This window comes from Sceloporus occidentalis, unplaced genomic scaffold, assembly GCF_023333645.1.
Source record: "Sceloporus occidentalis isolate IW3139 unplaced genomic scaffold, rSceOcc1.0.p SCAF_22, whole genome shotgun sequence".
Lineage (NCBI taxonomy): Eukaryota > Metazoa > Chordata > Lepidosauria > Squamata > Phrynosomatidae > Sceloporus > Sceloporus occidentalis.
The window spans coordinates 5041148-5163043 of record NW_028317002.1 but is presented as its reverse complement, the minus strand read 5'-3'; the positions used below and the strand labels follow the sequence as shown (position 1 = coordinate 5163043).

The 121896-nt window shown below is 38.8% G+C and overlaps 3 protein-coding genes and 2 non-coding genes across 5 annotated transcripts; 1 reads left to right on the top strand and 4 right to left on the bottom strand.

Moving 5' to 3' along the window:
- The first annotated feature begins 2486 nt into the window (after positions 1–2486).
- LOC149300915 (small nucleolar RNA U3) lies at positions 2487–2701 on the top strand. The gene has a single exon (XR_016272260.1). It is a non-coding gene; the product is annotated as a small nucleolar RNA U3 (small nucleolar RNA).
- A 1394-nt stretch (positions 2702–4095) lies between these two features.
- Positions 4096–14761, bottom strand: LOC149300914 (neutrophil cytosolic factor 1-like). Its single transcript, XM_089484682.1, has 11 exons — positions 14690–14761; positions 12098–12178; positions 11601–11676; positions 9859–10024; positions 8751–8812; positions 7195–7317; positions 6439–6546; positions 5784–5901; positions 5538–5645; positions 5021–5157; positions 4096–4214 (listed from the first exon to the last, which is right to left on the bottom strand). The coding sequence occupies exons 1-11, from the start codon at positions 14759–14761 to the stop codon at positions 4096–4098; spliced, it is 1170 nt and encodes a 389-aa protein (XP_089340808.1).
- A 3049-nt stretch (positions 14762–17810) lies between these two features.
- Positions 17811–66658, bottom strand: LOC149300912 (general transcription factor II-I-like). Its single transcript, XM_089484478.1, has 33 exons — positions 66556–66658; positions 61749–61840; positions 60415–60553; positions 59749–59856; positions 56229–56412; positions 55865–55899; positions 54682–54724; positions 54259–54302; positions 53618–53695; positions 46618–46671; positions 38129–38227; positions 37583–37648; positions 36902–37085; positions 36260–36318; positions 34810–34881; positions 34370–34553; positions 32737–32795; positions 32518–32589; positions 31092–31275; positions 30106–30164; positions 29266–29349; positions 27513–27602; positions 27133–27198; positions 26726–26909; positions 26573–26625; positions 23421–23498; positions 22880–22963; positions 22150–22333; positions 21688–21716; positions 20815–20856; positions 20597–20632; positions 19773–19827; positions 17811–17871 (listed from the first exon to the last, which is right to left on the bottom strand). Exons 1-33 carry the CDS (start codon positions 66656–66658, stop codon positions 17811–17813), a joined length of 2964 nt encoding a protein of 987 aa, XP_089340604.1.
- Positions 66075–66265, bottom strand: LOC149300913 (U2 spliceosomal RNA). Its single transcript, XR_016272259.1, has one exon. It is a non-coding gene; the product is annotated as a U2 spliceosomal RNA (small nuclear RNA).
- A 3379-nt stretch (positions 66659–70037) lies between the features above and the next one.
- LOC149300911 (general transcription factor II-I repeat domain-containing protein 1-like) lies at positions 70038–94769 on the bottom strand. The gene is made up of 25 exons (XM_089484477.1): positions 94644–94769; positions 92568–92709; positions 90723–90869; positions 89928–90111; positions 87981–88276; positions 87267–87356; positions 87106–87189; positions 86652–86835; positions 86543–86568; positions 85675–85792; positions 84878–84943; positions 84442–84545; positions 83088–83146; positions 82005–82071; positions 81616–81799; positions 80948–80994; positions 80334–80399; positions 79615–79698; positions 76049–76232; positions 75394–75422; positions 74835–74912; positions 74267–74459; positions 73740–73777; positions 72829–72977; positions 70038–70106 (listed from the first exon to the last, which is right to left on the bottom strand). The coding sequence occupies exons 1-25, from the start codon at positions 94767–94769 to the stop codon at positions 70038–70040; spliced, it is 2814 nt and encodes a 937-aa protein (XP_089340603.1).
- Positions 94770–121896: the final 27127 nt, after the last annotated feature.

Here is a 121896-nt window from a genome sequence, read left to right as displayed (position 1 = left end):
TACAGTTCATATAATCCTGATACTATAGGGTTAAATGTAACAAGTATATTCTGGTGTTGTTTTCTTTTAACTCTTTAATTGAACCCGGGGTTTGTTGCTTGAAAGCACTAAAAGGGATAATTCAGTATAATGGATTTGATCTTCATATAACTTTCATTGTTAGCAATTTATGAAGGGAAAGATGTGGCCAATAAAATATACTTATTTTACAATATGCACAGTTTCTAAGTTTAAAATAAAAATACATGTATTACATGTAATAATAAAGTTTAAAACTCCTTTAAACCCCCTCCCACTAATACCCAGCTATGTGTCCAACACATCCATGCACACACGTATACATACACATTCATGCTGACACACACATACATACTCACACCAAACACTTTTACACCCTCACTCTAATGTACATACAGTCATACATGCATACTCCCTCCTTTACCCTCTCTCAACCATCAACCTCAGATTTCCCTCTACCTGTGAGCAGCCTTGTGTTTAACCGTGGGGTCATGTAACCTCGTGTTACATGACCTCACTATGCTTTGAGGCGGTGACGGTCCGCTCCAGGTGGCACTCATCAGCTTGGGCATACCCTCTCCCCCAGTTGGAGAAACATAGGAGTGGCCCTGTGACCTTTTTTGCAAAAGTGCAACGAGAGGTCACAATAATACAGGTAGAGTCGGGGAAAAAGAGAGCTGCAGAAACGCTTCTCTTTATCCACACATCTATCCTGAACGTGTCTTGGGGCAAAATGCCACCCGGGTTCCATTGACCCATTGGATCTATGTAAGGTTCGGCTTTGCTTGTGGACCCTATCACTGTTTGTGCTGTCCCTTGCCCCTTTTATTTTCTGTGCAGGAGATGTGTTGGTGAAGCATTTATTGCTAGTCAGCTCTACCAGCAGTTCTAATGAGACCCCCCCCATGTGCTTATACATGAAATCAGTGTACATACATGAAATCACTTTCCTGATACCGATTGGTTGTTTCAAGCTGCCAATCGGTGGCTAAAATTGTCAGACTGTAGAGGGCTGCTGCATCTCTATAACTCAGTATGTTTTTTGTCCATCAATTCTCGTCTTGTCATACCCCTTGAATGTATGTATTGTATTAAGCGCTGTGTAAACTGTTGACGCTATATAAATAAAAGATAATAATAATAGCCCTGCTGTTGCGGATCAGGCAGTCATGTACCAGGGCATTCCCACCTTGCCGCTGGACTCAGCAATGAACCCAGCAGCACCTCTCTGAAGAACCGAAGCCTGTTAGGCGGATTAAGGAACTTATTTTAGCAGTAAAGCAGTGTATATTGCATCAAACGGGTTTCAACCGGAGCTCAGTCTGCATTCTATAACCGCGCTTGGACTTCTTGTTAAAACGCCGGTGAATTATATGTGCGCATCATTCAGTGAAGTAATGTTTGGACCCTTTCACAATATTAATACTTCCTGTTCCACCGGATATTGTTGTAACTTGTATTGGCCAATTTAGTACACAGAAGTGAAGAAGTGTCTGTCCCAGAACCATATCTCAACATAACAATCATCGTATCAACAAGGAAGAGCAATAAACAACAGACGTGTCGCTAAACGACCAAATTCTAATGAAGTGTTGATTTGGCGGCTGTCCTCACAGCATTAAACCTGTTTGTTACCTGTTTATCTGAATAATGAATAAATCTGTATTTCTTGAAGATATTTACACACACACACACACACACATATACATATAAATAATTTGTGTGAAAACATGTTATATTTTTACATTATATTATGAATTACGGTATATTGTATGGATATTACTGTTATAATTATATATATATTGATATATTATTGTATATTGTTACTATATTGTATATATAATATATATATATATATATATTATATATACAATATAGTAACAATAATATATATATATATATATTGTTACTATATAAATTCAACAGAGTTGGAAGAAATAGTGATCAATCCCCATAAAATGAGGCTGGTACAAAACTTGTATTGTTATATGACAGTGTCCATTAGAAGACTGTGCTAAAATGTAACTCTTTTAAAACCCGCCATCGTTTCATATCATTTTGAAGTAGTAACTTTATTGAAACTCATCTTACACGCAAAATATTTCGTACACTTCGTCCTGAGGCTCACTTGCGTAAAATCCACCTCTCTGTATTCTATAGGAGAGAAAAAGACAGTAGCGGACAAATGCAAGAGTCTGATTGGCTGGATGGTGTGACCCAGGAAAGTTCAACTATGATTGGATAGAAGGCGTTCCCATGCAAATTAATGGACGACTACGCCGAGAGACAATAGTTCTTACTTTAAAATCTTAAAATGATCCGTGTAACATTGTACTAGGATTAGAATATACATGTTCTGCAAAGTTTCTTTTAATGTAGAGGTAGCCTGATAATGGTTTTTAAAAGGTCGCTATAATGTTGAAGAGAGGCATCTGTAGTCCAGCCGGTCGTTTTAACAGCAGAATGTTAAGACTATACTTTCAGGGATCATTTCTATAGTGTTTAACTGGAGAAATGTGCTCGAAAGTGGTCAAACTCAGTACCCACGAGGACGAGCTTTAGTGTTCTCTCCTGAGCGTGAAGTGGGCTTGTAGTGCTGTTTACGCAGTTGCTACTTGCCTTTGATGACCGTTCTGCTCTTCGTTAATGAGGAGTTGGAGGGAGAGAGCACAAGCTGAGTGGTTACTCTTATAAGGATGTTAAAAAGTCAGATTTTGGTGGTGAAGCTTGGACGTGAGAGCCAGAGGTTTATTCTCATGGGGAATTATTAGTTATGTGTAATTATTTTGTTATAATCGTGTGATTAAAGTGTGATTTGCTGGTGAACCTTTCTGGATATGAATGTTAGGTGCCTGTAAATAGATGTTACTTTTGCATTCCACAAAATCTTATTCTAAAGCTTTTCTGAGAAATTTCTACAGCGGCTGCTAACAGATCTTAAATACCCCCAAAAGCCATACGACATATTTCTATGTGAAACAATGACCTTAACCAAACAATGGGGAGAAATAGCTGAGGTAATGCTCGCTGCTCACTACTACAAGAGAATGCATTTCAACACTTATCCAGCTGGTACAGGGTCCCCCACACACTACATAAGGATATACCAGGGGGTATCAGACAGATGCTAGAGATGCAGAGATGAAAGGGGAGATTTTATGCACATCTGATGGGGATGCCGAAAAATCCTGTTCATTAAAATAGTTCCACAATCACTTACTATCCTGATACACAATACAAGTGTTCACTTGCTATCCACCTGTTGAATGCAGCTAAACTACTCATTCCACCACACTGGAAACAAAGGTGCCCAAATTTGGGGAGCAAATGGCCGCTGTGGTTCCATTCACTCGGCCAAGGACTCGATAATGTCCTCTCAAGGTAACGGTGCATCTAACCTTGTAAAGCGGATGCCCTGGGCATACTTTTAAAAAAGGGAAGAATGCCTTAAATACTTAGGAAGCAGGAAGCACGAGTAAAATGAGTTGTGATAAAAATTACTATATCACGGCTTTGTTCAATGTTACTGTAATACCGGAGATCTCCTGGTCTCTCTTTTCTTTTTTCCTTATTTATGTTAAATATATCCTACTCCTTAGTCATGTGTTGTAGCTCAGCAGATGTCCATATACCATTTCCCTTTGGAGCCTTGTATTTCAGTCACGTTTAATAATGAAATTTAAAAACCATACACATATGTATACATACATACAAAAGAGAAGAGAGTTTTTTGAATTCTGAAGAGTTATGGCATCAGGAAGAGTTATGACATCAGGAATGAGTAGTTAAAGCATTACAAAAAAAAAGGTCACTACATGTTTACTTAAATATCAACAACACCATATGTAGATCATCCAAATTAAGCTCAGGAAAAATTGTGTACACAGTAATGCACAACACTACAGTGTTACTTCTTCACATTCAAATAATAAATGTAAAGGAATACTGCTTTTATTTCAGAACACCCATAGCTAGCTGTAGATTTGAGAATGCACTTATTTATTAAAAAGAATTTGTTGCTTAATGGGTTACAACGCTGCTTTGGATCCTGAATGTTCCTTGGGATTCCAGGCTTGCTCAGTTCACAGTTTGGACCTTGCACTTTGTCCTATCTGAACAGCGATCCAGGATAAGGTCCCTACTTGGTCTTGGTGGGATGGCAGGCTGAGCTTTAGAAGGACTTTCCAAATCTTTGTCTTCATCTAGATATACAAACATAAATAAACCGGCAAACAAAAGGTAATTATTGTTTCACCTTTCAGAAAAATGATTATCTTTTGTCATCTTTTTGTCTCACAGAGGTTAGCTAACAATGTAAAGGATACAGTCAGATGAAGTGGTATCTGTCAGCCATCAGTGTGGGAAAACCTCTCAGAATTCTTAATAAACTACTGTGCTCTTTGTGGGATTAAGCTTTAGCAGAATCGCACCAAACTTCATATTAATTACCTTACCAATAATTTCCAGGACACACTTGATAATTTCTTTAGGGGAACAGAGTCAAACTGCACTCTTGTTATACAACGTTTTATGTATATATATATAATATGTGTATGTTTGTATGTATGTATGTATGTATGTATGTATGTAACCCAAAAACTCAAGCTGCCCAAGAGTGGTTATCTGGATTCTGCAGTCCAGTCCTTTGTGTAAAGGCTGGCTAGTACATTTCCTCCATGGAGTCCATGTGTAACGTGGATATAGAGGCAAAATGGACACAGCTATCCACAATCGCTTGCAGTGGTGGCAGAACTACAAGATTTCTGTGGGAACAGCAAGTCTAAGGGCTTTTCTGCTGGTTACAGATTAGTGACACACACACACACACTAAACAAGGAGTAATGCAGCACAGAAGGAGGCTCTCTGAACATCACTTCATTACCCATGCACCCTCTTGACCGTGCAAGGCAGAATGTTTGAGCCACATAGAGGGTTTTTATTCAATGTGCCCTTTGAATAATATAACGGGTGTCCTGCATTTGCTTCAACTGACTTTGCATACCAATTGTGGCGATGATCATAGATTCAGTTTTGGACTGTCGCTCGTTTAGGTACTTCTTGCTATTCCTCCTGTAGGTTTCTTGGCTAATCTGTTTACGATGTTGTTTGTGGATACTGTTTGCGTTTGAAATCGTGGACCTATGTTAGTAAAACACAGCACGTTAGACACATTTATTTTAACATGGCTATGAATTCAGTGGTGGATGGCAGCATTTCAAAGAATACCATCAATTTTATAGTGCAAACTGACACTTCTGAGACATCAATTGTCCTCTAGAACACTGCTTTATTGACCCCTGCCCTCTACTGAGCTGAACAAGGGAAATGCCACATGGTTTTCCAGCCCATGACACTGACACAATGAACAAGCTAACGCCAAGCAAGCACTAACCCACCAATGGGGGGCATTTTAGCTCGAGCCACTGTGCCATTCTGTATGGCCTGCATGTATATTAAATTTTTTGCATGAATAATCTAAAGAGATAATACAGTACAGTTATATCTGCCATTGTTCTCACCTTCGCGGGGGCAAACTTTTTTTTGTAGTCTGGTTGCCATCTGCAGGTGGTGCTTCCCCGGATTTCTGCAGATATATTGCAGGGAAATAACCAGTAATGCTACCCTTCCTGTAACAAAGAGGTAGAGTAATTACACTGCATCATGCTATAAATGACATGATAATTATACCACCGCTGTTTAATGGGAGCATAGAAAGCACGGTAACCCTTAGTGTTCCCATTTCATGGGTTGTATTTTTCCCATACCTGACAACCCACCATCCATCTAGGAGCTTATGGATAACTTCAACAGTCTCACCCTCTTCAACAGTCAGTTCATCTTCCATAATTGCTGAATATGCTTTTGTGGAGATGTGTAAATCACCTATGCAGGTATAAACAGAGGAACTAATTCATCCAGCAGATAAACAAATCATCAGCCATCTGGTGCAGTTCATATAAAAAGAAACAGACCTTAAATACTTCAAAGCAGGGCTCGACTGGCAATGACAAGGCAGACCTGTCAGCATGGACGTCTGCAGGATTTCTTCCGGGGGGGGGGGGGGTTGCAAATATCATCCTCTCCACATATCCCTTCTCCCAGCCCAATAATCCTTACCTCCTCCCCATTGCCTACATTTGTTGGCTCAAAAGATATAACCATGGCAGTAGTGGCTAACAGATCAGCATGTACCTGCACAACATTAGAACTTTGGTTTACAATAGCTGGGGTGGCAAAGATTAGCCACAACTACTCTAGTCTACAATTGCTATGGTGTTCAGCCATTAATGGCTGACTGTATATCATGGGAGCTGCAGTTAATGTATAATGTAGGCCAACACAACCCCAGGCTACAACTACAATTCCCATTAAGTTCATTTGATACTAGAAGTAGGACAGAAATGGAGATGTCTGCATTACCGGCATAGTTGGGTTCCTGCTCTTCTGATTCATCTGGGCTATCAAGAGGTTCAAGATAGGCAGCTGGAACCCAGCCCCGTTTGTTTTTCAGCTGACAGAACCACCAGCCTGCAAGATAATAAATGTGAAGTTGTTTCCTTTCCATCCTGAGGAAGCTAGCTTTACAAACTGGGCATAAATAAGTGAGATTTCAACTTGAGCCCTGGAAATTTATTATTTGTTCTTGAATAAGTAAGCGTGGAAATGCCATCTTCAAGAACCATGTTATGTCTGATAGTTGAAACAATAAAAATGATTTTTATTATGCAACTGTATTACTTGTAAATCCTATTATTGCTTTGAGAGGGGATACAGGCCTGCTGAGCATGTACAACCAAGGTGCTACAATATAAGGAGACTAAGCAGCTGCTTAAGACCACTGTTGGTCTAAGAGTCCCCTCAGGGGCTGTGGGAGGTGAGTTCACTAATAGACTTATGATCATAAAATGATGTTCATTCATGTACGTACAATTATCCATTTTCATCTATTGCACTCAAGATTGGCCCCCAAATATTTTGGCCTTAGGGCTCCTAAAAACCTAGAGTCACTCTTGCGTACAGCTCCCAGCTGACCAGGTTTAATGGCTGCAAGCATGTGTAATGTACCAAGGTAACTCACTAAAATGCATGAATACATGAGACTTATGGGACACTAAAGCAAATTTAAGAAGGCCCAAAAAAGGCAAAGAGAGGAAAATTAGATTTAAAAGAAATTACCATTTTCATTTTTTTCCACCACATCCACCACGTCACCAGCTTTCACCCCTAGCTCACTCTTGGAATTCTTTTCATAGTCCGCGATCAATCGATATGACTGCAGAACAATAGGACCTGTGATATCTGTGGTTGGAATACAATTTGATTACTGCCCATTCTATATTTGAAATCCACAACTACTAAGAGGTGTCTTCACCAAGGCAGGAACATTTCAACTCATCAACTATACATTTTGAAGGACCAACCTCAATGAGCCTTGGAGCACGAAGAGTTAAAGAGAACCTCCATCTTGGGTTTTTTTTGTATATGACATATTAATATTGTCAGTAGGGTATATATATCAATGTGTGGTAAGTAGTTTTTTGTTGTTTGAAGCAGTGCAGGAAAATAAACACAAAATGTAGTTCCTGTTTTCCCAGTGTGTCTTACATGCAGTGAATCCGTTGTTCCCTACAGTTGAGTTTCGCCTTTCCTAACAGGACATTAAAGCGCATTACTAGCCTGAGTTGATATCAGAAGCACTGCATGTGAAGCCAGAGTATTGTGACAAACACAATCTCATTCTGCTGTTTTGGGCACAATACATGGCTTGCGTAAGGATGTTTAATGAGAACTAGCTTCTCACACCTAGTCCTAGATAATGGGTAGGTGTGTACTCATGTAAGACATAAATAAATGATAACAGTTGTATTGATTAACAAATGTAAAGTTATACATTATGGGAAATAATAAAAATGCAACATATACTTTAAATGGCATCTCCCCTAAAAAAACTACTAAGGAGAATGATTTAAGAATAATTGTAGAAAACAGAAACAGTGGACAATGTCAGTCAGCAGCTGCAAAAGCCAATAAGATACTGACATGTATAAAACGGGGTATTGATTCACGGGAGGAGGATATCATCTTGCCTCTTTACAAGTCAATGGTAAGACCTCGCCTTTAATATGTAGTGCAATTCTGGGCACCGGCCATTAAAAAGGACAACACGGAAATAGAAAAGGTGCAAAGAAGGACTACAGAATGAATAAGGGGATTGGAAGATCTTAATTATGAAGAGAGACTAAAAACAGTTGCACCTATAAATACGCTAGAATAATGGCATCTTAGAGGGGATATTATAATAATGTATAAATATGTGCAGGTTCAATCAAATACAATGGATGGCTTAAAAAAAATGTCTGGATACTTAAAAAAAAAAAAAGGAGAACATACAGGGCTATAATAAAATACTATGATGGGAGTTCCCCTATATGTTGTATTATGTGTAGTTAAAAATGGCACTACTTAAAAATGGAAATGCTGTTACCAAGCTATCTATCTCAAACTCTACCAGGCCTGCTATATACATTTGATTAATTATATTGTTATCATCCAATCCAAAACATGGATTAGGTTTATACTGAATACTATAGTATTATATGAAGCCGAATATATTGTTATTCAAAAATACCTTATGTTACGCAAATAATAAATAATTTACATATAAATCATTTTACCGGAATTTAGAGGTATTTTAACAGCCTTTAAAGACCAAGGTTTTGGGGTGTCCTTACCTGACACATTTGTTTGTTTTGTAAGTTCAGTGTTTAATAAAAACGTCTCAGGTTTTCGACCACTACAATAGAATAGAGGTTACGGGACAATGGTAAAAAAACTGCAAAGTCACACAGTTTGACGACTATAGGTGTTCATTCAAGAATTTTCATGAAAAGATGCAACATCCAGAACTAAACCCATCCTGTAAAAGATGTTCACCATTACACCACAGAGGACAGAGCTTCAATGAACAGTCTAACATGCTTCCCAACCATCCTATTTTTGTGGGACAGTCTCATTTTTGGGGACAGTGAAGACCACGGGCTGGATGAGGAAATCATATGATCTCTCCTGACCAGCCCAGGTCAGGCCTCAGTCACCGCTAACATGTGGCCATTTTGCTGCACATTTCATTTGAGCCCCAACAAAGGTCTTCTGATTTGGACACCAGAATTTTTTTAATCCAAGCTGGAGTTCTATTTGAACGGACTTCAATGCATGTTACCACATTCATTCTTTAATTATTGGTGTTAGAAAACAAGACTTCTGTCTAATTTAACTCCTCCCCAGCATCACTGATGCATTTTGGCTGGGTGCTGCCCTAGTCCTAACTCAGGGCAGCGCTTCAACCCCCTCCCCGCATACCTCTGCAGGTGCCATCCTCTATATTAAGCATCAAGATAGATTGTCAAATCATAGCACACTACATACATACATATATACATACATATATGTAACATATGCCTAATAGCTCTTATTGAATAAACTCAATCAAGCCAAATTTTCCAGATACGCTGTGCAGAATAAGTCTCGGTGGAGGCTGTGCCTAGGGACAGTGCTCCATAGTGTATATGGGGCAGTTAGACTTACAGTGAAAATAGGGTTTGAGCTGGCCTTCCAGTTAGAAGAACCATAAACTGTCAGACACATTTGATTACTGTGTACTGAATTCATCCCCACGCTGGACCTGAGTGTATACAACGCTAAACCTCTAGAGGGCAAAAGCTACGGGCTAAAGGTATTTTTTATCTTCTAAGACATATATATATATATGTATTTTTTTTTATTATGATTATTATTTATTTATTTATAAAATATTATTTATAACAAGAGCAAAGTACTCACTTGTTATTGGATGCAGGGTTTACATCCTCTGGTCTGACTTTAAAGAAATTGAGAACGTGAGGGCATCGGGAGATCTTAGAAGGAAGATTAAGCAAAGACAAGCTGTAATCCGCCAACGTTACCTGTCTGTTTTCTGTGGATCTAAGGCCATCAAACCACTTTGGAGCTAAAAGAGCCAAAACAGTTACCACGTTATCACATTTGTGATTCAATAAAATAACTTTCAGTGTATATTTTTCGGAGTAATATTAGTGAAAGTTTATAAAACATATTATAATCCTGATAGAGTTAAACTTGTTATGGCATCTGGTATCCTAAAGGAGCCAATTCTTTACATATGGGATAAATATTCTATAGTGTTTCCAGTGTATGGGTACTATAAGGGAACCAGCACTCCATGGTAGCCCATAAATTTAGCTCTGACTATGGACCACCAGAGATTCAAATGGCCATGTAGGTTACCCCTTGCAGTATATTGGATGTACAAAAAAAAGCAACGTGGCAATACTACTTGGGAACATTTTGCTTTAATTTGCTTATAGAATACGTCATGAGACCATCAGATCGCCAACATCTATTGTATCATTAATCCCCATTTGACAAGACAGACTCAAAAATGATATCAAAAACATATATTATTGACTTTCTATGGAAGTTTGTAATATAGGTCAGCTTTTCACACAGACTGAAATCCCTGAAAAAACGCATGGCCCTGATAAATTGATTTATGCCATTCTTATCTAATGTAAATGATTAATATATGTACTGACACTATAGCGGGTGTTTGCACAAAAACAGGACGTTTCACTTCCGTTTTATATCATTTGCAAATAGAGTTTTTACAAGACGAGTGATACAAGATTAAAAAAACAAAACACTAGTGGTGCATGAGCGCACCCAGACTCTTAGCAGATTCTCATTCACTAGGACCCAATGATGGCAGGGAAGAAGGGTATAAAAGAGAGAATTACAGACTCTTTTCATTGAGTCACTTGGACTCATGCAAAGACATCAATAAGTCTATATATGTGTGAAAGAGATCCCTTCTTAGGAGTGACTTATTGTCACAAAAGTTATTTTTTGAAAAGAGGAACATGGCCCTAGGTCAGTAGACATCCACCTGGGGAACAGAAATACTGCGGAACCACAGAATCAGATCATGAGAAGAGTACATCTGGAGAAATACGTGTGGGACTTTGTGTTTGACTGTTAATTTAAACGGATGTCAGCACCTGTTTACAAGAGGTAAGACACTTCGTGCTTGCTTACCTACAACACACAAGGCCAGCTCTGCCATATAGGTGACATGGTCAACTGCTTAATGCAGAGCTGGTGAGACCACTGCCACCATATTCTTCTCTGTGCTAACCGGCAAGGGACATCAGAGACATGGTTTACCGGGTGCAAGAACTCTTAAAGATTATAGAATCTCATTCATTGCTTCACCATTTTGTAACAACAACTACATTTGATGATCCATCGCAATTTAAAGGTGCTGTTTCACCTACTATGCTGAATGTAATGCTTATGTTTCTTAAATGCCCTATGTCCTTACTGTACATTCAGACCCTTACCATTAACTGGGTAATATTTAAGCTCATTATTAATTTTTGCCAAGAATGCTTAATTGCCCCGTGACACAAAATTAGGCACCAATAGGTTGTTGCACTGAAACTGGAAAAAAATAAATCAATATCAACATGTGAATCATTACCCCCCAAAAAACACGCCCTCAATATTACCTGGTAGATGAGGAATAATTCTGTGTTCCTTATTTATTTCTCCAGATTCGATAGGAAACATTTCTTTCAATGCTTTCTACAATAAAGTAGTGGTTAATAACGTGGGCTGTACGGGAACACACATGTGATATAAATGGCTCTTATTCCAGTTTTTTTTCTATGCAGTTGGGGAATTACTCAATGCATTTACAATTGCATGCATTTTCAACAGTATTTACCAACATTTCCTTGTTCGCTATTACTTAAAAAATTGCTTAATGTTTGTAACTAGTTTAGTTTTCTTTACTAAAAATGTAAGGAACTTAGTTATGATGGAGACAGACTGCGTAGAAATAATATAAATGACTAATCACCGTGAAAACAGAATTTAATGAGCCAATTAGTCATTGTAGCTATTGAGTACTGTTTGGTAACATGGGGATGTTTTCATTTAACTAGTTCTAGACTTATTTTTTGGTTTATCATAGGTTATAAAAAAAAAAAAGAAAAAAACTCACATGGAACTCATAGATGTCTGTATATTTTCTGTACACAACCTTTTCTTTTAGATCATTCCATTTTATTAAAAACATATATACCTAAAAATAAAAAATAACTTTTTTTGGAAATCAACATATGCCACATAATGCACATTTAAATAATAGATATTTTTTTCTCAAGACATTTTTAAACCATTCTGGAAACATCTGTTTTTGCTAAGCATGCCTTCTTCAACAGAATACTTATGGCACAGTACTTTGTTTAAATATTTGAACCCGTTATCGTGCCAGAGGTTCAACTTTTAGGATGATTGCAGTAGGTGCAGATTCAGCTAATCAGTTTCACGATGCATTATGAAGGGTCGACTCTGGGGAGGTTATCTTCATAAAGCCATCTCACATTCAGTAATGAAAGAACATAGTTTCAGTAGAAAATCACAATTGTCCTATAACTATATATATATATATATATAACTATAACTATATATATATATATATATATATATATACGTATATAATAACCTAAACAATAAAGACATAAAAAAAAAAAAACATAGAAAAAAAGGCTGAATATGCTTTGATTCTTGAGTGTAAGAGATAACATCATCCTTTACAGGTTAAATCAACAATTCTCGCATTTTTTGTTGGGACGCTGTGGCAAAATATGTCCATGACGTAGACACTGCCAGTGGTGCATTATGGAGGAGGCATCACTTCACATGTTCTGGTTGTGCCCATTTGCCCTGGATCTTGAACTCAATTGAGAGAAAGTACCCGTCCTATCACTCGCCACTTTATGGACTTTATCCAGGAGCACACGGGGAGGACGCCATTGATGACACGCCATTGAGGAGGGAGCAGGTTTCAGCCCAAGACGGCTGCCCGCTTATACACAGCCTGCTGAGGGACTGCTATCTTATGGACAGTCAGGAAGAGGAGGAATAGTATCAATACACTCCTGGCCTAATTGCCTCTTCAGGCACCTATTTACCCCACCTTGTCCAAAACTCACACCTTATACCCACCCCTGTCACAACGCCACTCCATTTCCCTAGGTCTGGTTCTGTTATGTCTATCACTGTGTCTGGAAAGCTAATTGTATTCCTGAATGTAACGTGAAATTGGAGTTTGTACTCTACGAGAACTGCCCTGTGCTGTGTCGCAGTACTTACTAATGTATGCAACCAGAGCCGGCCTTAGGTGTTGTGGCGCCCTGTGCGGACTACTCCTCTGGCGCCCCCCCTCACTACCCCCCCTCTCTGCCCCTTCAAACTACCCGCCCTCTCTGCCCCTTCAAACTACCCCCCCATGCCCCTTCAAACTACCGCCCCTAAAACTACCCCTTCAAACTACCCCTCCCCTCTGCCCCTTCAAACTACACCCCCCTGCCCCTTTAAACTACACCCCCCCTCTGCCCCTTCAAACTACACTCCCCCCTCTGCCCCTTCAAACTACACCCCCCCCTCTGCCCCTTCAAACTACACCCCCCCACTTACCTTGTTGCCGGAGTCCTGCGGTGAGAGCGGGAGGCATCCGTCTTCTCGCTCTGCCGCGGTGCCGGCATTTCATGTTGAGAGCCGGAATAGTCCGGCACTCAACATGAGATGCCGGCACCGCGACGGAGTCACGGAGAGTAAGGGGCCCCGAGCGGTTGCCGCGAACTTCACGAGCAACCGCTCGGCGCCCCTGACCGGGACTTAGATTTAAGCATCGGTTTTTCTTTAAACTTTATTTAACATGAATGATGTTAAATAAAGTTTTAAAAAAAAACACAAAAAAACCCCGATGCTTTAATCTAAGTGCCGGTCAGGCGCCCCTGCAACCATGGCGCCCTGTGCGGTCGCACAGGTCGCACACCCCTAAGACCGGCCCTGTATGCAACTATATATCGGGATGATATGTTTTTTCCCCAAAAAAAACAGGTTTTGGATTTATAATAAAAAAATGTAAATATGTCCAAGACGCCTAAGTGCTATCTGTCAAATAAGACTGGTGGTTTTTAATAAAAATGTTACGTTCCAGATATATGAATTCTGAACGTAATATTATAGGATTTCCCCTTTGCCTGTACAGAATATCTTGCACATAGGGGTCATTTGGGGTCATCGTACAAAATCATTTGTTCAACCATATCTTTAATTATTCCTCTAGATTTGAGCAGGCCCTCTTTACCTATTGTTTCTGTAAGTCAAGTTGTTATATACTCCTTGTTATGTCCTGTCTACCCATTGTACAGCGCTACGGAATATGATGGCGCTATACAAAACAAAACAATAATAATAATTAAGTGATAGTATTTTTTAAGCCATGTTTATTTACTTTAGACTAACTTTTTTTTAATCAGTTAATTATTTTTAAGTAGAATTCCCATATCATAAAAAATAAACAAACCAAGCAGCGGTTCTGAATAAGGCATCAATATCATTGGGGGTATCCGGGACAAGTAACTTTAAAGTAAAACATATCTGCTTAACATGAAAAAAACAATGCTAGCCCATCTTTTTATTCTTCATTTACAGCATTGGAGTGTGGAATCTGGAATGGATGCGGGCGCCCACGCGTGGGTGCGAGTCCTAAGCCGTATTAGGGTATATGCAGAACAGTACTCACATAGTGCTGGCTTGGAAAGTATCTTTTCTCAAAACCCAGTAGTTGGATGTGTCTGATAAACTGCTCAGACATGGTGCTAGAATCAGCTGCGGTCCAATAGATCCAAAAAATCCGCTGGCTGGAGTGGGCACTGGAAGTGACACCGGCACCTTCTACTTATATAGACAGAATAGGTGCGGCTCTAAAGCGAGGATGTGATTGGTCAGTTAGACGCCAGCAGCGGCCCCGCTTGTACACGCCCCCCCCGGGCGCTGAACTCCTTGCTGTGGGAGACGATGATCGTTCTAAGTGAGATCGTTTCAGATCTTAGGAGCCGGTCACGTACAACAAGTTCCTTTTTCACGCGAACCACAACCGCAATTTTGTGAAAGCGGACACCCCCTTATCCCTGCTGAAAGCGGACTGCTGTTTGACCTCATGTCCCCATTCAAAGATACTCCTTTTAAAATTCCTCTTCTCTGGTAAACGATCTATTCCATCGCTGACCCAGCCAAGGGAAATGTAACCTTTTGATTTGATTCTGCAAACCGGCATTCGAGTGTTTACAGAAACAAAAATAGATAGAAATAAAAATAGCAAAATGTGTTACATCGTCTGTTTCTGACAACTCCCCTCCAGAGCAAGACATCTCAGTTCATCATTCTGCCTCTGATTAATAAATAATAATAATAAAATAATAATTATTAATAACATAAACTGGGTAATTCCCTTGCACTGTTTGGGTTTTTTCCACTTTCTTCTTTCGTTTTTTGAAATTGAGGAAGTAAAACTGTTTTATAACTTCAGCTGTGGCAAGGGAATTCCCTATCCATGCTGCCAGATGCTATCTTTCATTTCAGTCTAAGAAAAATAACATGACTACTTAATCATCATCATGTTTCACTGAAGTGATTAAACACATAGCAGGTACTCATCTTTCTATTATTATTATTGTTGTTTTATATAGCACCATCATATTGTGTAGACAGAACGTAACAACTAGTATATAACATAACAATTTGATTTAAAGGCTCAAAAGATCTTACAGGGATTCAGATTGGTAATCCGGGTATATAACCAGGGACCAAGCTAAAAAGTGAGCCCCCTTGTACCAGTGACCATTTGCTGATAATGACAAAAATGCCTGGAAGAGTCTGTGATTTCCAAATTATAGAGACCCCTAGGGGCGCACACCAGCAGTGTGGGGGGATTAATCTAATTTGAAAACTTTGACACTACTTGAAGCTTGTTTTCACTGTTTTACACACAATATTATAATTCATCTGGCTGTCAATTATTTAAAATGCCCAATATCAAAGACACAAAGATTAAAATACTTGTCTACTTGTTAAAAAAAATAACTAACAATAATAAGAATTTTTATAACCGCAGATTCTCAATTGGATCAAGATCTGAGCTTTGATTAGGCCATGCTAAGACATTGAAATGTTTCCCCTTAAACCACTCGAGCGTTGCTTTAGCCGCATGCATATGGTGATTGTCTTGCTGGAAGGTTAACCTCCGTCCCAGGTTCAAATCTCCAGAAGACCAAAACCTTTCCCTCAAGAATCTCCCTGTATTTAGCGTCATCCATCATTCCTTCAATCCTGACCAGTTTCCCAGTCCTTGCCGATGAAAAACATCCCCATAGCATGATCTGACCAGAGTACCTTCTTCAATATGTTTTGGGAGTCCCCGACATGCCTTTGAAGAACAGCAAACGTGTTTGCTCATTTGTTTCCTTAAGCAATGGCTTTTTTTTTGGCTACTCTTCCGTAAAGCCCAGCTCTGTGGAGTGCAGGGCCGGCCCTACAATGGAGCCGAGTGGGGCAATTGCCCCCAGGCGGCACTTTGCCCCCCAAGCGCTTTTTTTTTTTTTTAAAGCGGAGGAGAATGGCGTCTAGTGGTTTTCGCTTACCCGCTCGGTGACCCTCTCTCTCCTCTGCGAGCCCTCTAGCTCGGTCTCGGTGCCGGCTTGCAATGCTGAGCGCCAGAAGTGACGTCAATTTCCGGTGCTCAGCATTACAAGCCGGCGCCGTGGCAGAGCAGGGAGACTCGCCGCAGGACTGTTTAAAGTAAAGGTAAGTAAAAAGGGGGGGGGATAGGGTAGATAATGGCGTCGGCGACGTTTAAAATGCCGCCCCCCCGGCGTCGGCAGGGGGGGCGGCATTTTAAACTTTGCCCCAGGCGACATTATGTCTTGGGCCGGCCCTGGTGGAGTGTACGGCTTAAAGTGGTCCTATGGACAGATAATCCAATCTCCGCTGTGGAGCTTTTTAGCTCCTTCGGAGTTATCTTTGGTCCCTCTGTTGCCTCTCTGATTAATGCCCTCCTTGCCTGGTCCATGAGTTTTGGTGGGCAGCCCTTTCTTGGCAGGTTTGTTGTGGTGCCATTTTCTGTTCATTTCTTAATAATGGATTTGCTGGTGCTCTGTTGGATGTTCAAAGTTTCATATTATATATATATTTTTATAACCCACCCGATCTATACTTCTCCACAACTTTGTCCCTGCCGTAAAAGACAAACACTGCATAATACATGTAAAGAATTCAACATCATTGTAGCATCAGATATACGAGACAACGTTGTAACCCTTAAGGCCTATGTTAAGACAAATAATTATATATATATATATATATATATATATATAATACAATCAGACCAGTAGATAATGCAGGTAACTCCTGTAAAGTAGGTAGCATGAAGCATGTATAGTGCTATTGACAAAATATTAACAAAAAGGATATTTTAAAATGCTTTATTTTAATTTCAGTTGAACTTAAGAACACATTCAGCTTGCTAAACAGCTCAAATGAACATATAAAGAAATGAAAAGCATTAATCATGAAACACTTCCTCTTTCTGTATATAAAAAGAAGAAGTGTATTCATGTTTTTAGGCACATACCCTAACTTCCATGAGTTTCATCACTTGCTCTCTTGGTACATACATATGTAGTAACATTGCGCTGCAATGAAGCTTAAGAATGTAACAATATTCAGCTTTTTAATCGGTGTATTAAAGGAGCAATGCCAGATATATTTTTCATGTTAAATGCTTAATGGGGTACATTTTACTGCCTGAAAATTGGACCGTGCATTCTTTAGTTGTGAGAGTCAGAAACATGTACAAAGTGTACATTCTAATCCGCATGTATTTTAACAAAATGCATCAGTGTCCCTGCTTCTCCTTTGCTCTGCTTCCTACATGAATAACATAGAATGTGTCAACAGATAAGAACCATTTGCCCATCCAGTCCGCCCAATTTCTGAATCCTTTCCATAGTCTCTAGTCATATTACATCTAGGATAACCTTATGTCTATCCCATGCATGCTTATCCTCTAGCACTTCTGGTGTAAGTCTTTTCCATTTATGTTCTCCGTTTCTTCTGTCTTTTTTTTTCCTCCGGTGGTCCGCTTCTCCCCGGCTCTCCGCAGTGTTATGCTGGCCTGGTGTAGTGACATGGTGAAGAGTCCCCCCTGTGGCATGCACCGAGGATCTGCACTGTTGCAGAAGTACCATGCCAGGCCAGTACAATGCAGATGGATTTGCAGAGAAAGAGAAGTGTTTCTACACTTCTGATCCTTTTGGGTTCATCTCTAGTACATCCGAATGCATCATGAGAGACATCCTGAGAGGCGCCTAATTTTGTAACTCCTTAATGCCTTAAAATGAACTGTTTTTAACTTGTTCATTTTGTGCTTTTGAAATTGTTGATTTCTGGAATATCCTACTATAAAATGATTTAATGACCAAATGAGTATTTATATCACGTTTCCTTTATAAGTGACCGACGAAGCCAGGCCAGTTTACGGCAAGCTCAGGTACTTTTATATCTCAATTATATACACCATCATGTTTATTAGAATGCATTAAAAAGGATACTTACTATCTTACTAGCCACCCTAACAACCCCACCAACCAAAAAAAACAAAACAGAAAAGGAAACAGCTGAAAACATGCTATTATCTTCCCATAAAATAGCATTATTTTACAAAAGAGAAAAAGTTACCGTCTCATTAGAAACAGACTACCGCACAGAAGATGCTTCCAAATCCATAAATGGGAAAACACGTTTTGGAGGTACCAGAAACTGAACAGAAGGGGTGAATGCAATTTTCGGTTTACAAGCAGGCATTGGTCATGGTTCAATACAACAGTAATGTTACCAATACCTCGTGTCAGTAATTACTCCCTTCTATAAGAGGAAGAGCATCTTCAACTAAAGTTGGATTTTCATCAACGTCATCTTTATGTAGTTTAACGGTTAAACCTTAATATTTTTTTATTTTTTTTTAAATCTGATTAGGTTCATCAATAATAACATGAATAAAACGATTAACAATACGCACAATTCTTAGAAAACAATGTGTTTATTTGTACTTAGTGTTATATGGGGAAGGGTGATGGTTTTAATAAAGTACACTTTATTCCAGCAAAAATCAGTTTGTAATAGTCATTTCACCACAATGTACATGGTTGGGGTATCCTTTGTAGTCGGTGCCTTGTGGAGATGTCTTTAGAAAAGGCTTGCAGGGAAATTAAAAAAAGGAAAAAAAAACATGCATTGTTATAAACAGAGAATCATTCTGAGGAGAGGTGGAAAAAACATCTTCTAAAATGAAGTCACTATTGAGTTAAGGGCAAGTCTCTCCAGGTCGATAAGTTCTTATGTGCCGCTCCATCTTGAAGGCTTCCCATTATCCACCAGGAAAGACGTAAATTGTCAGAAATAAATTCAACAAACATAGGATTATAAAAGTATGCTCCACCTTATGTCTTCAAAACAAAAATAGATTTTCATGGCTCCAGACAACGCCACTTTATCACCAAACCTTTTATAATCCAATTCACAAAACATTTCTAACTAAAAAACGTACAAAAAGAAAAAAAATGGTCCATATCGTACGTTCCGTCTGCCGCTTGGCTATTCAACAGATTCCTGGGCTCCTTTGGAGCGTTGCTATGTTTAGCTATACAAAGCAGGAAAAGAGACACAGAAGGGTTAAAGCAGGATTATCTAATAATGAAGATATAAAGTATCATTACTGTACTTTCTGTATATACCTATTTTATCTACAATTTTAAAAAGTTAAAAATTACCTAATTGGATCTGCCTCTTGTTTTATATTGGCTTGGTCTTGTGGTTCTGCTGATCCTAAGAAAACGGAGGGAAAAAAAAGTCACCATTGTAAAGGGACAAGTCACGTTATGAATTTAGACATTTTCTGTTAATTTTCCATAAACATCAAGGAATGGAGCAGTATAACAATAAGGCAAGAAAACGGTGCTCCCAAACCGTGCCGCGACACCAGCGTAGGAGACACACGCGGTTAAGTGTTTTCAGAATGATTTTCATCAAGGGCTGCTTCCATTTTCCACGCGCCGTACTTAAACGGTAACATTATTACTGTTATTAGAGAACTACACCGACGGCCTTCACCAAATCCCATGTAACAGGTCTAAATGCCATTATTAGAGTTAATAGTGCAGTATATTTCAACTTCACTGGTCATCAACATTTTTTGTCCGTCCATTACAAGTTTAGTGTAGACTCTCATCAAACCACTGGTTCAGTTTTTTCTGGAACATTCTTCCAGCATGTTCAAGATGGGAAACACTCTGCAGCGTCTAAACAGGAGGACTGCCTGATGAGGTCCTGACTTATTGTCATTTTACTACCAGTACATCAGATCAAATAGCACTGACGCTGGATCTGTCCCCACTTTTTGGAAGCCAATTAAATTGCATAGTGCTGCAGCATTCACGGGTGCTTTAGAAGTAATGTTAACCCGCTTAAATAACCGGGGATCCTCATAATTAAGCTGGGACTTTCTTCACCAATAAAAACTACTCCATAAAATTTCGACACAAGCTGCCATTCTATATCAGAAAACACAACATGCAAAATGGAATATGACTACTACCTTCATCTGTTGATTCTTCTACTTGGCTCTTGTCCGCTTTACCTTATAAAATAAAAGGGGTTATTAGGAGTTTTAGAGGCCCACATGGCAAGCAAAAACAGATAAATGTATTTATCTCTAAACATGAAATCGTTCATAAAAAAAAAGCAACGTTATGAAAAGCAGTGGCCTGCAAAAGAAAAAAAAAAAAGAAAAAATAAAAATATATACATGCATACCAGATCCTACAGATGTTGCAGATTCACTTTCATCATGTATTTCTAAAATAAAAAAATAAAAAAGGAAAAAAACCAAAAATAACGATGTGTGCGAAGTTGGATTATGAAATATTTTCACATTTCCAAAGATGTGTGATGACACGTCGCTGTAGGACCATATAATCCGTTTGAATTACACAGAATAAAAATTGCACAGTACAATGCTTGCTACAGGAAACTAACTACTGAGGTCTGCAAAGGAGATCCCTCCTCTACACCTCTATGGACGAGCTCCCATCTCAAAGGTACGTTGGAGGGTCGCCAAAAGTCCGGCTCAGATAAACGGATCACTGGTTCCAATATTATCAGTTACAGAAAGGAAAAGATCAACCATATGCACTTGTATGGATACGATAGCTGCATTCTCTTTAAGTGACCACATTCTGCCACGTTGCAAATCCATGGAGGGATTCTGCAGAATCCACCCCAACACGCATTTGCTCTCCTTCCCTGCTTGAGCAAGAGTTCCGGGGGTTCTAACAAGATCCGAATGTGCATGCGTGCATAAAGTGCTCCCATTGATTCAATTAGGAGCACTTTCCTGACCGTAATCGGCTGCTTCAAACCGAGTGGCGGGAAAAGCTGGTCACATGGTGCAGTACGCTTCAGCTCTGAAGGTAAGCATTTTTTCTGCTACATTTTTACATAACGCATATTAAATAACTTTAAAAAAGTCTTTTAAGATACATTCTTCATTAGTGTACACACAAAAGACAACTTGGGTATATATAAAAAACAAACAAACATACAATTCCACCTTAATCTTAGTTTTTACTGCTGTTAACATAAAAAGTACACAATATATATGAACATACGTTTTTTTGGAGTACTTACGATTGTTAAGCACCAACCCTGGGAAGGGTCTGTAGAAAGAACAAAAATCTATAAGCATAAAGTTTAACTAAAGATTCATTGGGTTTCATAGTATATTAAGCAAACTAACCTATTTTTCCCTTCCTCTTAAGATTTATTCACAAAAAAAGAGCTGCAAAGCCTTTTATGTTTCTGCAACAACGAACCCATGCCAGGTTTTGTGTCATATGACAATTAAGCGTACCGGGCCAAAATTCTGAATGAGGCAAAATTGGGCTTAATTATAGAATTTTTTCGGGGAACTGCGCTGAGAAACAGGTTTCTACTGCTGCATTTTACTGCAAATTAAATTTGTAGTTGAACAAAAGCTGTAAATTATGTATCCCAACTTTTGGTCTGTCCGACATGATGATCATACTTCATTTTAAACCTGCCAGATATCTATTTTTTCAAGCACACATTTCGAAATTGAAGCCCACTCACCTAATAACAGTAAATTTTATGAATTCTGCAGAATCCAGAATTTTCCGCATAGAACCGACTTCCAGGTAACTGGGGGCCTTAAAAGTAACCCCAGGAGGCATACCATCCACTACCACACAACCTGGATTAGTGGTTATTTTTCTGTACGGGACTTTCACTGGGAAACTCATACCAATAGCTTCTCCTATGTTAAAAAATAAATAAATCATAAATGCCAAGTGCTAGTTGTTGAGTTTTCCCCCTTAGATGGTGAGCCAGTTTAGAAATACAAAGATAGATATCCCTCTATAAAGCACAAGTTAAGCACATTATATATATGGAAAAGTAACAAAATGCTAAATGTTTTCCTGCACTACACAACACATCACAAACAAGACATGGCTACCCGGTGATGCTTCTCCCAAAATCTTGGGAGACAATCTGCCCTAATATTAATTAAAAAAAACTTTCATTAAAGATATAAATTATAATTATTAATACAGTGATTGGACTTCATAAGCAATCTTTACCTTACTTCTCAGACAGCCTCTGAGCCAGCCTTAGGCCAATGGGGGGTGCATAAGAAGCTGCTTAATCTGCTATGGTGGCACCACCCCTGCCTAAAACTGAAAGCCTGTGTTTTCCACACAAACTACCAGCCATTTGCCCACATGAAATAAAGTTACCATATTTGGGAAATTACATACGAAATGTAAGTAACTTAGGTTCACACATAATTATGTATACATACCAAATTTCTGACTAAAGAGTTCATTCACTTGTTCCCGCAGCTGACGTGCTTTATCTACTTTAACTGTTTTTTCGGTGTCCACATCTGGAAGAGAAGACAAACTGAAAAGTTGCATTTAAGTGTATTAATTGGCACTGCAGACAGTCCAGAAAGTACAAATGTGCTAGTGCTCAATTTCGGTGCTAACTACATTAATTTCACCAGAATGGACTATAAAAGTTTGATCCAGCTCCTAAAAGCTTTGCAGGTGAAAAACAATAAAGTTGTACAATGTCCCAGTAAGCACCCTGAACAAATAACGCATACGAGAGTACTTTTTAAGTACTGTGTTCTGATGTTTCACGTCACTGATTGGCTGATTTTAGCAGTCAATCAGTGGTAGGAAAGCACTACCATTAAAATCAATAGAAGCGCAATGTTTCCAAATACAGCATGGTGGATCCAAATGTGTGAAGCAGTTATGAGGAGGTTATAAAAGTGATCATATGCAGCCTGAACAATATAAAGGATAGAACAAAGGTTTATATGGCATGCCACTTGCCTGGTATAGTTACTTGTATAATATTGAGATCTTCAAGTGCAGATGCAGTAACAGAGGCGTTGTGGGCACTTCCCCTTCCTTGGAGTGAAAGAAAAGAAACATATATAGACGTTTACACATCGTATGGAAAGCAAGTCTTTATTTACAGAAGGAACTTCTCCTTTATTCCCTTCGTGACCAGGGGTTTTGTTTGTCTAAGTGACCGGATTTTTTTTCTGCCATTTTTAACATACAACCAGTATACCCCTTTTTAAAGTTTAGTGTACCCAATTATATATCGTTTTATCAAGGACAGATAGGGCTTTTTCTTTATATAATGTTTGTATAGTCTGTGATTTAGTGGAAATAATATGTCAAAAAAAGTTAGAAATATGCAATTTTATTTAGATTTCTTCCACAAGTTAGTTGCCAACGATTACAACTGGATTTATGTTCAACAATACCCCCAGTAGAATATCCCACATATGTAGTCTTTTTTTAACCCCTTCGTGACAAAGGCTGATTTTACTTTTTGTACCCTTCGTGACAATGGCCTTTTTAACATTTCTGCGCTGCTCGTGTTTAGCTGTAATTTTCTTCTTTCCCGTTTACTGAACCCACACACATTAGATATTGTTTTTTTCAGGACAAGAAGGGCTTTCTTTAGATGACATTGTTTTGATTGTATCATATTATTTACTACTAAAAAAAGTATAAAATATGGTGAAAAATTTAGAAAAAAATGACTGTTTCTAACTTTTAGTTGAAAAATCTTTTACTCATCTATAAAAGGTAATGAAAAAACCTGCTAAATGGATTCTACTATTTGTCCTGAGTTTAGAAATACTCAATGTTTTTATGTTTTTTTGCTTTTTTCCACCCATTATGGGGCAATAAGTACAGGTAGCGTTTTGCTATTTCAAAGCCATTTTTTCCAAATCTGGTAATTCTTCCCCCCATATGCCATTTCGGGTATCTTTGAACCCGGCCAATGCAATTTACCCCATCAAGTCATATTTTTGAAAACTAGACAGCCCAGGGTATTCCAAATGCTAGTATTTTAACTCTTTCCATGCACCATATCTACCACCAGTCTTTGTCAAACTTTGTGGTAGTCATTTTTTGCATTTGGTTTTCCGCACACATTTTACTTCAGGTATGAATTAAAAAGTTCTCGTATATGTCACTATCACAAAACACCCCAATATGTGTTCAGCAACATCTCCTGAGTACAGCGATACCTCACATGAATGATTTTGCTTGGCCGTTTGGGGGCAAAAGGGCCACATTTGGGGCATGCGCATTTTTCAATGTTGAACTTTGGCATTTGGGGATCCACTGCCCATGCCCTATTTGGTACATCTTTGAGCCGGACCATTTCAGTGTGCCCAACAAAACCATATATTTTTCAAAACTAGACACCACAGGGTATTTTAAATGCTGGTATTTTAACTCTTTGCATGCACACATTTTACCACCAGCATGTTTTCAAAGTTTGCAGTAGTATTTTTGTGTGTGTATTTTTCCCACACACACCTACTTTATGTATGAATTTACAGCTCCTGGTATATGCCGCTGTCACATGACACCCCATAATGTGTTCAGCAACATCTCCTGAGTGCAGTGATATCCCACATGCATGGGTTTGTCATTTTTGTGGGAACTAAAAGGCCACATTTGGTACGTGTGCATTTTTCTAATTGGAAATTAGGTGTGTGGCCATCCTTCCCCCAGTGTTAATTGGGACGTTGTTGAACCCAGCCAATTCAATTTACCCCATCAAATCATACCTTTTTTAAAAGTAGACACCCCACGGGCATTTAATATGCCAGTATTTTAACTCTTTCCATGCGAGAATTGTTTTAAGCTAATATGCTAATTTTAGGACTTGCTCACAAAAATATATTTTTTATATATATATATATTTTTTTTGTCTTTTTTAAAAAAAAATTTTAACATTTTTTTTCAACTTGGAGGTTCCCCTGATAGTGACATCAGTGGGAAATGATTTTTACATTTTACTAGTTTTTTACTATTTTTTTTCTAATTATTATTAATTTTATTTTTTAATTTATTTTTACTAATCACACTGTGATTAGAAAGCTGGGTTCCATTGACTTGCATGGTGAATGCAGTACCTGTATTCAACCTGCAAGTGGAGCCAAAGTTCTCTAGATGGTCTGGACCATCTAGCGAACTTTTAAAATTTGTTGGTTCCTGTTACAGGGCAGCGGCCATCTTGCTTGATGGCGAAGATCATCGGCAGCTGCGGCTGTGACCGCTCTCCGGAGCGGTCACAGCCCATCGAAAGGTAAGTGTTTGGTGTCGCTGGATGCCTCCTGATCGAGGCATTCCAGCGACACCATTTAAGTTTAGGAGGCGATCGACGATCGCCTCCTAAACGCTTTTAAAACGGGCGTCCGCCGCCATACAAAGTATGGCGGATGTTGACGCCCCGTGGAGGGGCCAGAGATGGCCCCTTCGTTCCGATCGCGGCGTTGCTGAATGCCTCAAGGTCGAGGCATTCAGCAACGTTTTTTTGGGTGCAGAAAGCGTAAACAGATCGCTTTCTGCACCTGTTTAAAGACGTGCCGGTCCTGGCACGTCAATTGTCGTAAAGCACATGCTTTTCCGTGTCGTGCCAGGACCGGCAATTGTCGTTAAGGGGTTAAAAAACACTCCCTTACATATAATTTTTATTTAACATTGGATTGAGGGAAAGGAAGGGGTTATTTTTAATGTATATTTATAGTGGGAGGGGCATAAGGTTTTCCACTTTTTAAATTTTGATACTATTTCTGCTTCCTCTTATTGTTATTTTTATTTGTACACTTTTTGACTTGAGATCCCTTTGAGGTCTTTAAAAAGCTCTTGGAACTGTATGGTATCCTTTATGATGCCATGGTGAGATCTTATAGCCATAGTCTTATTTTTTTTTATTTCATTGTTTTATTAACTATTTCTAAAAGAGCGGTTAAATAAGAATTGTAAATTAACGGCACAGAAAGCTGATGGGGAAAAAAAAGAAAAGATCAACATAAAAAATTACCATCAAGTATTTTTCAAAGGAGAGATTTTAAATATCAAGACAATCTCGTGTAACAATCTAGAGGAATTTTTACCGTATTATTCTCCCCAATATCAAGGTATTCAGAATGGAAATGAATACTTACTTGGTAGAACGTGTACAGGAGGCTCTTTGGCTGCGGTTTCAAACATTTCGGGCCTGACAAAGACAATCACAGTTTAACGTACAATAACGACAAAAGTGCACAAATCTCACGTCACATAATTATTTGAAAACCTTACGCCGAGTCTTGTCTTACTTTTTGACTATAAACTTAATCTTGGCTCGGTTTCGGAGAATCTTTTCGAGCCTAGGAATTCCAAAGGTAGAAGGCCTGCGAAAAGGAACGCCCTCGGGAAGACCCTCCACGTAGAAGTCCTCCGGGTAGGATTCAAACAATGCAAACGGCACTTTGAAAGGCTCATTCAGGCCTAACGCCTCTCCTACAATTAATCAGATTGTGTTGGGAACGCTGAGTTAGCATAATGTACCAGGTAGACAACAAATTAAGGAGTGATTATTTAAAATGAATAATGTGAATTTTAAAACCATTTAAAATGTCACGCATTAGATTTGTACCACACCAACAGGCCTGACAAACCAAAACAAATGAAGTCACATAGAATCTAATGAAGTACCAGAAAATCAATTAAAAGGTTCACTCACCACATTTTTCATCAAATAGTGCCTCCACTTTCTGCTTCAAGTCTGTAATTTTTGCATTCCATGCCTCTGTTGAAAATTTAAATTGACGTTACTTAAATTAAGTAGTGTAGAAAAACTTCAGACTAATATCAACATGTTTTCTTTTGTCTACTAGCAAAAAAAATAAATATATATATATATATATATATCATTACAGGTATTACCTGCGCATTGCAGAATCTTCTAGTCTTGGTTTATTTAAAAAGATAGCATAATATACAGCTACCTAGGTTGCTAGTATATTTAAAAAACCATACACTACCTCATTTTGTTACAAGCACATGCATCAATACTTAAGAGCAAACGCAATATTTAAAAGAAATCTGACATTTCAATTTTACCAAAGGAAAACTCTCTCCCCCGTGGTTTGCATGCCACACTGGAACCATTCGTTTGAGGGAGCACAACGTTTTTTGATGTATCTTGCGAGACTGCAAAGCAATAAAACATAAAACATATTACATGTCACAAGTTTAAAAAAAATAAAAATAAAATTAACGTTAGAAAACAGAAATCACTAAGACATGTACAGAGTGTAAAGCATGAGTATGTAGAGGATATTAAAAAGTGCGAAGTGCGGCCCGCGTGAGATCGGCAGCCAGGATCACAAGAGCCCTGCTGCTTACTTGTGGGAGGGTCTATTCTCTGCTCCAGTCCTGCCTCCTCTGTGGGGAGAACGAGGGAGGCCGCGCCCCCTGCTGAAGTCTGTGATCGGCATTGAGAGAGCTGTAGTGCAGGTGAGGGGGTGGGGGAGGTTGTGTGAATGAGTATGTCTGATTGAGGGAATGAATCTGTGAATGAATGAATTTGTGTGTGTGTGATGGCATGGATGTGTAAGTGCTGGAACCTAGGCATGATGGGACTGTGATTGCTGTTAACAATCCCACTCCTATCATGCCAAGTCAGCCAGTACATGCTGAAACCTGGCTAGCTGCCCCCTTGGGTATTGATGCTGCCAGCAGTATGGGGTCTGCACTTACAGCCACCCTGTATCAGCATGTACTGGCTGACTTGGGATGATAGGAGTGTGATTGCTAACAGCTAACAGCAATCACAGTCCCATCATGCCTAGGTTCCAGCATTTACTGGTTGCCTGGGTATAAAAAGAGTGTGTTTGCTGTTAGCAATCACACTCCTATCATGCCAAGTCAGCCAGTACATGCTGAAACCTGGCTAGCTGCCTTCCTTGTGTATTGATGCTGCCAGCAGTATGTGGTCTGCACTTACAGCCACCCTGTACCAGCATGTACTGGCTGACTTGGGATGATAGGAGTGTGATTGCTAACTGCTAACAGCAATCTGCTAACGGCAATCACAGTCCCATCATGCCTAGGTTCTAGCATTTACTGGTTGCCTGGGTATAAAAAGAGCGTGTTTGCTGTTAGCAATCACACTCCTATCATTGATTTTTTTTGTCCAATTGTAGTGTGTTACTTTTAATAAAAGCGTGGTTACACACTAAAATTGGACAAAAAATACAATGCCCAGCCAACCAGTACATGCTGGAATCTGGGTATGCCTGAGATTGCTGTTAACAATCATAATATATAATTTTTTGTACAATTACATTTTAGTGCATCGCTAAAATAAATAGAACTATTTTATTTTTACTTATCCAGAATCCTAAATTTGTAGTCACAAAACTTTCTAGGCCCAGAAATCAGTGAGAGGAAAAGTAAAGCTTTTGTGTCATTTACTTTTTTTTAATCTGCATATCTTATTAAAGGCCATATTTTCTCACAGTGAAAAATGAGTGCGGCCCGCGCACGTATACAATTCTGATGAAGTGGCCCACTGCAGAAAAAACTTGGACGCCCCTGTAATAGAACAAGCAGCTTAAATGTTTCCATTGCTTCCTATGGTCATCACTTTTCTAACAAGGCAACAGAAACATTTTTTATATATACCCCCCATTACCTATACTCAGGGTTGAGACTATAAGACACTGACAAGTTTTTTGTTCATAAAAGTTTGTTTTCTTTACTGCTTTCTGTACTAGAGACACCTGCAGAGGTTAAATTTAGTATCAGCAGACTTATGGTAAGACCAGAAATCATGCAAAGTGGGAACCGTAAAAATAGAAACATTGGTTACCTCCTGGCACTGAATTCACACTTTCCACTGCAACGTCCGCCGACGGACTTTCTGCGCTCTGGTCTGTCTCCGTGTTCGGTAAAGCTAAAAAAAACACAACAGGTTTATTGTTTACCAAGTCGTTTTGGACGTTTGGAAATGTTCCTCTCCCATACATTTGTATTTCTTGTGCCTTCAAGCATTCTTCTTTCTGCTCGTGTGTGTCTGGCGCCCCCTCCAGACGTGGCTATAATCCAATAACTCTTCGACATATATTGTAAACGTTGTCCCTCTTTTAGCATGGGAGCTGTGTCTACTTAACGGGGAACGCCCACTTTATTTTTCTCCAATTCGTTATTATTGTCCTAAGGTTCTTGTGCCCTGGACCCTTCTTGGAGGACACAGCATGTGAACCAGAGTGCAAAACTTAAATATGGATGTCGCAAATGCGTAAATAGAAATTTTATCTGCAACAATACTCTGACTTTACATACGGCTCTCCTGGTGTCAGCTTCAGGCCACTATTGCCCCTTTAGTGTCCTATCTCTGGCTAGGTAAGGCTATACTGAACTGTAGTGAATGATCAATGTATTTGTATGCAAGGAACTTAGAAACACCCATGCAGAACTGTGTGCTTTTTTGCTCTGCAATAGCTACATTGCTAGGTTCTCTACTCCCATGCAATTATACCACATATAGAAAAGAGTGAGTTCCCTCTTTAAATTTTATTTTTTCACATTTTAAAGGGTTTTTTAAACTGTAATAAGATGCATATATCATAAAAGCAAAGACCTCAAAACTGCAGCATGCCAACAGTTTCAGCATTTGGAGGTACCATGTAAAGTAAGTGATTATTCTTACCGTCAACACCTATTTTATCAGTTAGTTCAGGAGGAATATAGGGGAATACCAACTGCGGCCTAGAAAGGAAAACAAGGCGCATTTGTTTGTCATTAGAATCAAACTACTGTTATATAAAATACCTTCTTTTTTGGTTTGAAAATAGGACTTTCTTCCCATCAGTTTTGCGTCTTTTTGTGTGTATATATATATATATATATATATATATATATATATATATATAGATAGATATATAGATATATATATAGATATATAGATAGATATATATATATATAGAGATATAAGCACAAGTGGATAATCCAACCGAGTCTAGGTGTTTGGCACAATTGGCATTCACCAAATGGGACACTGCTCTTTGCAGACCTTCTAAATTCGCCGGGCATTTTACCCGTGACCTTTAAACACCACAAACCCTGTTATTAACTGCACACAGACACACAAATACTGCTGGCAGAAAAACAGATCCACCTGGTCTGCTGCTTTTGGATCATTTTCACTTTATTCTTTAGTATGGCTTTATGGAAATTCCAAGCTTTCTTGAATTCCTGTGCTGTGTTTGTACGTGCCACTTACACCAGAAGTATATTCCAAGTGTCTACTTACCCTTACCACAGTTTTACATCCTCTAAATCATACCCTCGAGCTGTGGAACTCATTTTTTTTATTCAAATGTTTTCCTCCTATTACTTAATACCTTGATATGCTCGAACATGTCTTAAATGCATTATTTTACACTTAGCCATGTTATACTTTAGTTCCCAAACACTAGTCCTTGCCACTAGTTTCATCCACATCCCTAATCACAAAGGAAAGACACACATTTAAAACTGTCTTAGTTACTTCAAACGTGATTGTACGTGCGTTACACTCATACGATAACCAGTCTACTAGAGCTGATTGTAAATGTATAACGCCTGCCCATTAAATGATGAGCGAAAGGTGCAACAGCAATAAAATATTTAGAAAATTAAGACCTTTACACCTACTTCTTGACGACAAACTTGATTTTGGTGCTTCCGCGTACAATTCTTTCAAGTCGTGGAATGCCAAACCAAGTTGGACTCCGGAATGGAATGCCTTCTGGAAGCCCTTCTACATACAGAAACTCTGGATTGGACTCGAATACAGGATAAGGGACTTTCACAGCTTCTGAGAGCCCCAGTGCTTGAGCTGGAAGAAGGATTCATGGTCTCATTATGACTTTCTAGCCATACAGTCACAAAACGTATTTACACTGAAATTTAACAAGTTCAGCTTGCACCAAAAATAACTTGGCTGGTTGATTTAGAATTTAGAGATCTATATAAAAAACAATACAAGAAGTTTAGGAGCTGGACCTAAAACCCTAGGAGCCATGGCTACCTAGCTCTTGGCAGTTGTCAGGGCTCAAGGTATACTTCACATTCACAGAAACACAGAATGAAATGGCAGATAAGAGAGCTTCAGCCAATCTATTCGTTCCTTCAGACCTTAAATTGGTGCCTGGTATTGGCTTAGGTTCATACGCATATTTAAATTACCTTCCTATATTAACCTCTACAACTTCTGCTGGAAACCTGTTCCTTTTACCTACCACCACCTCAGTAAAATTATTTTACATTACCGAGAGGGTGGTCAAACATTGGCTCACTATTACTAGTATCAAATAAAAACGAGTTTTTCAGAAATAGTGTAATTTTAATCTTTTTTTTGTCTTGGGCCAATCTACTAACCAACACCCTGTTCTTATCGTACTGGTGAAAATAAATGTTTTTAAATGGGAAGTCCTATGAGAAAAATATATTTCTACTTGAACTAAAAATACAGGGATGTATCAATGATTGCAGGGGTCCAAGCCAGCCCACCATTCTAGGGAGCTTGGTTGACCCCTGCGACCACTTGTCCGCCCTTTAAAGCCGCTAGTTGCGGGTAAGCGGCACAGAGCGTATAGAGATTAACCAGCTGTCTGGGGGCACAGACAAGCTGTTTGGGCAAAAATACAGCACAGACAAGCTGTTTGGGGACAAAGATGCCACAGGGAGCAAAGGTGGCACATGTTGGTTTGTGAAGTTGGGGGGGCGACACAGGGCAATTTTCGCACTGGGGCCTTGTGGTTTCTAGTTATGTCCTGCTAAAATACATCGCTGTATATGGTAACTTAGATTAGCCCTGACAAAACCTGGTTTTATTATATTTTTGGCATACGAGTACGAGTAAGAGAAGTGTGACGTAGACATCTTTGTCTCCTGCGACCAAAGAGATACCATCTTTAGCTCATTGAGAAAGCCAATAAGTGTCTGAAATGTAGGTCTGAGGAACCTTAAGGAAACTTGGTCTGCACTGCCCTTTGGCCAGGAGCAATCAGAAATTCTAGGCAATACTTTATTTTATTTCTATGTGGAAAATTTTTGATGACAGTTAATCAACACTTACCAAATTTTGCATTGAAGATCTCCTCAACTTGCTTTCTTAACTTAGTTATCCTTATATTCCAGTCTTCTTTAGCTAAAGGGAAAAGAAGTAACCATGAGGGATTTCAAAGTAAAATGCAGGTAAAAATATAATACACATAAAAACAACAAAATAGCATCCACGATAAATCGTGAAAACCATTAGAATATAGTAGTATCCATGTTTACTGAATATGCATACCTCCTGCATTTGTTTTGTTCTGAATAGAGTCCGCTGAAGCCTGTGTAAGTAGCTCTGGACTGTAAAAAATAAAACAAATAAAAAAAAAAAAAAGTTGAGAGTGAGCTTAGAGACCGTTTTGTACAGTAAGAATACATCTTATTTTAGGCTAATCAGTAGAACATTATACGTTTGCAAGTGAGGCTCACAGTTCCTGTCCTTCCAAACCGGATTGTGCACTACATGCTGCTGTTCCAATGCCATGTTCGGTGCATAGTTGTGTTGTCTACGGCAGGAATAATTTTGTGTGTGTGTCTCTTAGATGGTAAAGTACAAGTCCACGGCCAGCATGCTTTCATCAGTTTCAGTACCCACTTTATTAAAGTACACGTACTAATTTACTACCATGCTGTGTTTGATATGCTGTGTGTTTAGAAATGCCCTTCTGCCCACCACTGTTGTAATGAGTGGTATTTGACTATTTGTGACCTTTTTATCAGAAGGTTTCCCCTCCCATAGAGCTGCTGCTCACAGATGATGGTTAATTGCACTATTAAATAATGATGGTGAAAAAGAAAAAGTCCAGGAGGGCCAGCAGTGTATTGTAAATATAATAAAATGTATATAATTTCATATAGTATCGTATAGTATGTTGAAAAAAAGACTTCAGTCCATCAAGTTCAACCTCTCACACATACCCAGTTCTAAAGTTGATCCAAAAGAAGGCAAAAAAACCCTACTTGGAGCAATTACCAATTATGCTACAACAGGGGAAAAAATTCCTTCTTGATTCCATAGTGGCAATCAGATTATTCCCTGGATCAACTTTCTAATACGACTGACCTTTTAGCAGTTGTAGCCCTTTCTGTATGCTTAACCAGACAATCATTCAGATCTTTCTTAAAAATACCCACAGAGTTAGATAACACAACATCCTAAGGCAGCGAGTTCCATATTCTTATTGTTCTTACTGTGAAGAACCCTTTCCTATAATAATAATAATATTTTTATATTATATATATATTTTATTCGTTTGGTCTTTTATACATTTTCATTATATTTACATTGTAAAGTCACGACAGCTTGAGATACGTCCAAAAGACACACAAATTGACATATGAAAAGCTAACAAGTTGTTTAGCCGTGCATACTGTTAACAGATCAGAAGCTAACCAAAAAAAAAATCTAAAAACATGAGGCGTGGGGGCATTGGTGCCTAAAAGTTTAAAATACAAACTATTACGCAACTATACAACGAGTGAATCAGTAAAAATAATATATTTATCTCCATTATAGTTAATGGGTTAATCCATCAAGCAGTACTACTTTCTTATGAAGTCAACTTAACTACACACTTTGCATCCCTGGTATGGGCCATGTTGGCCTCGATCACTATGGAAAATTAAATCTTCCAAGAAATCTCATCTATTAACATTGCATTATGTATGTCAACATGCCATCTTAGTCAAAGAAATCCCCATAGTTAGTCATACATAATGTTTAATACACAGACACTTAAGATTTACAATATGGAGGGTTTCAAGATGAAATCGGTGAGTTTAGTATTATGTGTATTTACACACAAGTCCTGGCGGGAAGTTACAAAAAGTTAAAATATCTCGAAATAAAAAAACAAAAAACTTACACCACCTACTTTTTAATCACAAATTTGATCCTGTTGCCAACCTGAATTATTTTCTCCAGCCTGGGGATCCCATACCAGGATGGGCTTCTGAATGGTATATTATCAGGCAGACCTTCCACGTACATTTCGTTGGGGTTAGCCTCAAACTTCTGGTACGGTACAGGCATGAGCTCTGTTTTTCCCAAAGACTCCGCTGTTTGAGAACATAGAAAATGTTCTATATACCAATAACTTTTAGATGCTCTTTAGAAATAGTAAGATCAAAACAAGGATCAAATGTGAAAAAGAATAAAATTGTGAGTAATGTCCTAGCTTTTAATGACATCTGCTTTTAATGTAGATACCAGACAGGGATGTTGCGCCAAATAGTATATGCTTATCTGAAAAGTGTGGGGAGAAATATAAAAAATAATAAAAAAAATAATTACAAAACTTGACAGAACACTTACCCAGCTTTTTACAAAATAGATGATCAACAGTTTTTCTTAATTTTGTGATTCTTGCATACCATTCCTCTTTCACTAACAAGGTCAATTAAAAAAAAATATATTTAATTAGTAATTAGTCATATTTCAATTGCTTATAAACATATTGGTGTTACAAAAATTAGAATATACATGCAGATTTAACAATTTTTTACATGAATTTGTTAAAAAGGAAACATTCTTCAACGGATCCCGGCTTTATGACCGAGACTTGAAAGGTGCAACGGGGATATTGACTGGAGTTTTCCCAAGTTGACACTCTGTATTGTGGATCTGCGTTATATTGGTTATAGGATGTTGTAGAAGTTCCCTTCCAATGGACTTTATAACTCTTACCAACCTCTGCCAACCTTCCACTATCTAACTGGTAATGTTCTCAAGGTGCAGGAATTGTGTAACATGATGGGGTGTACCGTGCCCGCGGAACCTCGAGGTGCGGCCCGCGTGAGATCGGCAGCCGGGATCACAAGAGCCCTGCTGCTTACTTGTGGGAGGTTCTATTCTCTGCTCCAGTCCTGCCTCCTCTGTGGGGAGAACGAGGGAGGCCGCGCCCCCTGCTGAAGTCTGTGAGCGGCATCGAGAGCTGTAGTGAAGGTAAGGTGGGGGGGGAGGTTGTGTGAATGAGTATGTCTGATTGAGGGAATGAATCTGTGAATGAATGGATTTGTGTGTGTGATAGCATGGATGTGTAAGTGCTGGAACCTAGAAAGTTTTGTGACTACAAATTCAGGATTCTGGATAAGTAAAAAAAAAATAAAAAAAAAATAGGGATGCACTAAAATGAAAATTCTGGAATCTAGGCATGATGGGACTGTGATTGCTGTTAGCAATCACACTCCTATCATGCCAAGTCAGCCAGTACATGCTGAAACCTGGCTAGTTGCCCCCTTGTGTATTGATGCTGCCAGCAGTATGGCGTCTGCACTTACAGACACCCTGTACCAGCATGTACTGGCTGACTTGGGATGATAGGAGTGTGATTGCTAACAGCTAACAGCAATCACAGTCCCATCATGCCTAGATTCCAGAATTTTCATTTTAGTGCATCCCTATTTTTTTTTTTATTTTTTTTTACTTATCCAGAATCCTGAATTTGTAGTCACAAAACTTTCTAGGCCCAGAAATCAGTGAGAGGAAAAGTAAAGGTTTTGTGTCATTTACTTTATTTTAATCTGCATATCTTATTAAAGGCCATATTTTCTCTCAGTGAAAAATGAGTGCGGCCCTCGCACATATACAATTCTGATGAAGTGGCCCACTGCAGAAAAAACTTGGACACCCCTGATGTATACTATTGTGCAACACAGATATAGATTGCCTTGTGCGCCATAACAAATTATAGCGCTCACAATGCTTTTCAGCCTTCAGGACCTCTTAGATAATTTAATACCAACATATTTAAATAATAAAATACCTCCTGAGGCTGTCTTTTCAATGAAAAATGGTTCTGTCGCAGAATTTAAAAGATCAGGCCTAGAGGGAAAATAAGAACAGTCAACATCACATTTTCATATAGCTATAACGGGCTGCTGCTATGTATATTTTCCCCCATCTAAGCTAAGAGGTACTCATTTGTTTAAGACTCCTGATCTTGCAACCAAACTACTTTTCAATCAGTAAAATTTGTTATCCATACTAGTTATCCATAACAGTGATGTATGGAAATAGGGCTTCTAGGATGAAGAAAAAAAATATACAGGTAAATATAAAGATATAAGGATTTCATTTAACTTAGAACTACTCCAAGCCACATAGTCATAGCCTAAGATTTTCCGATTTCTTTAAAAACGTGCTTGGTTGTTGGGGTTTATTCATCCTTTAGTGAATAAACCCCATTATGTTAATGGTCAAAGAAGGAATAGCTTACCATAAGTTAGCTCTATAGAAAGTCACACAATTAGATGATTTTGGATTGCCAGACCTCATAACGATTCCTTTTTTTATTTTTTTTATTTTTTATTAAACTCTAAGCTTTGAAGCTCAGACAAGACCACTCTGATTTACTAATCTGTCTCAGTGTACACTTATGGTTTAACAAAGGAAACGGCAAACATACTTTTTAATCACAAAGCGTATCCGTTCTCGTGCAAGCAGTATCCTTTCGAGGCGTGGAATTCCATAAGTTGAAGGTTTTCTAAATGGAATTCCTTCGGGAAGTCCTTCCACATACAGATCCTCTGTATTCGACTGGAAGAGGTGATATGGAATTGATACGGGACCATTCACATTTATGGTTTGTGCTGCAAAGAAAAAAAAACATACAAAAAGAAATTGCTTTGATTAAATGTTAAAGGCTAAAACACATTTAACAGAAACAATAAGAACATTTTACACAACCCAACCATGAACGCAAGATCCCTCGTATACACGTCAACAAAACTACACAACAGTCTTAAATGCTAGAACATTAAAAGAAAAGTGAAAAGTGCTGTCAGCAAAGCCGTCTCCATCGGCATTCTCTCAGTCCCAGCATGGGATACGACATGATTTCTTGGCACTCAGATGTAGGCAGCTTGTGAGGACTGTGAGGGAGCAGAAGCCCAAATGGGGGCCATGACTTAAAAGGAAATAGTTATTCAGTATTAAGTACTTGGGTATGATACGCAACTCCTTTTTCAGGTAAACCCAAGATTTTATGGTGTATATAACCTGTTGCTCAGAAACCTGTCCCTTATGATGGTACTCATTATGGAGCAGGTGGTTTCTCACATTATAGAATGGGTCTCTTACTACGTACCGTATTTTCTCTCAAATAACTCTTCCACCTGTTTCCTCAAGTCTGTGATTCTTGCATTCCACTTTTCTGGAAGAAAAAATAAATAAATAAATAAAACATAGGTGATTTTCGGGACCGTAGGCAAGATACAACTACAAACTTACAATGGTGTTGTGCAAATACATAGCCTTATCCGTGCTGCACGACGACACATAATACTTACATTCTTCTAAAATGCAGAAACATTGTACAGGGCTGCTCAATATGAAGGTGCTACATACATTAATACATTCATCATAATAGGCACAGCAACCACAGCAATCAGAAGGTTACGTCTATTTGACAAAAAGTTATTGTCTCTATACAGTTTCAGTACATATTATAATATATAAGGTTATGTAGTTGTACAAATAAACTGAAGGTTTGGAATTTAGACCTCGAGATACCAGATGTTCTTTACGATTAGCAGTTTCGGTAGTAATATTAGCCAGAAACAACGTATAACAAGGAAATTTCAATATGGCTAATACGGACAACCAATAACACTTACTCATTGGCTCTACTTACCAAAGTTAAATTCTCGTGTTTTTCTTCTGCATTGTGTCGACTGATCATGTAGAGTTTCTGCACCCTTTTGCTTCTTGTGAGGTGGTAAGTAGTCATCATCTTAGAAACAAACAAAAAAAATGTTTTCTTTAGCTTTTTAGAAGGAGGTCTCAAAGATAAAGATGATTTCATGGCCAATTCTTTTTTCCTTTTAGGTGCTTTTCAGGAAAATGTAAAAGTGTCATCATTTGAGTACTTTTTCACCAACTTAACATTTTAATGGAAACAATGTTTTTTGTGAGTTCCAATATTTTTTTGTGAATGCATTCACCAGTAGCCTAACCGTGTAGTAGATTAAGCTCTAGGACATGCAGTTGATGTTACAAAGACGCATTTCTTCAGAACCATGCCTGAAACACAAGCCGCATGCGCTTATTCCGGATATATTCGTCCTGAATTGTCTGGCTTCTCATGCAGCACGGTGGTCATCTACCCTTTGAAGTGAAGGTGTAGATCATACATACTGGCTCTTTTTTCGGCGTATTTACGGTCGCCATGCATTTTCAGCGTGCGTGTATATTGATGCACACACATCACGTCCATACTGCATTCGTCAGAACTGCTGATAATACAGTTTTAGTTGCAGGCCACGAGTACTCTCATTATAAAAGGTCTTTATAAACTAACCTTCTATAGTGACCTCAACTTCAGGATCCTCACTTGTTTCAGAGGCTGCGTGATGAGTTGAGTCTTTGAAGCATAAAGAAAAAAAAGAAGCCCATACAATAATATAACACATACCTCATACTGAAACCCTGATGCCACACTCTTGATATCCGTGATATAGCTCAACTCTTTCATAATATCTAGGGGTGCTGAAATTCTAGGTATTCAGCCAAAGAGAAACATGGCCTCTAACCGGTCCTAACCGAAAGCTATTTGTATAACTGTAAAAGAACTCTGCATACATAAAAAGGGATTGTAAGAATCTTTTTATTGCCAGACAAAAAGATTCCACTTTCCCTATAAATTAGAGACTTTTAAAACAGTTAATGGACTGGGTAGGGGAAGAGATCAGAGCTGTTCAAACAGAGCACCGTTACGTTCAACGGAGATTTAAATGCCTGAATCTTGGCTCGGGCATTTCCTTCTGGTGACGTAATTGCTGACCTTGCTGGGGAAATCCCTTTAATGCAGTAAGGACTCACAGGGTCCCTGGACCTGCCACAATACCTCAATGACTGATTGCACAATGCACGATCGGGCAGTGTGAGTGTGTGTGTATACCGCAGCATAAATTATGTATATAAGCTTAAAAAAAAATCCTCAACCCATATTCCCAAAAGAAATGTAAAAGTAATGTCGCCTTAAAATGCTACTCAATAACTCTGGGAGATGAAGAGTTACCACAAACAACGGTGGTAAAATGGCTGCATGAAAAGTGTCACAATGTTTCTAGTCAGATATCCTGGGTTGTCTTCTTTTTAGTAATGTATAGTTGAATGGGGTGGTTTTTGTGATCTGTGACCACAATTTAAGTTAGGGTCCCAGCATGCTAAGTTTGGAGAGAAAAAAAAATGAATTATCCCCTTCGTGACAAAGGCTGATTTTACTTTTTGTACCCTTCGTGACAATGGCCGTTTTAACATTTCTGCGCTGCTCGTGTTTAGCTGTAATTTTCTTCTTTCCCGTTTACTGAACCCACACACATTAGATATTGTTTTTTTCAGGACAAGAAGGGCTTTCTTTAGATGACATTGTTTTGATTGTATCATATTATTTACTATTAAAAAAAGTATAAAATATGGTGAAAAATTTAGAAAAAAATGACTGTTTCTAACTTTTAGTTGAAAAATCTTTTACTCATCTATAAAAGGTAATGAAAAAACCTGCTAAATAGATTCTACCATTTGTCCTGAGTTTAGAAATACCCAATGTTTTTATGTTTTTTTGCTTTTTTCTACACATTATGGGGCAAAAAGTACAGGTAGCGTTTTGCTATTTCAAAGCCATTTTTTCCAAATCTGGTAATTCTTCCCCTCATGTGCCATTTCGGGTATCTTTGAAGCCGGCCAATGCAATTTACCCCATCAAGTCATATATTTTTGAAAACTAGACAGCCAAGGGTATTCCAAATGCAAGTATTTTAACCCTTTTCAAGCACTAATTCTACCATCAGCCTTTGTCAAACTTTATGGTAGTAATTTTTTTTGCATTTGTTTTTTCACACACATTTTACTTTAGGTATGAATAAACAGGTTCTGGTATATGTCACTATCATAAAACACCCCAATATGTGTTTAGCAACATCTCCTGAGTACAGCGATACCTCACGTGAATGATTTTGCCTGGCTGTTTGGGGGCAAAAGGGCCACATTTGGGACATGCGCATTTTTCAATGTTGAACTTTGGCATTTGGGGATCCACTGCCCATGCCCTATTTGGTACATCTTTGAGCCGGGCCATTTCAGTGTGCCCAATAAAGCCATATATTTTTGAAAACTAGACACCCCAGGGTATTTCAAATGCTAGTATTTTAACTCTTTCCATGCACCATATCTACCACCAGCCTTTGTCAAACTTTGTGGTAGTCATTTTTTTGCATTTGTTTTTCCACACACATTTTACTTAAGGTATGAATTAAAAGGTTCTGGTATATGTCACTATCACAAAACACCCCAATATGTGTTCAGCAACATCTCCTGAGTACAGCGATACCTCACATGAATGATTTTGCCTGGCTGTTTGGGGGCAAAAGGGCCACATTTGGGACATGCACATTTTTCAATGTTGAACTTTGGCATTTGGGGATCCACTGCCCATGCCCTATTTGGTACATCTTTGAGCCGGGCCATTTCAGTGTGGCCAATAAAGCCATATATTTTTGAAAACTAGACACCCCAGGGTATTTTAAATGCTGGTATTTTAACTCTTTGCATGCACACATTTTACCACCAGAATTTTTTCAAAGTTTGCAGTAGTATTTTTTTGTGTGTATTTTTCCCCCATACACCTACTTTATGTATGAATTTACAGCTCCTGGTTTATGCCGCTGTCACATGACACCCCAATATGTGTTCAGCAACATCTCCTGAGCGCAGCGATACCCCACATGCATGGGTTTGTCATTTTTGGGGGGAACTAAAAGGCCACATTTGGTACGTGTGCATTTTTCTAATTGGAAATTAGATGTGTGGCCATCCTTCCCCCCGTGTTATTTGGGACATTGTTGAACCCAGCCAATTCAATTTACCCCATCAAATCATACATTTTTTAAAAGTAGACACCCCACGGGCATTTAATATGCCAGTATTTTAACTCTTTCCATGCGAGAATTGTTTTAAGCTAATGTGCTAATTTTAGGACTTGCTCACAAAAATATATATTTTATTTTTTTTTCCTTTTTTAAAAAAAATAATTACATTTTTTTTCCAACTTGAAGGTTCCCCTGATAGTGACATCAGTGGGAAATTATTTTTACATTTTACTGTTTTTTTTACTATTTTTTTCTAATTATAATAAATTTTATTTTTTTATTTATTTTTACTAATCACACTGTGATTAGAAAGCTGGGCTCCATTGACTTGCATGGTTGAATGCAGTACCTGTATTCAACCTGCAAGTGGAGCCAGAGTTCTCTAGAGGGTCAGGAGACCGTCTAGCGAACTTTTTCACCTTTATTGTTTTTTTTCCAGGGCCGCCGCCATCTTGCAGATGGCGAAGATCACCGGCAGCTGCGGCTGTGACCGCTCTCCAAAGGTAAGTGTTTGGTGTCGCTGGATGCCTCCTGATCGAGGCATTCCAGCGACACCATTTAAGTTTAGGAGGTGATCGTTGATCGCCTCCTAAACGCTTTTAAAAAGGGCGTCCACAATGTATGGCGGTTGTTGACGCCCCGGGGAGTGGCCAGCCATGGCCCCTGGTGCCGATCGTGGCGTTGCTGAATGCCTCGAGGTCGAGGCATTACAGCAACGCCGTTTGGGTGCAGAAAGCGAACGTAGATCGCTTTCTGCACCCGTTTAAAGGCGTGCCGGTTCTGCAACGTCATTTGTCATAATCGACTTGTTTTTCCGTGCCGTGCCAGAACCGGCAATTGTCATTAAGGGGTTATATATATATATATATATATATATATATATATATATATATATATATATATATATATATATTATTATATAATTTTTATTTTTTTCCCCCTTTTCTTTTCAGCACCCTAAGTATCCAAAGTCAGCACAGTTGAACAATGCCTCCTCTTCCTCCTCATGTAAGGAAACATTTTCATTAGAAAGGGACATGCCTCTCAATGTAGACATCACGCCTTACTTCCACTCAATAAACTAAGCCAATGTGGGGGTGAACTTCGTATATGGAAAAGGCATTTCAAGAATCCATTACGCTACTTTGTGACAGACAAACCAAGCTTCAGAACAAAGATGGTGGTGGTTGGGCATAAGAAAAAACAAACAAAAAAAACTTAGTTTCAAATAATAGTACCAGGAGCATTACTACTGCAGCTAGTTACCAGAGCGAGATAATGATCCAACTGATCCTTGTTCTTAAAAGAGGTGTATAAGTTTTCTGGTGGCACGTGGACATATATGCTAGGTAGTAGCCTTATGACTAATTTCTTTATGCTACTTACTAGGGCTGAAACAACGAATCGATAAAATCGATAATAATCGATAACGGAAATCGTTGTCGACGATTTCCGTTATCGATTAATCGAGTGATCAATTCGTTGTTGGAGCACTCGGCTCCTTTTACTTACCTCCGCGAGCGTTCCCCGCTTCCGCTACACGCGCCTTCTTTTAGTTGCGGTTCGCTCTGTGCGAGTGGCTCCATTCGCACAGAGCGATTTGCGGGGGTGGGGGTGGGGTTTCAGGGGATGCAGGGCAGAGTGGGGGTGGGGGGGGCAGGCCAGGGTAGGAGACTGAGTGCAGGGCAGGGTGGGGATGCAGGGCAGGGTGTGAGGGCAGGGCAGGAGACTGGGTGCAGGGCAGAGTGGGGGTGGGGGTGCAGGGCAGAGTTGGAGACTGGGTGCAGGGCAGAGTGTGAGTGTGGGTGCAGAGCAGAGTGGGTGCAGGGTGTGAGTGTGGGGGCAGGGCAGAATGTGGGGGCAGGGCTGGGTGCAGGGCAGAGTTGGAGACTGGGTGCAGGGGCACAGTGCAAAGTGCCAGGGCTGGGTGCAAAGTGCCAGGGCTGGGTGCAAAGTGCCAGGGCTGGGTGCAAAGTGCCAGGGCTGGGTGCAAAGTTCTGGGTGCAAAGTGCCAGGGCTGGGTGCAAAGTGCTGGGTGCAAAGTGCCAGGGCTGGGTGCAAAGTGCTGGGTGCAAAGTTCTGGGTGCAAAGTGCCAGGGCTGGGTGCAAAGTGCTGGGTGCAAAGTGCCAGGGCCGGGTGCAAAGTGCCGGGTGCAAAGTGCCGGGTGCAAAGTGCTGGGTGCAAAGTTTCTTGAACAGTAATAGTCCACCTCTTTTCAGAATGTTTGGGGTTATTTTGTTTCATAAATATTGTGTTTGGGTTTTTGTACTTTGAAAATATTGTTTTTTTATTACATCATAACAAAATAAGAATGTTAATGTAAATTTTAAGTTGTTTTTTAACATCCAGTTCATTAAATTATTTTAAATAAACAAAAAATTTGCATATTGTTTTTTTTTATCCGATTAATCGATTAATCGAAAAAATAATCGGCCAACTAATCGATTATTAAAATAATCGTTAGTTGCAGCCCTACTACTTACATTGAGAGGCAAGTTAGTGAGGACTAACTCAGAACACTTAGAAATAATAATAAGCAACTAATAAAGTCACGTGTTGGGAACAAAAGTCGTCCCTGCACTTAAAGGCCAGCAGCTAGGTACACGCGGCCGTACAGTAGAATTGTGCACTTTTGCCATATATCCAACAGGGAGCCACAAATTAAAAATTTGACCCAGCCCACTGGGCATTTGCCCTGTGTGTCCACTAAATGTTTAAAATTAAATAATGTGAATATACAAAATGTGGTAGGAAACAGAACAATATTCTAAATCATGGAAAATATAAGACTTTCGGATACGTACAAATTGCAAACTTACTAAATTTTGGAAAATTCGGCGATTTCGCACAAAGCCCTGAAAACGAGGCCCAACCCCCCCACGAACCGGATGATAACTAAGCAAAAAGCTCAGAATTTTTGTTAGGCATTCTAGGGTCCATATTCAATCACACTCTCTTTCACTCTAAATGTTTCTCTTCCTTCTCAGCCAACCACTTCTGCATCTTCATCTTCTTCCTTCCATCTTTAATCCTTAATCTTTTTTACTTCGCCTGCATGTCCGCAGACTAACACATCAACTTCAGCCCAAAGTGGCAGCACTTGCAATGACACCCTCTCCTGATTCTCCATATTCAGTTCAATATGGTGGCGCATGCAGTGACGTCCTCTCAGGTAGGTCGTCACTGCAGCGCCTACGTATGGAACTTGCAGACAGAGTGAGTGAATGAGAAATAGAGAATGAGAGACAATGAGCAAGAGTGAATGAGAGTGAATTTGGGCACCACATTTCGTTCCCGGATTAAAAAAGGCCCCCAGATTTTTTGGGCAGGGAACGAAAACAAACCGAAAAATTTGTACATGTCTACTAAATATTTCTTTAAAAGTACAGGTAAACATATATCAAAAATTACCGTATTTGCTCGATTATAAGACGACCCCCCAAAATCTGAATATTAACTTAGGAAAAAAAGAAAAAGCCTGAATATAAGACGACCCTAAAGGAAAAAAGTTTTACCAGTAAATGCTAATTCATGTAAACTATTTTTTTAAATAAAAGCTATGATTGAGAAAAATATTTTTTTTGTTTTTATTTCCTTGTATTTTCCAACCTGTCCCCCAGTTACGCACATCTGCCCCCAGGCTTGCCACACCAATATGGCACAGTGGCCCATGATATGCCTTGTAACCCCCTATATGCCACTGTGCCCCATGGTATGCCTTTTGACCCCCTATGTGCCACTCTGCCTCCAGAAATGCCTTATACCCCTATATGCCACTCTGGCATTTAGGGGGTTAAAAGGCATATTATGGGGCAGAGTGGCATATAGGGAGGTATAAGGCATTTCAGGAGGCAGAGTGCTCTATTAAATGCCCCCTTAACGCCACTCTGCCTCCTGAAATGCCTTATACCTCCCTATATGCCACTCTGCCCCATAATATGCCTTTTAACCCCCTAAGTGCCAGAGTGGCATATAGGGGTATAAGGCATTCCAGAAATGCCCTATGTCCCCATTTAACACACACACGCGCACACACACACACACTTACCGGTGCTTTCTAATTTCCTGCTGTATTGCCGGGGCAGCGGGTTGACGTCTCCTTCCGCTGCAGCCAGAAGGAGGTGGAGTTGGCAGCGGGGGTTTGTCTGCGTCCGTCGCGGATACCTTCCCCGGCTGTCAGAGATCAGAGTTCCCCGCACCGGTGGGGGGAACTCTGATCTCTTGACAGTCGGGGAAGGTATCCGCGACGGACGCAGACAACCCCCGCTGCTAGCCACACCTCCTTCCGGCTGCAGCGGACGTTGTCTACGCGGATCGCGTAGACATCAACCCGCTGCCCCGGCAATACAGCAGGAAGCACCGGTAAGTGTGTGTGTGGGGGGGGACAGGAGGATCCAGGTCCCCTGCAGCGGTGCAGGGGATCTGGATCTTAGTCTCATAATCAGACCTCTATTTGAGGTCTGATTAGAAGACGACCCCGATTAGAAGACGAGGGGTATTTTTCAGAGCATTTGCTCTGAAAAAAACCTCGTCTTATAATCGAGCAAATACGGTACATATATTAAAAACACTTTGTGCTACCATACGTGTGTTGTGCTACATTATAACATGCATATAAAAGTTTTTTTATTCCATTCACAAACAGTTTTGTTCCTGGAATACACTGCTTCTGGTATGAAGTATGTCTGTGCAAAGCTGTAGTGTATAGTCATGTCTACAAACAAGATTTGGTACACTGTGATAAGTAGTAGGATTCTCCTCTACCACATTTCAATCAAATGCCTAACAAGAAAGTTGGGGGTTTTTTTTGTGGGCAGAGAATGATGATGACTTTGTATCAAATTGATGGCAAATTACTGAGAGCTGTGTTTTCACAATAAAACACATTTGAGGAAAAGGGTATTTGATAATCATGGGGCCAGAATCAGCTTTTGCTTTAAAAAATTGATACTGGTCGGAAACCGTCATAAGAATATTCAGTACGTCAAGTATGAGCTTTTCATAACTGAGCTTTCCTAGCATAACGCGTCATTATATCAGTGAGAAGCGTTATGCTACTTTTCCAGACGCTCAACGAGGTTGTCCGCTGTTTAGCGACGTCAAGGAGTTGAAATGTTCATTTCTCTGGTAAACGTCCAGATTAATGAATAGATGTGAAATGCATTGACATTTATAAAATGTCTGCTTAACATGTACTGTGTACATTTAGTTGTTATAGCCACAACAGTCATGTATATTTTATAGGTCTCTAACCTTCTGTTTGATCCATATCAGCTGCTTCATTGGACTCTTCACCATAACTATACCCTTAAAAATATAAAAGAAAACATAATTTAAATACTATATATACCTCAATTCACCTCAATTTTCCCCGCTTTGTTATGACATATACCACTTTTGCATTGCAGATGAGTACACAAAAGTAACATGTTACGATGTAATGAGAAAACGGTTCTGCAGTGACAGAATATTCCAAACGAAGCATTTTCTGGGTTAGGAGGAAATATCAATAGAATACGGACATAAAATAGTCCAAGCTGGAATCAGGAAATATATTGCAGGGCTTATGCGTTACGCTGTACTACGCTTCTGTCAAAAGAAAGTTAAAATTATAAAACGTATATATTTTAAAAAAGGCATGTAGAAGGATTTTTTGGTGTTGGTATTGATATTGGTAACAGGCAATTTCAGCTGTTCTCACAGCAGGTGCTCACATGGGTAGTTTCTGAGAGTGGTACATACATTAATGCAAAACCAAATATCATGACTAAAATTGCCAATCTAATAGCAGATATTCAACAAGGAATATGTTTTTAAGTACTTTGTAGGTACTTTCATATGCATTCATCAAACCTAGAAAAGAAATGGCCTCTTCAGGAGAAGCTCCAGTGGAACACCTCCTCCGTGGTGTGACATTTTTACCCTACTAATACTGAAAGTATTTACATTAATACTGGTAAAATGTTTGGACAGTAACTAAATATTTTAACAGGGAAAAAAAAAAAGATACAACCTATATTGGTAGACAACACTTCTTCAATGATAGTTTACTGCTTAAGAGGCAAGGTGATATACAGAGAATTTCAATATTTTACGTGAAGGTAGTCAACACTAACCCCTCCGAACCTAGTAGAACAAACGCATACGATGGGGCCCAACGTGCTATTATGGGGGTCAAAGTTCTTCGTCAGGAGCAACTACCATGGAAACTAGGAGAATGTTCCAATTGCTCCACATTTAGCACTAGAACATTGTGCTTTAGACGTACGGCACAGACATCTCAACTAGAATTACACATTGCAATACTTCAAAAGCCCAATTGTTACAAGAGTCCCATCCATTCTACCTTGGCAGCCGGTTACAAATGGGCACACAACTATGGGTGATTCTTCTTTCACAAACAGGTCAACATTTTCTGTTAAAAGCTTTACTAGAATATTTGATTTCACAAAATATAACATTTAGCTCATGCAATGTATAATGTTCTACTATTTCATACTTGTGTTTCTTTACTAAAATTGGATGCACAACTAAGTAGAACACCCAATCCTACAACAGCATGCAGTATGGAGCACACCGCTCAACCTGCGAGGCTATGCCAGAACATTGCTTTCTGTATATTATACTTCATCTACTTATCCTCCTGTGTAGAATTTATAATATAAAGTTACACATTACAGATTTTTTATTATTGGATTTGTACATTTTGTAGGCAGAAGCACAAAGACACAGATATAAACCAGCATTTTATTATAAGTGGGGGTTGATATTTAACATACTGGGTATGGCTGTACACACTGCGTAATATTAGAATTTGCTGGAAAACGTTAGCCAAAAAGTACTGATTTTAAATATACATCAGACACACAGAGCGCCAGAGACTGTGTGATCATGAGGTTTTTACACGAAATTGAGGAAATACACCTTAGAAGGTGTCTAACAAATGCAAAACTAGGACCAAAATCAAACCTTCGAGCTCAGAAACAAAGTCACAATTGGAGTGTATAACGCATTCAAAATAAAATATCTCAAGTTCCTCTAAAGCTGGATACCATAAATAACTGCAAAACACAACGTTCATAGCAGGTGTTGGTTTTTTCAAGTAACTTATGTCTCCATAACACAACAGTATCTAAAAAGTAAGTCCTTTTAAAGGGGATAGGAGACAAAAAAATTTTTTTTTAAAGTTGTAAAAGTAGTTTCTTTCTTTGTAAGCTGTTAAAATTGCTTGTGGTACCAAAGGTCCAATAAACACTATGGTTGGCATTTCCGATGAAGTGTCAGTGCTTGCTTTTTGCTCAATGAGTAGATGCTGTGCATTCACTTCAAAAGTAGTACGTAACACAAAGTTTGGCTTTAGGTTTTGTTTTTCATAAAGTTCTATTTGCAGTTCTATTTGTTTGTTTCTGATATAAACTTCCGTTTCCTTTCATTACAAGTGGGAGAACCTAAAAGAAAAAAAAAAGAAGATCAGAGAAAGGGGTTATTTCGGTAGAGTCCTGATCACTGAAAGCCTTCATCATTCTCAATTGATTTTTACTCACTTGAAGTGGAGGCCTCGTCACCGTTGACACAGAGGTTTGCTGCTACAGGAGGGTTGCCAAGAGATTTGTGGAGTAGTGGTACGTGGTTGTTCAGAGCTATATCTTGAGAAAATGAAGGTGTTCGAGGAACACATTTCTGAGGTGCATTAAGTGAAATTCCCGTTACGTGGTTCTGATTGTTATGTCTAGAACGTACAGCAATTTGGTGCGCTTCTTTGGTTCTAGAATATTCATCACTTGGGTTTGGAGTACTTGATTTACCATGTTCAAAAGCTTTATGGCGTTTACTCATTGCAGCTATATCTGGTTCTTGCAGTTTCTGTAGTAAGAGTTTTGTGGCGCTATAGTTTGTGATTCGACGCTCTGTGTGGATGCCCGCTCTTTGTATCATGGTCTTTAAGATTGTCTCAATAGAATGAATCCCTAGTGGCTGGTTCTTGTACCACTGAGGATCATGCTGCTGTAAGCTTGGATTCCAATTTATCGCCAGGTAAAAAGGGGCACTGGGCTCAAGCATTCTTGATGGCCTATGATGAAGAAATATCTTGTAGTTCATTACAGGACAACGTTCAGGACTTTTAGGACAAGCAAATGCTTTTGGCCTATGTTTATCCTTGGAATGACCGGCTCCTATAGGACTCTTTAGGTGTTGCTCTCGGTCGTACTGGAGGTACTCATTGCCGTGTTCATCCTCCCTCAGCAGTATATCCCCCCATTTTAGTTGCCTCATTTCATTATTGCCTCTTATACCAAAATAAATGCAGTTATTCAGCCACATGGTGTTCTGAAGGGAACAAGCATTATGTGGCCCCAGCTGCTTAGTCAGATACAACTGATTTATAAGTTCCTCGGTCAGTTCATCGGAAGCATTTCGTTTACATCCTTTTCCTTTGGTTTTCAGTTCTCGCTGTTTCAATTTTAAAGCATCTCTTGTTGATTTAAATATTTCGTCAGTAGACAAGCTCGATGAGTAGTTCATCTGTTTCAGGTAACGTTCAACACTCTGGAAAATTGACCTAAGTGTAACGGGCTCATAATCACTGTTATCTTTCTTTTTAACACTGACAAAGTAGCGCGACAGCAAATTACACAGCACTGTTGGCGGTATATCGTAAATAGGTCTTGTTTCATTAAAGTGTGTAGAAAAGTAAGTCTGAAGGTTCTGAATGTCAAACATAGTTTTCCTAAGTGTGTTTCTGTTTTCTTCTGTTAACATAAAATCAAACTTATCAGTTGTATTAGTGCTGACTGGAGGATCCACTGTGCACTCTTCTGATTCCTCTCCAGAAGAGACATCCAGAAGACATCCAGCTGCATCCTTTCTGGCTTCAGTGTTCTGTTGGAAGTCTTCTAGTAGAGAGTTAACGTGTAATATTTACTATATATACACACATCCCTCTGCAACAGTATGTTCACAAGCATGCCTTGATTAAAAACATATGTTGGGGGGCTACTTTAAAAAAAAAAAAACATTCAGTCCTTAACTTCGTCCCTCAATTTTTCAATGTTTTATTAAAGAAAACCAGGTAAAGATACGTGCACAGACACATTATTTCAATGTGTATACTTTCAAATATAGATCCACTAGGCACTTAAATATAAAATGAGCTTGTCAGGATTTGAAAGCCTGCGCTCAAGACTAGAAATAGACTCCAGCACCTGGTCCTCTCTCTCTCTCAGTTTGTACAGAAATAGCACAAATACAGTGCTTTCAGTAAATTAAAAGATCCATCTAATATGTGCTACGAAGCCTGAGACTTCCAAACTATTTCAGTATACAGACGCGAGTTAACTCACGTTAAAAAGACAATGACGTTCTCAGTCATTTTGCTGATAGAAACACAGAATTTCATGGCAGACAAGATCCATTCGGCCAATCTAGTATACCAATTGTTCCTGAGACCGTAATCAGCCCCTGGTCTTATCTTAGATTCAGTATAGCTTTACGCCTACCCCATGCATGTTTAAATTTGCCCACTCTACCACTTTTGATGGAAACAAACATTTATCTACCACCCTCTCTGTAAAGAAAGTCTTGCTTACATAACATCTAAACCTCTGACTCTCTAGACTATGACCTCTTGCTCTAACATTTCTTCCCCTTTGAAATAAACTTTCCTCCTGTACTTTATTAAATGCTTCCATCACATCTCTATTTCCTCGTGACTCTACATGCTGAGCTCACTTAGTCTTTCCTTACCATTTTCTTCCTGCAAACCATTCACCATTTTAGTCGCCCTCCTCAGATCTCTCTTAAAAATGTCAATATCCTTCTGGAGACTGGATCTTCAGAACTGTACACAATACTCTATGTGAGGTCTGAGCAGACATCTCTGAAATGGCAGAACCACCTCTTCCTTACGGTTACGAAAGGCCTCTAAGCTATACAACCCAGCACCCTTGCTTGTGTTATCCGATACTTTAATTTATTGTCTGCTTACTCTTCTTCTGTTGTCACTGACAGACCAGTACCACCAATGCTATTTCCTGCCTTGGGATTTGTAAATTACACTATTTGAACCTTTCTCAATGTCCAAAAACTGCAATTCACTTGAATCTTGAGGTCTATGTGGGACGTGCCTTACCGAGATCTACTGCTCCCCCCTATTCTATTATTCTAGCCAGCCAGTCAAAAACAAAATTGTTAGTTTGATGAGATCTCCCTGAAGTAAACTCACGGAGTTTCTGATTGACATCTAGATATTTAACAATCCTTTAGCATGGTTCTCATAAACTTCCTCAACTACCGACGTAAGACTTACTGGTCTATAGTTCTCTACAAGGAATATTTGTACGTCTTAAGATTTAACTTAAATTTAGTTGATAAAATAAACAGATGTCAAAGATTCATTTGATTTATTTTTATTACTATATTTTAAGTCAAATAATAAAAAAAAAAAGATAAAAACATGGCTAACATGGGTCTAATACTTGACACTATATACTATATTCACACTATAGCTATACAACATCATATCTCGTGTTACTACACTTAAAGCCACTGACTTCAAGGGGCTCAACTCAAGAGTTCTAGACTATAGAAAAGATCTCATTTAACACAGACATTGGTTGGGTGTTAACTCCTAAAGAACATCAGCATGTACAACACTGCAGAATACTCAAGACGATGATTCTCTAGCTTTCGCTGAAGAGATACACTTGTATATTCAAATGAGCAATGAGGAAGCAGAGATCTGTGTCCCTCAAGTATAGGAATCAATTACTTGCTCACACAACCGAACAGAGAAAGACATATCCCAAGGATCTACATTATTCAGCCACTAGAGCGTGCCACAGTCTGAGATCTGGACCAGAAGCATTTGTGTTCTGGGGGACCACTGACCTATTAAGGCAGCACCCACCATACACACATCATTGAAAACGTCTTAAAGGAATGCAAAGCAGACTCGCCAAAACACAAAATGGTTATATCTCCTTTCTCGGTATAAACGAGGGAGTGGAAATCAGCGACAGCGATGAGAAACAGCAGAAAAGCTTTTTAATTTTTTATCGGATACTAGTGATATGTTTTCAAAAGTACTGTGTGGTTTCCTTTTACTAAATAGTTTTGCCTAAAATTAGGTTCTTAGTCACAGAATGACCAAGTCTTAAGCAACCAGCTGGACACTAACTAATGAAGGTCTATGGAGCAACGTACTTCCTTAGCAATGCCATATAGAATCAGCTCAGTGCGGCAACCGAGCGGGAAAAGCCACCCAAAATATCAAAACTGACAATGACGGCAGCGATCTGCAATCACAGGAAGCTTATCGAAGGGGGAAAAAAAAGCAAGTCTTCAATGCTAATCTACGTTACTGTGCCGCATTTTAAGCTCAAAAGATATATATCTTTATAACAAATAAGCAATCAGAAGTTGATTATTTGTAAGATCATTTATGCATGCGATTTGTTCTTTACAAATCACCTATACAATCAGTAATGGAATTATTTTAGAAACATATTTCTACGTTTTTTTTTTTTATATTTCCTTAAAATAAAAAGAAAAGACACATTGTAATCAGAAATCTTAAAACATCACTCTTTCAAATGAAAACGCACAGATTTATTTTGTAGTAAATTGCCTAATACACCTTTATAAAAAGTATTTAGTTTTATTTATTCCTTTATGGATAATTAGGATATACAATTGAAGAGTAAATGTTTTAAAGCGCCTGTTCCACTTAGAGAAAACCTCACTAGCATATTGAGAAACCTTTTTATGGGTTTCTATGGCAACAACATGTCACACCTTTTTCAGATTAAGCATCAACAACACTGGATTTCTTGAAAGGCAAGATTTGACCCAAAATTATTTCCAGTGAGAGTGTGGGTATTGAGCAGTGTTAGAAAAGATGTTTCTAAAGCAGTATTCCGTTTTAGCAAGCTTGCATTTAGTAATGTAGGTGGAACATCACCATGAAAATACAATATACACTGCATGTATCTCATCCTTAAAAAAAAAACCAACAGTATTCTATTTCATATTTCACTTACAGGGTAATTGCTTTAATCACAAAATGTACATGTTGTGAAAGTCAAATTTAAATGTCAGGAGTCAATTGCCCAAGTATTTTAATACCCAACATAATACTAGAGAAATAATCAGCTGATTTCTTCTCATTCTAGTTGTGATTTGAAATAGATTTGTTTACAATAATGCTAATTGAATATGTGACAGGTGTGAGAAGTTAATGATAAAATTGTGTTACCTTGGAAATTAAACTTATAATACTCCAGGTCTTCCTCTTCTTCCTTTACTGTCACGGTGGTCAGTTCAACTGAACTTTCTGCAAAAAAGAAAAGGAACTCCATCATTGGGTAATGTTTGAGATGAATAGGAAATATTTTAGATGAGAATTAGTTACCAAAAGTGTAAAAATAACCTTAGCAGATCTGTCAAAAAACATTCCTTTTCTTGCGTCGAGTAATTAACCGTTAAATAATTATTTATGGGAAAGGTTTGGGCATTCAACAGTACTAGAAAGGATGTCTCTGCAATAGTTATAGAAATGTTAAGTTCAGCTGTGTAGGTGGAACAGCACCTTTAATTGTAACTGCTATAAATGCACATAGGAATATGGGCTGCTATGTGCTAAACACTTGATTCTTTTTAATAAAAATGAGCAGATAAACAGCTTAGTGCATGGCTACACAAGCTGGGCATTTTTAGACTGATCCCTGTACTGCTGCTCAACTACTTTTGCTTAAGCGATGGGTGAGAGTAGGCACACGTCTCCCCACCGCCCATACAAAATGTGCTGTATTTACTGGCAGAAAAACAGAATAACTGTGATATTATACATAGTTTCTTTTCAGCAACAATTCAACAAATTAATGAACAATAACATACCAGAGTCATCGCTTGGCTCAGTTTTCACTTGAACAGGAACAATGCTTGAAAAAAAAATAAAAAAAAAAATTAACTAAATAAAAGAAGGAAAAGAAAAGTCGCATAAAACGTGAAAAAATTATAACCACTGAGTGTGGTTTTGAGCATTTCTAGTTTGTTTCGGTTTGGTACAAAACAAGGTGGTGGGGTGGTTGGAAGTGGATCATGTTATCATGACACGGTTCATGTCAACATGACCATCAGCAACATTGCCCTGGTAACATGCCACCGAAGATATAAAAGAGAAAACATTATGAGGCACTATCCTGCTGAATAAAAAGTTGTCTTCAAACTGACATGTCTTAAATCATCCTCTGAATTTGCATGGTTATATTTTATTTCAGAAAAAAGCTACACACTACGTGCAGGAACCTATTTTTTTACCTTTCTGAGAAAGACTCATCTGTATCTTCAGTAATTTCATCTTCTGAAAAAGAATCAAATGCCATGAATTAGTGCTCATAAGAAAACAAACAAAAATTAAAATATGTACTAAACCATTGAAAACAAGTCATGGGACACTAAATCAGACAGGACACTTATATAACAGGCAGCTCACAAATTTAAATGGTTTAACTATACCAGTTTTTAGAAGAAACCACATCATTTCAAAATAGTAAAATGGTTATAAGGGGCTTGAGGCAGGGCCACAGGACCTATTAATTTCCATAATTTCAAGATTACTTATTAATGCCAATAGCTGTCAACCTAAATCAACACATGTACAGTCTAATCTCCTTGAAATCCATTGTAAAGAAGAATACATGATAAAGTACAGTGTGGGTACTTTAATATACATTCTTCTAAAACAAAAAAAGAAATACAAAACACTTGCCAGACACAGACAAGGCTGTCCTGCAGCAGCAACTATCCTCATCAGCCATGATCCAACTGTTCTCTCCACTGACTGGCTGCCTAGAGCAGTCAATCAGTGGCAGGAAAGTGTTCCCATTGAACTCAATGGCAGCACTTTACACAAATGTGCATAGGGATCTGAACAGACAGCGCTGGAGCCAACTCGTGGTGAGTATATCACATGCAGGGAGATATGTTCAGCCACTGAGCTAAAGGGTGTAAAAAAACCAGGGCAAATTCATAGGGGGGATTCAGCAGAATCCACGCATGCACTGGCACAACATGCAACTTGAAAACGTAACAGCTATCATATGGATTAAAGTGCATAAAGAGTGTCCCTTAAAAAAGAAGTTTTGTTTATTTTAGTCTATTCAGCATTTCAGCTTCAGGACTGGCATAATGCAGTTAGCACTTTCCACTTTTTTTTTTATAAAACTTACAGCAAAATTAATTCACAGTCACGCACAATCTAGACACGACGACACAGGAAAGGTCAAAGTACATCGGCCATATGTAAATCCCTCTCTACGGCCAACATATTTTAGCTATACACTGAGCTTAGCCTTTTTCTACTTAGAAAATGTAGAAAAAAAGATAGATAAGAAGTTATCGAACCTGGATAATGTATAGAAACAAATGCTACACATATGACCAACAGGCATTGTAGAAATTCATACAGTCAAGATATAAGTTAGTTGAGTGTTGCACTCACCCTTAGACTTTGATTTCCTCTGATCAATAAATGGCCTAAATCAAGCACACAAAAAGAAAAATATGCTTTGTGTAAACTTAAAAATGGAAGGTTTATTTCTAATGTATGGTTATGTACAAGACAAAAATGGAAGCATCTGAAAGTCAACAAGCCTAATTTAAAGGTAAAGTATAGGCTCCGCACTCCGTTCTACCTTTTCTGGCTTCTAAAGTAGAAAATGCATAACCAAAAATGCAATTAAGTACAGGCTATATACACATCAGTCTTACATCTTCTCAGAGAGTCTTGCAACTAAAGAAAATACAACGGGCTCATTCTAGGTTGCAATTCTCTTTCCAATCAAGGTACAATTATGAGACTTCACCTTTTAATAATGAAATAGAGCTGAGACTTGTTATCGAGAATCTGCTTCAAAGTGTGAAGATCATATTTTGACGGATCTCGGACTGGCACTTCTTTCGGAAGCCCGCACACCGTGACCGCAGTGGGGTCTTTTGTCATCTTATCATAGGGCACCGGTACTGGGGTTGATTTTCCCAAAGCTTTACCTGACACAGTGAGGAATAAAGAACATAATAAAGAAGATAATTAAGACAGCACATGCCTGTTGTACAAATAAATAGCAAAAAACATCTCCATTAAACAAGAAGATGTCCCAAGAACTAGCAACTTTTATATTTATGTTTTATTTATCTTATATCATGTTGATGTACTAAGCGCATAAGGCTCTGCAAAACATTTTTAATACAGTTACAAGCAGTGGCGACTCTAGAAACAATATATAGGGGGGGCACACAAGATATCACATTCAAACTGGGGGGGCATTAATAATTTCCAAAAATAATGTGCTATGGAATTATACTTTTGTTATTGGGCTAAAATAATACTTGATCATTCAACATGGGAAGCCTGTAAAAAATATTATAACACAATAAATAACTTTTCCACTAAATGATTTCAGGGCCTTGAACGTTTTGTCCCCTGAAGTCACTACAACTTCAGGAGGGCATTTTATCTCTGGATAAATATAAATTAAATAATTCCTACTGTAAGTTAAGTGCCAGGAACAGATGACCAAACACACACACCAACACAGGCTCTGTCACACCAACACCCAGACACACACACCAGGACAGGCTCTGCCACACCGACACCCAGACACACACACCAGGACAGGCTCTGTCACACCAACACCCAGACACACACACCAGGACAGGCTCTGCCACACCGACACCCAGACACACACACCAGGACAGGCTCTGCCACACCGACAACCAAAAACACACACACACACACATCAGGACAGGCTCTGCCACACCCACATCCAAACACACACACACACCAGGACAGGCTCTGACACACTGACACCCAGACACACACACCAACACAGGCTCTGTCACACCAACACTCAGACACACACACCAACACAGGCTCTGTCACACCAACACTCAGACACACACATACCAGGACAGGCTCTGCGACACCGACAACCAAACATACACACACACACCAGGACAGGCTCTGCCACACAGACACCCACACACATCAGGACAGGCTCTGCCACACCCACATCCAAACACACACACACACCAGGACAGGCTCTGCCACACAGACACCCACACACATCAGGACAGGCTTTGCCACATCCAAACACACACACACACACCAGGACAGGCTCTGCCACACAGACACCCACACACACCAGGACAGGCTCTGCCACACTGACAACTGAACACACACATCAGGGCAGGCTCTTCCACACCCACATCCAAACACACACACACAGACAGGCTCTGACACACTGACACCCAAACACACACCCTAGGACAGGCTCTGCCACACTGACAACTAAACACACACCAGGACAGGCTCTGCCACACCAACACCTATACACACACACCCGAGGACAGGCTCTGCTACACTGATAACCAAAAACACACAAACAGCAGGACACAATCCACGTCACAGACGTCTGCATCAGGATGGATTTTTCACACTGCATTGTCGTTTATACCCCCCTTAGTGTTTTTGCCCCTGCTGCCCATATATATTAATATTAGCCCCAGTTGCCGATAGCAGGTATAGATCAACACATTAACACACAAACCAAGCTTTGCATGGATAGATCAACTGAAATTCACCTGTGATCTCAGCACTGAAGATATATATCAAATAAACAGAATCAGACATACAAATCCTGTATTTGCAGGTATACAGTAGTATATGAAACGTAGCATTGCAGGTATAGATCAAATAAATACATGGAAACAGCATTGCAGGTATTAATCAACTGAATAAGACATATAAACACTGTATTTGCAGGTATACATAAATAATGTATGGAAATATATAGATATGGATCTACAGAATAACGCAAAAACCCAGCTTTGCAGGTAAAGATCAATTGGAATTCACATAAAAACACAGTATTAAAAGGTATATTTAAAACCCCCTAAATTACATGCATAGATCACAGGTTGCGCACCCCAAAGCCGGCCCTGCCGTCCACACTGCCCACACAGCAATCACACTCCTATCATACCCAGGCAACCAGTAAATGCTGGTACCTAGGCATGATGGGACTGTGCTTGCTGTGATTGCTGTTAGCAATCACACTCCTATCATGCCAGGTCAGCCAGTACATGCTGGTACAGGGTGGCTGTAAGTGATGTGCAGACCCCATACTGCTGGCAGCATCAATACACAAGGGGGGCAGCTAGCTAGGTGTTAGCATGTACTGGCTGACTTGGCATGATAGGAGTGTGATTGCTAACAGCAATCAAAGTCCCATCATGCCTAGGTTCCAGCACTTACACATCCAACCAGTAAATGCTGAAACCTGGGCATGATGGGACTGTGATTGCTGTTAGCAATCACACTCCTATCACGCCAAGTCAGCCAGTACATGCTGGTACAGGATGGCTGTAAGTGATGTGCAGACCCCATACTGCTGGCAGCATCCATAGACAAGGGGGGCAGCTAGCTAGGTTTCAGCATGTACTGGCTGACTTGGCATGATAGGAGTTTGATTGCTAACAGCAATCAAAGTCCCATCATGCCTAGGTTCCAGCACTTACACATCCAACCAGTAAATGCTGAAACCTAGGGATGATGGGACTGTGATTGCTGTTAGCAATCACACTCCTATCATGCCAAGTCAGCCAGTACATGCTGGTACAGGATGGCTGTAAGTGATGTGCAGACCCCATACTGCTGGCAGCATCCATAGACAAGGGGGGCAGCTAGCTAGGTTTCAGCATGTACTGGCTGACTTGGCATGATAGGAGTGTGATTGCTAACAGCAATCACAGTCCCATCATGCCTAGGTTCCAGCACTTACACATCCATGCTACCACACACTTCATTCACAGATTCATTCCCTCAATCATACATTCTCATTCAAACTCCCTCCCCACCCCCTTACCTGCACTGCAGCTCCTTGATGCCGCTCACAGACTTCAGCAGAGGGCGCGGCCTCCCTCTGCGTTCTCTGGTAAAGCACAGAGGAAGCGGGACTGGAGCAGAGTCATGTGATGTCACGTGAACTCTGCTAGGTTCCGCTTCCTCTTTACAGTACAGAAGACCCTCCCACAGGTAAGTAGCCGGGCTCGAGGTGCGGCCCGCGTAAGATCGGTTGCCTTGGCTGCCGATCTTACTCGGGCCGCACCCTCTCTCTCCTCCGCGTTTAAAAATAAATAAAAAAAAAGAAAGAAAGACGGGATCCAAATTTAGCAGGGGGGCAACAGGGGGGGCAAAGATTAACCTAGGGGGGGCAATTGCCCCCCCTTGCCCCCCTGTAGCGACGCCACTGGTTACAAGGGCTTAAGAGAATAGATGTCTATTTTAAACTACCGCTGCCGTGATATTTGACAGTAACAATCTACCATAGCAAATACAGAACAAATCCTCCACTGATTTCCGGAGAGAGTCGATTTCCATCATCGGACTCTTAATGATACGATCCTTTGGAAAAGAACCTTCCTCTGAATTACCTACAAATAAAACACGAATAACAAATGATTAACATTCCTACAAAACTGGATCAAAGGATTGTTTTTTTTAATAAGAAAATATGGACTGAGGCAAATGAAATGAATTAGAATTTCCTGTTAAGCCATGAAAGCGTACAAAACTTTCTTGGAATCAAATAAAAATAGTCCCTCCATCATGATAAAGAAGTACGATTTTTAAATGGCTTTTTAAAAAAAATAAAAAATTAAGGGAATTAAAAAAGGGGCATTTTAAATGTAATCTAACCTTCAAAGTCACAGACTATGACCATTTCTAATACACATGCAAACATCTGACACTTTTCTTGTCATGCTCATTGAAAAGACTACATGCATGAATACTGTAAGTTAAAGTAATGATAAGTTAAAAGCATTTATACTAAAACATAACGAAGAGTACGTTAACTGCAGTTGAGTGGTATATGGAGATTTCCTTTAAAATAGTAACTAACAGCGAGGTACTGCAGGGAACTCCATTGAAGGCATCCTAGAAAACTACTGTTTTTATATGGGAGAAATTGAACAATGGGACAGACTTACAGTATTTTAAGAAGTCTTTCTGGAAATCCTTTCTCGTGTCTAAAAAAGTTTTTCCCTTCTTGCTGCCAACTATCAGGGCTTCGGAGTCGTACACGGCAATACAAGCGACTTCTGCCTTGACCTTAGCAAACTCCTTACACTGAAATGCAAAGACAAAAAGTTACATCACGGTCGAAGGCTTTCGTTATTCACAAAATCAAAGCATGCTTATTATTCCGTCGTAATTCAACATCAGCAAGCGAGGGGACACACATAGGCTCTTTGGAATCACAATTAATGGGCTACGGCACATAATACACCATACTTTATGAAAAATGCAGTATGCTAAATATAGACAACAGATGTAAAAAGGTCTACAGTTGTGTAAAATGTATTTATGTTCCGTCTGGTTTGCTTCATCGTTTAATATTTTTGGCAAACAAATGTTATTGGATATTCAGCCAAAACATAATAAGATAAATATAGACCTGGGTGAAAACACACAGAATTTTGACGCAACACCTAATGTCTGTCTATTCTCCTGTAGAATTCAGACACAAAGCAGTATTCCTGGTTCTCATAATAATAGCAGGTTGTCTATGCCCTGATACAGCAAAGCATCCCAAACCATGACACTGCCACTACCACGATGTACTATTAAGATGATGATCTTAACATGTCATCATACATGGCATCCAAGTTCTCTTTGGTTCCCTTGTGAATACGTTTACACTTTGTTTTGGCAGGATAACAACTCCCGTGGACATTCACTACGGTCTCAAACCTTCTTCATTGGTACTATATGGCTATGGTAGTGGTTTTGTACCCTTCAAGCCCAAGAAAGTGTGAAATTCTTTCCAGACCGAAATGCATAGTATACGTTTTATCTGATGGCCCACATCAGTCAAATCTATATTGACCAGGGCCGGTGTAAATAGGCCTGTTTCACCAAAGTCATCAAACACCTGAACCTAATAATCCTTTTTATTGGGTTGAGTTTATGGGAAGGGGCAGAGGGTGGCAAGAACTCATGTTTGATTGCCTAGTACATCAAACACAACAAACGGGCAGCTAACTTTCATATGATTTCCAGATTATATATTGAAACAACTCAAAAAATTACCCAAACTATGAGAAAAATATCCAACAATACAGAAAATCACAGGTGGCATAATCTTGGTCACATAACTGCATGTCACAATTAATAAACATAGGGCAGCATTGATGGGATCATTTTCAGATAATGGCTTCTCAAAGAACAAAGGGTATCACTGATTTGATCAGGACTGAAACCTGAAATGATGATGATAAATAAAGAAGTACAATGATCATATACTTTGACATTGTTATTTTACCACTGACTCCAGTGCAGATATGAGGCACATAATAGTTTCTTTGCTCCCAGAAGAATCACTGGGGACCGGCACTGTGAATTGCGACATTTTCCCTGCAAAAAATAAACATGCAAATGTATAGAAGTTAGAGGAAAAAAAAAATAATCCTCCATGCTTTTGAAAGAATTTTACACTATGCGGCCATACTACATACTGCTGTATGCCATGAGTCAAAAATGTAATTTTTAACATCCAGATATAGATTTATGGAATAAGGAAGAGACTAGAACAAAGTTAAATTGAAAAACCCAAAAGACAACAAAAGGCATGATCACGTTACTGCAACGTACACAAATACACAACCCGTAAGATAAATACTTCTTGGGCTATCAGGACAGCGCCACCTGCAGAGATGGTTTTATTAAAAGCTTCACTGTTTGTTCCCGTTTGGAAGAAAATTGGATTTAACGGTGACAGCGTCTATTGCCGCTTCACACGTTTTAGTGTAAAAACACTTTTATCAATTTTAAAATGTCATTCTGATTTTTAAACTTTTTAAAATTAATATATTTAAATATTTAAAGTCTCAACCCAAAGTGGATATTTGTTTTTGTCCACACACGCCACAAAAAAAAAAAAAAAAAATTAGAGGAAAATGCTATGCCGTAAAATTTATTCTGGTGCAGAAATCGGTGTACTGAAGCTTGACCAAAGCTTTAAGAAAGCCAGAAGCAGAAGAAAACAAACAAAAAATAGCAAGGACCACTCACTCACGGTATTTAATCCCAGCCTGAGGAAAGCCCAACTGTGGCCTGAAAACCAGATTGTTATTGTTTAGTGTTGATTGAATTGCTATAGCATTTCTATCATTTTCTGGTGATGCACACACCATTCTCTTGATAAAGGCAGGACATGTACTTTTATGCATATGTAGCGGGTATATATGGCAGCACTTCTTTACAGTGCATATATTCAAGGTATGACAAGACTAGAATTGACAGACTGAGACAAACCGATCTTTTTTTTTTCTTGAGAGCCCTTGTGTAGTAGTCTCCACTTCCATGCTCGTGAAGAAGGTGATGCGGTGATTCCAAACGGTGGGAGCCACAGTGAAGCCCACTCTCCAATCTTCATCTTCTGGCCGGATCTTCTAGGATTTCCCCGAGAGGAGATTCACTGAAGTCTTCACTTCCTCCCGTACATGAAGACTTTCTTAGGAGGAGTGGGGGCCAGAAGGCACACCCCCCACACCAAAAATTGCTGAACTCATCCAAAACCTGAATCAAACGTGCTCTGAATCCGAAAAAACTGCTAGTGCCAAAATAAGTGCCAGTGAGAGTATCACAGGCCCCAGCCAATGGCTAGTAAGATAAAAAAAAATTCACCCTCCACCACCAGCCAATGGTCAGGGCAATTTAAGAGTGGGTATATAAAAAAATGAATCATGAGGGGATCCAAGGTGAACACAACGTGCTTATCAAACCGTGCAAAGTGAAAAAAAGCGTGCCCCCCACACACTCATCACAGAGCCAAGTGCCCCAGCGGATCCATGCTAGGGGACGCCTCTGACACCATCCCCAGCCCTAAGGCCAGAGGACCCAGCTTTCCCTCAAGACTGAGACAAACCAATACATTAGGTGATAGGGACCCTGCTTGCAGATGCAAGGAAAGTAACGTTCGGAAGCAAATGTCGTTGATGACAAAAAATGTGCTTGCGTCCTACAGAGGTGGATACTACCGAGAGATGAGACAAAATACGACAAACAAGTATATGTTCAAAAAAACCCACAAGTCTAAATGAAGCTCATGAGCCCAAGAGCTCTTTTGAAACTGAACTAAGGGGCACAAGAGTTCTAGACTTGCGTGGTTGTTGGAAGAACCAAAAATAAAGTATTTGTCCAATGTGGTGGCTTATCTACATGCAGATGTAGTCTAGCCACATGCGGGCACTATAATGGGTTCCTTCCTTCATAAAATGGTTCAATTGAAGTCACAGGGTTCTCTATTTTTCATTACGTTATTTCCCAGAGCTCAAATAATAATGCCATTCTAAGTAGAGCATGGATGGAGTTGTGGGGACTCTACACAATATTATCACTGAGACCATCAAAGACAATCATTCATCCAAATCTAAAGATCTAAACCCAAGACTGATACTACAGGAAAAAAAATAGCAACGACGCAGCATCCCCTTACTTTACAAGGCATAAAACGTGAACAGTCAGCCATCATCGGGGTTGAGCCCTCATAGATAACACGGAGGGCAAGTAAATGAGAAGAACACAAATGCTCTACTTTAAGATATTTAACTCCCTCACTCCCTCAGGGATTAGAAAAGTCTCAACCAAATAACTAGTTGTTTACACAAGCCCTTTTTAAGAATTGTCCTACAAAGGAAACACATACACAGCTGAGCTTGGGCCCCTTTTAATCATGAACAATTCTGGTGCTGAATGCCAAATGCAAATCGACCAACACAGACTGCCCATTTCTGCCCACAGTGATTATTTTACATTTAGAGCTTTGCCCCCAAACCTAGCCGCTGTACTCAGGAACGACAATGAGTAACCCAACCGGCTCCGCCCACTACTACTGAAGCCCCGCCTACGCGGAACCCCTAGCCAAACACACCAACATAGGGCCAGACAGTACGGGTCCGTGAGTCTTTTCAGTACTTATGCTACACGGACATTAGGAAGTGTGTACTTACTGCATTTTATAATATGGCGTCCCCCGCGCCTATACATTACATCAAAGACTATTCCTTACCGAATTAATCGGCTGCAATGCAGATGCTAAAGCCGGACACGGCTAAATACAGTGCAGTCACTGGCGCCGTCGCTCGCGAAGCTTCCCGTGTCACGAGCGCCTCCTCACAGTCCCAGATGGCGACTCGTGGAACTCTTGCCCGGTGCTTCCTTAATACCATGCATTAGCCGCTGTGCAAGACGAGCTTCTTCGTATTTTTCTTTTAGATTTTTTTTTCTTCTCGGCTCTCTTCTGAGATAAGAGAGCGCGCATGCTCCTCCACCGCGAGGGACTATGGGGGCTGTAGTTTTACTTTAGTGCCAGATCAATGTGCAGCGACGGTAAGTGGCAGCTCACGGCACTACAAGTCCCATCACCCTCCACGTTTGACGCTGCTTGCTGCTCTAAAAAAGAACAAAGCGGCTGGAGCTGCAGCGGCCTCTACAAGTACCCGGACTGAGTTTGTAATATGGCTGTGTAGTTAATCTCCTGTACTGCCATTTTACCGGTGCCAACAGGGGCCTGCCCAGCCCTAGGGTGGCCTGGTTTATCGCCTTTTTCTGTAGTGTCCGTTAACATACAGAAGTATCTCCACCCTTATCTCCATTTTAACTCCACCCTTCGTGTCTTTTTGTTTTTTCTGATGTTTTGGCATAGCTCTCACAGTATGTGTAGCGATGTACAAAGTGTAAATCAGATATTAATTTTGCATTGTCCGTATTATTTATAGTGATTGCGGTATACAGATGAATAGCGTTCTTATTGCCAGTACAGCATTTGATATAAGTCATCAAGTATTATTATTTATAGAATATATAGCACCATCATATACTGCAGCACTGTACAGCGAGCAAACAGGCCATAACAAGTAGTACTTCAAATAACACTTTGGGCTTTGTAACAAGTCTATTCTCAAGCCGGCCCCCCTCTTTATGTAGCAGGCTAACGTTTAGATTTTATTTTCATACGCTAGGAATTTTTAGCGGTTTGACATGCAGAAGATGTGTTTAATGGACACATTTCCTGCTTAGTCGCGGACAAGCCTTTAAAATGTCTTGGTGCATTCAGTCAACATACGGTGAGAATGTCTGACTCACCCGAGCAGACCTTGCTGTAATGGATCACCGATGTTTACTCCTCGGCGGCCATGGTCTGTGAGGGGGACACGCTATCGGATGACGGACTGTAACCTGGTAGTCAGTGCCTGAGCTAAAAATCAGCTTAAACGCGTCAAAATCCTTCAAACAAGAGACTTGGGCCAGACCGCTTGTGGAGGTGCATTACGTGACCCCTCAGTGAAAGTGCGGCCACTTGTGCGGTGTCAGCTGTAAGGAACAGCACCTGGTGTGAGATGTGAGCATGTGTATGTGTGTGTATGTGTATGTGTATGCGGGTGGCATTCAGTTCTACCTGCAGCCTCCCTCGATGAGACGCCTGTTCTTTAAGTCACATCTCCTTTCTTTCTGTTTGTACAAAATAATTAACATCCCCACTCTAAGCATAGAAAGCATATTGCCTTCCATCACCGCCTCTGTTGTTTTGGGAAATTTGATGTCTCTTCTGATGAGAAACTCTGTACCTTATCCTTTTTTTTTTTTTTTTTGGTGCACCGGTCCTGGAGGTACTGCAATACCAGGTCAATGCGTGGAGTGGACAGAGCAAGCTCTTCTTCCATCTCCCTGTTCTAAAAATCCATTTAATATATGGTCCCCAGATAGGGGACGTATCAGATATTAAACTGATAAGAACAGATACTACACTTGATCTTAGCCAAAAGGCCGAGAAGCGATGTACCTTATCCTTTTTTAAAGATGACATCCCATGGATTTTGTTTATTTTTTTACTAGGCATTAAATAAAGTGCTGTAAACAGTAACGTATTCACAATAACTCAGTTTTATTTTTGTTTTGCTTAAATACTGCTTGACCCCTGCAGTCCCCTATGGACGTACCAGTACGTCCAAAAAATGCATCCCAAGAATTCCCTATGGACGTACTGGTACGTCCTGCCCTTCTTGCAGCGGCAGGGAAACATACGCGATCGGGCATTCCCTTCCGGGTTGCGTCACTGCTGATGTCACCCGGAAGTTCATCGGAGGACGGGATATCCACTGCAGGGATGTCCGATCGCTCCGATGAGGCACAGACACTGTGATCTCTATGCAATTCTGTGGGTAAAGTCATTCTAACTTTTCAGTCATCTAACTATGGTATCAAAAGAAAGCTCTATCTCTCCTTGAAAAAACAATATATAGTTTACATGGGTACACTGTTCACAGAAAAAGAGAATAATCGCTGAACCGACATAGCGCAAAAATGGCAAAATTGCTCCGGGACTTGACGTATCAAAAAACCCCTGGGATTGAAGGGGTTAAAAAATGTCCTTTGCAGATCTGGAGGCTGCCATTGTTGTCGGTCCTATTATATTTTGGATGACTTTTGCTGCTTAAAAGCATTAGTACTAATGGGAAAGTGTGAGTTGACAAAAAAACTATTTAACTCCAGTATGATATCCATAAATATAATTATATTATATCTACTAGTAAATGAATGGACTAATCTTTCCATTTAGGAACTACTACAGCGTAGTGTATAGACAGTGGGTGGTGTGGGTCCTACTGTGATTATGTTGCAGGGCTTGATATCTCCACAGCAGGGACGGTGCTACCTATAGGAGAAGCTATACTGCCCGATATTGGAGGAGCAGGACTGGTTGGAAAGATCATAGATTTCCCTCTAATTGGCGGTGCACCCATCCTTGCTACATCTCAGCATTATTCTCCAGCAGCATTGCAAGATATCAGTGACTCACAATAAGTAATGACGTCACATCCCGGCACTCAGCTTCGATCACTGGCAGCATCGCAAGAGAGCGGAGAGGTGCAGTGAGGTCAGACACCCCTTGATGGAGCTGTGTGATTAAAGGCCTGCAAGGATAATACCTCAGGAAGGTAAGTGATGGGGAGAGATAGATATAGAATAGATGGTAAAGAGAAAATAAATAAAGATAAAGAGGGGACGGTAATGAGAAAGGGTAGAAGTATTGAGAAAATAGACCAATACATAGAAGAGGAAATAAAGAGGGAGAGATAATGAGAAGGGGGTGATCAAAGAGAAGAGGAGATATAAAGGGGGTTAATGAGAAAGGGGAGAGTGGCATGAGGGAGGGATTATGAGATAGGGTAGAAATATAAGAAAGCAGAGAGAGAGAGAGGGAGAAAGCAAGTGTGTGCATGAAAGAGCCATTGTAAGCCAGGATATTTAAGCGATCCATTACTGTTACTGTTTTGAGCCTAAAAGATGTAGAATAAATAAAGGATGCATCTGAGCCAGACTCAGAGGAGATCTGAGACTCTGAGGAGACCACTGTGGGTGCTATTTGGGTTTCTGCGTAAGCCCTTTGGGCGCAATCTCGGCAAGTCCCATGTCTGTGTGTAATCGGCGTTCAAGTCCTGAAGGGCAAGTCCTGTGCCCTTCATAATAAATTGTGAAACCGTGAATTTAAACAAACAGCAACTCACAAAGTATGGTCTACCGAATAAAACCCCTTTCATTTTACCTCTCCTGACTCGGGCCTTGGACCCTTGGCTTTCACCACTCTTTGGTTGTGCGGTGTCTTTAACTTCCCCGCTGTTACCCAGAGATTTTTCTAACACTGGAGCGTGACTCGTTATTTCTATGAGCCACTTGGGCATCTTGTACCATCATGCTCCAAGCTCCAGTTTACAATAATAGTAAATAAATGTTACTGAATCCCAAAAGTGATCATAAAACTTCCCCCTATAACCCTTGTGAACCACCTCTTTGCATTTACCATCCCTAGGGGCTCCTCTGCAGTATGCGCAAAGACCTGCACTACTCCCAGCACAGATTTCCACCGCTTGCGTTCTCACACTGCAGAGAACTAGGATACTATGACACATTCAAACTCCATGCACAGTACAGACACTGGATTTTGCTTAGGTTACTGCCTACTGTCCCCTAGTAGACGATTTTGAAATTGGTCTTGCTGCACTCTTTCATGCCACCTGCCCACTAGTCTCATAGACAAGTATGGATTGGACAACAGTTTAGATGTTCTCCACATTTTAATCTAGCATAAGACACAAATAGACAGAGATGATTACATTTTATTTCAATGTAACAGTCCAGATCATTGAAACTGACGGAATATTATGTAAAGCTTTTGGTCTGTATTTAAATATATGGTCTTTAGTTATACTGTTATCCTAGTATAATTTTACACTATGCCGATAACAACACAGACATGGGTCACATATAGATTATAGGGACATGCCTTGTTTTCTTTTGTGCCCGAGCAGAGTTTCCTTGGGAAATACTGCTTTTTTTACTTACCTCTGTGCTGCCTCCTGACATCTCAAAATGATCTATTGAAAAAATTCATTCAAGGGATCCATAAGTCTGTGTTTATTCATTTGGCAGGGGAGTTCAACAGCTAAACCAATGAAAATAGGCTGCTTGATCATTTAATGTATTAACATTCCAAAATATAACCCATGGGATAATCATATATTTAGATTTTTGTACCAAACTCTGCATAGCAGATGTTTAGGCTATATATTTATGTTGTTCACACCATTTAACCAAGTTTGCTATGTATGAATCCAAAATAAAACAGATCCTTTTGTGTTGTTAAACATGGGGCCATCTTTATTGTGCACAGATGGCATGTAAAAGGAGCTTAATTAAAGAATGAGCTTTAATTCTCAGAATAAACTGAGATATTAGCAACGCTGAGTAAACAGCATCTGCGTTTATTCAAATATCATCTTCACAATTGCACATCCTTTCAACTTATGTCCTTTTAGTGTATAAAAATGCTGCACTCTATGATTATGACATTTAAAACATATAAGAAACATTTTCAGCACAGCCAGAAATGTATGCATAGATGTAAAATAGAGCCTTCTTTAATGATAGTGGAGGTCTGAGATAAATGCTCCTTGTGGACCCCCAGACCAGTCTTACCTGCTATCAGCAACCAACTCCAAATAAACGTTAGACTGGTAGATAAACGTCTTGTATAGTTGAATTTCATTCTTTGTTTGAAATGCTATTAAATCCCCGAAATCACAACACACTGCATTCTTATTTTTTGTGTTATATTTTACATTTGTTAGAACCTGTATCATTTGTTTCTGGATACCGCTTGTTAATTGCATTTAAAAAGGTCTATTCGGTAAGCCGTTATTTTGCTTATTGAGTTAGGTACCTAAAAACAGATTAGGGACTCACCAACACGCAGATACCATTTTAGTCCCCATGTGAAGAAGACATGGATTGACAATGGATTGGCAAAATTCCAAGAAAGAGATCACGCATGCAACTGACCTAAAGAGGGTACATGTTTTAAGAATGGTAAAAATGACACAAACAAATCGGAACAAGGCAACACATTTTTATTCAAAAAGGCCGTCTTGGATGGCAGAAACATACTGTAAAAATTATTGAAAAAAAACTAAAAGGCATTGATACACAGTAATATACATTTCTTTTTACATAAATTACAATATTCTCCTAATTAAAAGCGAAATACTAAGATCTAATAATTCATGTGGCCAGGGATTTGCATGTTCACACCTCCATAGTCCAACATGTACATAGGCCATTGCTGAAAAACAAGAGATAAGAAATATAGACATGAGATGACCGTAATTATTTCAATATAACAGGGTAGGTAACATATAGCCTAAGACATATATGTGACGGAAGCCTCCATCACTGGGGCCACTGGAGAAGCCTGACTGCCAGCCTCCTCCCTATTGACTATGGGCCCTGGGTTTGTAGAGACTTCTGTGGCTACCCCCAGCAGTATCATCTCATCACTGGCTGAGGGGATTATCTCCGGCAGACAGCCAGGATCTGCCACCAGGGAGTGACCACCATTCTTTGATGTTTAATGTTGTATAAATCAGTCTCCCCCCTATTGTATTGTTAATCCCGTTACTGCCCCTGTTGTCTCTGAGAGGCAGATTAAGGGGGAGGTTTGTGTCCCAATATCTTGTTTTATGTTAATGTGTGTTTTGCTGGATATATCCAGCTCTGTGTGTCTAAAATAAATCAGTTTTTCGTTTGGTTTTACCCTACACTGAGTTTCGGCTAGTGACTGGGGAACCGGGGAAAGTGTGTTGTCCCAGGCTAAGGGAGCACAAGACAGCGGAGGCAGTCGGTCGGACTAGCCAGCTCCGTGACATTGGTGGCAAGCGGTGGGATTTCTTCTTAGTCTGAGGGACACTTACTTTCTACCGGGATTTCAGGGAGTGGGACCTCCCAGATGCACTAGGACTTAAAAGTGATTTAGACTTTTTAATTACGCAGGAGTGGGAACTGGAGAAGGCGTATAAAAAACTGTTTGACCGCATTCAACAGAATGCCCCGGTGTCCAGGGATTGTATGGATTTTGTGGATGTGATTGAGTGGTCAGCTGAGGGTGTTGACCCAGGCGGGGTGGATGGGACTGCGGTCTCCACCCCTGAGTCAGAGGGATACTGGGCAGCTAATCCAGATCCGATACTGGAGCTGTGCGACTGTGCTCCACAACCAGATCCAGAGATTGTGGATCTAACTGATTTTACATCTGAGGATGTTAACCCAAGAGGGGTGGATAACACTGCAGTCTCCACACCGGGGGCCTCAGAATGCTGGGCAGTCTGCCCAGATCTCTTAGTCCCATCTGAAGAGCTGGCAACAGGGCAGAGCGCTGCTGGCTTCTGCCCCACATCTGCAATGACTACAGGGATCCAGGGAGATGTGGCAGCCAGCCCTTCTCCCCAGCGGCAGCTCACATGTCCGGGAGCGGAGGAACTTGTTTTTCCTCCCCAGCGGCAGTGGGAGGAACCGAGAGATGTGACAGCAGGTCCATCTTCCCAGCGGCAGCTCACATGTCCGGGAGCAGAGGAACCGGCCCTCCCTCCCCAGCGGCAGGCCGACCCACAAGATTCCCTAACCCCAGCTGAAGTGCTGGCAACCAGGCAGAGCATCGCTGGCCTCTGCCCAGCACCTACCAAAGCTGCAGGAGTTCAGGGAGATACAGCGGCCGACCCGCCCCCCCAGCAGCAGAACCTAATTCCAGGACCGGATCAACCGGAACTCTCTCCTCAACGGCAACAGGAGCACCAGGGAGGGGATGCAGGCGGCATCACTCCCCAGCGGTACCCGGGAGATGGCGCAGCCGGCCCATCTCCCCAGCAGCAGCAGGAGCACCAATTTTGGGAGGGAATTAATGGGCCAAATAAACTGACTGACTACGGAGTCAACCCGTTTGGGGTCTCATCCTATGTCAGTCCAATTCGAAGGGGGGAGAATTGTGACGGAAGCCTCCATCACTGGGGCCACTGGAGAAGCCTGACTGCCAGCCTCCTCCCTATTGACTATGTGCCCTGGGTTTGTAGAGACTTCTGTGGCTACCCCCAGCAGTATCATCTCATCACTGGCTGAGGGGATTATCTCCGGCAGACAGCCAGGATCTGCCACCAGGGAGTGACCACCATTCTTTGATGTTTAATGTTGTATAAATCAGTCTCCCCCCTATTGTATTGTTAATCCCGTTACTGCCCCTGTTGTCTCTGAGAGGCAGATTAAGGGGGAGGTTTGTGTCCCAATATCTTGTTTTATGTTAATGTGTGTTTTGCTGGATATATCCAGCTCTGTGTGTCTAAAATAAATCAGTTTTTCGTTTGGTTTTACCCTACACTGAGTTTCGGCTAGTGACTGGGGAACCGGGGAAAGTGTGTTGTCCCAGGCTAAGGGAGCACAAGACAGCGGAGGTAGTCGGTCGGACTAGCCAGCTCCGTGACAATATATATATAATATATATATAATATTCTAATATACTAAACCATATAATAACATTACTCAATCTGAAAAAATCTATTTCCTTTTTGTAGCCGATATCATAACTTCTGTTTTATGTTTTGCCTCAGCATCATTCATTATACGACTTTCTTGTTCTTCTGAATCCTATTCTGTTTTTCTTCTTATTTCCTAACTTCCATACAATATGGTGAAACGTTATCGCATTCACTAAAAGATGAAGTGCCAATGTGCCTATTCTCATAAGGGAAACTCACCTAAGTCAATTATTATGTCGGACCCAGTAGATTCCACAAACATGCTCAGAGTTTTCATAAGAAAAGCATTAATTTGTACTTTTTAACTGCTCTTCAACTTCAGCAACTTGTTGAACTCTTTTTGTTCTTGCGACCCTTGCCCAGTCTTCCCAGCCACATTTCGACTTTAACTTCCTTTCTCTTGCACCTTCTCCTTGATCCCTTTCCCCCAATCTTGCTTACTAACAAAAAACAAATAATAATGGCAAAATGACCTGCTCTTACCACTAGTGACACTGGCTGTGCTGAAGAGATGGGATCGACATTAGAAGATGAGGATGAGGAGGAACATGAAGAGCTCGATGATGTTGAAGATACAGAATTCCCTTCAGAGATTCTCTTTCGTTTCCGTTTAGGAGCAGAAATGTCTTTTTCTGTATTAAAAAAGTACATTAAGCATTCGTGTTTTCTGTTTTATACAGACATTTGTAAAGATTTTACCCACTAAATCTGCACATACAGTCCATATAGGTGGCAGTATGCTTCATAGCACAGTGTAGGTACATATAAGTGGGAGTGAATATCATAATTATGCTAACAAAACAAAATATAGTTAGGGAAATGCATATTTCTACAGGTATGCCAACCTCTGCACCTCCGGCTTGCGCTCTATGGAGGGCTACAGCTCCACTGCCCTTATCATCAATATGGCCAAGGGTTGTAGTCCACATTTTTTAATTTAATACATTTATTTATATAAATCCATGTATGTCTTTTACTTATATATATTTATTGTATATTTATTGTGGGATCCCTGCATACTAGCAGGGAATGGTCATTTCTTCCAGTATGCTAGCCATCCGGTCTCACAATAGATCAGCTAGCAGCATGCTGCTTCTTTGTTTTGCTTTGGGATATAAGTAGCTGCCAATCTCCTCAGTGGCTGATCAGCAGCATCCTAAGATACATAAAACGTTTTTTTCGCAATCAAAGAGAGGAGACCCAGATGCGCCACCATGTATGAGGTACGTCGTTGGCGTCCTTTGCCAACTGTATACCACATGGGATTGGTACTGAAAGCTTTAAACAATATTCCAGTTACGAATGGTTATAAATTCAAAATGCATTTAATACACTATGTAACGAAATGTAAAATATGTAACAATACATTCAATAAGCAAAGGGGATTTACTTACGTATAGGTGGTGCCTCGATGCAGATTTCAGAAAATGGTCTGTGTTAAAAGATTAAGATCAATAGTTATATCACTGTGAGAAATCATCCAAAACAACTGATTTGGCTTTATTGCTAGGAAATCATCTTTGCAATTTAGCGAGGACCAGAAAAATGACCAATCAACCTATTTCCTCATCTGTAATTTTAGCCATGCCAAAAGCATCATAATTAGTCCTTGCTTCTACTAAAACCTTTTTATTTATTTTTTTATTTTTTTTATATGCTTCACAGCAACTTTTCCAGATCATAAAAGCAGTCCAGGCCTATCATACAATTTCAGTCCTACTGCAAAGTGGGCCTGTGTCACTGGACACTGGAGTCTACACAAACCCTTGGGAAATCGTCAACTCACCTGCATTGTCTGATGCTCAAAGAGATTCTCACTGGCGAAAGGGCAGGTAGCTAGTAATTGATTGGTCTTTTATTTGGTGTGTACGATAAGTGTAATGACATGAGGACAGAAAATACATTCTTAAGAGACACTTACTGTAACGGATTTATTATAACCATTTGGATGTCCTCTCTTGCTTTAAGAATTTTTTCCAGCCGATTAATGTCATAAGTGTTGGGATTTCTGAAAGGTATATCATTTGGCAGTCCCGTTATTTCAACAGAATCTGGGTTATCTCGGATCAATTTGTAGGGCACCAGTACTGGTCGACCTAATCCAAGTGCCTCTCCTGTGTGAAATACACGGTATATTGTTAGAATTGGCAACACAAACACAATAAGTTAATAATGTTTAAGGCATGTATGGAGATGTGGCAAGATGGGAGTGTTTTTTTTTATATTTACACAAGGTATGATATGAGGAACTTGGTGTCATAGATGATCATCTATTTTTCTTAGCTGAATTTTACTCTTTATTTAGCATGTTATTGTCTATCCTATGTATGAATACATTGATTAGAAGACTTCTAAAACATGCATACAGATCCTTGTATTGAAAGACCCATGGTGGGTACACTAGTCAGGTTATATATATATATATATATTAGTAAACAGCATCATATTGTCCATGTTACGTTTTATGCAGTAACACTAAAAAGACTAACCATATTTTTCATTAAAAAGCTCTTTAACTTGTTCCCGGAGAATGACTTTTTCTCCCAGTCTGTTGGCATCCTCATCATCTAAAATACAGAATCCAAAAATGTGGTTTAGAATTGTGCAATCAACAAACATAGACTTTGTGTTATTATCCGCCTGTCGCAATGTTTACGTTTTCAGAGAACCGTAAAGCAAGTTTTTCAACTTATTTTGATTAATGTACACCCCAGTTACAGTACACAGAAGATTTCTGGAATTTATTTATTATTTATTACTTATTGATTTAGAAAGCTCCATCACATTTTTGGGATTCTACGCATATATCAGGATCCACCGCTTCAAGCCCACTTGAAACTCTAATTTGTGATTTTTCTGATGAAAACAGGCAGAGATGGTCATCACATATTTGTAGAATATTTGTTATTCTTTTATACTCTTTTTTATAATATGTGGCTTTTACCTTAAGGTATGCAATTTTATTCATCAGGCTAGGGTATCTTGGCTACATATGATATTATTTCTATAAAATAAGATGCTCTACTTTTACAGAAAAATATATCTTACCTGGTCTTGGAATGAGTCCCTGAAAAGGCCTAAATGTAGGGGGTAGAGAAAGGTATATTAAAAAAATATGCAGCTTACCTATAAGTAATTAAAAAAAAAATAGATTTTGTCTGGCCATACCCAATGATCATTAAAGTAACAATAGCAGCATAGTCAAATAGTAAAGATATATATAATATACAGAGTCCATTGCACACCATTCCAAATATTCCAAGCCCGGTGCTAGTAACCAGCAGTTTCCATGTAAAACACTTTCAAAAAGAAGGTCAGCACTCCAGGTCTTTAAATAGACAATTTCATTTTATTCAAAGTCAAGTCGACGTTTCAGTCATTACTGACTTTCATCAGGACATCTGATGAAAGTCAGTAATGACTGAAACGTCGACTTGACTTTGAATAAAATGAAATTGTCTATTTAAAGACCTGGAGTGCTGACCTTCTTTTTGAAAGTGTTTTATATATATATATATATATATATATATATATATATAAATATAATTGCAGTTTTGCCTGCTCTGCTGAACTTATTTATTTAGTAGAAGCCCAATGGAGCTGGTGCTTCAAAATGTAAGGTGAAATCAAATATGTAAACTCTCCTGTCGACCCCTCTTCAGTGAATAAACCCTCAAAATCATCAAGAAAAAACATCATATACCTTGTTACTGTGAATCTGATTTTATCCGCCACTGCTAATATTCTCTCCAAATTTTGTGACCCAAAAGTGCAGGGCTTACGAAATGGGATTCCTGGGGGAAGACCTTCTATGATGACAGAGCCCGGATTGCTCTTTATACGCTTGTAGGGCACTTGGACTGGGTACTTGATCCCAAGTGCTTCACCTAAAATAAGTTACATATTAAGTATATTATAAAAAGAATGGGGAAAAAAATCCCAAAACTTTATGATATGCAAAATGGTTGAAATGTAATTAAATACTCATTAGGTCAACTTAGATGCTAACATATTTATGACGAAAACTGTAATGCATTTACATTTTTAAGATACCTTGTCTGCTATGTAAGGAAATAAAAAAAAAAAATTCTAATTAGCTACATGCCATGCAATATAAAAGAGAATTTATTACAATGCCGTCTTTAACATGACATCATACTGTGTTTACAAACATATCTAGCAAACCTCAAGATATATTGCTCTCATTGCTAAGCTAAAGAGACGTACAGTACTACCAAAGTCAGATCAAAGAAACTGCTACACTACCATTTGAATAGTTATATACTTTTTGTAACAGACATATTCAAGAAGCATTAAATTCAAAAAATGTGAGAATCTAGTCAAGAACAAATAAAAAAATATATATTTTGAAACTCATACCCCAATGCCAATACACAAAAAAGTAAAGACAATAACAAAAAAAAAATCTTTCAGCAGCAACCAATATGAATGTGGTTTGAATTACTATGTATTTTACATAAGATTGTCAGAAAGTTGTAACTAGTTTTGCAAAATACCTGCTAAACTATATCTACAACAACACTTCTTAAATGTAATTGTAGCCAGTGATGTAATTTATCTTTGGCACATGACCGGACCTCTGCCCTCTCTGTTCCATTACCCTTACTATTGAGTGCTGGGATATGATGTTGTATCCTAGCACTCTTCTTTTAAGTACACGCGGCAGAAGTAAAGTGTTGAGGCCGCGCCGACTTGGCACAGTCCACCATAGTGTTAATAGGCTGGTTAATCGGCCTTAATACACCACCGATGGCAGCTACATTTCTTCTGTTTCATCCGGCAAGACAAGGAAATGCATTTGGTGTAATTTGGGGGAAATTATTGTACAAAAAGTTATACTTTGTTTAGGTAAGAGCAACAACACATTCAGGGCAGCAGGTCCAGAGGGATAGCAGTTCCTCTGCTCAGGGCCGGCCCAAGGCAAAATGCCGCCTGGGTCGAATTTTAAAATGCCGCCCCCCCCTTATCTACCCTTCCTCTCCCGTGCCCCCCCCCCTGTACTTACCTTTCAGCAGTCCTGCGGCGAGTCTCCCGGCACTCAGCATTACAAGCCGGCACCGAGACCGAACAGGGAGACTCGCCGCAGAGGAGAGAGAGAGGGGCGCCCCTTTCTCTCTCTTTCGCTTTTTAAAAAAAAAAGGGCTTCAAAAGTGCCGCCTGGAGCGGTTGCCCCACTCGGCTCCATTGTCGGGCCGGCCCTGCCTCTGCTGCAAAACTGAGGCAGATTGCCCTTTTGGGTCATCATGCACCCCAATATGCCTTTGCACATTGGTTAAAAGGGAGATCTCCCAACCGGCTCATTTACACTAAGGAGGAATGTGCCAACTGGGCAAAGATCCCAGATAATGTAAGGTACTGTACACCTTTAACACATGTGCTGCTTAGCAGTGAGGATGCTGCCGCAGAGGGGGAAGCTGCCCTGTAAAGAATGCTGCCTAACTTACAATTTATTTATCATGTGCAGGGCCGGCCTTTGGGGTGTGCGACCTGTGCGACCGCACAGGGCGCCACACTCCAGGGGGCGCCGCCACCGTAGCGTACCGCTGCCGCCAGCAGCGTACCTAGCGGGGGGGGCGAGCGGCACCCGGTGCCGCTCATCAGGGGGGCACCCCTCCAGAGACGGACAGTAATGTCCGCCGCTGGAGGAGCAGGCTCGCAAGGGAGCGGTATCGGAGGTCTTTAACAGACCTCCGGCTCCCTTGAGTGATTTTAAGCCGGTTCAAGGATCTCCCTTGAACCCGGCTTAACATCACTCAAGGGAGCCGGAGGTCTGTTAAAGACCTCCGATACCGCTCCCTTGTGATCCGCGCGGCAACAGCTGCTGTGCGCCGGGGTTTGTTGTCAGATCCCGGCGCACAACACTGAAGCCGCGCCCACCGCTGTCCGTGCCCTCTGACCCGGAAGAAGATAGAAGAACTGAAGAAGAAGAACGAAGAGGAGGAAAAGGAGCTGTAAGGAGAAAAGAGGAAAGGTAGGAAAGCATTCAGTGAGAGTGGATTGGTATATGTGTGGATTGGTATGTGTGTGGATTAGTGTATATATGTGTGGATTGGTATATATGTGTGGATTGGTATATATGTGTGGATTGGTATATATGTGTGGATTGGTGTATATGTGTGGATTGGTGTATATGTGTGGATTGGTATATATGTGTGGATTGGTATACGTGTGGATTGGTATACGTGTGGATTGGTATGTGTGTGGATTGGTATGTGTGTGGATTGGTATATATGTGTGGATTAGTATGTGTGGATTGGTAAATGTGGATTGGTATATATGTGTGGATTAGTGTATACGTGTGGATTGGTATATATGTGTGGATTGGTATGCGTGCGGATTGGTATGCGTGTGGATTGGTATGCGTGTGGATTAGTATATGTGTGGATTGGTAAGTGTGTGAGAGTGATGGGTGTTATGCTGTACCATTTCCAATGTCTTTTTCATGATCTAATTATGCTCTAAAAGTACATCATAACTCCCATCATTCTATACTGTTCCATACAGTGGCATAGCTGGGAGGCAGAGGCCTTGCTCCCCCACCGCAGGACTCCTGAAAGGTAAGTGAACTTCAAAGAGGGAAAGGGTAAGGGTAGATAGTTAGGAGGGCGTATATAGGGAGAAGGGAGTGAGACAGGGGAAAGGGGGTAGATAGGGAGAAGGGAGTGAGAAGGGGTAGATACGGCAGAAGAGAGTGAGAAGGGGTAGATAGGGCAATCATACTCCTATCATGCCAAGTCTGCGAGTAAATCCTGGAATCTGGGTATGCCTGGGCATGATAGGAATGTGATTGCTGTTAATCATATATATATATGATATATATAGACTTGAAAACCGAAGTTGTTTGTGTGGTTATTTGGAAAGTCCCTGGAGTGCCGGTAACTATTTTTGGACTTATATATATATATATATATATATATAATATTATTTAATTGTTTTCTCCTATTTTGGTGTGTTACTTACTTTAAATAAAAGTGTTAGATTTTTTATGGTGTTGGGGGGGTCATATTCGGTTTTGGCAAGGTAAATGCTGCACTTTCGGTTTCAGTCCAGAATTCGTTAGGCCTAGACCACATCAATGTTTGGCGTAGTATATAGTGATTGGGGTTTTGTTACAAGTTTTTATTCCTTTCTTTTTTTGGGATGGGGGGGCGCCAGAGGAGTAGTCCGCACAGGGCGCCAGAACACCTAAGGCCTGCTCTGATCATGTGAATGTTCCTTTGTCTGATTTCGGCCTTGTAACACACTTACCATACTTTTTATTAAATAAGTCCTGCACTTGTTCTCTGAGAGTGTTAGCAATATCAATTCTCGAGAGTCTGGTATCATAATTCTCTAGAAGGCAAAAGATACAATGGGTCAAAAATATACAGTGATGGAACTTGCTATCAGACCTGCAGATATGTGTAATCACATTTCTCATTCTATGTTCTTATAGAAGAGTCCCCAACAATAAATACTGATGACCTTTATAATAATAAGAACCCATTCATTTTGTTTATCTTCTGAGCTCCTGAAGGGAGCAAAATATGAAAACTGCTTAGAAACATAATACGTTCGAAAATACTATGTCCATATTTACTTACTTAACCCTATGGGTTTTTTTTCAATCTGATAATTTTGTTGCAATTAACTAATGTAGTATTGTGTGCGCCCTCACATTCTGACATTTTGTTACATCATTTTGTATGCCTGTAGGCTACTGACTTTATACTGCATTATCATATTACATATTTTTAGTTACAGAGTGCCTGCAGATTGTGTAGTGCCATCAAAATAGGGGAGACAAAATTATTATTATTTCCAAACATTAACACATGTTAAGACATACAGGTACAGAAGGACAGTGGGCCCTGCTCTTGTGAGTTTACAATCTATTAGGAGTTCGGGTCTGCTTGGGCAAGGATAATCCGATTGTAACAAGGGTTATGTGGTGCGATTGAAAAAACGGCGAGATATAGAACGTTTACCTTGAAAGCTGGGCCTCTTAGTGATTTCGTCTAAGACAGAATCATGGCAATTTGTGTCACTAACATCTAAAAGCAAAACCAAAAATATAATTGTTAATATAATAGTTAATATATTTCAACTGACCAGAAGCAATTAAAAACAGAAGAAGCAGCTTATATGTTATATAACATACATAACATATATGTTATAATATGACATGTATTGCAGATTATTTGAAAAGTGCTAAGGTTTTTCACATACTCTATGGTTTACAGGGCCAGACCTATAGTCTATATTTTGTATGAAGATAAATTCAGATAAGGCCAGGTGAAGTATATATGAATATGTTCATAAGCAAGTTGTTGATCACGTATTTAGACACCAGGACCTCTGGTTTGCCCCAGAGGTTCCTGCCATCATGGCTGTTTGTCGGGCCCCTGGGTGGCAGGTTGGTCATGTTTGGCAGTACCCACCCTGCCACATCTGTGACGTGATAAAGCTCCTATGGAGCCAAAGGAGGGGAGTCGTGGATGACCCATCCTGGGAAGTTCCAAGCTAAGTATATGTTTGGGGTGATACAACAATTGTACAATACGTTTAATTAAAAAAAAAATTTATATATATAGAATCGTACCTGGAAGTCCAGAATTGTCTTTCAGTACTTCCGATATCAGTTCAGGTCTTAAAAAAGAAACAGAATACATAAACAATGAACTGAACTGGTTTGTTAAAAGAAACAATCATTGTGAACAGTTAGTCGTACAATGGACTAGGGTGGTTATAGAAAATAGAAAGAAAAGCACGTTGCGTATAGCTTTTAAAAATAATAATTACCCTTAAATCTGCAGTACTAATCAGGATATGATTTAAAGTTAATGTTCTTTAATATGGCGAATAATATAAGTAAACACTGGGGCACAATGTCATATGGAAAATCGTACCAAATTAATTCCATGAATAATAAGCCAGCATCACTCCCCCATAGGAGTGCTTCCTAAATGTATCTTCGGACTGCATACCAAAGTGAAGTTAAGTTGTAAATAATATGTAAAGTTCTCTAGCATTTACCAAAATAGAATCAGTTAAAAGGCCTATAAATGCACACATGGGTAATAGCAAAGAATTGAAACGTTCCTTTAGCCAAGAAGGTACAGAAGGCTCCTTATTTAAGTTAGAAGGTGCACTTACTAAAATAAATATTTTTATATTTTCAATATTGTGACCAGTGTCACCATTTTTTGAAGCTATAAATAATTACTGACAAGTGGACAGGGAATAACAATGAAATTTAGTACATCACACCTTTTAATAACAAATTGGATATCATTAATGTGTTCCAATATCCTTCTGAGTTTTGAAATTCCAAAACAATTTGGCCGTCGGAAAGAGATCCCCTCAGGTAACCCCACGACAAACAGATCATCTGGGTACATCAAGAACTTAGAGTATGGCACTTTGACAGGTTCTGGAGCTCCGATTGCTTTTGCTGTTTCAAAAAAATAAAACAAACAAACAAAAAAAAACCCACAACATAATGAGAAGATTAATAATGTTGATGGAAAAAGTGTAAAATAAATTAAAATAACCATATAACTGATTATACAGGACTACAACATAAAACTTTTATTAAAATTGGCATATGCTACTACAAAACTGATTATAAACTGGAATTAAATAACCAAGCCACTTACCATAGTTTGAATTAAATGCATTTTCTACTTGTTTTCTCAGTTGTCTTATCATGTCTCCAATCCCTTTGTGCACCAGCATAGTCAAAAATAAAGATAAAAATGAAGAAGCAATTGATTAAAGTCACCTCATCCAATTAGGGATCTCATTACCAAAATATTCCGATGAGACTCTTGTCTTTCACAGGTTTGTACAATTCATAATTCATTTCAAAATACCAATGCCAACCAGAGCCATAAATAATTATAATGATATTTTTGTGCTATATTCGGGTACAGTGCACATGATAATTCTCTGCGAGGTTACATTTTTATCTTTCAAAGTATTGCAAAAAAGCTATTCATTTATTTTGAACCAAAACCTAAATTAAACTCATAAAAAATAAATCTCACAACACAGGAAGTTAACCCCTTAAGGACAATGGGCGGTCCCTAAACCCATTGAAAACAATGCATTTTGAGCCTGCACATGTACGGGCTTTGTCATTAAGGGGTTAAAGATTGATTTCTTGACTGAAAAGCTGGTACATTGTGCATGCTGCATTCGTTCATGAGTTGTACGGGTAAATGCAGGGGCATGACTTAACACGGTATTTGCCAACAGCCTTTTTTTTTTTTTATGTCTGATACTTAATTTTAGGAACTGAAATTTTTGAATGAAGCTGCAAATTAAAACAAATACCTCCCATTTGACACTGAGGCCACTTCTTTAGCCAACCTTTATGTCACTGAGTAAGTCTGGCCGCCCAATTTCTATGTCGTAAACATAGAAACACAGATTTCAACAGCAAAAACAGTCGGCCCTTCTGGTCCGCCAGTTTGTCCTGATGTACGTTATCTCATGATGGGAATAGTTTTCTCTAATCACTCTCATCTTGTGGTATTCACTAATGCATAAAAAAGGTCCAGGCCCATCCCATAGATTGTTAGTTTAGGCCTTTCAAAATATATTCAACTGCTGGGAAAATTTATTTACCTCATATAATATCTTCTCGCTCTCTAAAATATATATATATATATATTCCAATTATTAGCCCTTGTTTTATAGTATGTACTAGTGCCCAACAAAGTAACAAGAGCATCATACTTACCATCTACATGTTTTTCTTCATTCCTAGATTCATCACTGAGTCCCTTTTCAGAAACTAAAAAAAAACACAAAACATGAAAAATGTGTATACATACAGGTACATACAAGAGCGGGCTTTAGTTAATTTATTTTAAATTACCAATTATGTTTTGGTTTCTAATAATTTTATACACATTTTAAGGTTTACATTTGGGTAAAACTGTGGAATAGCTTCACATTCTGTCCAGCTGCCTTAGCGCAAGTGTATGAATGCCTATGAGTAAGAGCTTTAAGGGCAAAACACAATTTTACTTTACTCAGAGGGTGATGGATAACAGCCTCTCAGAAGAAGTGCTAGTGATTTATACATTGAAGGAACAACCATGCATGGAATAGGCATAAGGCTATTGTGAAAAGGGAAGCAAAACCAAGAATTGAATAAGATTTAGTGTACCTACAGAAGAAAATTCAGCTTAATTATACTTATTCAACATCAAATGTTGTTACCTGCCTCCCTAACCATCTCCTTAACCTCAATTACAATAAAGATTATTTTTATTAAAGCTTTCCGGCTGGTCGCTCTGTGATTTTCTCCCTGTGCTTTTTCTGTACTTATTCCTTGACATACTTAACTGCCCTCCCAAGAGTAATTCTGAGGTACTTGACAGTACGGAGTACTTTCTAAAATCATGAGAGCAAGAAGAGCAGAATACTGAAACATTTGTTTTGCTATTTATTGGAAAGACCAAGACCAGTGTTTCCCCCACGGAAGTTCTACATGCTCCAAAAAGTTGATGAGCTGGTTCTGCGAAGCAAATCAATCAGAAACCCTTTAAACCACAACTGTATTAAATGTAAGAAGCTACAGTGTAGCCAGAAAACACATGGGGAACACCAAGTGTCTCACTTTTATATTAACGTTCATGCTCTTTCAAGAGTTACAAGTCGCTTAATTAGATTTCTTGCATTGCTGCTTGCAACTAATTAAATTGGGGGGGGGGGTAGAGGTGACAATAAGAACATAGAACACTATTTTCAATGACCCAAATTAAATGAGAGAATTTTAAATGATTCACAAAACGGTGAGATATTACCTGAACCTGAGTCCAGCACATAGCCGGCGTCCTCAGCTGCCATATGACTCGTCACACAGTCACTCGTCTCATCTGAATGAAACGTGTGATCTACAAAGAGAATGTCTGAGGATTTTAATATACACATATGATTAAAAAAACCTAATATTTGGGTAAAACAACCCTATCACCATCAACAAAATGGCTATATAAAGATTATAGGAGACAGTTCACAGTATATAATACATCAAAGCTTTGTGAAAAATGTTCATTATGATTACGCATTTTTTTTTTGTACCTGGAACAGTGATTTGTATGATCTCATTTTCTTCTGGTTCTGTCTTAATACGTTTCATTCCGCTCTGCTCACCTGAAGTGCCTGTTATGCAACAATGAAAGTAACTTTATTGAATGAGCAGAATATGATTGATCTGAAAAATTACTTATAAAGCACTGGCAAGTTGTGGAGCACAATGAGGATGAGATACAAATCAGCATTAAGATAAACAAACATGAGACATACTGGTAATGAAGATGAGTCTACATTCATTAGGAGGTTTAGAGTGGTGTGGACAGGAGATATCTGGACTCCTTAATCAAGGACTTTGATTTCGGTATAAAACTAAATTATAGCCTTGGAAGTGGAACAATCTCCTTTGAAGATGGAAGAATCAGATATTAAAGGTATGTTAAAATGCCTTTAATAATTAATATTACACATCTATAAAGTGAGCATCTGTACATTATTTGATTTAGTTTTACCTGGTTCACATTCATCGGATGTGCTGCTCTTTGCAGACCTGGGTAAACAAAAGCCCAATATTAGAAATTATATAAAATGTATGTCATATAAATACGGTATAAGCCCAAACAAATAATAGAAGAAATCCGTTAAATGTAAACATCATCCACATTATTTAGAGAATAGGGGCTATATCACATGCTAGGAGATGTATTCAGCAGAGTCCATCTCCAGCACTGAAAATAGGAAGGGGATGGGTAAACGGGCAAATGCATATTAGGGGAATTCAGGGCAACACTAGAGCAGTAAAAAAAATGACAGAATTAGCATGTTAGTGACACATGTACCAACTGGCTAAACCTGTCGGGCAATTGCATATCTTAGTTATTTAAAACTAACGCAGCATTGTGGTGAGTGCGACTGTCCTTATTTTATGCCCCCCCCATGTACTCCTGACAGCCTTTACAACCTTTTAATCTTATTTTCACCAAGTGCCTCAAACACAAGCCCGTAAGGACTGGAGCTTTATTTGTGCTCAGGGAGGCATCCTAAAACTTGACTTGTTACAGGCATTATAAGGTTTAGGGCTTGATATACTGTATTGGTACAAACACAGCTTGATGCAGATTTCTTAATACATCTACCAATTTGGATACATATATATAGCAATCTGATCTATACTAGTATAATGTTTAAGTTAAAAGACCAAATGTTTAATTTTTAACATTGACGTTTTGTCAAGACTGAAGTTGATATACTGGCCTGTAAGTAATTCATAAAATTACTAACCTGTGTCCATTTGATTGCCCACTGATGTCCAGCAGTGGTATGTTTTGGGCTTCATTCAGGGTCTCCTCTCCCAAGGTCGAGGAATCAGTTATTGTGGTTTCTTTAGAAAATTTAGTACCTGATTAGGCAGTACATTTTTTATTTTAGATCGCAAACAGTAACATCTGAAAGCATTTCAACCAAACATAAATAAGTATTGAACTGAAACTTGGGCACTGTTTGAGTTCCAATATAAAGAGTCCAGTCTCAAAAAAGGGAAGTTATTAAATGTATTCTACATCCTGGACAACAATGGTGTCTCATGAACGTAACTACATGTAATAAAAATACGTTAAATCTATTTTGCTTTAAAATACATTTCTTACAGGGTTTTGTGTAATTTATACAGTTCTATTTATACTCATTTACTTACAGAGGAACTCCCATAAAAAGAACAAATATTTTTCGCCAGGCAGTAATGCAGTTTAACATTACATTGTACAAATAAACTTCCTTTTTCTGCAGACCTGGGGGTGCCATTGCTGTCAGTCATGTGATATCTTGAGTGAGGTGACCCTTAATTGTAATGCTAGTGAAGTCCTGCCCAAACAATGAAATATTTCCCTGCCATAAGCTGTCATTAGTCAGAGTGTCAGACAGGGGCATTAAGACCGAGTCATTCTATTGTTTACTACAGCCTAAGGAGTCAGGGTGTTTGTCTAGTAAATTGGACAAAGATAGCAGCTAGAACACATTCAAATTACTAATACTTAGCGGTCTGAAAAAACTAGAACCTTTTTTAAAGAAAACAGCACAACATTTTTGAACGTGATAAATGGTTGGTGTTCCCCTTCTGCATAACATTACGTAAATAGTCAATAATACATACCTTCAAAGATTCTCTGATCAAACATGCTGCAAAAGAGGAAACATTGCTTTAAGCATACATGTAGTACATGGCACCCCATTGCACGGTAGGATGTACATGTTAATGTTACCTTTTGATAATAAAATGGATGTTGTGCCTTTCCTCTAGAATTCTCTTAAGTTTGGGTACTCCATAAGTACACGGCCTTTTGAAAGGGATTTTATCAGGTATTCCTCTAATCTCCACTGCTTCTGGATGACAGGCAATCTTACGATATGGCACAGGTACCATGTGATCGAGACCTAAAGCTTCAGCTGGGGTTAAAAAAACACAATGATAAAAACAGTATGCCAAACTTGGAGCGCTCTTCCTAGGTGTTATGCGTACCAAAGTCATAGATATATAAGGAAACATTACTCCAATATGTACTAATATGCACTATAATGGAACTGCTTAAAACAAAGAATTTAGATTGTATAATAGTGTGTGTATATATATATATATATATATATATATATATATATATATACACACATATATATACACACACACACACACACAGTATATATATAATACCTACTCACCATATCTGCTATTAAACAGGATCTGCACACACTCTCTTAGGGTATTGATGTCTTCTGTCTCCTTAATGAAACTGTCCCATTTCTCTATTAACAAAGAAGCCAAGAATGAGAGGCAATAGCGATCAGTGATCACAAGCCCCAAGAACAGTATAATAACTTACCTGTTTTATCGTGAACCATTGAAAAGAGGACACGTTTTGAAGCGTGGACATTTTGTCTAAGGCTGCTTCCTGTCGGCGAGGCTTGCTGTCCTGAGCAGAGACAACAAAATATGGGGGGGGGGAAATCACTTACAGGTATGGGTATTAATAATAAAAGTGTTTTTCTCATGGCAATCGTATTAGGGATACTAAACAATCATTTAAATAGTAGTCTTTAGAATCAATTGCAAATTACAGTGTTTTTTGGTATTACGTAGTTAGCACATTTGAATTCGTGCTAGTCAGGTTCTCCAAAGAAACAGGTAGCTTGTGGCTGTATTTAACCCAGTCGCTGACTAAGCATCATGAGAGTCTTGTCTGCAACAGGTTAAAAAGACAATTTGAGGATAACCCAATATTTCTAGGACTTTGATTATGGGACATGTAATACAACGACCAAATATATGGCACTAACTATTAAAACCGACCATACCTAAAACATTATACAAAAAAGAACTACTAAATGAGAATACTACGTTCTATATGTTGTGATATGTTGTAATTTGGTTATTAAAGGTGCTGATGATAAGAAACCATTTCAATTTTTATTTAGCTTATTTTCTTGTAATCGTATCAATTAATAGTTATTAATTCAGCGAGCCCATGGCTTAGGAACTTGTGACGCTATTCACACAAAACCCAACTGCTGCTAGGAAAAAGGTGAATGGTCATTACCACAACAGTCGGGGAAGTCCTGTGTCTGGCTTCCCGATGGCCTTTGGATCAGTCCTTCGCTGGCTGTGTTGGTTTCAAGCACATTAGTGTGAACCTCTTGTTTTACATCAATAGAAATGTGGCCTGGCAGTGATGCATTGTAAATGAAGTTTGATACAGCAGAATGACTGTCATGATTTGATTGTTTTGCTAATTTAGTACTTGGGCCAGTGTCTGGAATGATGTTCGTTGTCGAGACTGTGGAACTATTCAGATCTAAAGGAGAGTTCATCTCTCTGCTGGGTTCTTCAGTAGGTCTAAAGATAGGGAAATCACAATAATTAGTACAAGTAAATAAAAAATTGGTAAAGCAACATTGACATTGAGCTACAAATAAAACATTTGTACATTTTATGGCAAATGCATACTTATTTCAGCACCATGTAATCAACAACTAGTCTTCCACCATCAAATAGGACTACATCTTCCATGATGACTGCTTGGCATAAGCCGGCCAAGAATCATATACCACTGCTACAGATGTTAAGTAAAATCCCACTGTTTTTCATACACAAGTGACCTTTCAATTAAAAATGTAATTATGGATTCATTTTGTTGACACTATTAGTTCCAACCCTTTTCTATTCAAACCTTTTCTCTGATAAATATTTATGTTAGTATTTGAGTGACTTGCTTAATTTTCTATTGAATTTTTAGTAGTTTCAAATAAATGTCAGCAACAAACTATGTATTAAGCAGAGTCAACATACAGTTGGTGTTATTAAATGTTCCAAATCAATTGACAGCTGTTTCAACATTTATTGAAGTTCCCAACAGGGTGAATGTGCCTCTCAAACAGTTACATGCAGACAGGGTTCTCAGGGTTTGGCAATAAACCCAGAAGCCATTTGGGAATTCACTGGGAACAGATCAGTGTTTGTGCATGAACAGATTCATCACTACAAACCCATGAAATCAAGTAAATTGGACAACGGTGTTGGGAAGTAAGTAACAAAGTAAGTGAACCCCTGGATTAAATAACTGGTCGAACCCCTTTGGCAGCAATAACCTCAAGCCATTCCTTACCATTGGGATGATGTTTTCATGAGGGTATACAGTACCATTTTTGGGCTGCTTGTTTCATCAGTCCACAAAACATTTTCCCAATAGTGTTGTGGTGTGTCAAGCTGCTCTTTAGGTGAAAAGAGATGTTACATTGAAGAGCAGTGGCTTTCTCCATGGCGTCCTGCCATGGACTTCATGCCTGTTCAATGTTTTGCATATGGTAGACTCATGAATAAAGATGTTAACTAGTTTCAATGGACCCTTAAAGCCTTTAGCTGTTACTCCGGTGTTCTTGTTTACCTCATTTAGTATTCTATGTTATGCTCTTGGCTGGGCACCCACCTCTATGGAATGTAGTCACAATAGTGAATCCTTTCCATTTATAAACATTTTGTGTGAATGTGGACGGATGAATATGTAAACTCTTTGAGATTACTTTGAAACCCTTTCCAGTTTTATGTAAATCAACAATTCTTGATTGTAGGTCTTCTGAGATTTCTCTTTTTGTGAGGCACGGTTCACATCAGTAAATGCTTCACGGGAATAGCAAACTCAAAATGTTTTTTTATGCCAAAGTAGCTCTAAAACACAACTCCAATCCTATTTAATTGATTGGACTCCAGGTTTGCTAACTCCTGACTCCAATTAGCTTTTGTTAGAGTAATTAGTCCAGGGGATCACTTACTTTTTCCAACCCACAATACTATAATTTGTGTGTTATTAGTTAAATAGATTGTGTAAAGGAGGGATTTACGAAAAATGCTAGTAACTCCAAATGGTTCATTTATTTTTCTTGCCACTATATGTATTTTTGTCTTTCAAACCTGCCTGAAAAAATCAAAATGCAGATCATCCTACAGTTTAATTTGTAAATAAAGCAAAGTGTAACACCTCAAATCTTACCTTTTCACTTTGAATCGGATTTGATGACTATGGCCTAAAATTAGCATCAAGCTTTTTAGGTCATATTCAGCAGGTTTCTGGAAACGCACTCCATCTGGGAAACCGATTACCATCAGCGATCCAGGATCCTTCAAAACGTTGTCATATGGCACAGGAACAACACTAGACGTACCAAGAGCATCACCTAAGAGAGTGCGACACATTTTTTTTCAATCAAGGTTGAGACTGGGAGTTTTTAAGCGTACTATTATGTAATAAATCAAGAACTAGTTAAATGGAAACTTGGAAGCAAGTTAATTTGCATTAAAGTCATTAACGAACATGTACACATATCTAATGATATTATTTACACTAAGATAAAGCTACTTGGCTGGCCCAAAACATCTTTTGTAACATACCCCCGCCCCTTCTAGATTGTAAGCTTGTTTAAGCAGTACCTTTTGTTTCTGTAAGTCTAAATTGATATAGATCAATAATAATATTTCCTTTAGTGTATATACACATCATTGAAATTGTTTTTGATGTGGAACACACATCAAAAAATAGTAACTTCAAGAAAAGGGGGACACATGTGGGGGATTTGGGACTTGATGGAGGACTGTATCTTCAAAAGAGACACTTGATGTACAACTTCATTATACAACTTTACTACATGTTCTTTTTTAGCTTCTTTTGTAATTTTAATATACTTTAAATGCCGTATTAATTTTTTTCTATTATATATAAAAAGTCACTTGTCTGGAAAGATAAGCAATGTGTGAAACGTATCTTGCATGAACTGTCAAAGAGGCTTACTATAAAGCATGTCGAAGATCTCTTCAACCATCTTCCGGAGAAGAAAAATATCGGATCTTGGTCCAGAAGATATTTGTGGCACATTTCGAATGCAGTCCCTGCTTCTCCTTTTCAGTTCAGATTCTTGCTCTTTTCTGTGGGGACTCCCTACATAAAGAGAAAAGCAGAATGTTAAACCTTCTAAGAGCCACTGCTAAAATGTACCTTTCCTTTTCAAAAATAGGAAAAAGGCATCCTTTTCTTTCCCTGGGTATAATGCATTTTTTTTCTTTTTGAAAATACAGAAACATAGCTCTTAACCAGTTATTATTATAACACACGTAACCACGAGCTATATGGAAAATATATTTCTCCTCCAGTAGTCCATTTCCCATTTGATGTTAAGAAGAAGTTATGGAAAAAGGTGCATCAATAGCCCAAAGTACCACATAAATAAAACCAAATTGCTGGGTTTTCCACAATTTGTCATCACCTATATTTCTAATAAGGGGCAGTTCAGTCACAATTGTGTTTTTAATAAACTATATTTACTTTATTTTCCCTGTCTCCAGTGGTATTTTTATGGTAATTTCAGGCCTAGGACTGTGGGTCTACCTTACATTTTAGGATTTAGTTAGAAAATAGTCTTTTCCTTGCATCCTCTGTGCTAAACATCGCTGCAGAGACTCTGGTTACAGGGGAGGTTTTCTTCCAAGCTGCAGCCCACCGAGGAGCCCAGTAGCCCAACAGGACAATATGGGTAATGCGATACAGGGACTTCAACCACTCAAACATATATGGTGTCTTGGTCCACAAGTTATCCAAACGTCTTTACCTCCAAAGTCCATCAACGGGTGTTCAGACCAGCTGTTCTAGAATATACTACTGTGATTCCCTGCAATCTGAGCTGCGTTTTACTTTCACCCAGTGAATTTCCCTTTGCAAAAATGGGTTCAGCAATGAATGATAAAACAAAGTATAATTTGTGTCATAACAGCACATTAAATATTTTAGGATACAGTAATATATAAAAGATCATTCTACTGTGATGTTTGAAAAGTGATTTCATTACCATAGCAACCAACTAAATTTGCAGTAGAACAGTTTTATGCATAACCCCTATATTCCATATAATTACTTTTTAAGATGCATATTGTTTGCCAACATTTATATTTTTTCAGAGATATCTGCTATAAAAGTAAGGGTAAAGGTAGCTGAAAGATATAGCAAAAGATGGCATATCATTTAACTTCTGCCTTGAAGCCCTCTCCCCTATCACGCCATCTATATATATTCAGCTTTAAGCATCTTACATTTGTATTATCAACATACTTTATTATTATTACTATTATTTTTATTATTATTAACTGATCAGGGGGAAAATGTTCTAAAGAACTGTTGGCACTCTGTATACGATATTAATATATATTCATAAACTTGTGTAACTTCCTTCAATTTACATGTTTCCAATTATTTTGCAATTATTATACTCTGGCAATGGCCATATTTAAAATATGGAAAATCACTATGATTTCTGATTAATCACCTCTTCAATTGACGGAATGGTACTCTAAATATCTAATAGGCTAGTGTTTTAGTTGCTGAAGCTGACACGAGGAGGTAATTGCACTCATTTTGCCTGTGCACACCGAGGCTCAGATCCTCAGCATTGCTGTCTAATGTACTCCAGGAGTCAGTCTGGAGGTTAAGTCACAGCAGCATCTCTTAGGTTTCCCTGAAACAGATCATTGAATACATTTTGCGTCATGATCCCTGAAATTAAATTTTTGGGTATTGATGATGTAAATCTCGTAGGCTAATGGAAAAAAAGTTCTGAATAGGTGTCCAGCAAAAACAACTACTTACCACAAAATCTCTGAAAATCAGTCTGAAGCTCTTTTCTAGAGTTTAAAAATAATCTCCCCTTCTCTGTTCCAACAACAAATGCACTTTCTTCGTGTACTGCTATACAGGCCACTTCAGCGTTAAGTTTGGAGAGCGCAGAACACTGAAGAATGATTAAAAGAGGGAAAATTACAAGATATGATAAAGCAAATGATCACCGGTGACTCAACAACTCAGTAAGGAGTCTTTGTGAATAGATGTTATACCATTATTCCCCTGTAGGTGGTAACAATAAAACACATACACAACCCTGATGTTTCCACCTGCAGCTGTTCTGTATCTAAGGACTGGCTGAATTCTATTACTAATTATACTTTTCTTAGGCTGGCCTATGCATTGTGATATAAAATATACTAATGGAAGAGATTTTGATTAGCGAGGCATAGCAATGCAAAACAGTAAGGGTCCAACGGTGGGGTAAGGACATGGCCAACTTCTGTACGGTCTAGCGGCACTATCAGTGAGCAATGTCTTAATTGGAATACACTCTAACAATGAAAAAGAACTGAATAACTGGCTCTATTGTCTATAAGGTACAGGTATGATATGCAAGAGATAAAGTAACTAATGGAAATAAAACAATAATGTTATCAGTTGTACAAATATCTATAGTTTTTCTTTTTTTTATTTTATCTAATATCTAATTTATTTTACTGCAAATTCACATAAGATTATTTAGACAAATTATAGTATAACACTTCAGAGACAACTTATTGGAAGCAATACTGGTGCAAAGTGGTAAAAATGGAAAACTCAGCAAGATCATTTCATGGATGCCTATGTCCCGCTCTTATCGACTTTATAAAAAATCCAAAGGGTTTTCCATATCTCCCTCAACCAGCACTTAAGAGGTCATATTATAAAAACAGTTTAACTGCAGGTATATTATTCTTATTCATCCAGTGAATAAGCCATTTGGATTCAGATCTAGTGCTAGATAAAGCAGTAATCTAACAAAAATATCAATTTTGTAAGCTCTTTTTTCACATTTGAAAAAAAGCACAAAGAGTTAACATGAACACGTCGACATAAGTGAGCTAATTAGAAATACTTTCAGCTTCTAACTCTGCTTCATATAATTAATTGGCTAATAGACTATGGCATATCTTCTGAGCATATTAACTTGCCAATGGAAAGCAATAAATACATGCCTGGGATTCAATTTTGAAAAAGTTCCTTCCTAAAAGGGGTCCAGATTGTAAGTTTGTTTAAATAGAACCCTCCTTACATTTCTTTTCTGTAAATTAGTGCAGTACTGTGGAATATTATAGTGTCATATACATGAATACAAAATAACCAAAATGTTCACGTTTGAAATCAGTTTTTTTTAAATTACATTGTTTTCAGTTTTTACTTAATGTGATGTTTTCAGGCAGCTTCATTTACTTTATGTGCATGTGTTCCAGCTCCATTATCTACAAGAACAAATAACCCAAACATCATACTACCTTGTGTTGGAATAGCTCAGTCACAATCACCCAGACCCTCACACTGACTAATAATAGTCTACAGATAAAAGGATTTCATTGCATATACAGTACTTCACTAGAATGACCATAAAGAATTGGCTCATTATGGTATCTGAGTAGGGAGTTACAAAATATTACATGACTAACAATAGAGCCTCCAGGCCTACAGATAAAAATAGGTTTAGTTTATAAACGAAATTAAATAAAACCAATTTTTCTTAAGTACCAAACTGCTTTACTTGCGTACAGCACTGTCTCTAATCCACAAAGAAAATATTTTTCCCCTTTAATAATGTCTAAACTATTAATCTCGTCACTTGGCTATTTGTTCTTCAAACGGAAAATTGCTATTTTCCTTCTTAAGACACATAAACACTGCGTTGCTCGACTCCTTACAGTGTCAACTGTTCAATTTACCTATACCTTCCCTTGTCTTTTGGAAGTCTAATTTTTGACAAGCTACATTCTGTTGGGATTATAAACACAAATGATACAGTTCCATGGGGTTGCTGAAGCAAGGGAGGTTTCAACAGGCCACAGACAGTAACAAGCCCTAACTGTAACTTACCATTGAATCTAAGGCAGATACAAGGCTTGTGACAATTTCCTCCTTCACTCCAGAAATCGTTGAAATCCATAGATCTGGTCTATGGCTGTTCAAGGCTTCTTCATATTGATTTCCAGCCAGTGCCATTTTGGTCTGCCAAGAAAACACATCAAGTTAATGACAGTCTCTTCTTGTGTGGTGATGTAATTCTATTCCTCTGTTCTATTCAATTACAGTTAAACTGTAGTCTCCCAAAAAAACCCAAAACAATGTATAGGTGATATTTACTTTTACCCAATTGCTAGGTCCCTGTGTCTACATACAAATATACATTATATCGACGGAAGTATTGGGACACCTGACTATTACGCCAACATCACATTCTAAATACATAGACATTGATATGTAGTTGGTCACCTTTTTACAGCTTCCACTCTCCTGGGAAGGCTTTCCGTAAGATTTTGGAGTGATGCTGTAGGAATTTTTACACATTCATCCAGTAGAAAATTTGTGAGGTCAGGCATTGATGTTCATCCATTTCATCCCAAAGGTGTTTGATGGGGTTGAGGTCAGGGCTCTGTGCCAGGGCCAGTCAAGTTCTTCCACACCAAACTCCTCCGAACATGTCTTTACAGAACTTGCTTTGTGCACTGGGGCACAGTCATGCTAGTATAGAAAACAGCCTTCCCCAAACTGTTCCCGCAAAGTTGCAAGCATAGCATTGTCCAAAATGTCTTGGTATGCTGAAGCATTAAGATTTTTCTTCACTGGGCCTAGCCTAAACCCCCAATTTCAATAACTAAGAGGTGTGTCCCAATACTTTTGTCCTTATAGTAGTGCAAAAAGCAAGGTCCATAAAGACATGGATGGATGAGTTTAGTGAGGAAAAACTTGAATGGCCGGCACAGAGACTTGACCTCAACCCATCAAACACCTTTGGGATGAATTGGAACAGAGATTGCAAGCCACGCTTCTCATCTAACATCAGTGACTGACCTCACAAATGCTCACTGGACCTCACTGGCTGAAAAATTCCCACAGAAACACTCCAAAATCTTGTGGATACTACCTCTCTGGAAGATCGAATCTTCGAGTGCTCAGCCGCCAGCTGAGGGTGCCTCACGGTGCAAGTGTATGAGAACATAATCTCTGGCCATGTGTATCAAGTTGGTGGCCACATATACATCATTTGGTGGCTGCTGGAAGTGACGTATCCTGACCTAGGCTGACTAGGCCTAGGACAGCAGGTCCTTGGGTGGGGGGGGAGTAGTTCCCCTGCTGCAAAACTGGGTGCTCAGGCCCCCGGTGTCCTGCTGCTCAATGTGCTGGTAGTCTTAAAGCCACAGCAAGCCTTTTAATGCAGGGAAGACAACGACTGCTGTAGGGCCACTACACTTAGATGGGCCTAGGGCAACTGGAAGGTATATACATCTCTGGCTGCTGCCCTTAAAGTACCAGGGCTGCATTAATAGTTTCATGGTATGATTATGGGTCTATAAAAAACATTTATACTTTAAGATTTAAGAAAAAAAACCCAAAACAACACAAAGACTTCTGTGAAGTTGCCGTATATTAATTGCATTATTAATGAATAAATATTAAAATTAAATATAACCAGGGATCATATACTCCAATGTATTTTTTATTACTGATGCCATTTCATATCATTTGTAATCTGGAGGTAGAATAATAACATATTAATGTCAAACTGCATTAATATTTAATATTAATAAAATTTTCTATGTTGCATAATTCAAATGGATAGATATATATTGAGAATACTTTGAATATTAGACGGGTTTAAACTATAAGTAATGTAGAGCTTGCCAGGCTATTCTGCTCCCTCTGGCTTCACGTCTCATGAGTAACCCTGCATTTTATATGCAAATTAGTAATTTAATGCGGCTTTGCTGTGAACACATAATTCTTAATTCACACACTATGGCAAAATGTAACATGACATGGATTTAATAGAACAACACTGGACAGAGGAGCCTTACACCCATGGGATTTTATGGGGGTCTCACTCAAGAGTCACAACCTTGATGGTTCAGTTTAAAGGTTCCTTTCTGGTTAAGTGAAGATACAAAGCAGTGCATCCAACCGTAAAAGAACGTTTTGTGGTTTCTCTCAATGGTAATGTGTGCATTGCTCTGGTTTACCCCACTGTCTGGCAATATCAACCGGGTGTGAAACACAAGTTCAACTGTAGAAATCTTTTCACATAATGTAGGAAAAGGAGGGTAGAATTCTTGGACTCCTAAACCATGATTTAGGGCCAGAGTAGCCATCCGGAGCACTGGATAAGTGCTAGTGGGCCCATAGCAGATGCCCCTTGAACCCTCAACAACCGCACGGGCCTGCAGGTTACCTATATATATATTGCTCGTACACTTTTACCGTACAGGGGATGCAACAGGGTCACCAAAATGTAGACCGTTATTGCCACAAAATGTGGCAATATTCAGCTTTTTAATTCTTCAAATATTTGACTTTTGTTTATTATATTTTACTCTAATTTGGCTTAACCTGTAGCGAAATTCTTGAATCTTGCTTTATTATCTAATGTACTAAACATATTTTTCAAAAATGGTTGTCGAGCTAGCTAATGGCACAACATCAGCTTGACTGTCCGGCTCGCACTCTTCCACTTGAGGTTCAAGCTAAACCATAACATAAATACAAACATAGCTTAAGTTTTCTAAAAAACAATTAAATAAGCATATTCCTAAATTAATTAGTGATTCCAAAATCTTTGTAGAATATTTATACCTGGTCCCTCCTCCACCAACCAATATAACATCTTCTCATTTTTTAACCCCTTAATGACAAAGCCCGTACATGTACAGGCTCAAAATGCATTGTTTTCAATGGGTTTAGGGACCGCCCATTGTCCTTAAGGGGTTAAGGGTTAAAATGTTCAAACATCCCATAACACCCATTATCTCTAGATCTTTTATGTAGCGAGCAACTTAAAATTATAATATATTATATATATATATATATATATATATATATATATATATATATACATACACACACACACACACATATAATGACAACAATAACAAAAATAATGCTGTAGGTTTTTGGGCAGGGAAACTGTATCAGTTCATACACAGCACTGTTATTTGCTCTTTGAAATAATGAAAACATGCAAATTACTGTTTTCTACGTGTGACGGACCGACCAGGGACCTCAGGTTGTCCCTCTCCGCTAAGAGACGACTTCTCCTGCTAGGACGACAAACCACCGCAATCCGTCGGCAATATCCCCAAGCAAAGTAAAGTGCTATCGCTATCCAGTACCCAAATAACCAGGCAAGACTGGTCTTTAGGTACAACAAGAGGAGAACTGATTTATTTCAGACACAGACGGCTGGATATATCCAGCAAAACACACATTAACATAAAACAAGATACTGGGATACAAACCGCCCCCTTAATCTTCATCCCAGAGACAACAGGGGCAGTAAAGGGATTAACAATACAATGGGACACAGACACCACTAAAATAAGGAATACACATTGTCTTGATTAGATTATCTCCCAGACCTTAGTGTGCTGTGTGTAAACGGTTAGATAATAAGGAAATAATAAAATACATTTTTATTAATAACACACAAAAGGATAACATTAACTGAGGGGTGGGGTGACTCTAGGAACCGTCACAGTCCCAAAATGCAGGAACCCCAAATCTGTTTCCGAGCTCCAGTCTTTACAGTCTCTTGCGATTTGGGTAACGTGGCACTCCTTACCGGGGCCCATAGTCTGTAGGAAGGAGGCTGGCACTCAGTCCCCTCCAGAACCCCACAGCGGCTTCCATGACACTATGAAAAGCTGTCAAATAAAGGAAAAAAATATTCCTTTTTGACTGTGCATTTCTTACTAACTATCCTGAGAATTATTTTGTTAAACCAAATAAATGTGCCTTATTCAGCGAGGCAATTTGTTTTGCACAACTACAAATGTTTATTATACAGCGCATTAGAGAATACTTGAAATTATACAGATGTTTGTAATGCAAAAATTACAGCTCCCCAATTACTTTATTCTGCAGAAGGAATAAAACTCAGATCCATTTTTCCTTATCATACCCTCTATAGATCAATTCTTTCTTATTATACCTACTATAGCTGCAACACCACCATTGAGACGTTACTACATATTATAAAATGACTCATATGGATATTCATAGGTTAGAAAATGAACTTAAATGATCCAACGCAATCATGAAGGCATCCACATTTGCAACTTCACTGTAACAAACTAAAGTTGAGTGATTTATATTAGAGAGTGTAAGTGTATGGTAGTGTATGGTGTTAGCATAAGTGTATGTGTATTATTATTTGGTATTAACACAACAGTACACTACACATACATACACACACACACTACTCCCCCTGTTATCTGGCTGAGTCCCGTCTCCCATGCAACTTGCACTCTGTGGAAGCTGCCGCTGCCTTTCTCCTCCGTGGCGTAATAAAAATTGCCGCCGCCCCCCCCCCCCTCCAGACGTATGGTTGGGACCTCCAATCTCCTCCTACACACACACACACACACACATATTTGAAAATAATTACACACTAAAATACTCACACTCCCAAACTCACATATATAGTTACACACAATGTAACATACAGTAACATATTTTCACACAATGACATAGTTATACACGCAATAACATATTAACATACTTACACATACTAACATACTTATACTTATAGACTGGTGGAGCTGGTGTTGGTAGCTCACGCAGGTCTCCTTTACACCAGTGGATCCACTACGGTGGGAACATGTTATGTGACCTTGCTGTGCGCTTCCCCTGTGCCCACCTCCTTAATGCTTGATGATGTAACATAACTAAACCCATACAGTAATCATGCAATCCCATGCCTCACAATTGTCTTGCTGGTTTTATCCGGTGTTTGCCTCTTTGGATAGTTCCTTAAAAAAAAAAAAATTATGGAGAAGAGGGGCTTCAGGGAAGGAAGGAGGGACATAGGGATTTTGGCCCCCAAAAAAGGATTGTCCCACCTAAAGAGATACACTTTGAAATGATATAATTTTCTGCTCTTACTAGCTCAGAATAAACTTTAAGGATTCACCTGGCTCCACAGTAATTTTATCATAAACACTATATATATATATATGCATACAGAATATAAACCTTTTGCTTCAAAAGGTGTGGCACGGTACATTTCACCAAGAGTGATTTGACTACTAATAAACGCAATCTTATAAAATCAGCAGTAAGCCCAGCTCCTGGCGAGAGAATGAGAATGAAGCAGGAGAAATGTGATTTGCTACGCAGACAATCACTGTGGAAACCTGCTGAGGCTTAAAGACAGGATCAATGAGCGTTTTTCACTGCAGACCCTGGCACTCTGGCCTTGTCAAGTAAACCTCATTACCATGAAAATCTATATCCGAGCAGCACAGGGAGAGAAGAACGTTGACTCTTATTTTGAAGGTTGAAATTAAAGGAAGCGAACACTGCACTAAATATATCCTTAGCAGGATAACCTTATTTGTTGTTATTTATAGAACAATTATGAAAGAATGGCTAATAGCTGGTTTGTCTTTACGCAATAGTAAAGCAACTGCGTTTGCTCTACCGATCCCTATCATTTCACGTTGGCGCGCGTAACTCAGAAATGCTGCTTATTTAAATTTGCTGAAACTACCTTCTGACCAGGCCTGGACTGGCCCACCAGGCAAATGCTCAGTAGGCCACTGCCCAAAAGTGCCCCATACGTACCCTTGCTACCAATACAGAGGCAGATTGGGTCCTGTAGTGGGCAACTGCTGGCTGGATATGCGTATAAAACAGAAAACATTGAGTATAGTAGCAAGCGGCCGCACTTACATTGTTTAGCGCCCACTGGCCTTAAAGTGCCAGTGCTGCTTTTCATCCCCCGTCTGGCCCTGCTTCTAATATCAGTGAGATAACTACACCAGATTTATTTTCATGCATCTAAAAGTTTCGTTCTTCCCCTAATGGCAACGTTGGGGATTAATTCCAGGGTCGCAGGCCACTGGACAGGCTAAGACTCCAGATTGCAGGAAAGGTTCATTGACGTAAAAACACTTTGCAGGCACCGAGGGGATGTGGTGACTTGAATGTATATTAGAAGCAATCATGTAAAACACACTTGGGATGTTCCTTTTAAATATATTAGGCACTGTAAAACCCACAGTAGTGAATTCATTCAGAGATGTGAAAAGACTTCCTCCTCCATCACTCGCCCTGTACTTCGCACTGCCTTAGCATTTGCTTATCCTGTCCGTCTTAAAACAGAAAAGGAAGGCAAACCTACGGCATGCGGCCAGGTTGCCATTTGACCAGTTAATTTTTTTAAATAGTGCTTTGTCCGTGTCAACGTCACACAGGGCAGCTCACTGACATATATATATGTTTATTTTAAACGTAGTGTGAAAATAAGCTGCATTATGTTCGACATTTCTTTTCTCATATCTTACGGAAGGAAAGGGCAGTGGCGGCAGCGTATAGGTTCCATCAGGAAAACCACCAAACACCTTGCACCCATCCTGTTTAATCGACATATATTTTTTATAAACAGGATGGGTGCAAGGTGTTTGGTGGCTTCTCGGATAGAACCCATGCGTTGCTGCCAGTAAAAATAACTGCGTGTGAGCCAAGGTTTGACAAACTGTCAGCACACATACAGCAGCAGACGTCCCACTGGCCATGCCCAAAGAACATGCCCATTGTGGTCCTTTACCATATTATTGTAGTTTAAGTCGTATTAAGACTTTTGCTTAATAACATTGGACACCCTTGAAATTGTTCACTGATATAATTTCAGTGCAAATGCCCATGCTGTTTAATAAAATCTTTACACAAATAGACCCTCTTTTCATGTGTTGCTCTGCTTAAAAAAAAACATAATTTAGATGAATTGATACACACCATTTTGTACCAAACAAAGTTACTTTCCACAAAAAATTGGGGCACTCAAGCCCAAAAACATTCTGCATCGCTGCTATAAGCCTTAGTAAAGGCTTAATGCAACATAGTTACTTCAACATTTCTATATTTATTGCCACCTGCATGTTTGCACACACAGCTGACTCAAGGTTTTCTAGCAGCAACTATTTCTCAGGTGCCCTCTACTCACCCTTACGAAAAAATTACTGCAGTTTTTCTGAAGTAATACTGCAGTTTTTTGGACATGAAAACACTGCAATACTGCACTTTTACTGCAGTATTACTGCACATTTACTGCATTTGTACTGCATTTGTACTTCACTGTACTGCAGTTTTACTGCAGTTATTTTTGTACGGAAGTACAAATGCAATAAAGCTGCAGTACATTGAAGTACAACTGTAGGTTTGCAACATAAAAAAAAAAGTGCACTAAATGTGCAGTAATACTGCAGTACAACTGCAGTACAGTGAAGTACAAATGCAGTAAAACTGAAGTAAATGTGCAGTAATACTGCAGTAAAAGTGCAGTATTGCAGTTTTTTCATGTCCAAAAAACTGCAGTATTACTTCAGAAAAACTGCAGTCATTTTTTTGTAAGGACAGTTTTCAGAATTCTCTTCCGCCTCACCTCATGGTCCACTGCTGACTCCCTTTCCAACTCAATATTACCGTAGGTGCTGTCAGTATACTGGTGATGGTGCCGCCTTGAAGTCCATCCACAGCACTGCAATAAATTTGGCATTTGAAGAACCGGAAAGGGAAGGTTCTTCTTTCAAATGCCTGAGCATGGTGAACTTTTAAATCTAATTACCCCATTTGTATTACACTTTTAAGAAATGTCACTAGATCTCAGTATGATATTTCTTGAGAGATTAAATGGAAATGTATCTGTGTGGAGGAGCATTATAATCAATATAATATAATATATAGTATAATAATAGCATTACCAGTATACACTAGCACATACTCCCTAACTTGCTTACATTCATAAACACTTAACTAAATAGCAAAGTTGTAATTATATCTATCATGTATTTATCCATTGCTAACATAATCCACCAAAACAGACAAATACAAGCTATATACACACAAATAAAATCATATTGGACATGAATAGGCATCAACCGTGCATGCTTTTTTAATCATCCAGTAAAATTATTTTTTCTCTTGTGATTAACCATTAAAAATGCCCTGTGACATGAATTTTCATATAAATATATATATATATATATATATATATATATATATATATATAACCTTATGACCTTATATAGGAAAGGTCAACTAAGCTTTACTTGAAGAGCAGACCTTGATGTGTTCCACTGAAATTTTGAAATGGTTTGTAGTAACTTGGGCAACAAACGGTTCAAATGAGTTCCTGCTATTCTTTGCTAAATAATGAATTGGAGTGAGATGAAAAGATTATGAGCAAATGTCTCCCGCATACTTAATACAAGTGAATTGTGAATTATCTCGCCCCAAGTCGACAACCCATTGTTTAGTGATGAATGCCAATGACTGTTCAACTTGCAGAAGAAAGGAAGCAATCATCAAATGGTGAAATCACAAGTGATCGGGTAGTTTGAACTCCGGTACAGTGTACCTAGACTGAATAACTGCATGAGAGGTTTCACGTGGAGTTGTCTGTGGAGAATGGATTCTGCAGTTCATTGGAGTTTTCTTCATAAAACTGAATGCTTTTATGCACACATAATACAACATTGTTATATCAAATGTGTATGATACAAGTGATATTCCACATTTATTTAACTCTGGCCTGCTATACTCAAGCTTTGTCCTGACACAGAGTTGGCCCAACCAAATAGACTACAAAAATAGATAATTTTCAATTTGAGGTTGGTAGATAAGTGGAGTAGCAGAAATGCTAGAGACTAATACGATGTAAAAAAATGTAACATGCTTGGGATTGTAAGCAGAAATTCATTATAGGTTTCAACAGGTGAACAGGACAAAAGAGAAAAAGATTCCATCTGTTGTTTTAAAACGTGTGTTAATATACCACTTTCTTTTTTTTTTTTTTTGCGGGCTTTGTCTTCTAAGCGTAAAAAAACCACAAAGGCTAAAAGGCCAGCTTTACAAACATAAACATATTATGTATATCTGCTGTTTGAATACTGAAAGAAACCTGAAAGAGTATATAACAAACTTATTGTAAAAAGAACAAAGGATAACATTAGGCTACTCCAATTAAGGTAATTTTTCAAAGAATCTTGCACATACCAACATAACTGTGAAACACAGCCAGACATTATATAAAAGAAGAAGCCCCGGTGGCTTTCTTATCATTTATCAAACATCTGTAGTAGTGGGTGAAGATTCAACTGCCCTCTAATTTAACTGTCACCAGCAATGTTTCCTATCATTTTTAGTAGTTGGTGTGCAATTTTTTTTCCGGTTACAAAAGTATGCGCATGCGGAATGCTTGTGCAAATGTAAATGGAAATTGTTTGAAGATAATTTTGGCACTGCCACTGTCTCATGATTTATAAAAAAACTGTATTGCCATATTTTACAGTAATTTAATACAATTATAAATGCAATGTAAGAAGTAGTGTAGTTAGTTAAGATTGTATTCTATAATTGTAAGTTTGTTTAGTTCATGGGATAGAAAATGACCAGGGAGTAGGACGTGCCAAAACTTCCCTCCCACAACCCAGAGTTTTTGCATCACCACCCAATAAACCTGAGAAGCAGCACTTCAGCCATCGTTTCCGGGCAAAACCCGGAGAGTTCCCATGTATGAATATGATCTCTTTTGCCGAGACTCTACTTCAATAGGCCGTGGGTCTGCTTATAAACACAACTATGTTCAGATCCAGTTGCTTAGTATAAAACAGCAGTTTGTCAACAAAGCCTAAAATGCCTTTAAATTAACATTTTTCACAACACCATTCCTTTATGTTTTATGTAACATCTCCACAGTCTCTAACGCCGAGTGTCTACGTATCAAATGCTAGCATGCGTCGGCCTCCATGCCTATTCATGCACATGTCTGCTAATGTTAACACGATTGTTTGTGAATGGAAGAAAGACAATAATGATGTCGTTTTTTCACTGATCCTTAAAAAGAAACTAAAGGATATTTGAATTACAACAATAGGAAAGCACGCAGTTGAAGAGATACCATTGCCGTACAGCTATCCCAACAGCTGCCTGTACCAACATCTGGCACACTGAAGCAAAAATCTTGCCGCATAGCAGATAGGTACTGAATTCTTCATAATGATTTGTTTTCCCTCGTTGGCAGAAAAATTACATAATACATTTCCAGCTCCTTGTAATTAAAGTCCCCTGTCTTGGATCATCACTGGAATTACAAAAGGATTTTTTTTTTTAGCACACACAAAAATATTTCATTTGGCATTTTAGTCATTTTAAATCCAATATAGAATTATACCTGCAGCCCATGGATTCCAAAGCACTAAGATGAAAAATAAAACTGGCTGGCAAAATTTGGCAGGAAAGTCACAGCACATTGCTATATGACATCTGGCAACAGTGAACAAATGATTATTTATTGTTGTATATAGCGCCATCAAATTCCACAGCGCTGTACAATGGGGTGTCATTTAGTGTTTGGTGAAGGCTTCCTTGCGGAGGGTGTTAAGGCGTATTACCATTATTAAGTTAATGTCAATGATGAGAAAGCATCGCCAATATTTTATTTTGTGTTCTCAAATTTCAGAATTAGTTAAAAAAATAAAAAGCTCATTTTATTTCCATACGGTGAGCCAAACCACTACAAACATCTCAAACCAAAGTATTTAATTGGATGGTAACCTTTAAAATACCTTGTTTCATAGTTGTCGGTCTGGTGTTGACTTATTTCTGAGGGTGATGATAGTCGAACGATAACTAGGTTGGCAGATAAGCATTAGCATACCGTAAGCGTACCATTATACGCGGGTATACATTAACACTCAATATTGTAGGGAAATATACAAAAAGTACTGTTTAGTATGCATCCACCAGAATAGATCACTGGCTAAAAAAGTCATGAATCATTGGTCAGATAACAACTAAAAATTGTTAAGAATAACATTTTTAAAAAATCACTGATATTGAACGGTAAATCTGATCAATAATTAGAGACATAAAGCATACCTAATCAGTGATCATGTAGTAATCAGTTTTTAAAAAAATAAAAATAATAATAAAATATGTATTTTTATTTATGTGTTTGCACGATTTGTTTAACCTTGTGGTCTGGATGACCCCTTTCTCTCTCCGACTTTCACTGATGTGAGTGATCAGATCACTCCTGACCAGTAGTAGTGATCTGATCATCACCATTACAAACTGCTGCAGAGCTTATTGACAGCAACTGTTATTATTTATAATCACTATTATTATTTTTACCCTGTCAATACTGGTGCTCTGTAGGAGCAACAGCATTGATTGTGACTTGTCCCCACAAACCTATAGGGACTGAAGGCATATGTGCTAACCCCTGCAATGCAGCGATTGTGTCATATACCCCGAATTTCGTCCCTAAGGATTCCTATATGAGCTGGAACTTAGTCACCAGTAAACTGGCGATCATAGATAACGCTGCACAATCGCTCTAATGGGAGCGATCACACAGCATATTTCAACAAATATATACTTGGGTGTAATATGCACCCCCTTTTCAGAGCTCTCAAAAAAGGGGTGAATTGTGCTTATTATATGTGAGAATTTACAGTATATCATAACAAATATCTTCATTTTATCCCACTGTACAGCACTGTAGAATCTGATGCTGATATATAAATGAATAAAGCCTACTGAATTCCAAATTGTTTAAAACAAAAAAGGTTACCACAAACTACATATTACCTACTTAATTCTTTATTGGTCTGGTGACATGGCCAAGCCCAAGAAGCTATTAAAGTTGGTCAAGGATGTGAAAAGAAGCCAGATAAACACAGATTATAATCATCATAAAACTGATCTTTAAAGGGTACCCAGATATGCATTCATGTGCCATTTCGTGAAAGTTCCCTGCAAGTATTTGTGTAGTTTTCCAAATTATCAAATAAGTAGATAAGTGGACCATTGCCACATAAGTCACGTAACAGCTGCAACACGTCTACATGTTATGGTCAAAGTGCATCATTTCATAAAATGACTGAAAATTCAGGCAAATACATAAACTGTATTAGAAGCAAAACAAAAATTTCACAGACAGAAACAGCAGCATGAAATGTTCTTGACGATTTTTTTTTTATTTTTGCCTTGAGTGTTAAACTGCAATTTTCCAGTGATTTATCTGTCTGCTGCTGTACTATAATGGACTCAAATGTGTCAAAACGCTCTTAAAAATAAAACGTTAGGCAGTGCCTTTTGGGAAAATTGTACATATATTATTGTGAAGAAAAATCAGCCTTGGTTAAACAGAGGTTGTCATTAGGCATTCCTCTCATTCTAGCTTTAAGGATAATAAAATTCCCTGTCCAATTCAACCAAAGGTTCAAAGGGTGGTTGTTCACCACAGGTGTCAGGCTAGTTGTTGGTGTTTAGATAGATTCAAAATAAAGAGGCAATCAGGAAAGAGAGAGGTTTTCAGAAGAGCTCTGGACAACACTGCGGAACAGGTAATGCATTAACCAGGTTCACATTACCAGGGGAAAGTCAAAAAATATTAACAATAGCGAGCCAAGATCAGGTCAGGACAGGCTGAAGGACTGGCAGGAGCCTAGGAAGGAAGAGGATCATAGGACTGGCAATCCTCTGGTCTGCCAGAGAGGGCTTTTTTGGCATTCGTCCAATTTGGTGCCTGACGACACAACATGCGTAAGCCACATGCCCACACAATTAATGGAAAGTCTAGATATGTTATAAACAATGAAGATGTGAACGGTCATGAAGGATGACCTCTTGTCATACAATTTGAGCATCAGCCATGTACGAAAAAGTAGATGATTATGTTGCAACAGGATCTCGACTGTGCAGTATCACTAGACCAAATCCCATCACTTCAGCCTAAAAAGTTTCCCTCTATAGAAAGGTCAGTCTCTCTTTGGGACCAAAATCCTTTATCTCTCCTTCCCCACTGATGTCATTCTTTCCATTGGCATTCAGAATGTTTGGTGGGTCTAAGTTTGTTACTGTGCCCTAAAAGTCATAATAGAAAAACTTGGTCATTGCTGGTACTTCCTGAGTTCATGTTCTTAGCTTTGCATTGTTAGAAGATTTTTTTTTTTAACTGTGCTTACTTTAAATAGTGTCAGTGATCCACTAAACAATACTTCCAGCAACTATCTCCACATTTAGCATACGCTAAACCCTGGGGTCATGCTTTCATCCCAAAGCATATCTTATTTCTGCAATTCATATCATACACTGGAACTAAAGAGGCGAAAAAAAACCTCAGTGAATAGATTGTTCCATGGTCGTAAGCAACTAAAAATTGTATGGGACATGTCCACAATATATACTTTAAGTAACAACATAAAAAGTACAAATTAAATCATATTTTTATGTAAGGATTTTATGGCAATGAAACAAACATAAAATCAAAACAGGATTGATTTCTTTTGCAGGTTTACTCCAGACTGACAACCTGGCTTCTCTGAGGTTTAACCAGTCAAGGGTAGCAGTTCAAAGACATCAGTGCCTTTTTTGGCTACCCAGCTAGAGAATCATGTGTGCTTCACAGCGTGTATGAGACCTTGGCCACACGGGGCATCACTGAGCAAGCAGGGACCTAAGCCTGCAAGCCAATAAGTGTCAGCCCATAATTGGTAACCTTGTCTATTTCAAGGTCAGACTGGACTCATCCACAAATATATTCAGCCCAAATGGAATAGTATAAACCAACATAACATGTGTTTCTGCCACGTGGTAACATTTCATATAACTTGCAAACCAATCAATATAGTAATCATGACAATGAACTGGTGTCCTTAACAGTAAACATGAGGTTAACGCATTTTCAGTAAAATGTCTTCTGACACACTGCCAAGGATTAAAAGCGTTTGTTCATAATGTTGTAAAGATAAAATCCAACAGGTTTCTTCCCCTTGAAGCACAGGCCAGTACAAACAACACCACACTAACTGTTGTCGGAGCTGTAGAATGTCATTTTGACATAGCCAGTGGTCTAGATATTCCTGTTTACAATTGCAACTGCAAAACCGGTACAATATAATGTCTATATATATCTTGTAGCACTGAACTTTGTACCCAATTTGCTTCTTTACCATTATAACAGCAATAGCCCTTTGTGAAAGGGAATGAGGCTATGCATACTTGGAAAGTAATCATAAAGAACAAAATTTGCAAGAATAAAAAAAATCAACGTGAATTGTACAGACTTGAGCTGTATATGGAATATAATGCTATCTTTTGTCAAGCAACCGTCAAGTCAAATTATAGAGCCGATAGGGGCGTTGAAAATAGGCAAAACAGAAATTGATACACCGGTTTGTATTAAAAGACATAAAAGAAATGGACCCTGATGCTTCCATTCCCATCACAATTACAGAGGAGAATGGACATGGAGACAAGCAGTTTCATTGCAAAAGTCAATATTGCAAGAACCACTATAAGTCATTACCAGTCTTAAAAAGAAGGGAGCATAAGTGACCTGGTTTTATTTTGTTTTATTATGTTTATTTTTTCTATTATAATTTGTTGGGGAGGGCATCATCACTGCGTATATTATTGTTTCGCAAGCAGACCTGCATTGCGATGACCAATCGTACAGATCTATGTGCATCCCTGTCATACGACTCCATACACTGTGCATGTAAAGTTATTCTGTATCCTATGCAAAGCACGGCTCTTCATTGCTGTTGATGTCCATGCTTGGAATGTTGCTTACTGCTGTATTCCATGTATTAATTTATGCTAAATTCTCATGAATACATTTCTTAAGTAAATAGATCTGCAAATAACTACTCTGATTATTTGGATAAATTATTATTTTAATTAGTCCAAATCAGTTAAATGCCCCTCACCCCCCCTCCGTAAAAAAAAAAGAAAAATAACTCCCAAAAGGAACAGTCTAGTCCTTTCCTTACTGATTACAGGAAGTGTACTTAAGTATCCTTCCTGCACATACACTGTGGCACAACCATTAAAAATATATAGGAGATGAGCACCTGTTGCACATATGCCAACCGAATGTAAACATTACCGTAGTTTCCTTTCCATCAGGTGCTATCCATAGTATATTTGTTCAGTAGTTTACTTCCGTAAAGAGTTTAGTCTCTGCTGATACTTTGGACACAATGTTTCTTTATCTTGTATCATTTGTTTGAATAGTACATTTCACATCTTTACACAAAGGTGGCTGAAGTGCACACTCACAACAAGTTCACAATTTTTACCATTACAACCTGACAATCTGAAAACAAAACAATACATAGGAAAATGTCAAAAATAAGCAATGCACATGTGCGCACCTATTAGTAAATAAATACCATGTCCCTGAAATTAGCTATAAATTCCAAAACCAGTGAGTGTTACAGAATTTTTGAATTGTATATTGGATAGAAAGTTTGGTGCATTGCTGCCATATTGTCAGAAACCAAATACCAGCCTGTCTGTCACTCCCATATGTATATTACTCTTTGGGGAAAAAGGTAGGAGATGCCCCAATAATTTTTTAAAAATAATATTTATTTTTTTAAAATAATTTACACTGTTCATTAGCCAGCAGGGAGTAAAGCAGTATTTTTTCCTCACACAGGATCTTTAGAGTTGCAGAGAAGATGTTTTGTTGGACTAAAACGTAAAGATAAACAAATCCTAAAACTCATATAATGTATGATTTATATGCCACCCTGCATCCTACGCATGTATTGAGATTAATAGTGCGTGTATATAATGTCATATCAAATGACGACATTTCCAGTATTAGCATGCAGAACTTTTATTTGAACACAGCACTGTTTAGCTATTGTTTGTGTGACCGAGTTAAAAGAAAAAGCATGAAAAAAAATATATAAAAAACGCAATCCTAATTCCTGGGCACCTAGTACCTATGGCAACCGTCTTTCGTCTCCTTGGAAACTAATCTCGTGGTATTTGTACAATGTCAAAGGGGGACGTTTAATCTTACAGACACTGAAACTCTTTCTTGGGATCTGCTTTTCAAAAAAACAGAAGAGAAAAAAAACAAAAAAAACTTCACTTGGAATTCAAAAATATAAACAAGCCAGGTCTAGGACTAGAAAATTTTATGTTGCATATAGAATGAAGATATCTTTTTATGTTTATTTGATGGATATTTTTTTAGCATCAAACAAAGCATAGCAAACATTGTAAATTACAGCAAAACTAATTATTATTGACAAAAATTACTTTAGTCTAATTAACAAAATACAGAAAATTGTGAGGCATATTTTCAATTTCCAATTACTTTTTTCTGCAAAGGAATATTATAATCTGTTGAAAACATTTATATGCAGTACATGTTTTCATAGTTTATACTATGCATGCCTCACTATTACGCAGTGGGTTTACAGCACATAGCAGCTGTCAGTTACTGAATATATTTTATTACAATTATTTTATTACAATTATTACAACTACAACTCTGACAATGCTCATCCAATCTCTCCTCTAAATGCTTGTGGGCGCGATATATATGAAACATGTCTTGAATTGTTCATAACACAGCAACGTACAGAAAAGCATAGGTATAAATAAACTCGAATTGTACTAATAAAAATATTATTTGCTAAATAGCTGTGAGTATAGACATCACAAGCAATCATTCAGTCCCTATTCCATTATTTTCTGCCAAAGACACCTATATGAGCTATAACTGCCTCCAGTCTTCTGGAAAGACGTTCCACAAGATTTCAGTGTGTCTGTGGGTATTTGTGCCCAATCAGATAAAGAACATTTGTGAGGTCGGGCACTCATGTTGGATGAGAAGGCCTGGCTCACAATCATCGTACCAATTCATCCCAAAGGTGTTCTCTGTGGTTGAGGTCAAGGCTCTGTGCGGGACACTCTAGCTCCTCCACATCAAACACATGAAACCATGTCTTTAAGAACCTTGCTTTGTCTACAGCAGCACTTTCATGCTGAAATAGAAAAGCGACTTCCCTAAACTGTTGACACAAAGTTGGAAGCATACAATTATCTAACGTTTCATTGTATGTTATTGTATACCCTTCACTGAACAAGTAGGTAGCCTTCTCCTGGCATCCGCAAACGTTTCTGTGACGGAACCCTACATCACTGGGGCCACTGGAGGCCAGCCTCCTCCCTATTGACTACCGGCCCTGGCTTTGTAAAGACTTCTGTGTCTAGCCCCAGAAAAATATCATCTCATCATTTGCTGAGGGGATTATCTCTGGCAGACAGCCAGGATATGCAACCAAGGAGTGACCCCACCCCACCCCATGGTGCACTACTATGTTGTATAAATCAGTTCCCCCCCCCCCAGTTCCACCACTACAGACATTTACCCTGGCCAAACCTTGGAACTGATTTTGGCCAGTGGAGGTTGGGACCCTATTGTATTGTTAATCCCTTTACTGACCCTGTTGTCTCCGGGAGGCAGATTAAGTGGGAAGGTTTGTATCCCAATATCTTGATTTATGTTAATGTGTGCTTTGCTGGCTATATCCAGCCCTGTGTGTGAAAAACAAAGCAGTCTTCATTTTGTTTATACCCTACACTGAGCCTCGCCTAGTGACTGGGAAACCGGGGAAAGAGTGTGTTGTTCCAGGCTAAGGGAGCAAAAGTCGGTCGGACGATCCAGCTCCGTGACTCAAAAGTCCAGTGTGCTTTACACCATTCCATCTGATGCTTCGGATTATGCATAGAGATCCTTGGCTTGTGTCTAGCTGCTTGGCCATCAAAACTCATTCCATGAAGCTCTGGACGTACAGTGCTTGTGCCGACATTGCTTCCAGAGGCAGAGTGATGCTACACGATTTTTATGCGATACGTGCTTCAGCACTCAACAGCCTCACTCAACTTTGTGGTTACTCCTAGACACTTCCATAATAGCACTTACAGCGGACAGGGCAGATCTAGCAAGGCAGAGTTTATGAACGGACTTGTGGCAAAGGTGGTATCTTATGACAGTCACTGATCTCTTCAGTACGACCCATTCTATGAATTTAATTCATACTTTTGGTCATATAGTATTAAAAACTTTTTTCCAGTGGCCGCTAGATGCCAACAAGGGAGAAGCAATAATATATTTTTTACGGTCTCCACTTTCTGTTTTCCACTATAAAAAAAGAAAAGAAAAAAAAATGCTCACAAGCAAGTGCCCATAAAAGATTATTTCATACAGTATAAAACTGTATTTCAGCCACTTTATGCAATTAAATTAAATACATGTACCTATTAGTCTGTGCACAAATACTACTTGATGATTTGGACTAGTCTTATTTCAGGTACTCCATTGGTTGTATGCCTTATTCCTTTACATCTAGAACTTGGGGTGTGTTATGCTTATAATATGCTTATTATATCTCTTTTGTGAGGTGTCGGTCCATACAATGCTGCCTTGACATTTTTCCTTTAAATGCTATCAATTAATTAATCCTTCTTTTGAAAAAGGTCCTCAGGTATGTGATCTTGTGTTACTATGAACATGAACAGACTTTCCTGTCATCCACAGCACACAAAAAGACAATAGGCAGAGCCATTCAAGTACCATGTGGAATATAAAAAGATTAAATAAATATTCAGGTTAAACTCTCTAGGTGCTATTTAATAACACAGTTTCTATTTGTAGACACTTTAACTCACGCTCGGGAAATGCAGTCAACACTGGTGAGCACTTAGTAACCCAAGCCAAACATATTTTCTATACCCTTTGCTATTATTCAGAAAATCAGAACATCACTATAATTTGTATAGTAACAAATGCCAATCATAATGTACTGTTGCGCACAGGAACCAGTTCTAGCCAATATTTCTAGCTATTGTGCCCAAGACAAAGGGGCCCTATGGTGCATAATATCTGCATTATACTGTTTTAAGAAGAGACCTCTGAGGTTTTCAAGGTTAAGTAATGTTACTTTTTTTTTTCCTATGTTGGCACAGTAAAGGTCTATCAAGTTCAGCTAAAGACACCAATAATTCTTTCACAGCCAAAAGATCAAAAATACAATGCAGCTGCTATTCTGCTCATTTCTAGCAATTACAGTCTGTCTTCTTAACACGGGGTGACTGCAATGCGATTCTTGATGGGATGCCCTTGAAACTACAATGGTTGAGCAGCAGCCAAGTTTCAGACAGTTCTTGCCCAACCAAAGTCAAGTAGGATTGGACTGCTATCTATTGAAATATATGTCTTAAAAAGCTGGCAATAATCATAACGGTCACTAAAACTACTTAATAGCATTTGACCTACAAACCTGACATTGAGCATAGGGAGGTTCCATTGAACTAGTTTAAGGGGACAGTGGGGAGGGTCCCCTTAAAGAAGACTGCATATTAAAAAACACAGGCCAACCATTACATAAACAATTTAATTCACACAGATCCAACAAGAGGACAGAGACGCCAGTAGGAGAACATTTTTGCCAAAACGGACACAGCATCAGCGACATCAGACTGAAGGTCTTAATGGGACTATTCCAAACTCGTAGAGAGAGGAAAATATGGGAAATTAAATTAATGTTTAATTTAACAGCCTAAATGATGGCCTAATCCATGATAAGGAATTTATTTCCAATCATCACATTGTAGACCAGCCTACAAACCAGGGATCCAGACAACCTGGCCCCACTAAAAGTGCAAACATCTTCTGACACCTCTAGAGGAAAATTGCAATCCACACTTCAATATACTCCCACTGACTGATCAAATAACTTAGCCCTGGACTGAACTTAGTTCAAGGGCTAAAGTGATGTGTATTAAAGGGAAATGTCTTTCCCTTTATTTATTTTGTATAATATGCCTGAGGAGGAGACCTGAGAAGACCTTGAAAGCTTGCATTCCAAATCTACTCAGTTAGCCAAAAAGGTATCAACTTGACTATACTTGTCTCCAGTGCTTTTATAACAACCTTACCTAAGGTTGTAGCTGCATCCATGGAGCTGCCATCCTCTTCCATGCTCTCATAACCCTTACCTTGAAGCAGCCAATCAGTATCAGATAAGGGCTCCTCAATGAAATCACACAGCACATGTACGCAGGGGTTTGAACAGACCCCCATCCGCAGCGTTTGCTGAGCCAATCCTGGAGCGGACTCACAATAAGTATATCATATGTAGTGAGACGTGTTTGGCACGAAAAATAGCTAAGAGTTGGGGGAAAGTGGCAAAGGCATATGAGAAGGGATTCTGCAGAACATCCCCACATTCGCAAGGGGGACACCATGAAAATCTACCATAAAGGGTATCACATGGCTCTCATGTGCATTAAAGTGCATATGATGGTTGGAGGGCCTCAATTAATAGTGTGCAAAAGTACAAAGGGCAGCTGGGGTCATGTGCAAAGTGTATTATGTGTGATACAATGTGTTAAAAGTCTTCTGGTAGCTAGAAGTTTCACAGTTTTGCCCCAGAACTGCCCTTTACAAATAACCCATATTCTGCATGCAGATGCACCAGTAAAATCAGGTGGAAGTCATTGTTTTAATAAAGTATATTTGTACCACGTAAATCATATTCACACTAGTTAAACAGAACTCCTTATCCCTCAAACACATATGTATTTACTTAATTGGTAAAATTAACACAAAACATAAAATGTATCGGTATTTCAGTCTGTTCAAATAAAATTCTTATATTATAAAGCACATATATGAATTGGCTCTACCCCACAAACACAGAACTTGATTTATCAACAGTCAATCTGTGTTATAATAGTAACAATATAAAATCCTGACATGTAAAATAAAAACTATGGTATTTAATCCTTTATACCGCCTTTAGGGCTTAAAATAGCTCCAAGCTCAAATGACTTTTTTTTTTGTTTCAATTTCTTTTCACTGCTGGGAGCCAGAGACGTGTTGTAATGGGATGCAGGTGCTTCCAAAAGCCAGCAGATCTGGAAATAAAACACTGGGCTATTGATGAGAGTCAAACATTAGCGAGGCAAAGGTGGGAAATATTAAAAGTTATCCCAAAGAGACCAAGTAAAATCATGCTAGAACTCGCAGATGCATCCGTTTGTTGTTTTTTTTTATAAAAAAAGTGTGCAATAACAAACTTATTAACTGTTAGCTAATTATTAAATTAAATAAGCTTATTGTAGAGGGCTTACTGTGATGTATTTGAGATGTAAAAAAAATAAATATATAAATAAAATAAAAAAATTAAAAATCACCTGAACCTGGTTCAAGAGCCACAGTTGCATGGGATTCATAATCTTCTAATAGTTACAGTTCCTTAATATAATTTTTGAAATCCCCAAAATGTGCATTTCATATGATGAAAAGTCTGAAGCACTCGATAACCCAAAAATGTCCAACAGACATCATACCCAGCACATTATTCAAAGAGAAGTCCCTTTAAAGCAAGATAAGTGATTGGTTTCCAAAATATTCAAGCAGCCAATCAGTGGTTGGAAGAGAGCTGCAGCTTCTACTTAAGTACTTTTTTATTTTAAATGACATTTTAAATTAGTTTTTGTTATGTAAGGCTGTCATATACATGAAAGTTTCCCTTAAACATTACAATGATCTGTTATGAAAGCTCTCTATCTCGGTCTACAAAGGTAGTCTAAGGCCCCAGTACCTCTTATACCAGAGAATGTTAAAGCTGATATGTATTGTTATTATGTTATCTCCCACTGCTTTCATTAGCACATTATAGTTAAATAATAACATTCCGTTTTACAGCATGAAGAGGGCATATCCTATTTAGGTATAAAAATGTTTCCCGCGATGCAAAAGGTTTCAAATTGTGACTTTTTTGTGTACAATAATGAAAACATTTTTACCCTATAAAGTATTCCATAAAGAACTGCAGCCAGTACGTGTACAAAATGATGTGATGATGATAATATACTGTTAATAACAGCAGCTGGTTCTCATTTCTGGTATTATTTTTATTATACATAGAGGAATCTTTTCACATTAAAAGTTATATGCAGAATCGACCAAAGCTTTGGGTTTAATACTTTGACGATATTAGTTATTCATTTAGGGACGGTTTTACTTCTGCAGTAATTAGATGCTCTGTTGTCTTTAGCTTGGTTCATCTATATCAACGCAAAGAAAAACGTAATAGGGAGGAAGTATCGCCTAAAACACTAAAAACAGCTTTATCTGTGTTTGCCCCCATACTTTAGGTTGTCCTTCAACATAAAAATAGGCACTGAAAGGTTTAGTACTTCCCCTTTACATATAAAACTAACATTTACATGTAGTAGACTGTTGCTCGTAGTGAAGGACCCTTGAAACCTTTCAAAACAGTCAATGCACAAGGAAGGTTTCTCCCTTTATGTGAACAGCATGATGTGTTTACACCTCAGGCTAGATTCTATAAGACAAAACCATTTTCCAGTAATAGTGACATCAAAGCAACTTTGTTTACTCCCCTTCATGTCTACTTATTTTTAACCCACCATCAACTAAAATTACACAGACGTAAGGGTGCTGTATCACTCCTCTGTTATGTGCATTCTTCACTCCCCCATTCTATAAAATTACATAGGCTGTTAATATATTAGTTCAGACTTATATACAAGACTTTCTATGATAGATATGAGTCTGATATTGACCAGGTGCATTTTATATCTAGATGCTGCCTATGCTTTTGCCTGGACGTTGTGGTTATAAGACACCGAGGATGAAATTGCAGCTTCAACAATGGAGACCACTGTCAGGAATTAGTTACTAATAAGGCTAAGTGCAGTTGAAAGATGGCAGTGATCACTGCAGATAAGTTATGACTTTATTCCTGTTGTAACACAAGCAGACCTAAGAAACACAGATGTTCTCCCAAGCAACAACTATTGTTCTCGCCTGTTATTAGAACCCAAACATTGATACGGTCCTTGTAGGCCTACACACACACACACACACACACACACACACGCATTACTCTCTAAGCAGTATACACCATGGGTATACTAATAGAGATACAAATAATTCCAATGTTTAAAATCTGTATATAAAAAGGATAATAAAAGCCTAGAAAACAAACCACACAAAACACTTACTGTTATTACAACAATTATATACCTGGAATGGAATAGAGTCTCAGATGTCATCAACAAGCTTATCAAATTTCATTTATATTGAGTCCCTCTCGAAGGAGTTGAAACTCATTAACTGCTATCATTAGCCATGGATGTAGAAGTCTACGACCATTTTTTTTTTTTAGAAAGTAAATTCTTCTAAGAAAATGAACAGCTGTGGTGGGCTCTGGTGCATACGTGGCAAGATATTGCAGGTTGAAAAATAATCGTATTTGACGCTGACACCAAAATGTATTTAAAATTCCCATTTGAGCATATTACTGAACAACAATAGGATTTTCTAATTTGCTAAATTGGATGTTATACTTTGTCACAAAGGAAATATGTGGTGGAAACAAATAAAAACCGCCTTTAACAGAAAATCAATAAAAATATATTCTACCTCACGGCATACTCTAGCATAAACAGATATCAATGTGATAAATATATATCTTTAATATTATTTCTATTTAGTTAGTAAGTGCAATGTTTTTCTACATTTAAAAAAATATACTTCTTGCGTGCCTTTTAATGATGAGCCTTTTAAATGAATTATGGCTGTTTATGAACACTGTCAAAATAGCCACTATCAAAGACTGTCACACATAGCATGTAGGAATCATACTGATACATACACATAGAAAGATATGCTAAACAGAGTAGTTTTCAACATAAGGATGACATCATCAAGTGCTATTCCACCCCATTCCTGGATGCCACACATTCTTCTTCCCCAAAAACAAGTTCTTGGAACACAACCTTTATTTTACGAGAGCACTGAAGATCAAATAATTGATAGCTTCTTATGTTAATCTTGACCCAGCTAAGTAAAGTTGACTGGGGTTTTTGTCATTAATGTTCATGAAAATGAAGACATCATTTGCTGCTTTAAATGATAGATTCAGATGAAACGTCACAAGTTCACACTGAACTATCAAGGGAGTTGATATAACTGTATATTAACGCTGGTGTTCAGAATAAGGCAACTTAGTGGATATAAACAATTAGGTAGGATGGTAGTAATATATCTTTGTAGAACCTCATATGAACAAAATTTGTTTGCATTGGGGAGTATGGCATTTTTATTCTAGTAGACACCTCTTTTTAAGATGGAAGACGATTATTACCATCTGAAGAACCTCTGAGATATCAAAAACGTATAAGACTTATTCTCTGCTAGCCCAATAAATGTCACCAGCTTCCACTAAAGCATTCATCTTCTATTGGACCAATACAGGCATATGATTTTTTTTTTCTCAGGAACACTAAAATTCTAAAAACTATACTTTATTGGTCCAAACGGAATTTAATCATTTGATTTCACCATAGAAACTGAAATGTCATTAATTCCTTACACACTTCTCAAGTAATGTAATTAGGCCTTTTGTTAGAGGAAACATTTTAGATAAATTAGGGTATGGTAACTCATGTTCTTCACAGCATAAGGTTAGTCTTAGTAACATGTTTACTATTATACTATGATAAACTACAATAATTTCTTGTAGCAAGCAATGCTCTCTTATTAACATTGACCATTATGTGTTTGTTACACTCGTATATACACTACACACAAATGGCTACCAGTTAGTTATAACAACAGGCCTTAGGCGGGTGGTCCACAGATGTAGACTCAAAGATGCCAAATATAAGCCGAGTTTTGGATAACGTCGAATTTTGGTCTGAGATTTCCTAAGTATTCCCGCAGTCGGTTCCTTAACACAATCACATAGGAGAGGTATAGCTAGAATTTAGGTGAATGTGTCTTGGAGTCGGGTAACTTAAAAGCTGTCAAATACGAGATCACGACATTAATCAAAGTACATGAAATGGCATTTCAATTTCCCTGGAAGATGACAGATCTCCATTACTGCTTCCTCTCAATGGCGTTTGCTTCGCTGCTATATTGCCTTGTGCTATAAAAGTAGTATTTCTTCATATTCCCACATCCATGTACGTTCTACACACATGTTTTTTTTTGCAATCATGATATATGTGCGTATTTGCTTACCTTTGATGACTTAACGGCTATGTTAAATTACATGGGTTGTTTTTAATCAGGCTGGGAGAACCACTGTTCATCTGAATGCTTTGCTTCCCACTGACTTATACTTTAGATCACAGCCCGCTGGAAATCAGAACACTCAATGTCAGTGTTTAAATCATGTCACATAAAAAAACCATTCAATTATTGTGAATTAGAAACGATGTGATTCAAGACAAAATTTTCACAATTATTTGCTCTGAAGAACATTTTCATTTGTTATGTGTTTTACCGGTATTATAATTAAATGTATAAATATTAAAAGGGGGAAGGAACTCCCACTACGTTTTTATTACTACTATCAGATTTGTATTTTCAAAGATCTGTTGGTTTTTTTTTTAATCAGGTCTAGTTTTTGCATAATATATTAGCCATTCGTGTTCTAGCTCTGGTAGCTTAGCCTAATGTCCTATACAAACACTCCTTATCATACTGGCTGTGTTAAACAATAGAATGCCTCGGTCTTAATCGCCAGCCAGACTTCATTAGAATTGCCATAAAGAATCAGAAGAAAGCTGACTGTAATGCCCAAGTCCACAGCTTTCTTTATAACATTAGGACCCACATTTAAGGCATTATACAGATCAATTCAGTTGAACCAAGTGCTGCATGAGGTGTGCAGTGCCTTGTTCAAAAATCAGAGGGTTAACGTATATCAGTATGTGTTTAATAATGTAGCAGAATATTTACTATAGATTGTAATTGCATGGCTGAAGCAGGCTGAATAACCTATAGTTCTGAATTGAAAACATCCAAATTGGAGATGTAATTGTTTTATGCTTAAGCGACATCGTGATACAAAGTAAACATTAAATTAACCCACGATCTTCCTATTAAACTTTTCTACAATTGCCAAACACATGTCTAAATGAAAACACATTAGTATGCCAAACAAACGTCTAAATGAAAGCAGGTGTGTATTGATTATTAAGCAATGTTTGCCTATCTTGAGGTCCGTTCATAATGCCCAGTTTGATGACACATAAATTATTCACGCACATATCGCAAAAGGTATGGGACAGAACATGTTCAAACCTAACCTCATAATCTCAGCCGCTATAGTCTCCCATATAGTGCTTGAAGCATTCGCAACATAGCACAATAGAAGCTGTCAATCTAGTACACAAAATCTTGGAACCTGGAGCTAAAATACAGTTATCTCAGGATCAGAATGAACTCGGCATATTATATATATATATATACTATGATGTACATCTCCAGTCAATATCTTCAATTATCCAACAGTAACTGAAAATAATCTGGTTAACACACGTACATAACATTTCTTTCTGTACAGCACATATGTGGTCATAAATGATCCTTTAAAAAAAAAAAAAAAAAGAAGAGTAGAGGTCAAGAGAAAATTGTCATCTGAGCCAATCTGGCCTCCATAGCCTGGGGCAGTTATAAACTAGGCTGAAGAATAGGAGGCACTTTACGGCTCAGCCAAGCCTGTCAAAGCCTACCTACATCCTCAAAAATATCTTCTTCAACTGATACCGTCCGATTTAATCTTAATGGACCAAATGCAAGCAAAAATGACCCCTTTGATATGAACATCCAAAGAGCAACATATAAGTATAGGTTTGCCATAAAATAGTGCTAGATTCACAGCAGCAGAAAAATTTGATGACAGATAAGAACCATTCGGTCCATCTAGGATAGATTGATGCCTATCCCATCATTGTATTAGCCTTTATCACTTCAGCTGGGAGGCTGTTCCACTTATCTACCACCCTCTCCATAACATAAAACATGCTTACATTACCTGACCCTGTACCTTCAGTATATGAAGAACCATGAATAGGGACAGATACTGTAGCAACTTAAATGTGTGATCAGCACAATGTATCACAACAAACATTTGTGTCCCTGCCTTGGAAGAATAGCACAGACAAGGGCAGGGGGGGAGAGAAAGTGACCCAGGGATGTGGCAGTCACTGGTGGGAGGGGTCACCAAAAGGCCAAAGCACTTTCCTATAACCACAATTCCCAGCACACAGACGTGTGTGTACACACACACACACACACACACACACACACACTGACCTCATTCCAGACTGCAGCAAGTGTAGGTTGCAGATCACACACACACTCACACACACACACACACACACACTGACCTCATTCCAGACTGCAGCAAGTGTAAGTTGCATATCACAGATC

What these genes read in the sequence shown, in the direction of transcription:
- LOC149300914 (XM_089484682.1), bottom strand. Translation starts at nt 14,761, where the DNA reads ATGTCTGAGCAGTTTATCAGACACATCCAACTACTGGGTTTTGAGAAA. An exon ending in ACTTTCCAAGCCAGCACTAT is followed by an intron (nt 12,179 to 14,689) that starts GTGAGTACTGTT and finishes TTTTATTTTTAG; the next exon opens with GTATATATGTTTTTAATAAA. An exon ending in CAGACATCTATGAGTTCCAT is followed by an intron (nt 11,677 to 12,097) that starts GTGAGTTTTTTT and finishes ACTTTATTGTAG; the next exon opens with AAAGCATTGAAAGAAATGTT.
- LOC149300912 (XM_089484478.1), bottom strand. Translation starts at nt 66,658, where the DNA reads ATGACTTTACCCACAGAATTGCATAGAGATCACAGTGTCTGTGCCTCA. An exon ending in CTCTATTTCATTATTAAAAG is followed by an intron (nt 55,900 to 56,228) that starts GTGAAGTCTCAT and finishes TGCTTGATTTAG; the next exon opens with GCCATTTATTGATCAGAGGA. An exon ending in ATCAAGTTTGTCGTCAAGAA is followed by an intron (nt 30,165 to 31,091) that starts GTAGGTGTAAAG and finishes TTTCCTTTCTAG; the next exon opens with GCCGCAGTTGGTATTCCCCT.
- LOC149300911 (XM_089484477.1), bottom strand. Translation starts at nt 94,769, where the DNA reads ATGGCACTGGCTGGAAATCAATATGAAGAAGCCTTGAACAGCCATAGA. An exon ending in CCTGTTTAATAGCAGATATG is followed by an intron (nt 86,836 to 87,105) that starts GTGAGTAGGTAT and finishes TTTTAACCCCAG; the next exon opens with CTGAAGCTTTAGGTCTCGAT. An exon ending in ATCCATTTTATTATCAAAAG is followed by an intron (nt 86,569 to 86,651) that starts GTAACATTAACA and finishes CCTCTTTTGCAG; the next exon opens with CATGTTTGATCAGAGAATCT.